The 144,179-nt window shown below is 38.4% G+C and overlaps 3 protein-coding genes across 4 annotated transcripts in view; 1 reads left to right on the plus strand and 2 right to left on the minus strand.

Annotated features, from left to right (window-relative positions):
- Positions 1 to 14,245: 14,245 nt before the first annotated feature.
- Positions 14,246 to 91,257, minus strand: LOC145999001 (putative ATP-dependent RNA helicase DDX5). Its single transcript, XM_083135855.1, has 12 exons — positions 90,934 to 91,257; positions 82,984 to 83,226; positions 79,398 to 79,523; positions 76,930 to 77,041; positions 73,502 to 73,690; positions 32,271 to 32,450; positions 29,439 to 29,611; positions 27,065 to 27,175; positions 22,424 to 22,485; positions 21,185 to 21,244; positions 16,071 to 16,315; positions 14,246 to 14,466 (listed from the first exon to the last, which is right to left on the minus strand). The coding sequence occupies exons 1-12, from the start codon at positions 90,945 to 90,947 to the stop codon at positions 14,434 to 14,436; spliced, it is 1,548 nt and encodes a 515-aa protein (XP_082991981.1). The 5' UTR covers positions 90,948 to 91,257; the 3' UTR covers positions 14,246 to 14,433.
- Positions 91,258 to 95,005: 3,748 nt separating this feature from the next.
- On the plus strand, positions 95,006 to 126,441 carry LOC145998605 (uncharacterized). 2 transcript variants are annotated; one of them, XM_083135057.1, is made up of 5 exons: positions 95,006 to 95,120; positions 106,328 to 106,433; positions 109,528 to 109,590; positions 125,146 to 125,244; positions 126,305 to 126,441. In XM_083135057.1, the coding sequence occupies exons 2-5, from the start codon at positions 106,335 to 106,337 to the stop codon at positions 126,398 to 126,400; spliced, it is 357 nt and encodes a 118-aa protein (XP_082991183.1). In that variant the 5' UTR covers positions 95,006 to 95,120; positions 106,328 to 106,334; the 3' UTR covers positions 126,401 to 126,441. The 2 variants fall into 2 exon arrangements, with proteins under 2 accessions (XP_082991183.1, XP_082991182.1); XM_083135056.1 differs by lacking the exon at positions 95,006 to 95,120 and adding an exon at positions 105,266 to 105,294.
- A 2,238-nt stretch (positions 126,442 to 128,679) lies between these two features.
- LOC145998399 (uncharacterized) overlaps positions 128,680 to 144,179 on the minus strand; it is a 21,006-nt gene continuing 5,506 nt past the window's right edge. Inside the window, exons 2-5 of the mRNA XM_083134804.1 lie at positions 137,087 to 137,218; positions 132,723 to 132,876; positions 130,664 to 130,755; positions 128,680 to 129,126 (exon numbers count right to left, since the gene is read on the minus strand). Coding sequence (XP_082990930.1) covers positions 128,680 to 129,126; positions 130,664 to 130,755; positions 132,723 to 132,876; positions 137,087 to 137,218 — 825 coding nt within the window. The remainder of the gene's footprint in view (positions 129,127 to 130,663; positions 130,756 to 132,722; positions 132,877 to 137,086; positions 137,219 to 144,179) is intronic.

A 144,179-nucleotide genomic window follows, 5' to 3' on the forward strand; every position in this document is an offset into this window, starting at 1 on the left:
CGGGAGAGGGTACGTTCAGGGGGTGCTCGTTCGGCGGCGCAGATCGTATGCGCAGTTGTCCGTGGATACATGACGTCATCATCGAGAAGCTCGGCGCGGAAAAGGCTGGTTCCTTATGCAAATATTGAGATATTTGACAACGAATATCTTCTAAAATATAGTAACAGGGGAAAAGTTCCAACTTTTACTGTTAAGATTCATCCTTTCTAATCAATTTATCACAAAGTTGATTCAAATGTGTAAAATGGTTTTCAAGAAATCGTGTTACGAAGGAACCCCTGTTTTGTTCTCTCCAGGCTTCCAATATAAGGGAGTTTTAACTTAAGCGCGTTGGATTTCTTTTTGCTCTATGTTTTAAAATAAGATTATTTTGTTCTTGTCAACTGAATTCATGCCTAAATGCTATGGAAAGTTGTGAAAACTATTATCAGAAAACTAACGGAAGAAATCTAAAATATCACAGCCTTTCCAGTCGGTAATTGCGTAAGTAAACGAAAAGACAAGATTGTTATAAAAAATGCGGGATTGCCCATTTTTGTGAAAAAGGCATTGTGCGAGATCTAAAAGCAGAACATTTTAATATTGTATGTAAATGTAAGGGTGTAATAAACGTGACTACTTCCCGCAGTAGCGTACGCAGGATTTCATCAAGGGGGGTGTTATCTCGAAAACTTTCTACAAATTCACATTACCATTGTTTTATTATACTTTAATTAATTAATAATAATAATAAAATAATTAATAATTCTTATAATTAATTAATTAGTTTAATTACTACTAATGCAGCTGCTATTTATGAAAGAAATAGAACAAAATTACAATTCTTTTGTTTCAAAATAATTGTCTAGTCAACGGTTATTTGTATGTGATAAGTGAGACATTTTAAGTGTGAAGACAATCCATAAAAACAAGCAAATATATTAAATTTATTGAAATAATCGAAATATGAAACTCATTCAAGGAGCCGCGCTGGTCTAGTCTGACAACTTCGTGGGATATCCGGGTTCGATTCCCGGAATTGGTTGGAATTTATCCAGCCTTGTCTCCGCACCCAGCCTATGTGTATCTGAGAGCAACCTTGGGGGATGAAGGCTGCCGGAACATGGTGCTGATCACATCACCTGCAAAATAGTTCGAGATCAAGAATCTTTGGGGCCCACCACACCACTATGTGTGACTTCATGGCACGGTGCTATATACACGGGGGAATTTACATTACCTTTACCTATGGAACTCACCCAGGGTGATGATGAAGCGCGAGAATACATGTTGCTAAATTCCACTGAGTCTACGTTTTCGTTGTAAAGTAAGTTTATAGACATTCCAACACATTTATCCCTTCTAGGTGATTCACAAAAGACTTCTTCGACATTATTTAATGATGTGGATGTAGACTCAGCATCACTTGAGAGTTCACAAGGGGATGTGAAATCAGTACCGGGAAGAACGTTTGCAATAAGGACGAAGCAAGAAATTTTCACAATTCTCGCAAGAGTCACTGCGCGACTTTTTGCAAAAGAAAATTGCAAAATTGAAGTTTGCGGCCGCTTAGATTGTGTTTGGAATGTTGTGTTTTTCTTCATGCTGCATGGGAATAATAATCCAAATTATTATTATTATTATTATTATTATTATTATTACTGTCGCAGATCTTTGACTGTGATAAATTAGCCATTTTTAATTTTTTCTACAGCATTTTCCATAATATTTCAAGAGTTCAAGGGGGGGTTAAACCCGGTAACCCCCCCTTGCGTACGCCACTGACTTCCCGTAAAATATCACTGCACTCTCCACGTTTCTCTTCTGTCTTTTCTTTGGCGCCGTCAATAGCTTCAACACGTTGTTTTTTATATATATATTTGTCACATATTTGTTTTAATTAGTATTCTGCTCGTTCCGCCACCGGAACGCAGCAGCTAGGGCTCAAAGGGCAGTGCAGTTACACCGGAAGAAGGCTCGGAAATGGCAGGCTTCAGAAGTTAACTCATCCAAATTAAATTAAATAGGTATGTGCTCTCTCTAAATTTAAACATAGTTCACAAATAATTTGATTAAAAGTTTTAAAAGTATCTGTTTTAATTAATAAGGTATTAATTGGTGCAATCTTCTCCAGCATAGCTATAGACAGTGACCACACTACAAGGAGGGGGGGGGGGCAGGAGAATTTCTCTCTCTCTCTCTTATCTGCCCCCAGTATAACGACAAAAATAAATAAATGAATGAATGCTCTTTTAGCCAAAATATGCATTTTTGTGTCATATGTAACGGAAAAATAAACATGATTGCCCCGGGAAAATATGATTTACCCCTCCATCTTTTCTATTGCGCAGTCACTAGCTACAACATATTTTGATTTCTATTGTTCCCACATATTTATTTTAATTTTAGTATTGTGAATCATATTCCACTGTGTTACCTCACGTAGCCACCCCCCCCCCACACACACACACGCGCGTATGTACGATTTCAGTTGTAAGTTTTAGACTAAGCTTGTCAAATGTCCACTTATATCTTTGTATTCTTGAACCATTTAAAACGAATCATTTCGCCCCTTCTTCTGGACGATGTTTTCCCACTGGAAGCCCCTTTGCAGTTCGAGATCCGGGGCTATAGCCTTCCCAAGCCACAGTCTCCTCCAAATACTGTCCTGGCCTCATGAAAGAAAAATATATGTATTGATACGAAATATTAATTTGACTTGGCAGTTTCTTTTTTCGAACAGGAATAAGTTTTAAATTTTAATAGCTTATAAATTTACACTAGCAATTTTGAGTAAAGGTTTTACGTAACCCTAAAAGTACATTTAGAGACTGCAAGGTCAACTCTCGATATTTCAGATATATTAATAATTTTCATCACAACGTCTAGTAATAATTATTTGTTACTTCAATAACCTCCTCGCAAATGTTTCTCGCATATTAAAACGTAGATGCCATATGATTGTCATTTTCTGTTTATTTCCTTGTAATGCTGACCTCCGTGGCGAAGTGGTTAGCACAACACTTTACAATGCCAAGGGCCCCCAGGTTCGAATCCCCGCCTGGGCATGGGTCTACTTTCCTTTCTTCAATTTCATCATATCATCACGCATCCTCATCTTTGCGATTAGCCATATGTGACAGATAAGCGAAGTAAAATAAACTAAGTCAATTAATCAATTATTTTTTAAAACTCTTTCATTCTTCTTTAGCATGTCACGTTTTTGTTAAAATTATATTACGATTTGTAAAATGAAAATTCTAAAGGAGAACACGCAACTTTCTCTGTAGCGCATCGGTCAGAAAGTTTCAGGAATATGGATTTTCAAAATACATTTTTTCACATGTAATTTGTCCCCTTTTAAAAGTAGCGCGTTTTCAATTATGTTACTAATCATTAAAAGGATGCCTCAATACCATCTTGGAGGATGACAATTAATAATTTTCCGGGGCCTCAGAGTAGTGCTAGCTCGGTTCGAGGGTCGAAGAGATCAAGGCCTCTCTCTCTTTCTCCCTCTCTCTCTCTCTCTCTCTCTAAACTGAATATTTCATCAGTACCGGATATTAAAACAGAAATAAACTGCATAGATCAACTGAAAATCAAAGTTTTGAGTGATGATTTAGTTTTGCCAGAACTAAATTTCGTATATGCAGTCTGAGAATTTCATGATATAAAAAAAATCTTTTGTTTAAGCCTACTGGGTTCGAAACAATTCAAACACTTAACTACCATAAAGAGACAGCCGAACATTTTATGAATGTCGAGAAGAGAAAGCAAGAAGATGTTGCATATGTAGACATTTTAGGCGGAAATTGCAGGCTCTACCAGGACCCAAATCAGGGCTCTACCAACTGAGCCACCTAGTCATCCTTGACTTCAACAGATTTTTCGTTAAAATGTCTACATAGTACATGTCCTGTGTATATCAAATCGTAAGGTGTTTCCTGTATAGTGAACAAGCACAGAAAATATAGGAGAGAGAAGAAAACTGAGGAGCATTATCACTGGTTGAGGATAATTTTTTTCTGTGGTCAACAAGAGCTACTACTTCAAGGTGACAATGACAGTGGCCTAATAAGGGAGATTTCACACCGTGTCGCCTGAAGATTAGGTTTGTGCGGCCTTTTGTGTCGCTACGGTGTGAAACGTTGCTGTTGATTGGCCCATTCCAATCGACATGTATCGCGTGTCCCTTCGGTCTGAAACCTTCCTAAGTCTTGAAAATCCAAGTCACAAGGATGGAAAATTACGGCCTTGTTAAGGTTAGGTGTGAAGGGAGGCAGACGACAGCACCCTAAAGGATCATATTCAAACCTGCAGGAAGAACGCATCGTACTTCAATCTCCAATACGATGATAAAAACTTCTGGTGAGTTCATTTTAAAAAATGTGTCCGAGATAAATAGAGGCGTGCCCAGGATTTTCGGAAGGGAGAGGGGTTACGCATACTATTTTTGGTAGTCAGTCCTGATTTTGCCATTTTTTCCCTGTCTTTGACGTTCCTCTTTTTTTTTTTTTTTTTTTTTTTAAAAAAAAAAGGAATACTGGGTCAAATGGGGTTATTACCTCACCAACCCTCCCTTGGGCACGTCACTGGAGATAAATGAGCAAGCATTTGATCATACTGGGAGACGAAATATTAGATGTGTTGGGAACGGAAGGGTTTTCATTATGCATTAATTGTTTCGTGATCCACCTGTATTCGAGAAGACTTCCTTTGTTTCGTGCCGATATATAACAAGACAGCGGAAGCTGTGACAGGCATTTTTGAATACTTGTGAGTGCTAAGGCCTGAATCTGAACAATTTGGTGGGTTTCGGCTTTTATAAGAGCTGAAAAAATGGGAAGACAAGACACGTTAGTGGTGTTCAGGCTCGAATCAGAGAGAAATATTCGAGAGATGTCTGTCCAGTTCGCAACCCACAATTTGAATCTCGCGTTGTTGAGTGGATTGTCCATCCCGTTCATGTGTAACAGCATCATAAAAACACTCAAAGATACCAGATGTTTTTATACCTGATGAGAAGAAATGGACAAACACACATACTGAGATGGTTCCGGCAGACATTATTAATGCATGGAAAGAGAGGAGTCGAGTGGCAAAAAATGTTCCGATTTCACGTTCTGATTAAAATAATAGCCTTACAGTGGCAACAATTTAAGGGATAGTTGCTCCCCATTTTTTATTTTTCTGCTTCAAAATTATGGCCTCTTAATGTTAAGCCTTGGCTACCAAGAGAAAGTAAACTTTCCTTGCAACGCCCTCCGCACCCCCCCTTCCCCGTTTTGGAACCCAATTGCCACCACTGGTCTTAAACATACAATTGTAAGGTTCTTACTATAGCCTTAAAAACATGGTGTTGAGCCCCCCCGAAAGGAATTCCTGGATACGTGCCTGCCAACACCTTTTGGCCTCTCTGCAGAACTGATTAAGGGAGCCCTTTATAAATCATGCTTCATAGTGATTCGCTCTATAGTTTCCAGTATGCAAGATTTTTAGGCACAAAGGAATCTAACGAGAATCCAACACCACCATTGTGTTGTGTTATGCAAGAAAAATCAAATTAATTAAATAATAATGGTTACATATTATCTAAACTTTGGTGAATTGTGAAAAAAATTGTAATACATTTTTGTAGGCCTACTTACTAAAACATGGGTCCCTTACTCCACCACGGGTTCTATTTGTACTTACATGTTAAGTATGAATGTTTTCATTGCAAAAGTTCCTCTTGTAAACAGAATGAGCTCCCAAATGATGAAAGGAACATCATACTATCTCTTGATCCCAAATGTCATAGGATATATACAAAAAAGGATCTTAAGAAGTTGTCATTCTTAGAAGATTTTCAAACAAGGTATATTACTAAACTATTCTCTCTGCGCATTCCTCACCATGACACACATCCTGTGAGGACTTGCTATCACCATGGTAGAAGTATTATGTTTAGGATGAATAACAAAACAATACAAGTAAGTTACTGACGGTACTTAAACTAGAAGGGTCAACATATAAGGCATAAACCCTAGACACTTATTACACGCTAAGGCTGTTATCCCGACTACAAACACTTATTTGGGAAAATAAGTAAATTTTAAGGAGGAGGAGATTGTCACCTCCAGAAATTCGGACACTCCTTTTCTTTTCTTATTTTAAATTTCAAACAGAGTCCTCTCTGGCAGTGATCACCCTGTTCGCTCCCTACGTAGATTTTTTTTAGGGTCTACAACTTATATTTGAGCATGCCATATTTAATTCATAAGAACTTTGGAACTGAATCGTGATCATAATGGGACCCCTGTTAGATCCCTGCCTGTGTACATGTGGTAATAAGAACTTTGAGTGATGGCATTATTTACCAGCATCATACTGGGAAGGTCAAATGTTAGTTTATGTCTAACCGCCCCAGACTTGCAAGTCAGACGAAACCGGATACCCTTTTGGTTCCGCCGATTTCTTGCTAGAGTGATAACTCGCCAGCATAGGCACATAGGGCACAACAGGAACCTTGTTACCAAGCATAGGATATGGCGTCACCAACGCACATATGGCATAAATCCCCCCTTTCTTCCTTTTTTGTTGTTCTGCCCTCCATTCTGCCACTATCCTCCCTCCTTTTGACCCGTGGGCGACACTGCACAGAATAGGGAACCTCCCACTTGCTGATAATCTGACTTTAAAACGTCATGCTCAAAGCTTTTGAGCTCAATCTGTTACCCTCATCGACACCCTCACCAGAGATGATCGCTTCGGTGGTAACAGCCTATTCTAGCGAAGGTAAGCATAATCTTTATAAATGTGTAGTTAGAACTTAGTATGATACATAGATTACTCCTCCACCCTCTGCCCATACACTACAACACTTACATACACCATTAATTACACTAACATACACACCCAGAATTAGTTAGGATTATAATCAGTAGATTCATTGGTATAATGACACACCTCCGTTATTAGGGGAGCTATGTTTGGATCAAGTGAACTAATGTCAGAAGGGCCATATTTGCCTTATATTCTTGTTTACACTATAGAATCTGAAGGATTCATATCCGTTAGCATAATGTTTTAAATGTACTGAAGACAAAACCCCCAGGGGTCAATGTAATCATCTTGTAATCATCATTACGCCTTGAAAACTTGTATGTCTTGATCCTTGTATTACATCTAATTTTATTCTTTATTTGTTTCGTTGCTTATTACAACTATAAAATCCAACACTTTGCTTTATCTGTTATTCCCATGATTACCAATATCATACGAGTCCGCAGTGACTGTTATTAAGGTAATAGACTAAAGACTTACTCTAAGATTAGCACTAAAAATATCCGGAGCAGCCAAGCGTATGAAGGAGGCACTCCTGCCACCACAGTAGAAAGAGAAGTCTGAGATAATCACATTTAATGTAAGTATTCCCCCACGCATACACAGATACTCCCATCATTTTGTCTTTCCATTAAGGAACACCTTCCCCCCTCAACGTTGTTATGATGAAGTCACTAGATTTATAACTTTATGTACAAAAATAGGCAAGGTTAGTTCGTAGGCATACCAGAGAAAGGTATGTCTCCTACTCTTCCCGTGAACTCCGTATATGGATAAGCAAGGTAGAGTAGAGTGACCGGCCGATTATCCCCACCACACAGGTGTGTCTGTGTGCCTCTGTCTCACCCCAGGACGTGACAGTGTTGTGTTACACCGAAAAATTGGTAATTATTGTAAGTGTCCCTGCTTCATTTCATGTAAACAACATTCTTGTCTTGATTAACCTGGAGAGGGAAGAAAACGACGTATAAATACATACAAATGCAGATATATTTGTATATATATATTAGTGCTCATTTGGCCTGGCTCTGTATAGGCCCCGTTGAACATTATTCTCTGTTATTTGCAATAAAAACAAGTCACTGCAGTGTCGGTATCAGCCAGCCATCAAACATAAGGGTAGAGAACAAGAAAATCTACAATCCTCCTTCCCACAGATACATTCATGAGCCTAGCATGATGATAATACTGGTTTTGAAAATGTCCATGTTCTTATCCCACAAGTTTGCGAGTAAGAATTGACAATGAATGGTTTCTTTTTTTAATTATTTTTTTTCATATAGTAATAATAATAATAATATGTTATTGTCATTAAGCTTGTACAGCAATAGACAACAACAAGAACAAAATACATATGAAATATATTATAAAATAATATAAAATTATAACCCATTTTATGTTTTAAGTTGCACTAAAATACAATATTTTTAATTTCAAGAAATTCTTGAGTTAAGTACAATGGTGTAGCAACTAACCAGGCTTACAGTTTATGTTTAAATACATTTGTAGGCATATTTGTCACATCAAGAGGTTGCTTATTAAATAGTCTTAATCCTAGAGCTTCATAACTATTCAGGGATTTTGAGTCTATGATAGGGTATATTTATACGCCTGCTGTTTCTTGTAGTATAGGAATGTACATCTTGTCTACTTTGTAGCTGTGGCAATTTTTTCTTTGCATACAACAGCACAGTGTAAATATATAGATTTATCACAGTCATAAATTTTAACTTAATGAACAGTGGCTTACAATGAACTAATTTCTGTGAGTTGGTAATTATTCTCGCATCTTTTTTCTGCAGTATTAAAATTTCTTGTACGTAACTGCAGTTCCCCCTAAGTAAAATTCCATATGAAATAATGCTTTGAAAGAAAGCGAAGTAAGCTGATCTTACGTAATCTTCAGGTACATACTGTTTAGATTCCTTAACAAATATATAACCCTGGAGAGCTTGGCAGTTATGTATCCCATGATAATTTATTATCAATGACAATACCTAGAAATTTCACATTGTCTGAGCTATTATCTATCGGGATGTCTCTAAGACTGAAAAACATATGCTGGGTTTTACTTTCATTCAGCAAAAAACCATTAGCTCTGAACCATAAAGAAGATTGATCAGGGTATTATCAGTTATGGCTTTAAGTTAAAGTCAGAGCTGGCATCAAAGAAGGTAGTATCATCTGCATATAGTATTGTGCGAGCAGTGACACAAAATGGTAAATCATTTATCATGAGAGCAAACAATAAAGGTCCAAGAACCGAACCTTGAGGTACACCGCATTTTGACCTCAGCCACATTTGACCTTAAAATTCCTATGCAGACAATTTGTTTACGGTTCTCAAGGTATGAATGAAATAGTTTAAGATCTGTACCACCAATGCCATAGTATGTCATCTTTTTAAAAGTGTAGTGTGTTCTACACAATCAAAAGCCCTGCTCAGGTCACAGAAAGAGGCCTGAGCAAAGTCCTTAGTTTCAAAAGCCTTAAGTACATTTTTGACTAGAGAGTCCATGGCATCAATTGTTAACTTACCCTTCCTGAAACTAAACCGTGATTTGCAAATTAAGTTATTATGGTCCATAATTGAGAATGCATAATTGATTCTAAAACTTTTGAAAACACTGGAGTCGGTGAGATGGGACGGTAGCTGGCTAAACAATTTTTCTCACCTTTTTTATAAATTGGTACAACCCTTGATAATTTCAATACATTTGGAAAAGTTCCTTAATGGAATTCATGTGAAAAGAATGTTATTTGCAGAAGATTCTATATTTTTGTACCAAAGAAAATATAACCTTTTTCCGAAAGAAACTTATTTCTTGTAAAAGGCTGTACTTGTACAACTATACTGTGTGTGTGTGGGAGATTCTCAAAATAAACCATTTCAATTCAGATAGGTCTAGAAAAAAAAGGCTTAGGATAATTTCAACACTTCAAATAATCATCATTGCCATTGTTTTAAAGAAATTCTAAAACATCATATACATACTTCATGATGGATGTGGTTTAGATTTACTGACATGAAATTTTGTATTTCCGTGTTGCACAATTTAATGGATATTTCCGATTAATATAGAAGACACTCTGCCTTCATTCACCAAGGGTACGTTGTCTGGAGCAGAGATGATACAGCGTCACTGCTTTGTTTGTTCCCGGGCAGTGGTAGTTACATTTTCTCCCATTTGGCAGCGCTGGTGTGCATGTCCTGGCTTGCACCGTCTGCTGTCCTTTCAGCTGGGTCATGCTGCTCGGTATGGTGCAGTTCCTGTTCCTCACGTGGCTGGAGGAGGGGTCAAGTATGTGCATTGCATCTTTTTTTTTCTGGTCTGGGTAGTACGGGAGGTCTGGAGGATGGGGTGCCAAGTCGGATGTGCCTGTCCATTGTCCACGTTCAGTGCTGGTTTCTGTTGGATGATGGCATGGGTTTTTTGACAGTGTTTTTTATGACACATGAGTAAATCATATACATATTTCTCAGACATTAATTTCATATTTTCGGGTGTTTCACTTTGCAAGCATTATGGAGTACTCCAGATGTATCTGGTTTTCGTTGAAACGAGCTGCGGACAAGCCATCAAAAAGTAATCAGGTGTGCAGTCTGACAGAATTAGATGATGAGACTTACAAGTATTACAGGAAAGGTAAAGTCATTAGGTCCATATTAAGGTTAAATGGAAATGCAAAAATATAAATTTAGTATCTGAGAAATGCTCAGATCTGCAATTATGTCTTAACATTTCGCAGACGGCTGGTTTCAATCAAAATCACCTTATTAACGTGTCATTTCTCAAACTACAGATAACACAGGCCTGCGATGAAAAAAATACAAGGGAAATGATAGGTGAACCTTATGTATTTTGTGGTGCTGAGTTAAAAAAAAATAAAGAAAAATGTCTATCACGTCACGTTTTCTTGAAAAAATTAATTGTACGTGAATTTGTATGAACATTTACCATAAATATGTTGTTTCGGCATGGAATATCTTCCCACGGTTGGACCATTTGCGGTGATTTGAAAGTTATCTCCATGCTTCTTGGTCAACAAGGCGGATATACAAAGTTCCCATGTTTCATTTGTGAGTGGGACAGTCGTGCAAAGACTCAACATTGGGTCAAGAAAGAAAGGGCTACAAGACAAAATCTTGAACCAGGCACCAAGAATGTGATTCGGAACAGCTTAGTTGACCCAAAAAAAGTATTGTTACCCCCGTTGCATATCAAATTAGGTGTAATGAAGCAATTTGTCAAGGCTATTCCAAAAGATGGCGATTGTTTCAAATACCTGTGCAAAAAGTTTCCAGGTTTATCCGCAGCCAAGTTGACAGAGGGAATCTTTGTTGGTCCAGATATCCGTAAGCTCATGAAGGATAAAGACTTTGAGACTAGCATCACAACACAGGAGAAAGAAGCTTGGGTTGCCTTCAAAGATGTGGTCAGTAAATTTCTGGGGAATTACAAAGATCCTGACTATAAAGCAATTGTTATGAATATGTTGGACAAATTTCAAGCGTTGGGTTGCTCCATGAGGGTCAAACTACATTTCCTTCACTCACATGCGGACTATTTCCCCGAAAATTTAGGAGCAGTCAACGAAGAACAGGGTGAAAGGTTCCACCAAGATATTAAAGATATGGAGCGCAAATATCAATGATGATGGGACAAGAACATGCTCGCCGACTATTGTTGGATGTTAACACGAGAGAGGTCTGAGATTGCACATAAAAGAAGAACGTCAAAAAGAAGTTTCAAAGTCAAAAGGCTACGTACGTAAATATAAACTTCGTTTGTGTTTGGTTTTGTTGTTTGTTCAGTTTACAATTTGTGTCAAACGTTCATGTACACATACATTGCTCCTCGTGGTCAATCGTCTATTTTATGTACGTTACCTTCATAAAAACAAATGAACATAATACGTTGATTTTTTTTCTAGAAACTTCACCATAATGGGATGTTAAAAGTGTAAATACAAGGGAACTTTGTGTTTTTCTCTCGACCCGAGGTGGCTCGTGCGATCTGGCAACAGTGGTTTTCTTCCATTTAAACCTATAAAAAATAAAATCAATTGCTAATAAATCAATTTGCATCACCAAGCATCGATTTTACATAGAATTAAATGGATCAAAACCACTGTTGCCAGATAGTGCATGCAAAATTGTTCGCGAAAATTCCTTTTCACATATGATTTTAGCAAAAATATCGATATCGATTGTACAAAAAATCCTGACGTGATGGAAAAAAATGGAGGTCATTTTCGAAATCAGCACACCCAATAACACAAAACTCAGCGGACACGTATCTTGTATTTTGCAACAACTTCAATTTCGCAGGCCTGTGAAATCATCCAGTTCTGACCTTTTTTTTTTGTTTGCATACATATGAAGGTATGACATACTCGAATTACAAAAAATATGTTCATTGTTACTATTATTAACAAGTGCAATTTCAAAATGTCATTGTTTTCTCTCACAGTATTATGGGATAATCAGATAAAATGGGTTATAACTCTTGAACCATCACTTACTGCTGATTTATTTCACTTTTGCAGGTAATAATGAGTACAAAAGACCATGTTCACAATGTGTGATAATGGCCAATTTTGAAAATTATCTGAGAATTTAGACTTTTCTTCATTCACTTTGGTCTATTGTGGTGGTCACAGAGGCATGCAGAATACCAATTTTTTGGTAAAATTTAGGTTTTCTTCTACTTCTTCTTCCCTCAACTTTCATCAGTGGGAGGTACAATGTTCAAATTTCACCTAAAAAGCCCTGTCATTCAAGAAAAATAGCAAAACCAATTTCATCCCTCTCAGACATTTAGTTCTCAAGCTAGGCTTTTTTTGGTGCATTGTGGCAAGTTTGAAAAGTGTGCCCTTGAAAAGTTCACAGAGAAGCTCTTGTCTGCTAAAGGTTAAGAAATACTCTAATAACTAGGGTAATTTTTAGTATTTTATCTGTTGATATATTCAGCATGAATTCTAGTACAATAGTTGTGTTCTTAGCCCAATTTCACTTGTGTCCAATAATTACCTTAGGTCTCCTATTTCAATAATTAAAAAAAATGAATTTACTACCAGGTGTATAAGCTTAAATCGGCTCTTTTGTAGTCAGAAAAACACATGGTTTGTTCATAGAAAGCAACAAGAAATTTATTCAAAGTACTTGCCCTCGCGAGCTACACATTTTGCCCACCTCTCGGGCAATTTGTGGATACTACACCAAAAAAAGTCCTTCTCTTTCGAGGCAAAACACTCATCAAGCCATTTTCGGACGTCTGCATACAAATCGAAGTGCTGCTCAGCGAGGGCGTGGCCCATCGACGAAAACAGATGGTAGTCGGAAGGGGCCAGGTCTGGTGAATAGGTGGGATGGGGTAGCACCTCCCAGTTGCGTGTCTCCAAGTAGTTTTGGACCAGTCTTGACGTGTGCGATGGGGCGTTGTCATGGAGGAAAATCAGCTTGTCATGTCTTTGTTGATAATCCGACCTTTTGTCACACAGAGCACGGTGCAATTTGATCAGTTGTTGGTGAGCAGTGGGCAGTGACAGTTTCACCAGGTTTCAACAGTTCAAAGTAGACGATACCCTGTTGATCCCACCAAACACACAGCATCGTAGCCGAAGCGATTTGGTCTCAAGGAAGATGTTGATGGTTGGCTGGGATCAACCCACGATTTCTTGCGTTTAGGATTCTCGAAATATATCACTTTTCATCACCAGTCACAATCCGATGCAGGAAAGAATTTCTTTTTTGTCTGGCAAGCAAGATTTCGCATGTGTTTTGGTGTCTCTCCAGCTGCCGATCGGTCAATTCATGCGGCATCCATTTTTCGATCTTTTGAACCTTTCCCATGGCACGTAGACGCATGGAAATGGCTGCTTGAGTAACACCCAATTGCTCGACAAGCATCTTTTGCATTTGGGTATCGTACTCATCCAAAAGAGCCTTCAATTGATGGTCCTCAACCTTCCTGGGCCGATTTTAACGCTTCTTGTCGCTCAGGTCAAAATTGCAGTCTTTGAACCAACGAAACCAATCCCTGCATGTTGTTTCCGATACAGGACTGTGACCATAGGCCTCCACAAGCATTCAATGCGATTCGGCAGCCGATTTCTTCAAATGGAAGCAAAAAAGCAGAGCTTCCCGCATATGCTCTTTTTCTGGCACAAAACTAGACATGCTTACCACAGGAACACTGTCTGTTGTTGTCTGCATGTGCTGACGATGTGCACTGATTCGTGTCCAACTCATACAAACACCAGGTATGGCGTGCCCATGGTAGCTTCATACGCTCACTAACGCCATCTATGAGCAAACAGCAGATTTAAGCTTATACACCTGGTAAATACCAAGAAAAAGAAGTACTTCCATCCTCATAAGTAAACAATCGACTTCTAAAACTTTGGAAAGGAGTGTATAATAAAACACCATCTCTTCTTCTTTGTTTATTTTCTTCTTTTAATGTTTTTACAATAAAATCTTTCTTGCAATATTGTTGTCCTATGCATAACATGACCCACTTGCACCAAAAGATCTTATATGCAACTTGAATAGGTCTAAGTTAAACTGCAGTGTCAGGGTGTCATCTGTACGATACAAAGGAGTGACAACACAAATGGCAGGCACTATTCAGAACTTCCTTTGTTTTCCCTTTCAACCTATAATAAACCAAGAACAAATGTTACTAATATAACAGGCACATTTGGTAAATAAGTTATCACACTGCAGTAGAAGAAATGAAGAATTAAAAAAATAAGAAATAAGTATAAACCAACAAGCAGTGCTTTTTCAACGGTGAGATTGAAACTAATAACATTTTGACACAAGAAATGGGTGTTCATGTGAAACTATACTGGAACCACAGGTAAAAGAGCCTGTGGAGACCCACAACTCCTGTGCATCATATTCTTGCATGGAGGGAAGGGGTAGAGTGGAGCATGCTTCCTTATGGCCCAAGTTGAACCGATGAAGGGGAAGATGCACGGATACTTTGGCTGAAGGTTCGTTTCCTTGTGGTCGCTCTATACACGGATGCACGAAGACACCACAATATTTTGAGTGGTTGTCGCTCGTGTATGGATGCTATATTTGTACTGTAGCAATTTATTGAAAAAAGGAAGATATTTAATTATCCATTTATGTATTCTTTTTGGATTTTGAAAAGGCATAGAGCCAAGTAAAAAGACAAAGTATGGGAAGTCTTTCAAGAATATCAAGTCCTTAAGAATTTAGTACATGCAATAAAGAGTCTTATGAAGCTACATTAGTGAAAATCAAAATAGTTAATGGAGGAAGCCTTGGAAATAAATGAAGGATTAAGACAAGGCTATGGTCTTTCTCCATTATTATTTATTCTGTACCTTGATAAAATAATTCAGGAATGGAAATCTTCCCGGAAATACAATACTACCAACCAGTAATATTTGCAGACAACCAGATATTGATAACAGCAAGTGAAGATGATCTGCAAAAGACTGTTTTCAATCAATCCTTACAAATTATAACATGAAAATTTAAAGAGAATGAAACAAAGTCAATGGCAAAAAATTGTAAAGAAATTCCCCGAGTTGAAATTGTGATAAACGATGTAAAATAACTGAACAGGTAACAATCATTGCATATTTTGGAAGCCATATTTCACAGTGCGAACACCAGAAAGATATTGAGAAAAATTTAACAAAATATAAAGTGGAATTTTGAAAAGAAATTTTGGAAAACAAATTAGAAAATAAATTCAAATTCCATACTATAACTTAATTTGAAAAGACTCTTCTATATGGTAGTGAATATTTTCCATCATCATGATAAAACTAAAATAAATTGTTCACAAATGAGATTTTGGTGGTATTTAAGTGGAGTAACTTTAAGAGACAGAATTAGAAGTGAAGAAATCCGAAATAAAAGGAAGGTCGAAGCAATGGTAGAAGAAATTTAAAAAAAAAAAATATCAGTTCAAGTGGAATGAACATGTTCTGAGGATGCCAGATCGGTGGCCATGTGTTAGTGCTGCTTTTAAGTAACAGTTCTTGTAGACCCTCAAAATTGATCGTGATCTCTAAGAGCTCAAGTTATAATTGATTTCTAAAGAGATGCCTGTTAGCATGCATCAACTTGTTCTTGGCTAAACAGTGTCTTGTGATTTGCCATGGATAAAGGCTGGTACAGAATTAAAACCTATATCTTTATTCTATGGTAATTGTTTGCAAGTTCATATCCATAGTCAACAGAAAGCACCTCTAATGCAAACACATGCAAATCTTACCTTTATTCCATCAGATGACTCTGGGCAGTATATTGAAGCTAGCGTTAGCAAGTCTGGGTTAACCTCCTGATTAGCCTCTCTCAGCACAGAGAGCAAATCATTTATGTGCGGTGCATCATTGTGGGTGAAGAAGGTATAGGCTGTGCCCCCTTGTGTGGATCTTCCTGTTCTCCCAATACGATGAACGTAATCCTCTGAATTGGATGGGTAGTCCAAGTTGATCACAAACTTTACATCTTCAATGTCTACAGAAAATAAATCACAACAATGCATTAATCGTTATGAAAATAAACATCATATCAATTCAACTGGCAAATGTGGACTATCGTACAGTGTGTAACAAGAATGTCAAAGTAAAGATTATTCCCTGAGGTGGTATTTTGTACAGCTCTCACAGCTAAAATAGAAAACTGAAAATGTGAAAGAAATTCTGCGATTAAAAATTCAAGAATCTTAAAATATTGGTCTTGCTGAATGCAGAAAAAAATTATGGAATAAAGTGTCAAACTGCAATTCTAGAATTTCTTAAAAATTCTCATGATAATTCCTTATGATAGATACGAGGGACGTTTATTAAAGATTTCCCCTGAACCAGTTCCCATGGACGGAGATAAACGAAAATTGGTACAGACATTAGTCCTTCTCTACATAGGAACCACCAATGGCCACACACTTATCCCATCGCTTTATGTACCTGTGGAGACCTTGTTTGTAGAAGTCTGCAGGTTGCTCCAGAAGCCATGGCTTGACCTCAGAAATCAATGTTTCATCGTCGTGGAAATGCGTTCCCATCAGAAATGACTTCATGGTTGGGAAGGGTGGAAGTCTGATGGTGCGAGGTCTGGAGAGTACGGGGGATAAGGAAGGATTTCATATCTGCAGGACCGTGCTTCTGTCTGGGCAACATGCGAGTTGTGAACTGGAGCGTTGTCTTGCAGGATGCGGATGCCTTTGGTCAGCATGCCACGCCTCTTGGTTTTGATGGCCTTCCGCAATTTCTGCAGCAGTGAAGTGTAGCACCTCCTGGTAATTGTGGTACCCTTCGCCAGGAAATCCATCATAACTACTCCATGCTGGTTCCAAAAAACCATGAGCATCACTTTGCCCACTAAGGGTTGGACACGGGCCTTCTTTGGTGGTGGTGAGTCAGGATGCTTCCATTACTTTGAGTGGACCTTGGTTTCTGGGTCATAGTGATGGACCTACGTTTAACCCTGGGTGATTAGTCTGTCAAAAAATTCCTCCTGGTTTTCCTGGCACATGGTCAAATTAGCCTGGGAGCACGTGCCTCATTCCTGCATTTGGAAAGGTGTGAGTAGCCGAGGAACCCATCGGGCAGACACCTTCCGCATGTGCAAATGATCATGGATGATTTTTTCGACAGACCCCACACTGATCTTGACATCTTCAACTAGTTGGCGAATGGTTATGCAGCGATCCTCAAAGATGGCGGCATTCACTTGCCCAATGGTGTCTTTGTCAATGGCTGACTGGGGTCGCCCGAGAATGGGGACAGTTTCTACTGAAATCCGACCACACTTGAACTGATGATGCCAGTGCCTCACTACGTCATACGATGGGGCAACCTCTCCATACGTCACTTTCATCTCATCAAAAGTTCCCTTTGGTGTGCGGCCACCCAAGTAAAGAAACTTGATGACTCCTTGGTATTCCACTGGACCCATCACTACACCTTGTCTCAATTTAGTACTTGTAAGACAAAAACTAAGAGTAGTTCAGAATTTCAAATTACCTCATGACCTATGCACATACGTATCATTACACATAAAATTTCAGTATTCTACATTAACTAGAACTGGGTCAGGTGAAATCTTTAATGAACGTCCCTCGTATGTTGCAATGGAAAATCTTTAAAGTGCACAAAAAATTTGCCCACAGTATATACAACCACCTCAGTTTAATACCAAAAAGAATAATGAATACAAATTTTCTAGATCATAACTCATGTAAGTCAAGATTAACACCTTAACTGTGAGAGAATCTAGCACTGTTCATGTAACTGTGAATTACTGTCACAATTTATGAACATATCTTTCAGTAATTATTTCTGGTCATCAAGGAATACATGCATGTGTCAATCACATTTCCAAATCAACAGTAGTGAGAGTAAGACTACAACGAAATAATTTGGGTGGTAGTATTTGTAATTTTGTACTGTGGCTTATGCAACATAATTTTGTTACAATTTTTTTTAAACCCTTTGGAAACAAACCAAAACCATCCACGGGGAAAAGGAAAACCTCAACGGGGACACGGGACTCAAACTGGACCCAGCCTGGCTAGCGATAGTCGACTGGGAGTGCGGACATCGTACTGATTGGCCCACCACCTACACCGTACTCCTCCCACATCAAATACATATAACCATACCCTAACTATTATCTGTACTTCAATCCCTAAAGATGAGAGTGAGGTTAGCTCTTGAAAGCTCGGAAGCCTATCCGGAAATCAACTGGTTGATATCCTGAGAAGATCTCTTCACAACAAAAATATACGATAAGATTATATGAAGGGATACAAAATATGACAAATGCAATCAATTTAGGTTGAATTCTACCTTTTAGAAGTAGTAACAAAGTACCACACTAATGTACAAGATAAGTGCATATTGCAGCATTATCTAATAATTTATTGCCTCAAAAATAAGTATGATGTATGCCATATACATGTTGATATATAAATATTACTAGGTTTTCAACACTGTGCCAAGTGCACGGTACCATGCATCTTGTGCAACAGGCACATAACGTCCAGCCACTTGGCTTCCACACAGATGCTAAAGCTACAATTACAAGTTTCTGACATGGCATTAGCCTCTGTTCAGAAAAAAAGATTGTGATACTAGAATATATTGCTTGAAATGTGGAATTACAAAATTGCAGACAATCTATAACAAAATGAAAAAAAAATGACATGGCTGAGAATATTTTAAAGAAACCTGCAAACATTACATTTCATTGCAAAATGAGCCTTGCCCACTGGTTTATTGAAAAGGAATGATTTAGAAACGTTAATATATATACATGGACGTACCCAAAAGAAACCGAACTAATTTTTTTGTGAACTTATTTATTCACAATTTAAGTACAAACCTTCAATCCCCTTCAAAGTACTCTCCACTTGCATTAAGACACTTATCCAATCTTTGATTCCATTTTTCAAAACATTTTTTATTTAAAGTCATCTTTTGTGGTGCGTGACAGTGCTTCCATCGTTTTTTTCTTCACCTTAGCAACATCAGTAAAATGCTTTCCTTTCATGTCTCCTTTCATTCCAGGAAACAAAAAAAAAAGGCACATGGGGCAAGGTCGGGTGAGTATGGGGGGTGAGGAACAGGGGTCATACCATTTTTGGTTAAGAATTGACGTACAGACAGGGCTGTGTGAGCCAGGGCATTGTCATGATGGAAAAACCAGTCACCCGACTGCCACAAATCAGGCCGCTTCCGCCGCACACTGTTGCGCAATCGTTTCAAAAGTTCCAAGTAGAAAGCCTGGTTAACTGTCTGACCCTGCGGAACAAACTCTGAATGGACGACTCCTCTCGCATCGAAAAAACAAAGCAGCATTGTTTTAATGTTTGATTTCACCTGACGAGCTTTCTTGGGGCATGGCGAACTTGAAGTCTTCCACTGACTTGATTGTTGCTTCGATTCGGGATCGTAAGCATAAAGCATAGCACCACGTTTCGTCACCTGTGATAATTTTTGGAAAAAAGTTTGGATCATTTTGGGACTCTTCTTTCAAAGCATGGCATGCTGCCACGCGACCTTGTTTTTGTTCAGCAGTCAGGGCACGAATTTGGCAGCCACCCTTTTCATTCCCAAATCGTCTGTCAAAATTCGCTGCACTGAACTCCAAGTCACTCCCGACAGCTCCACAATTTGTTCAATGGTCCGTCGTCGATCTTCGTTGATGATTTCACGAATTTTTTCAACATTGTCATGTGTTTGGGCCGTGGAAGGACGACCAGAACGAGGTTTGTCATCAATTGACATTTCACCATTTTTGAAACGGGAAAACCACTCACACACTTGAGTTTTCCCCATAGCATCGTCCTTGTACGCTGTTTTTAACATTTCAAGAGTTTCTGTTCCACTCTTTCCGAGCAAAAAGCAGAATTTCACCACCGCACGCTGTTCCCGAAAATCAGCCATTGCAAAAACGACAATCACACAAAACAGCTGTCACTCTAAACTCTGCCGAAACGTGTCCTGACCTGCTTCAGCGACGGCACTCGGCTCGCGGACTCAGGAAGGTTCGCTCTATGTGCTCCTAGAGGCAAATCGCGGTACTACAAAAGCTCTGCCCACCACAAAATTAGTTCGGTTTCTTTTGGGTACGCCCACGTAAATAGAAATAAGACGTTTCCAACAGGTATTGGGTTAATCAACAAAATTAAGTTTCTCTTGCAACAAAAAGACAATTCCGCTGAAAATTCTCACCAGGAAACCTACCGTATTCTTCTTATTGATCTCCATCTTGAATGCTAAAAACAGCAGATAATCAGGGAGACAAAGAAGCTGACTTGCCCCTACACTGTATCTAATTCAATGTACCATCATCTGCATTTCTGCAGCTATGAGTATCTTTAACATTAAAGTAAATTTAACAGTCTATAGATTACGTGCATTTAAATGTTGCACAGCAAGATGATTTGTGTCAACAAAATTCTAAGAAAATAATTTCCTGAACCTAAATTGTGCTGCATGTTATATAAAAAATAATAACCTGTGGCTAGACAGCCCTTGAAGGGCCTAGGCCGATCTCCCGATGCCAGTCTCCTTCTCACAATCCAACCTAGAGGTGCGGACTCTTCAACCAGCAATGGGGTGACGTGTGGTCAGCACGTCAATCCCCCAGCCGTTATGGGAGATATTTGTGACCAGGTTACGCTACTCACTCGTAGCTCCCCAATTTCCTCACGATGGTGGGTTGCCACCGGTCCTATACACAGGCCGAGAACCCAGGCAGACTTGAACCCATGCTGCATGTTGTATACGAGATATAATAATTTAAGCCTGTTTTTTCCATTAAAACCATGCAAGAAATGAGCTATCTATCCCTAAATATGGTATTAAAATCTTCACATACCTAAGCCACGTGCAGCCACATCTGTTGCGACCAAAATACAAGCTGATCCACAACGGAATTCTAGAAAGAAGAATAGGACATTTATAACCAAAACATGTATTAAAGACAGTCAGTACAAGAAATATGGGGAATTTAAATAATCTCTAATTTTTATCAGCCATGGCAGTTTTCCCATGAATTACTAGAACACACGAAAAAATTCTACAGCAAGTCGAAAACAGAAAGTCACAACTTGAAACAATATAACCAGGGCTAAGCCAATACCGATGATGGTGTGTTGATATCTGCCAATACCACTGGTATAAGTATCAGAAAATATTGATGAGAACTTAATCACTGATGCCAGTCTGCATTTTTCGACAATCCAGGAATCTTACAGATTCTGTAAATTATGCAAAATGAATCATCTTAATAATTTTGCAATGCATTGTAGGGATTGCGATTAAATAATTATGTGAAATTATGAATATTTTAAAGCAAAAACTCTGGTATATTGATATGGTATAGTTCCAATTTAAGAAGTTCAAAAATTGTAAGTATTCATAATTACTTCAAATTTTGATTAACTACTTTTGAAGTACCAGCATTGGTATTGATATCAAGTCAATGTGGTATCGTTCAGCTCTAATTACAATTTGTCTAATATATACAGGGTCTCTGAGAATGAGTTGTGGGGTACCATGAGGTCTCTGTGAAGTAAGTATAATGTGTAATGGACTGAAAGTGGTTTTATTTTGTTCAGTCACTAAAAAAAATTGTGTTCGTACATTTCTATTTTCTGTCATTGTTGTAGTCATAATAATCAAGTCACTGTTGTTAAATTTATCATTAAATTCGCTATTAAGATGCTATTTAGAACTTTATATCTTTTTCCTTAAAAAAAAAAATACAAATTAACAGAACTGTGCATTCAGTTACAAGTTATTCACAGAAATATGAAATTTTAAAATTATCGGCAATTTTACCAGCACACTGATATGCTTTTACTGGCAGATAGCGATTTATTCCCTAGCTACGGTTTAGCCTTACTTCTACTGTAGGAAAGTGAGATTTCAAATCCGAAAATTGTACCTACAAGTAAAGCAACCCTATTTCATATTTCCAGAGCCTTTCAGACTTTCCTTCATAGATTCATGGCATTATGCAAACTACAGGGATAATCTAACATTTAGTGTTTCCTAAACATAAAAATAAATGTAAAAAGCACAGTATTTGGATTTAGGTTAAATTGAAACTTACGATTTAGTATTTGGTTTCTCTCCTTTTGACGCTTCTTGCTATGTATACTTAATGCAGGCCACCTGAAAATAATAATGCACTCGTAAAATTTCCCAAACGTGAAAAATTTTTCTAAAAGTTTCTAATTACAACCTGTAATTCATTCAATAGTTCCAAACATGAACAGTTCACTGTGTTCCAAAAAAACGTACCTGATGTCGTTTCATTTGATTTATTTTACTTTGCTTCTCTGCCACTTTTGGCTAATTGATAAGATGAGGATGATGATGGAACACTTGCAAAGAACCCAGGCAGGATTTGAACCTGGGATCTTTGCAATATACTATGTCCTCCACAAAGTTTCTCATTCTAATATCTTGAACTTTACGAAGGTTGTAGTTTGTACTGTGGACAATTGAAACCTTTTCTCTTACGGAGCCTCGACATTTGAAGGTTGCATGTTGCCTCTTCCTCTCATGTCCTGCAGGCAACTTTACTTTGAAATATGACACCAGCAAAAGAGAATGAACATTCCTCCAGTCTAACAAAGAGATGGAAGTAAGAAAACTGCTGTTGGTCAAAGTCTGGTGCAACGAGAGAGATTGGAGGGAAAAGAAATATGATAAAAGTCAGCGAATTCCATCCCTTTCAGTCTTATACAAACATCTGGAGACTTTAAATCTATTCATCCTCTTTCTTGCAGACTGTACTTTTGCAACATTAGATACAGAATAAAACATTAGTTTGGAAAATGTAAAATGCATGACATTTTTACCCTAGTTATGTGGGACATTTGGCTCGAACAAAACACGACAAAAATGTTAGATTGAAAATTTACTACAAAGACATTGCTCATCCTACAAGAATTCTCAAAATTTAATGCAAATGTTGTTGTACTTTGTATTTTTCTTACTTTTCATTGCTTTTCTGCACTTTCGGTTAATCGTGATCAAGGTTCTTTTGATTTAAATCAGGTTGATTTAAAACAAGATTTAAATCATGTGATTTTTTTTTTGTTAAAAATCAGCAATTTAAATTATACAATAATGTACATAAGTGATTTGTAGATATCAAAATTACTTTTGGTGAAAGTACATTAATCTTATAATGTTCAATGGTATTTATTAGGCTCTTAGATACTTTAACAAGGAAAAACATGGGGGAAAATATATGTACTGATAGGGTGAAGCTCATACGAAAGGAAAATGTAATATGTAAACCGTAAACACACTACATTGCTGTTGCTTTAAAACTCAACAATTTTCATAGGGAAAAATAGCAAATATTTTGTGCACAATAATATTCAAAATACTAATCATGTTAAATTGTTAATCCTGTCATTATCCTTAAGCTCTAAACATGGCAGTTGATAATATTTTGCTTGATATCGCTTGACATTGCTACTTGCAGTTTCAGTACGAATAAACAACAACTACATACTATCATTTTTTTTCTCCCCTCCCAGCCATTATTGAACATTTGCTGGTTGACTACTTCATCGTGGAAATGAGAGATGATCTTACACTTGGAGGTTCAGAGAGGTGCAATGAAGGTGAAATTACAAATCACAATTGAGAAATTCTCCCATATACAAGATAAACAACACATACCTTAAATTGAAGGGTGGGAAGAAGACAACCATTTGACACAGCATTACATTGAGAAAACTCCTCTGTGTCACAGTTCTTTGGAGATCAGGCGTAGATCCACGGTGCGGGCGATACAGGCGACCATTCCTCCGAACTGCTAAATTTTTGGATAGTATTCCTAATATTTTTCAAGGTTCAAATGTTCTTGTCACAAAGTTTAACAAGATCGAAAAAAAATAAACTTTGATTAAAGTCTATTTTGTGTTCATAATAGGCTAATTGGAATTAACCTACTGTTTAAATTTGGACGCGAACCACTGCACAAAAGGGTATCGAATCCAAGACCCCTTGAGAGAAAAGTTTTTGTTGTTGTTGTTTTCTTTGTTTATTCACTTTACTCCTTATCTTACCTGACCGCAATGGGAGGAATTTTGATTGGTTGGTTGATTTGGTGTTTTAAGTCCACTTTATGCACAGTAAGGCTAATCGGGACTGGATCTACAGTTTAAAGTGGAATCCGAACCACCATGTGCCTCCACCGGGTATCGAACCTGGGAACCCTTGGGAGGAATTTGGATAAGGACTTACAATGATACCCATCCATTCCAGCCCTGGACCCCTATTTTTGTAAAATAAAACTCTAAGATGTAGAACATGGAAGTCAGCTTAGTTCCTGTTTACACTACTACAGCATTGTTAACATAATACAGTTCAAGTGTAGGTCTAGGTTAGAAATGATTACACTGGGGAACAAAAAAAAGATTTTATGTTGCGGCATAAAGTTTAATAACAGTTTCAGCACACCAAACAGCTGTTATTACCAATTGTATGATTGGTTCAGTTGAATTGACTCCAGTTATAAAAATAAACACACCATGGAAAATATAGGAGGTAAAATTACTCTACGCTTTTCTCGGTAATATCAAAATTTGATAATGGGCTGAAATTCCCATAATAAACTTATTTATTTATTTGTAATTTGTTGCTAGGCAATATATCGGACACTCAACAAACCTTAAGGAAGAATACCAAAACATAAAAATGGTTTTAGAAAAAAATTGAATATGCTGAACATAAGTGGCTCGTGTGTGTGGATTTGAAGGTGGTGATTTTTTTACTAGGACAGCAAAGTGGGTACACAAAGTATCCCTGTTTCCTATGTTTGTGGGATAGTCGTGCTAGAGAAAAGCATTGGACGATAAAAGTTTGGCCCCCCAAGGGAAAATATTAGTAGGAAAAGCTAATATCATTCATGAACCGCTGATAGATAGGGACAAAATCATCCTTCCGCCACTGCATATTAAACTTGGGTTGATAAAACAGTTTGTCAAGGCCTTAGATACAAGTGGTGATTGTTTCAAATATATATGCCACACTTTTCCAGGACTAAGTATTGATAATATGAAGGCAGGAATCTTTGACGGACCACCACAAATTCGTACACTCATAAATGATGCCAATTTTACAACTTACATGTCTTACATCGAATCTGAGGCCTGACTGAGCTTTGTGTCCATCGTCAAAAACTTTTTGGGGAATCACAGAGCAGAAAAGTACCCCGATATAGTTGGAAATATGTTGAAAAATTTTGAGAAATTGGGATCTAATATGAGTGTGAAGATACATTTTGTACATAGCCACATTGACAGATTCCCTGAGCACGTTGGTGATTTTAGTGAAGAACGGGGAGAAAGGTTCCATCAGGATATAAGGATAATGGAAGAAAGGTACCAGGGACGGTGGGATCGCCACGTGATGGCTGACTACTGTTGGAACTTATAGACGGATTGTCCTCAAAAGCAATACAGCAGGAAATCGTATACAAAACGTTTCACATAGTTTGTTACTTCATTGTGTACATATTTTCCTAATTATTTTGATCATAGGCCTATATAAATTTATTTTTATAATAATGACTACCATGCTAAAGGTCCCGGGTTCGATCCCCGGCCGGTTCAAATCCGGGAACTTTTCTAACGATGGAAGCGGCCCCGGCGCCCACCCAGCGTCGAATAACATGGGTACCTGGGGAAACCTGGGGGGTAAAGGCGGTCAGGGGCGTGATGCTGATCACATCACCCCCACTCACGACCGGATCAAGAAAGTGTGGGGCGTTACCCCCACACCCCCTATACGCCTTCATGGCGTGGTGCTAAGCACAGGGGAACACTTTACTTTACTTTACTTTACTTTAATAATGATTGTAATCACAAAAAGAAATATTAAATTGTTGTTGGAAGTTCATTTATATGTATGTCTTATGTTTCCGCCATTTTGGTTTAGTTGCATTTATTTCATAAATTAGAGCCAATTCAGGAAATATATTATTATATCATTATTCAGCAGCATGAAATTGCCCTAAATTAGCTCTCAAACACTGTGCCGCAATTTCACTGTTCCCCAGTGTTATCAGTGAGGTGAGGAACTTGACTAAAATTTGCTCCTCCCAAATGTAAAATCTGGATCTGCCACTGTTGGAAAACACCTTTCACATTAAAAAAGCATAAACAGATCTATATATACTGCGCCGAGAAACATACAAGCAATGTTGTGCATGTTTTTTAACAAAATCACAAATTGACTAACTAACTCTCTAGCCTTCTTAAACCCGAAGGTTTATGACTGCAGCAACACAAGCCTTCCATCTGTCTTATCCTGGGCAAGATCAACCCAATCTTTTCCATCCTTACCGATTTCCTTTATGTCAATCTCAACGTTATCCCTCCATCTTCGTCTTGGCCTTCTTACTGGTCTCTTACCATCAGGTTTCCCAACAAGAATCCTGCCCATCTAAGTCTTCTTGATTTAATTATTCTAATATCTGGACAAAAAAATCACAAAATGATTTAAATTTTTAAAAATCATCAAAAATTAATTTTAAAATTAAAAAAACATGATTTCTATCCACTCTGATCACAATTATGAGAATGAGTGATGATTAGATAAAACTGATGAAGGGAGATCCATGCTTAGGCTGAGAGTTGAAGCCTGAAGCCAGGAACTTTGGTGGCAAGGTTGAAAGTTGATCACTTAATTTGCTTGGCCAGCAAAATGCAAAAATTAAATCACTTACCCATCTTGGCAAATGCCCTTTGCGATGACATCAGCCCTATCCCTTGCCGTGACAAATATGATAGTTTTATTTTCTTTTTCTGAATGTATTTCTTTAAGTAGGTTTCTTAACCTGAAACAGTGAAAATGTAATTTTATTTGCCATACCATGTGTTATGAGTAAACTTTGTGAAATTTCTTGCAATTATAAAACTATAACTAAACTCACATCCCAATCTCCCAAAAGAAAAAAAAAACACACGTACACACTCTCTCTCTGTCAAATTTTCATTATTACCAAATAGACAAGCCTTCAATTTGCAATGTCCAGTTCAAAACTTGAAATATTTTAGTACACACACTAATAAGCAATGATCAAGACACACTGCATTCTTGAACCAACAATAATATACTGCCAAGTGGTGTATGCTATCTTGGACGAACTAAAATCATAAATGTACTGGGCAGAACATTTCAGACACTGATAATAGTACTCTCGTACTATTTAAAATCAAGAGAGACCGATACAAAATGATGCACATCAATTTCAAAATCTGTACAATATACAGGGTGGCCACAAAGTGGGCGTACCCCTGGTTTTTCGTCGGAAAGTATGTTTAATTGTTGTGTATTTGCAATCGTTCGACCATGATGAAACACATGAAACTTGATTTAAAGTGCAAGCCATACCATCCTTGTCACGTTAATGAACTTTCTGATGCTGATAGGCCGTGACGCTGGAATATCTCCGCAAAACATCTGCCAGGACATGGCGCAGAATTCAGCTGTGTGACGATCATGATGGTCTCCATACCGATGCCCTGGACAAGTGAACTCTATCAGGTAAGTGATCACATCGCTATAACACCAACAATTACTGTAGTATCAGAAACAAAGGGGGTTATGCCCACTTTGTGACCACCCTGTATCATATTCACATTCTCAGTACATGTTTGTCACCAAATGCTTTACCTTGAAACAAAATTAAGTATATGCAGCGGAATATCGATTTTTAGGGGACAAAGATGAAAAAAAAATTGCAGGAAAATTTAATAAGATTATGCTCTATTGGAACCTTGAGGACTGATTTTTAGTGCTGGAAAATGTAACGTCAAGGAACATAAAATTAGTGTTCCACTGTATTAAAAAAAATAATTGAAAATCGATTTACATTTGGAAGTCAGCTGTTTCATCATGGATACACCAATACCACTTTGAACTGATACTAACAATGATGCCAATATGCTTCTCAATTATCACCAAATGGTAATAATTAAAAGTTGTTCAAGTATGCAAGTATTCAATTCCACTGCAATTATATGTATAAAACTGCCAGAGTTTTGCTTTACAAGTGTCAAGTATTACATCAGAATATTAAATTCGCAATGGTTTAATCAGAAATCCAAGAATACATTGACATCTCCATGTATATAATAAAAGCCAAAGGTTGCAGGTTTTCTGGGATTGATTGATTGCATTGTTGTTTTAAGTCGTTTTAAGTCCACTTTATGCAAAGTAAGGGTAATCGGGACTGGATCTACAGTTTAAAGTGGGAACCAAACCACTATATGCCTCCACTGGGTATCAAACTAGGACTCTTTGATTCCAAGGCGATGACTCGAATGTCAATGAACCATTCATGCTCTTCAAGGACCATTTGGAATTTTATATCTGATCGATAGAGTATCAGTTATGAGTTGTATTGGCATTAGCCAAAATTTCATATTTGTCCATTTCTAATTCTTATAAACATGATGGAATATTACAATACTCTTTTTGATGCAGCAATGTGAAATACTGTGGAACTACGTTTTTCAGGAAATTGGGGGGTAGGAAGGGAGGAGGGGACTTACATGGGAAAATGTAACATCTGAGAAATATTATAACATTTTCTTCATGGGGACATGAAGAATGAATGTATATTGCAGAAAAATGTAAAATATGGGAACATAAAACAGGCATTCGTTCAACTAGATGCATTCGATAATTTGCAACTTTGTTCACATTTTTTTGGTCAAGCAGTTTGTATTTAATTTTATTATCTCTCTGTTATTTTAAGTTACCTTTTCACACAACAAGAACAACACACAATTAGATAAAAGCCATAACAAAAAAATCACGAAGAATGGTTTATTCTGTATTACCACTTCAATATGAAAATTTTGATAATTTAAATTAATTTCACAAGACATGTAGAGCACAGGATTACTTCTTATAAATTCAGATTGGTATAAGTATATTCCCCTTTGCTATTGACTTGTGTATTTGAAAGAAAAAAAAATCCAACAATGACCATTTTAAAATAACAAATCCACAAGTCAATATGTAAGGATAATCACATCTAGTTTTTCCTACCACATAGTGTTTAACAAGTTTGCCCTCTTTTCATCACTTACTTGTCTCCTTTCTCACGCTCTTTACACACCTCGACAATTTGTACAATACTGTGGTTTGCTGCCATCTGTACAGAGCCAATGTTGACCTGGATGTAGTCTTTCATAAAGTCATCTGCTAAGGTTTTAACCCTTTCGGACCACGTTGCAGACAACATCAATGTCTGATGATCAGGCTGTGGGGGGAAAAAAATAATTCAATAACAACGGCAAATAATCTTCCCTGAGGAATGCTTTGATAAGTTCCAAGTATGTCGTTGGCACCCTTGTTTCTGGAGGAAACAAATTTTGGATATTGATCCAGCATGAATGAATGGGAACTGGGACAACATGAAATGCACCTTGTCTTCAAATACTTAACGAGCCAAAGTTAAATGTATACCATATTCATGAAAGCATGACCTTTTCGGTTAAAAGTTTGAAAATTATTATTTATTGAAATTCTAAAATACGCTACAAAAAAATCTGTTACTGCCTAATATTTAAGATTTGTAACCATTGTTTTAACTTTATCTTTAATCAAACTAAAAATAAATGTCTGATGAAGGGAGTATGTGTTCTTCTGAAATGTCGCAACAAAGAACTGTGTTTTTATGCTTGTAACAACTGTAGAGGGTGAATAGAATTCAAGAGAGACTAATTGTGGCAAGCGATGATGATCATCTCTCACCCAATCTCACCCCCACACTTTTTTCTACATCTAACAATATATTGAATCAACAATTAACAGTGTAAATGGATACTCCACCCATTCGGATGTCTAAATTTAACAGTAAACCTTCACTGAACATGACAGGCAGCACCTACTATCGGATTAAAAATTATAGATACTAGAGTAGCCAGTAGACCTACACAAAAACGAGTTCCATCAAACTTAAGCTTATTCAAATCTGCCTTAATCTATGCTAACCAGGGTAGGTAAAAATCATGATTTTTATTTAAAAAATATTTTCTGATTATTTTTTAATTTAAATCAGACTTTTTTTATTTAAATCAATTTTTTAAAAACACTTTTTCTAGTAAATGCCTCTGTAAAATATTTGAACTGTTTGATTAAAGCAAATACAAAATTATATGTAAATATACATTTTTCTCTTTGTGATACTGTACACATGAATCTACTATGGAAATGTTCGTTGAATGTGTTATGCTAATGAAACTACAATAATTTCAGTAACTTTCCCTCCAGTGAAAATAGAACATTCTGGATGTACACTCTAACTGTAACTTAAAAATATTTTTTATAGTTCTCATAGCTGAATTTTGGCAATTTTTTTAATGATAGTTTGCAAAATATCACCTGCCATGTTTATTTACAGTTTAATGATATTGACACTATTTATGGTTTAACATGATTAGTATTTTGTATAGTTTTCTACACAAAATGTTTGATATTTTTGCCTATGAAAATTATCGAATTTTAAATTAAGATAAATTTAAGTGTGCTTATAGTATACATATCACATTTCCTTTCATATGCCCTAAACCCATCAGTAAATATATTTTGTTTTCTTTCTTAGAGCCTAATAAACACCATTAAATTTTTACATGTATTTTCACTAAAAGTGATTCTGATATCTACAAAGTCATTATGAACATTATTTCATAAATAATTTATTTAAAGTGATTTAAATCGCGAATTAAACCAATCCAACTTGATGCTAACCAATTCTTTTTCAAGTATACCTTATATTTTGTATTATCGTGAGAACAAAAAAGTGCATTCTTTTAAAAATTGTCCAAAAAATCGCTCTTTTTGAAATTCCATAAATAATAAAACGGGTATTCCGATCATGATGAAATTTTAGTATAGTGCAGGAAGAAAGGTTTTAAACACAATTCTGAATTTTCAGATTTTTCAAATTTATCAAAAAATCGTACTTATCAATTTTGCAAAATAACTTTTTCTTAGTATCGGGTAGCCCTAAAAATGCAATATTGGTCTTGTTTTGAATCTCTTTGCAGCTGTTTTTAAAATCCCTTATCATTGTCAATTCACATTGAGAAACTGATTTTATACAGAATTTTATTCAATTGAGTAAAGATGTACTTGGAACATGGCACCACAGCACACAGCAATGTCCACTGAACAGTATAAATTGCAAGCTGTCACTGCCAGTCAATGTCAATCAAAAAAATAAAATGGGTAGCATAGAATAACGCAGAAATGAATGAGCTAAATTTTGATATAACTCGTTTTTATGTAGTTCTAATGGTTAATTTTTAATTGGACTCCAAACTCGAGTATCTATAATTTTTAATCCGACAGTAAAACCAGTCATCTCCTGTCCCTACTCAGGACAGGTTAATCTGCCACTTATTTTCACTGCTCATCTTGCTTTTTTCCCTTGGAATTCCATAATTTACATCTTTCCTGTTGATACATTCTTATTAATACATTACTCCCTCAAAAAAGACAATTGTGCTGTTGTTTGTTATCTCGTTTAAGTTTCACCCTTTTGCAATTGTTGTCCTGCTTTATGGTTTTCTATTTACGGGATTATAAAAGAAATGTACAATCAGGGTTTCAATGTATAAGCCAGTCTAATGGTTCTGATGTGTATGATACTCTTTTCCCAGTCATGTTCGCAACACATGACAAAAGGAGGTTTGATTTTATGAGAAATTGCTAAAGATTAACAGCACATACATTCAGGCCATGAATTCAACAGATCACAGCCTCTGACATCTATTGAAAAAAAAAAAAGAGATACAGAAGTGAATTCTGAAACAACTAGGTATGATAAGCAAACTTTTGAGTTGAGCTGTCGATTTGATGGCTATGTGTGTGGTCCGTATTACATCTACTAATATAGCAAAATAAAATTAACTTACACTGATCTGTTCAAGTATTTTCCTTATCTGTGGTTTGAAACCCATATCCAGCATGCGGTCAGCTTCATCAAGAACAACATAAGTACATCGTTTCAAGTTAGTTGTGTTCTTCTCCAGGAAATCAGTCAAGCGGCCAGGAGTGGCAATTACAATCTCAACTCCACTCTGCAACTCCTTTGCCTGCAAGAAGCAAAGTATTCTTAGTATAAATATTCTAATGAATTTGCTTTCAAATTAACTATAACCTTAAGATGCATATGCTGTGAAAAATATGCTCACCACCAGTACTCAAAGTGGAGGAGGCTGCAGGGGGATGGTACTAGGAACAATTACACAAAGCTCACGGTTATGGGTTCTTTGTATAGTCAGTTAATGACAAGAGGATAAATAAATTCAATCAACCCACTTGGAGGAAGCTGTTAATTTATTATATGTGCACACATAGCTGCATAACAGTTCTGAAGATTTATCAGTTTTTGACATACACTTCTTGGAACAAAATTAATTTTTCTTGTCATACATGAGGTATCCACACTTGGGAGACACACTTGAGAATTCTAGGGAGTTCACTTATTTGCCAGCATGCTTGCAAACCTTGACATTTCCCAGAGCCAATGGTCCTCCCCACATAATAGCACGAGTGCGTATTACTCACTGAGATAAAGGAAAAAAATGTCTTTATTAAAAAGAAAAAAAAAAACTTTCCCCCCCCCTAAAAACACTAAAATTGTTTACTTATGATTAGCGAGTAGTCCAATGTTGATTAGAGCAACGTTTCGGGTAACTACTTTCCCCTTCTTCAGGCTTTTCTTGGCACTGGAATCATGCCGAGTCACTTATTATAAAAAAACAAGGATTTGTTAAAAAGGTGCATATGATTTTAAAAAAAATATTTGTGAATAATAATAATAAAATTCGAAATAAAAAACACTCATCTAAGCCTTAATGAAACTCCCATATCATGTATCCCTCCATTAAGCAGCCCCTGTGGTGCAATATAATTTATGTATATATAATTTAATTTATATTGCACCACCGGGGCTGCTTAATGGAGGGATACATAATATGGGAGCATAGGTGCCGACTCCATGGGGCTTAGGGGGGCTCGAGCCCCCCAATGTTAATGATGTGGGGGCAGAGCCTCCCAAATAATTTGCTTAAGAGGATCTAATGTATTATTTTTCTTCTCTTGTAAAGTTTACTCTGAATTGTCCCACATGAACTTAACTTTAAATACACATTTGAAATGTTCTAGACCATCAGCTTTGGGTGGCTGAGACCGCTAAACCATCAACTTTGAGGGTCTATGACCGGAGACAGCAAAACACATGACTTATTACTATATACTAAGTATATAATTATTATTTACTATTATACTTATATTTGCGCTAAGTTGCTCTCTGTAAATCTGTTTGACAGCAGAAGGACTGTCATAAGTATGTTGCACAGTTCTATAAAATGTATCAATAGCGATCTTGGTATAAAACATTAATTCTCTGGGAATAATTTTTATATCCATTGGTGCTGTTAATGGTACATCTTTTAACAGTGAAATTATTATTTGTTGCGTGGTGGAGTCAATTGGAGAATATATCGCTGAAAGACCGCTTTGAATAAATAAAGCTCTTGATTGTATCGCCACGCTCTTTAAGTTCATACCTCCCCTCTTTTCCGGGATATATAGCTCGCTCATAGCCACGCGGAACACTGAGTCAGGCCAGAGAAATTTGCCAACCTGTTGCTTCACCCTAGCTATTTGCTTAGCTGACAAGGTCAATCTGTTGGATAGGTACCAAAGCTTCGATAAAGCGTAGAAGTTTACGTATCTCACTCGCGATTTCAAACAAAGAAACCTGAGTTGATTTGCACGTAAACTATATATCACTTTTTCGGTTACTAACCAGATATTATGTTCAATGGTGTCTCTGATATTTGTATAAAAATGTATACCTAGTATTTTCACTTTCTGTGCTACACGTACACTAGTGTTATTACTAAACAAATTGTTGACTCCTTAAGGCCATACTAAAGGTGATTTAGTGGTAGTTTTTCGATAACAGATGGCAGCACCATTTGTCATGGTAACCGAGTGCCATGTTGCCAGATCTACGCACATAATCAAGATAAGTACATACAGGTTTGTCGATCAGGGTATTTACTGATGAAAGATGACGTCAGGTTGATTAGTGGAATTTAGGCAAAATTCACAGGTGTGCAGCAATGTTATTGATTTTTATGAAATCAGTTAATACTCTTATCAGAAAAAAAGGAGGAGTGTATCAGCAATGGAAAGTAGTAAAAGTTCAAAATAATCCAAAATATAAACAAAAAATAAAAACAATCGTGTGGTTAGTTCATACACCAAACAGAGCAAGTAAGAATAATGTAATTATGTTTGAAGCAACTGATGCGTTGACTACGAGATAATAGACGTGTTTCACTTACGTCACATGTTAGTGCAAAAATGTTTGAGTTCAACCAGTGCGAAGTACGGACCTATCTGATTGAACATGTTGATTACATGGATGTCGACCATATTACTATTAATATTCCTTTATTTAACACAAAAAAAATGGGATTTTTATGTCCATATTTTTGTGCATACGTTGTCGGAAATTGTGTAGTTCGATGTGTATACGTAGGTCACATATTTACTTTCTGGCCATAATAAAGGATATTCAGTTCCTTCTTTAGTAACATATCCCTACTTATTATGTTTCAGTTCTATAGCATTATGGTAAATGATACGTCAAATAAATACAATATCCAACAATGAAGTTTTACGACTTCATTAAATTTTAATAGCCTATTTCACAAATATATTGTGGATAATTTTGTACCTCTTTACTCAATACATACACTATCCCTTTGTAGAATATCTCTATCAAAAACAGCAAAATCTTTTTCATTGTTGCAATATAGTTAATGAACTATATAAAAAATGTGTACCTCAAAGTAGCATTTAAGGTGTATGGAAATTTAAGAAGGAAAATCTGTAGACAAGGTATTAAAGTGAACATTTACTATTTAAAGAATAATGATTCATACCTTTGCCCGATTCATTGTGGTGGCTTACAACAATGTACATACCAGTACAACAATGTACATACCAGTACAACAATGCTCACATGTTAACAGTTTCTTAGAGCTTGTCTTGTAAAAATGTCTCAAAGAATGGCAGCATTAACTGGCAGATTCAATTAACAAGGGAAAAGAAAGTAAGTATGCATACATAATAATTAAATGCTCTCTTCCTAACTTCTTAATTGACCGCTCAGAAAGAATTGTAAGTTCTGAATTTGTAAACGTAGCAACATTGCACTTGAGCGCCAGCTGAGGATAGCCAACTTCGAGTCGGTCATTCAACTAGACGAAAAATGCTGCTGTGAAAGATTTCCAATTTCGCACATTCCATGATCTTAGAAACTATACACCGCTAATATAACACACACACTCAAACAGAAGTAGTAAATTGGATTAAGTATCTTGAGGAATTTTTACGATTCTGCATGCTCGACTTGAAATTAGATAAGTTTGAAACACTGAATAAGGCTTTTCTCCACCTAAAGGAAATTTCCATCAAGTTTGAGCAGAAAGAGGCAAATTTATGAGGAGTTTATGCGACATTTTATTCACAATACCCTGCATGATATCAAACAATTCTCAAAAAATCATGATTTTCACAACTTGTGGAGAAAAATCTGGTATGAATGAAGAATATAGAGAATGTCTGTAATTATGTTAATATTTGGTATACTAACTAAATTTGGTCTTCTAATCACGAACCTGTTTTTTTTTGATTTTTGAACTAACAAAGAATTTTATTTCCTAAACAGTATACAAGATATGGTTACATAGAACGATTATTATTTTTTTTTTTTTATGTATACGGATAAAAGTAGTCAAGCTACTTTCGGAGGTATGTGCTTATGCCCTGGTACCTGAAAATTAACCCAGGGCGTCAGTTCCGTGAATTTTTTACGGATTCCCCCGCTTTTCTTTGATTCATCCTTGATTTCCATTATTTTTTAATTACAATAATTCACTGTGACATTGGCAAGAATGTCCCAGTGTGAAGAACCAAATTTGTTCGGTTTTCCTGAACAAATTTGGTTTCACATCATTCTACAAGGTAAGAAGATTAAGATAAAGGTTAGAAATAGTAGGAAGTAAATAAGTGTTAGTGTTTAACATTAATATTATTTATGATCACAGATACGAAATTACATAAGTGTGCAATTGGGTGGGTAATGTTTTCTTAGGATAAGTTTTATTGTGTGTCGTGTGCATTAGTGTTGATGGATGAGATGAGGAATGGACATTAACACGATTCTATGAATGTTAAGCAGGGTCTATGTTCTAGTATGTTATGTTTGAGATAGTGAGAGTATTATTGGCTTTGAGATGTACGTATTAATAGTAGGAAGAGATATGAAAGAACGAGTGGTACCTGATGCAAGGAGACTTGCGGGAGACCAGCAAGAGTTGGTCGGACTGGGATGAACATCGGTACGACGGTTGGTACCCGGGACATCATCAGGAAGGGAAGAAGTAGGGAGGGATTTCCTGGGAAGTATCGGGTACATTAGTACGTTCGGTAGTGGAAATATAGAGAATTGTCAAGAATCAGTGAGAGAAGTTTGCAGTGTGTTTAGTAACGAGAATAAAGAAGGGGGTGTAAGATTACAATTTAAGAAAGAAACGAAACTGGCCGCGGTGGCTCAGTCGGTAACGCGTCTGACTACCATGCTAAAGGTCCCGGGTTCGATCCCCGGCCGGTTCAAATCCGGGAACTTTTCTAACGTTGGAAGCGGCCCCGGCGTCCACCCAGCGTCGAATAACATGGGTACCTGGGGGAAACCCTGGGGGGTAAAGGCGGTCAGGGGCGTGATGCTGATCACATCACCCCCATTCATGACCGGATCAAGAAAGTGTGGGGCGTTACCCCCACACCCCCTATACGCCTTCATGGCGTGGTGCTAAGCACAGGGGAGAGCTTTACCTTTTTTTTTTTTTTTACGAAAAAGAAGAATCTTGGTTAAATTCGGTTGGTTCCTAGGTCGAGTCCTTGCAGTGTTATCCTTTGCCTTTCTCCGGGGAGACGTAACCTTTTTTCGTTTTGGCGTATCACTGTCTTCTGTATTAGTGTCTCCTTCTTGATGTTCCTGTGGGAGGTTCTGCTTCATTATCCTCTTGGTGATCTTAGTCCTAAGGAGGGATGTCCTGTTGTTGAGTTTGTCGAAGGTGGATTCTTTGTGATCTTCTGGGGGGTATATTACATTCCGGAGGTAGGGGTTGAATGGGGAGGTGAGTGATGCCGGATTTGAAGAGGGAATGTTCCTCTTTCGACACCAGGTTTGTTAAGTCGTTTAGTGACGTAAAGTGCTCGGGATTTCTTATTAACTGGTACGTGTTGAAGTTTGGTAGCTTTTGTCTTAAATCTTCGATTTGTTTGTTTGATGTCTGGCAAAAGAAGGCTTTATGTTCCGGTGTGTCCGTCTCGGTTTTACATTTCAGGCATTTATCAGTCTGTCGGAGGTTGTGCTTATATAGGTGTTGACCGTAGGGACCGTGTCCCGTTAGGAAATGTATGAGACCTCTCGTGGGATGGAAATGGTCCATCGAAAGTCGTTCTTTTATGTTTGGAAGGAAGCTGTGAAGTCTCCTTCCTTGCGTAGCTTGTGTCCATTCCTGTTGCCAGACGCTAAACAAGTGGTTGTAAATTTCTGGTACCGTGGCAGGGCGTATTCCAATTAGTTTATAGATTTCGTCCTCTTGTCCATTTCTAAAGTAATACTTTGATGCTCTAGTTTTAATAACAATTTCAATAGGCTGTAGGCCCGCAATCATGAGAAGAGCCAGGGTTGAGGTTGTTCTGAATGCACCCGTTAGGCGAAGTATCACTTTGCGTTGTGAAGATCTCAATCTGTTTTTAATGTACTGTTTACTGGTTTCCATGGCCCACAGGGGCGAGCCATAGGAAATAATAGAATTATATATGGTAATGAGATATGTTTTTATGTGTGATAGTGGAAGGTTGTAGTTTGCTGAACTCAATGTGGCTAGACTGTTTATAGTTGTTTCGGCCTGGGTTGTTGCCAGGGCTATGTGTCTGTTAAAAAACATCTTCTCTTGAAGAGTAATGCCAAGGTATTTAGCTTCTCTTACTCTTTTTAAATTTCTTTCTCTGAGTTTGATTTGAGGGTTTCTTTGTAACTTCCCCTTAAGGATAATATAATGAGTCTTTTCCGAAGCTATTTTGAGTTTAGCATGATCACACCAATTGGATAGCGTATTGATTGCAGTGGATGCTTTATCTTCGATTTCCCTTCTTGAGTTACCGGAAGTGAGCATGATAATGTCATCCGCATAAGCTATGATCTGGTCTATGTCTGGATGGTCTTGTAGTTTCATAAGCGCAGGCTCCAAGTTAGTATTCCAAAGCTCGGGTCCCAGAATGGAACCCTGAGGACAACCTTTTGACGTGATCTTACTCATTTGTAGATCCGGATATTTGATGCTAATTTTTCTGTTAGAGAAATAACTTTTCAGAAGTAGGAAGAGTGTACCTGGGCAGTTCATATTTTTAAGTGTTTGAAAAAGGCTGGGCCACCACAAGTTGTCAAATGCCCCGGCGATGTCCACCATGATTCCAACCATGTACTTGTTTGGAGTGTTTTGTGTTGTAGACGATAGCAGGCGTAATGCATCGTCAGTGCATTTACCTCTCGTGAACCCAAATTGTATCCCTGATATGGGTTTGAGCAGGCGAAATTCTTTGAGTCTTTTTAGGATAAGTTTCTCGAAGAGTTTTCCCAAAACGTTGAGAAGGCATATTGGTCTGTATGAATTGACCCTGGTTTCATCTTTATTTGGATGTTTCTTGATGATTATTAAGTTTGCTTCCTTCCAGGTTTCTGGGAATATCTTCTGAACAAGGCACTCATTAAATAGTTGAGTAATGTAAGGCGTAAGTACTGGGGTGATTTCTTGTATTATTTCCACAGGAATTCCGTCTGGTCCCGGGGACTTCTTCATTTTCATGCTGCTTATTTCGTTTTCTACTTCCTGGGTAGTGAAAGATAATATTGGTGATTCTGGATATGGCTGGTGATAGATTTTTCTTGTATCCTTATTTTCCTCGCTGTCGTTTTCAGGTTTGTCGTCTGGTATGAGATTCTTCATTAAGAAGTTGATGGTTTCTTCCAAGTCCTTTGTCATATTCGTGTTGTTCTCGTCATTAATTAAGGTGGAAATGGTTTGCGGTTTTTTTATTTTGCCGGTAGCGATTTTATACGGGGTGCCCCATTTATTTATTTCCAGACGTTTTTCGATGAAGATATTCCATTGTTGTGTCTTATAATTTAGTAGCTCGGTTTCGTATTGCTTTTTTTTGGCACGGTAAATCTGGAGGTTGGCATTTCTGTATTGTGCGATGATGGATTTTTGATATAGTTTCCTGGCTTTTTGCATTTGTTTCTTAAGGTTGGTTAATTTCTTTGGCCATGGCTTCCTCTTCATTTTCCTTTGGTTATTTCTGGGTGATGAATTTTCAATTGCTTGTCTGATGTTTGCAGAGAGTTCCTCTGCGAGCGTGTTGAGTGATTTTTGTTGGTCCAATTGTTCAGGGATAATGAGCTTTTCTAGGAATTTTTGATGATCGATTTTTCTCCAGTTCAATATGTTCTCCTGGTTTGTCTGTTCAAGCTGATGTTGCCTGTAGATTAAGTCGAATAGTATTAAGTTGTGGTCGCTTGTTGTGGCGAGATCTATAACTTTCCAGTTTTGGACATCGCCCAAGGCCCTTGCATTCGTGAGTGTTAGATCAATGTTGCTTGAGGCGCCCGCCCTTCCCCTGTAGGTGGGGGGATTATCTGGCTGATTTTCGACTTGTAGGTTGTGCTCAGAAATGAATTCCTCCATGGCTACCCCCTTGGTGTCGGTTTCTTGGCTGTACCACCACGGAGAGGAGGAGTTCGTGTCAGCTGTGATTATGATCTTGTAGTTTTTGTACGCATTGCAGATCAGGTCGATTTTTTCCAAATATGGGTCTATGTCATGGCTGAATTGAAAATAACTATTTATTAGGATCCAAGAACCATGCTCGGAAGATATTTGAGCGCAATTTATGTGTGTGTCACAAAATTGTGCTATTTTGGTGATTGTTAGATTTCTGTTTAGGTTAATTATTGCTGCCATGGTTTGATTGCGGTCCTGAATTGTGTGAACGTTGAGTGGTATGTAGGGAATTTTGTTTTTGGATGTGTATGGTTCTTGCATGAGAATTATGTCAATGTATTGCTCTTTGCAGTAATTGATTGTTTCAAGTGTTGCAAGCTTGCTTCTTCTGGTGTTGATCTGTGCAACGCGTATCTTGTCGTTATCTATGAGTGCCGTACTAATTGGTGGCATCGGGGCCATTCGTTTGTAGCTATGAACTCCATTCTCCCGTGTGCCCTTACAAAGTCCGCGTAAACATCGTCAAGTACCAGGGACTCTCCGCGACGTCCGAAAGCTGTCTCGGTTAGCCGGAGCAGCTCCTCTGTGTCGGTAGGAAGGTTGTAAGTTTTTAACGTTATCCTGTCCACTGCTTCTGGTATGGGGAAGGTAATAGTTTTGCCCTTGCTATGCTTCTTCCTGACTAGTAGTCTCAGTGCAGTAATGAGAATATCTCTCTCTTCTAGGCGTGAAAGTTTCAAGTTGTGTTCGAAGTTTCTATATATTAGGTACGGATCCGAGGGATGGGATGAGTGTTCTGGCGAGGGTGATGGAGGTTCCGAGTCAGTATCGAGATCGGTGTCATATAAGTCAAGTGTGTCTTCTGCAGTGAGTTCAATTTTCTTGAATGTGAGAGGGGTGTGAGATGATGTGTCAGATGTAGGTGTTCGTGTCAGAGCAGGTTTTATTACCTCAATTGGGGCAGAAGGTGTTGGAAAAGGGTCGTTGAGGATGGAATGGGTGTTTGTAGTGAATTTTATATTCTCCGATAGGTTGGACGGTTCAGTAGAGAGGTCGAGAAGGGTTGGGGGATTGAAGTATGTGCTATATGGGTACATGAAGGGGGGAGCTTCTGGGTTTAGCGTGGAAGAGTTTACTAAATCGATTGCTTTTTTTAGTCGGTATGCTGCCGCTCTTTTAGCGTTTCTTTTTCTTCTACTTGGTGGATTTCTTTTCCGTTTTGTTTTAGGGGTGTTCTCCATAGTCTGTCTTGTCCACTAGTCTTTGCCACATGAGGGTGTATGTTGGGCAGTCTTTGTTGTCTTTACTATTGCATGTTTGTTCCTGTTTTTACATGGAACGCATGTTTTCGGTTGTTTTTTTTTTATCACAGTGTTGGCGTTCATGATTCTCATTTCCACAATGGGTGCACAAGGGTTTGTTTTTGCAGTATTTTACTACGTGGCCCAGATCTCCACATTTCAGGCAACGTGCAACCACGATATAATCTTTGATGAAAAGAGATAGGAACGGTAAATATACGTTTTCTGTGCGAAGAAGGATTTTTCTAATTTTACTTGTGGTTTGTACAACTAGATGTACTGTGTTGCTGTTACGGGGTCCTGTTTTAAATCTCACATTGAAATCATTTGTGTATTCTTCATATGGAATTGATTCTTGGAGATTAAGGCTGTAAAATTCTGTGTAAAATTCCTCTGGGTCTTTATTGGCCGGAACGTCATATATGATCAGAAGTGGATCCTTTTTTCGAGGGTTTTCTACTTTGATGTTGTGTTTAGGAAGATCTTTATTATTAATTAATTTCTCGGCTCCTTCTCTGGAAGCTGTTTCCACTATCACCATTTGATTTGTGGTTCTTATGCTTTTGATTTTGATATTTTCCCTCACTGGATTTACTGTGGTGGTCAAGATTTCCTGTATCTTCTTAGCACTCATTTTCCTATCTTTGTCGGACATAAAGACAGTGTGCTTTACGGTAGATGTGGCTTTCTGTATTTGTTGTTGTTTGTCGGTTTTTTTTGTTGATACAACCTGGGAGTATAATACGTCTTCTCTAGGGGTTGCAGATTGGACATGGTGATTTCTATCTTGAAGGATTTTATTTACGGCGTTGAGTGATTTGTTCTCCGACACTGTTTCTTCATGTACTTGTTCTAATTTGCTCATCAGTTCTAAGAGGATGGATTTTCTTTCTTCTGATATGTTTTTATCTTTAGCGACGAGGGTAGTAATTTCTAATACCAGTTTTCTGTGCATCTCTAGCTTGATAGTCTGAGAAACGGGAACACTGTCTATTGAAGATACGCCAGTCGCATTGGAGTTTGATGTCTGAACGTTGGTGCCTGGTGTCTGGGAGGAAGGGGTGGCTGAGGGGCTGAAGGGGTTTGCAGGTGACGGGTTGAATGACTTTTTCCAGTGGTCCTGGGGCTGCTGTAGGGGCGAATCAGGCTTCCTTTTTGTCAGAGGTGAAGGTGGGGGGGAATGACGGACAGGGCCACCCTGTTCGAAACCAAAGTGAGTGTTTTGCTTGGGGGTAGAATTTTTGTTTTTGGGTGTGGCGCCACCGGTAGGAGCCATGAGGAACACCAACAGTAGTCCAAGTTGTGCGCACTGATGAAATCTGGATTAAAAAAGCCAATAGACGGAGAGCGGCCGTTAACTGCAATCGCACGGTCGCAAACACAGGTTGCCCGGTGCTACGAGAACTGACGCGTATTGTATAGTATTGGAATGGACTTCATACTCTCGAGTGACGTCACGCTATGTGAATGTCCTTTGTAACAGCTGAGTGAGTGAGAATGACGTCGCGCCCCGGCAATGCACAGACCCCTCTAGCCGAGAATTACGCCGTGTCGTGGCAGTTGTATTTGTCAAATAAAACTGGAACTACTGTATTGAATTCGGTTCTGGGGGTCTCAGAATGTCAATCAGGCTTCTCATAAAACTACTATGTTTATTAACCAAGCTAACTGAGTTCGGGTTGTCTGTGTCTGGTTGTTATTTATACCACTGACATCCGTTAGGCTTAACTGACGTGGCTCCGTAAGGATAGCATGGGGATGTTTGTTTCGCAACAGTTATTTTGCTTAAGGGTGAATTCACTTTTAGTTTATTTTCAGATCAAGATTGGTCCTTCTTACGTGAGCGTTTGGGGGTGAGCAAAGCAAACTACTCCTTGGGTGAGCTGCAGGGGGTGTCTTTTGCGTTCATCTGCGGGCAACAGTATTCTCCATAAGAAATATATGGAGAGTGCACACGATTACTATTTTGGCAGTGTTTGAGAAAGTACTTACCGGAACAGATTGTGGGGGTGTCCTGCGACCCAAGGCACACCTTACACTACCGCATGCTCCCTCACTTACACTAACACTCACTAATTACCACATATTTTGTCGATTTTTTACGGAGCACTTTTACGCATGAAGAAGTCGCACATTCCATGATCTTAGAAACTATACACCGCTAATATAACACACACACTCAAACAGAAGTAGTAAATTGGATTAAGTATCTTGAGGAATTTTTACGATTCTGCATGCTCGACTTGAAATTAGATAAGTTTGAAACACTGAATAAGGCTTTTCTCCACCTAAAGGAAATTTCCATCAAGTTTGAGCAGAAAGAGGCAAATTTATGAGGAGTTTATGCGACATTTTATTCACAATACCCTGCATGATATCAAACAATTCTCAAAAAATCATGATTTTCACAACTTGTGGAGAAAAATCTGGTATGAATGAAGAATATAGAGAATGTCTGTAATTATGTTAATATTTGGTATACTAACTAAATTTGGTCTTCTAATCACGAACCTGTTGTTAAAATGCCGCGGACGTGGGTAAAAATTCATGGGTAGCCCCACGAACTATACACGGGTAGCCCCACAAACCATTTGCGGGTAGCCCCACGAACCATTTCCAGCAAGGTTAGGTTAGGTTCGGTTAGGTTAGGCAAGCATAGCTAAAATTTTATTCATAAAACAACGCGAAAAAGATTTATTATTTTTTTTAAAAAAAAATCAACATTTTTTTCCACGATATCCAGACGTGTCCGCGGCATTTTAACAACAGATTCATGATTAGAAGGACAAATTTATTTAGTATACCAAATATTAACAAAATTAAAAGATATTCTCTATGTGCAGTACTGTAACGAAGAGGAAAGTTTAAAGTTCAAATGGCTAAGATTGGTTATGTTACGTCCATTCCTTCTGACTGATGTTAATACTCTCACCTCCATCTTGCGATGCATCTAAAACCAATAGCAAATCACCAATTCACGTAAGGAAATGCCTATTGCGACCAAGGCTCATGCGATAAATCTACTATAGTGGAACTACAAGCAAAGATACCTGCGCAGACCAGCGACTCCTGTGCACGGCACTCCCGCGAGGAGGGGAGGGGGAGAGTGAACCACACTTACTTATGGCCCAAGCTGAACGGAAGAAGAAGAAGCTGCACGGGGACTTTTCGTCCAAGGTTTTTTTCCTTGTGGTTGCTCTATAATAACTATTTATATACAGAGTGACATCTAAAAAATGCAAAGCAGAGAATGATCGTTAATTCGCCACTGCTTTGTATCCAAAATACTTGTCTTATTTCAACCAAGTATTTGAATTAACACTATTTCCACTAAATTCGCAATATTCTGACCCCCCCTCCCCCAACTTAGCTCTACCTATCTTGGCCTATTGCGACCAAGGCTCATGCGATAAATCTACTATAGTGGAACTACAAGCAAAGATACCTGCGCAGACCAGCGACTCCTGTGCACGGCACTCCCGCGAGGAGGGGAGGGGGAGAGTGAACCACACTTACTTATGGCCCAAGCTGAACGGAAGAAGAAGAAGCTGCACGGGGACTTTTCGTCCAAGGTTTTTTTCCTTGTGGTTGCTCTATAATAACTATTTATATACAGAGTGACATCTAAAAAATGCAAAGCAGAGAATGATCGTTAATTCGCCACTGCTTTGTATCCAAAATACTTGTCTTATTTCAACCAAGTATTTGAATTAACACTATTTCCACTAAATTCGCAATATTCTGACCCCCCCTCCCCCAACTTAGCTCTACCTATCTTGATTCTGCACATTCCACGTGACACATGATTGCCTCCTACCATCGAAATAGCTTAAGGAAATGCTGCACCTCTTACTGTTTCCTTTCACCTCGTGAAATACACAGACCAAAGTTAATTTCCAAGCACGGTGGATAAACTTTACGCCCAACGCTATACTCTTGAAAAAAAAAGTCATGCCTCCATAGAGAATCGAACCTACGATGACCTTCTTTATGGTTGGTTGGTTGGTTGGTTGGTTGATTTGGTGTTTTAAGTCCACTTTATGCACAGTAAGGCTAATCAGGACTGGACCTACAGTTTAAAGTTGGATCCGAACCACTATGTGCCTCCACCGGGTATCGAACCCGGGACCCAACCCTCTTTATGAACAATCACACTATCTCTACTATCACGATAAACTTAGCTACCAGTTTAAAGAAGCCAATACATACATGATGTCATGTCTATAATTTCCTCCAGGTGGAGGAGAACCTATTCAGTGTTTCAAACTGCACATGAATTTCCCTACTTTCAATTTCAGAACGAAGAACCGTAAAAAGAAATTCAGCACTCTCATATCTACTTACGAGTTTTGTTTAATTAATTATGTATTGTATTACTAGTTTAGGGTTTCTACCATCATGGAATGTGAAAGAATGAAAATTCATAAGAGCATTTTTTATTTAGAAAGAAGAACTGTTGCAAGTTGGCTCTGAAGTGCTATGTTGCCAAATTTACGAATTCAGGACTGAATTTTTTCAGGGTGGACAATAAGGAGTCGCGAAGAGTACATGAGGATGCACAAGTATTACTTGGTAAATTGTCCATGGCTATTTTTGTTAATTTCGAATGAATCCTATGAGTTTTTAAGGAATAGATGTTTATGTATACTGGTGTAGGTCGTCAGCAGCTTGTCTGATACTTTGTTTAAATTCTTGAAACTCTAATTGGCTAAAACATAAAATAAGCATGGTAATGGACAATTTGCTTGGTAATGCTTATGCAGCCCACTGTACATCATTTCTCACAACAAAGAGTGTGTCACTAATTCTTGGTTCCCTTGGAGATAGGTCTGGGTTGATCTGAACTCTGTTATTGTTAGAAGGCAACAATACTTGCATGTTGTTTCTATAGAACTTATCATCTTAAAATGAAAGCTGTTTTGTCATGAAACTAAAAAAAAATAGATCTCAAAATTCAATCAACGAAAAAAAAATGTAAGTAAGAGTTATTTAATAATAATAGAAATTGAACATATTTGCTTTTTGTGTGCTCAGTAAACTTATAAAGAATTCGAAATTTCATTTGCATCAGGAATTTTATTTTCTTATAATGAGGGGGTGCATGGTAAATGCCTCCACAGATATATGAAACGACTATAAAATTCAATCACTATTCAATAAATATTATTATTAATTGAAAATTAGCCTAGCAATTGATATTATTCATTTATTTATGCGATTGTCAATTATCGCTTGATGCCCAATTATTAATTGTGACGTATTACCACAGTGGACAGCCACTTGACTGAGCTAATTAGTGATGAACAAAATATCTGTGGATTTTCATTTTCTTTAATAGCAACACAAAACATTAGTACCTCCATGAAAATGAGAGATATGTGTGAAGGGCACTCCCATAAAGATTGAAATTAAGACAGCCCGTATTTGTCATGTTTGTTTGGCCTATAAAGGAAGAATATAAACTTATTATCCTAATTTTTCGAACACTGTATTGTGTGTGAAAGTACGTTTATGCTACTATTTCCTTTAAACCTCGTTATTTTTAACAATGATGCCAAATCTATAAACATTTCTTACACATAAAAACATGACAACTTTAGATGAAATGAATATCTAATCTAATTATTTAATTAGTTGCTGCCATCAACAAAAATTAACTCCAATTACAGAAGGTAGTTTCACAAATACATTTAGCCTATTCATTATCATAATACAGGATGGATCTCAGCATGGTAGTAAAATACGTAATCAAGACAACGGATTCGATCCTTGGCAAAGACACAGCGCAATGGTTTGATTCTTACCTCACAGTTCAACGATATTATTTGTGGATAAAGAAATAAACTTTTATCTATCTTTACACTTATTTTGTACATATCACCTGTCATTGCAAGTTCAGGCAATGAATTGAATTGTAGACAAAATTCCATTTCTATTTCACAGGCATTGTCATGCTTCACCAACCAAAAGATGCTAGATGATGCACGTAACCAAGCTAAGATGTCAAAGAAGCCAACATGGAGGAAGACATCCCAGCAACAGCACCTGCCAAGAGGAGTGCCTTGTTGGAAGCAGGTAAACTATGATGTCAATGAAAAGTCTATACTCTATCCAGGGAATCTCTGGAACAATACTATGCATAATGGCAGAGAAGGGGGGGGGGGGAGGGGAATGGAGTAGGCAGAGCTAAGCAGAACACGCTGGTAGCTGCAGTCGTTCTTCCCCTCCAAGCAATCCCCTTCCCTCTCACGCATTTATTGGTCGAGCCCTCTTGAGTTACTACTTGCGCAGAGACTTGCTTTTGTTCGCTCACGCACCAGAGATTCCCGAGACACTTTTGGGTGCGAATGTTCACTTGCATAACTACGGATGCAAAATGGACTCAACTGTAGAATGGTGCTTCTAGCTATGAAAATAAAGATCTAGATATGACACCAAGGTGGGAAGCACTAGCCTCCTCTAAATTCCTGATAAATCACACACAAACAACTATTTTTATCTAACGCAGTGTTCACCTCGGGCAAGTGCCTGAGTTGCCGCTCCCTATAGTGCCGCCTCTGGTCGTACTGTGTTAACTTCTATTTACATTTAGCTTCAGTTGTTAATAAATAACATTATAGCATTTGGTTCTATGTGTTTCACCTTGTACTTTTCAGGGGCATGGTCGACTCATAGACGACAGTCAGTGAACACGGTGACAACAGTCAGTGGGCAGCGTGACAGTCAGTTGGCTCTGTGACGACAGCCAAACTCCAAATGTTGCATGTTGCGAGAAAAAAAGTCATAAATGGTTGGTAAGTACAATTTACTCCATATTCTCTCTAAAATTGAAAATTTAGTTTACTGTTGATTTTGCAGCAAGCTTAGTGTTAACATGTTCAATAACTTTGTGAAATACAGCAGATTAGATATGGTGTAAGTATTTAAAAAAATGAAAAGACGTTGAGGACATCAACAGAAAATTTCTTTATTGCTTGCATTTGTTTCATTGACAAGTAATTCTCTTCATGATATTTTAAAACATTTATGTACGAAATGCAAAACTATAATACAATGACCCCACAAATTTCTCATTTTAATATTATAGAGAATATTTTGTTGAGGCATCGCTTGACTTAAGGAATGTGTCATGCAAATTCCTCTAATTTTGAAAACCTGCTACGATATCTACGATATACCAAATGGTAAAAAAAATTACATCTGTTTAGAATTCATTGTAGAGCATTCAATTGAATGGTTGTGTGGTTTTCTTTCGAAATATCTTCATTTATTGCAAACTGTGTTCCAAGCACAGCTTGGGTACGAGTGATGACTGTCACAGATATTTAAATGGCTCCTTGAATAATTGGGTTTTAAAATTTGGGGTTTTTAAACTAAAAGTTATTCATTGATCTCGAGTGCAGCCTGAACGTTATCGTGTGTGGAATCTGAGTTGGCGCATCTTTTCTTTTTAAATCACGGAGGAAAAAGATAAGTTGCACCCCTTTTCTGCCTCAAGAGTAAAAGATCAACGTTTTATTTACAGTTACACTTCTAAGTAATGGTTAATTTAGCTTCTTTTTTAAATTTCTTCCTATGATATCACAGCATGTCGTCTTTTCAACGAGCATGACAGAGTGGGGCATCTCTCCTTAGACAAAGGGACAAATGCCTCGTTTTAGAGAAAGGAGAGATGCCCCATTAATTTCATGTGAGAATAGATGTCCCACCTTATTTTGTTTATAATTTACTGTAAAAGAATAATTGTAATAATTTTTAAGAATGAATAAATGAAGATATTCCGTAAAAGTTTAGTAAAATCTAAGAAATTCCAGACGAAAGGTAAGGAATCATAGATTAAGGGGAAATCTGCAAGATTAAGAATACAAGTTGAGCCAATAAGTGATGACTAGGGAAAGGATTTTAAGGTGCTGATAAAATGCCTTTATTCAGTGTTCTCTTTTTCTGCACCTTCTGTATGTAATGCACGTGGACCACATAGATAACTGTGGTTCTGCCGAATAGGTTTCGTTGAAGTTTGTGTTTTCTCTCGCGGGTTTTGCTACATTTTCTTGGGAACTATTTGGGCTGAATGCCATCTTATAGCTCTCGTTCTGCTCTACAAAACGAGACTATAGGATTTTATGTAGCTGCTCAAGAAGAGTGAAAATCATTTATTTTTCCATCCAATTTTTCACAAAACACGAAAGAAAATGAAGGAAATAGGTGATGAAGCATGAAAGAGCAGGTAAAATGAGGATAAATGTGCTAATCTCATGAAAAGGTGCAACAAAGTGTGTTAATTTTACTTGATTTCATGTCCTAAAATACATACATCTCTCAAACCATCGGAATGAAAACAGCTATATTTTTGGAAAGGTGCAGCACCTTAAAATCCGTTCCCCAGTGATGACAACAACCTAGGAACCTTTGCTCTGGAATCCTCATCCGACAAAGAAAAGATGGAATCATAAGTAGGAAAGAAATTAAAAGGTTTAGAATGCTTGGAAGACTAGGCAAAGGCAACATCCAAAGGAGACCGTCACAAGTGCATGCACGAGACATGCACGTTGTATGGTGACAGTGAGAGAATGGGGGAAATAAAGAACTACGAATAAGCCTTGTGTGAAATTGAATATGTCTACTTAGAAATTGTTTTCAATTTTCTATTTAAAAACAAATTTGTCGATGAATTTTGAAGGTTTCTCTTAGGTTTAAATGTCATGTAATGGTTTTACAATATTTTACTTTTAATTCAACAAAAAGATTGCTTTTGATAATGTACTTGTTTTTTACAATAAAATGCCATTTTAAACGATTTTGGTTTTATTTCAAACCATATTTATTATGTGGGTCATCTCACCTTTAATTAATTCTCAGGAGAGGTTGCCAAACGGATAGTTTTAAGAAATACTCTAATTTCAAACTGCTAATATACATTATTTTTCAGTCTTTCACAAACATTAGTAAAATGAATTATGTCTCTTTCAGGTTCCACTAAACAAAAAAAAATAAAAAAATGACACACTCGTTGTCTAAATTTAGAAAACTCTCCCCCGATAAGAGGCCAGTTATTGGGCCAAGGTAAAACTGGAGTATATTTCTTACGGGTCGACTAGCAGTTAGGGGAAAGGGGTAGGGTGGGGAGGGTTAAAAGGGGGAAAGAACCAGCACTGCGGAGGGTGAATGGTCCGTGGGGGATGTAACCCAGGCCGGGAGGGACGTAGGCACCAGCAGGTTGCTGAAAAAGCAGTTGTTGGTGAAAACTCCATACTTCCACCCCTTGACGTGCCACGTTTTAATGGGTGTTCCGGAGATCTTGGTCTCGGTACCGGGGTGGTGTGATGGCCTAGTGGGCGTGGGTGAAAATTTCTCCTCTGTTGGCGTTTGTGAGAGGCGGGCGAGGCAATCCCTTCTCCCTTCGTAGTTGTAATTCAGTAGGGGAAGGGTTGTAGGGGATGTAGTGGTTACATGGAAACTCGAACGACTCGCTCCTCTACACTTCACACTACTCAGTCTTCTGTCGCCTGGAAGCAGTTCTATCTCCTTTCTTTTTTTTTTATCTCTTTTCAGTATACATCCAGTGACTCATGGTCCACAATCAGAAAGCCATTCAAAGGATGGCAACGGCCTCAGACCACTCTATTCTATTTAATTTACTGCCCCTTTTTAACTTCCTCAAGCAAATCAAGACAAAAAAGATGAATGATGGGATAAATAGGACAGACACAATGCAGTGGCGCCTGTGGGGCTCGAGCCCAACCCATAATGTGCCTGTTCATTATTTTATTTTAGAAATAAAGTCCTGACTCTTAAAAGAACATGTTTTATCACATACACTTAAAGAAATCTCACAACTTAATTACATATTTGTGTTATTCAAAATACTTCATAATGTGTTACGCCTCCATGGTGACGCTATTCTGTGTCCTAAATCATTTATGCATCCGTCGTTATATTGTTAAGAAAGTAAGGGAGGAAATGGCTTACAACTAGGATGAGAATTGATAGTCACTAAAAACTCTCAAAACAGTCAGGCAAAAAAGCACTGCATCCATTACACACAACCTCTCTAATGAATGAGGGGTTCGAGTTATAGCTCTTGCCTTTAAAGTGATGTGATGCAATTTGATCAGTTGTTGCAGATGCATTTTCCCTCAACTACAGTGCACTCTGATTGGCTGTTACAAGCAGATGCACCATGCGATAGCACAGTGTGATAAAATTGACGGACGTGGGTTGAATGAAGAAAAAGAGACTCAAAATCCAACCAGAATATGCAGAAATTAAACTGATTTTCATCATTTTCTCATTTTAGGCACTCAAGTAAACAGTTATTTTCGAAATAGAACTTAAATAAATACTAAAATAGGCAAAAATAGCCACTATAAAACTCATGTATTCCTCTCACTGAACTGAAACGATTTTTATATGTAAAAGTCTACATTGTCCTGGCAAATGACCAAAAACGGCATTTCATAGCAAAACATCAACCTAATTATGACATATATTCTTACATAAAAATAAAGCAAATCTACGAGCTCAACCCATGGTGCCACTGCACTCATGCCTTACGCAGAATTCGAACCTACGAACTCTGTCTTCAGAACGCATTACACTAACCACTCCACAGCCAAGAACATATCGTGTAGGAATCCATTTCAAAAGAGACACGTTGTTTCTTCCACGTGTAGTTTTCAAGCAATGAGACGATATTCAAAACTATTTACAATCTAGAAGTCAAAATCTTCTAAAAAGTACAGACAAACACCTAAACTCAATAAATATTCCCTTTATATCTAAAGATTCAAGTTTTACAATCAGTGTGACTAGCATCTTATTGTATGACCTTTATAGTCATTCAATCTTAAAATCTTTAAAGGATGACAAAAAAAACAACAAAAAAAACCTTAAAAATACTAAACACTACTATAAGAGATACACTCGACTAATCAGTAGGAAGCGATTTTCTTCCGGAGGCTCACTCTCTCCACACCCCTTACATAAACAAAGCCATCTAGTGGCAAACCCTTAAAACACCAATTCAACCAACCAATTCTTTAATAGAGCCACTGCATATGGTCATATTAGATTACACAGTTACGTAAAGTGAGCTACATATGTACTACGGCTATTTCTCAAGAAGGGTATCGTATCATATCATTATAGTTACTGACAGAGCTAACTGAGAATTCTACTCTATAGTTTTTATATGGTGCAAATGACATATTTTTGTTCTTTTACGTTGCCCTTTACTTTTCTAAGGTTATCGCGACGATGAAGATGAAGTACATACGGACACAAACTCAACTCACATGCCTTCTTCAGGATTCAAATCTAGTCTATGCAAATCATGTAGGCATCCAAAAGCAACTGACCACTGAATGTAGACATGAGTCACTGGACAGCGAACACTAATGTCAATTCCATTTTTTTTATTTACCTTCTTTATTTTAGCATAGTTCTTATTTAAAAAGTGTGTTTGTATGTCAAGTTGTGTTCACTAATGCATTGCTTATAATCGTAGTTTGCGTTATGTCACATGTATATCTCTGCATGCTGATCATTATGAACTGCTGAAATATCTTACTGGAACAAACATCACATATCCATGCCTTTAATAATGCACTGGATTCCTGATTTGATAGCTCACTCATTACATCTATAATTTTTTTCACAAAGACCAATTTTGTTAATGTAGATCTATTATTACACCGTCTTAGGGTTCAAAGTTTTGTTTGCTTGTTTTCTCTCTCTCTCTTTCTTTCTCTCTCGTGCCTGTTCCAGTCTCTAGCCCTGTCTTTCTTTATTTCTCTCTCGCTCTCTATCTCCCTCTTTGCCCCCCCCCCTCTCTCTCTCTCTGCTTTTCTTTCTTTCTCTCTCTCTCACACTTCTTCTTTTCTTTATCTCTCTTTCTAGCTCTATCATTCTTTATCTGTTTCTCTCCCTTTCTTCTTCTTCTTTCTTTCTTTCTTTCTTCCCCTCTCTAGCCCTATCTTTCGTTATCTCTCTCTATCTCTCCTCCCTTTCTTTTCCTCTCTATCTCTCTCACTCCAACTCCATGTCCCCCGAAAATGATATTTCATTGGTAAATTTGTCCACTAGGCGTTCTCTTTTCACTTATCATATCAGCATATCATTTCTTAAGCTGTCCGTACACGATCAAATGAAGCACGAACGACACATTGAATTCCAGTCTTAAAGCAAGTGACGCCAGAGCATATGCCTTATCTCTTATCGAATTCAAGATTACCGCCAAATACTTTCTAATTACGAAAGGTTAAATAAAGCCCTTCATGACAAACTCTGGACCAATCAGAGCACATGTTACTAAAATGGATTATCGAATAGCATCGAGATACAGAATACCATTTATTTATGTTCTCTGGCGAAGAGAAAGTTGTGCGAAAAGATGAAACAAGTGGTAGTGACTTGCAAGAAAGGAAAGTAAAAAGCGTGTAATATCCTTGCCTGTATATATGCTTCTATAGCAAGGAGTGATGTGATAATAAATTGCATTCAACAACCAGCCGTGAAATAATTCGTATCTTGAGTTGATACTAAATTTCAGTTTATATAACCAAAATGAAATCAGTGGAAATGATATTTCATGCAGTCACATTTTCATTATGATCACCCGCTGTTTTAGATTTCACTTAGACTATAATACCGAGATACATGCATCACCCCTCTTTCGAGTTTTTGACATAGGTGTGTTTCACCTACGTCGCAAACTGTTGCATTGTTGCTTCGACCAGCCATGATTGAGGCCAGTTCTTGAAAGTATACGGAATTCAAGAGGGCGGGCGGTAGATACTAACACAGACATTCGTAATTTAAAACAAACGTGCAGTTGGCGCAGATGTAACGAACGCTACGTGGTGGATATTTCCATGCAAACAGATTATCCGCATACATGGCAGTTGTGCGCATCCTGACATTACATGAAACACACCCATACATTTTTCTTTTGAAATAACATTATTGTCTTTGTCGCAGTTGATGGCTAATCTGATTATCTTTTTGCTTGGCGCACACAGTGCCACCTCTTGGCAAAATGTGAAATTGACATTTTTTTTCTTTGATGTTGTACGCATGAATTTTCAGACCTTTCAAGATTTCCAACAAGAACGCTGTTCAACGGTTTTCAATTGTCGATTTTGTTGGATCGTGAATGCTCTGTTTCAATAAAAATTGAATCTTGTGCGGACAGCTTTACATCCGGGTCCTTCTGCTCATATGCCTTCTCAGTTTGTATCTAGCTCTCATTCATTTACATTCGTACGATTCTAGTCTTTTCCTGTCACTTTCGTATGCTAAATTCTAGTTGTATTTCATTATTGGTTATTTTACGCCGCTTTGTACTTCTCTAGGTTAATCACGGCAATGAGGATGGATCATGAATTCACAAAACCACATGTCTTATCAAAGATTCGAGCCTAGGATCTCTGGCTTCGTAGCGCCAACAACTCCGCAACAGAGGCAGGCGTTACATTCAGTTTTAAACGACGAAAGAGGAGACCGGACTGCTTCTATGTTTCTTCCTTGCTTTCTTTTGCCATCTTCTCTGTCTTACTCTCTCTGTACCTCTGTGTTTTGGGAATTTACACATACATTTCTCTCTTTTTACTAAAGCCATGTTTAACCATGGCAATATCTCTTCCATAATCATCATCTACTACTCATACCTATGCATTTTTGGAGATTGTTTCCAATTGGAATCTTTTTCACATAATCTTGAATCATTATATGCAATATTTCTTCTAATTTGTACTGAAGCCATGTTTAATTGTAGCAATATCTCTTCCATAATGAATTTGTACTACACCTCTGCATCTTCTTGATTTTTTCTTCATACCATAATTTGCCAGCATTTTCATGAGTCTCTTTACATGTCATACCTAACAACCACATATATAGATTGTAAGATTACCGTTAATGCGTCAGTGTGACCAAATCTCAATTGTGAAAACAGTGATCAACGGCAGGGTTTATGATAAATCATGGACAGGTTATGATATCTCATGAAGTTATTGATAAGAACTCGTTATGAACTAAAATATAAAATATTACAATTTCCAAGGTATAGAAAAATTCCGTCCAGTACCGACCGGTCACTTCTTTATGAGATTGTACACTAAATGATTAACAGCTTAGTGATAAGACATTATTCAAGAAAAGGAGAGATGTAAAATGTTTACAAGTTGATTAATTGTATGTAGCTATGAAAAAAAAGAGATTGAAACTACAATATGTTAGACAAAACTTCCGAAATGAGGCTGGGCCTAAACTTAGTTACAGCATATATAAAGAAATGGAAAGATAGGTCACGGAGAGATTATTACCAATAGAATAAGTCATATAAAATAGGAATCTAGAACCTATTAAGGTTTAGGTGAAGAGAAATTGAAAGATAAGTCACATTGGAGAGATTATTACCAATAGAATAATCCATGTAAAACAGGAAACTAGAACCTATTAATGGTTAGGCGAAGAGAAATTGGAGTAAATTGAAAGATAGGACACGTTGGAGAGATTATTAGCAATAGAATAAGTCATATAAAATAGGAATCTAGAACCTATTAAGGTTTAGGTGAAGAGAAATTGAAGTAAATGGAAAGATACGACACGTTGGAGAGATTATTAGCAATAGAATAAGTCATATAAAACAGGAATCTAGAACCTATTAATGTTTAGATGAAGAGAAATTGAAGTAAATGGAAAGATACGACACGTTGGAGAGATTATTAGCAATAGAATAAGTCATATAAAATAGGAATCTAGAACCTATTAAGGTTTAGGTGAAGAGAAATTGATGTAAATGGAAAGATACGACACGTTGGAGAGATTATTAGCAATAGAATAAGTCATATAAAATAGGAATCTAGAACCTATTAAGGTTTAGGTGAAGAGAAATTGAAGTAAATGGAAAGATAGGACACGTTGGAGAGATTATTACCAATAGAATAAGTCATATAAAATAGGAAACTAAAACCTATTAAGGTTTAGGTGAAGAGAAATTGAAAGATAAGTCACGTTGGAGAAATTATTACCAATAGAATAAGTCATATAAAATAGGAATCTAGAACCTATTAAGGTTTAGGTGAAGAGAAATTGAAGTAAATGGAAAGATAGGACACGTTGGAGAGAATATTACCAATAGAATAAGTCATATAAAATAGGAATCTAGAACCTATTAAGCTTGAGCTGGACATCAAATATAGAGAACTAGGTCTGAAGAAGAAGCGTTTTCTACCTAAAGTAGAAGTTTGTCTTAAGTGAAAGTTTCTGATAGGAATGAAGATAGTTTTATGTAATGAAGTACTTGTAATTGAACAAGATATATGTACAAATAAATCAATCAATATGTATAATCAGTACTTAGTAAAAGAAGTGCCCCTTAGGAGAAATAGAAAAATATTACTGACTTTTATAAGCTAGAGTAAATAATAGGAAACTTCATTTTTATGAACTTGCCATTGCTACAAATTCAGAAAATTCCCTAGAGAGGGTATACATGAAAAGCTTATTAGGAGTCTATACAATGATAGGAAAAAGAGAATATTCTTGACATTATCCAGTTATCTGAGAACTAGATCAGAGGGGGAATGCTCAGTGCACAAGGACAAAACTTTGGAAGTAGGTGTTTGAGGAAACCGAATAGAAAAATCGGTGCAAAATGATTAGAACATTCACAAGAATTGTCGAGAAAGTTAAGTTTAGAATTTACTTTTATAAGTGTGGAAACAATGTTGTAAAGTTTCCAAGGATTCCAGACAGGAAATGATAGCAATAGAGATAAGGATTAACAGCTAGGCAGGTTCAGCTTAGTTAGATATATGTTACTTTACGTGAAGTTTCAAGATAAGAACAATGATAGTTTAAAGTATTTGTGATATCATTCAAGTAGTTTCTGACATGAGATACATTCTGTTGGCACCACAATCACTCATCTTTATCACTACATGAGTTTCACCTGGCAACGAGAGACAAGGGAGAACGGTGACAAGGCTGGGCCTAAACATGCTGTTACAGAAAGACTATCACTCATAGGGTTTCCATGTTATCGCTATTGCTAAGGTAGTACGTGGGTTTTTATGTCTGTGCTATATTTAAGGGTGATCTCCGGCTGTTAGAGCGGCTGGAGACACCATTAGTATATAAGGGTTATCTCTAGCTGCTGTATGGCGGCCGGAGACACCATTATTATATAGGGGTGATCTCTGGCTGCTGTATGGCGGCCGGAGACACCATTAGTATATAGGGGTGATCTCTGGCTGCTGTATGGCGGCCGGAGACACCATTATTATATAGGGGTGATCTCTGGCTGCTGTATGGCGGCCGGAGACACCATTAGTGTATAAGGGTGATCTCTGGCTGCTGTATGGTGGCCAGAGTCACCGTAGGTCACCCTCCAATTGCCCCCTCAGTTCTTAGTTTAATAACTCGTAGTATTTTCTTTTTTGTGTGCCTCTGTGTGTGAGTGTGAATGTGCATGCGTGCATGTGCGTGTGTGTGTGCCTCTCTCGTCCCTTTCGGCACTCACTACGGCGGGTTGATCCCTAGATCCTCTTCTGCTGCACCATCACTACGGCGTCAGGGAACTCTGGGGTGTTCATTCCTACGTGGAGGGGGGATTTGGAGGGAAGGAGGGCGGAAGGCATGGAGGTACCCCACGCCCCCCTCCGACCTGGGCTCCCCCATTGTCCAGGATCTCTTCTGCGGTGCTGGCTTTCTCCCTAGGGGCATTTGGGGGCTCTAAGGGGTACCAGGGGTCCTCAAGGGGACCCAGCGGAGCCCTGAAAGGGACAAAAAGGAACCTAAAGGGCCAAATTGGGCCCAAAGAACCCATGAGGTTCTCGAGGTTCGTAAGGGGTTCGAAGAGCCCAGGGTGGGAGGTATGGTCAGTCCACCTCTTAAGGAGTGCTACTCCAGTCCGTGATGGTATACACAAAAAAGAAAAAGAAAAAGAAAGAAAAAAAAACAAAGAAAAATTTAAACAGCGATCTGCGTCAAATCTGAAGCCAGCCAGGGTCAAGGAAGCAGCATGTGCAAGTAAGTCTTGTTGTTTTATCTAGAATTTTAACTAACGAGTAAAAATTCAATAGAAGTAAAATGGTTAGAACTTAGAAATAGATGCACTCTAATTGACATTAATATTCCTTGAGTTTTGAAACACACGATTCATTTATATTGTGTAGTAACATTGGCATTCACTTTAACAACCTATTTTGTGCAGCCACCAAAAAACAATTTTCTTAGTAGTATTGCAGTTATCAAGTTTCCTAACCTTTTGCCAGAATTAGACGCGTATCCTTAGTAGGCGAGCCAAATAGTAAACCTATGGAAACTTAGCTTGTACCCAGCATCAAAGGGAATATAGTATATATTTTTTTACTATAGAGATGTACGTACGATTGTAGATATCTCAGCCACTATGCCCTAGAATCCTATTTTGTGATTAGAAACTACTTCCTTACAGTTGATTGCTGATTTCAATACACGTTGGATGTAATTTAATACACTTCAATTGTTATTATTTCAGTGTCGAGAGAAAGTTCTCACAACAGAAGTCGTCCTCGAAAGCCGAAATCTGGACTTAAAACTCATAAGGTGCTGAAGATGTTCTTATCAAGACAACAAGAAGTGTGATGTACTTGTCAAGACAACGAGATGTCAAATAAATGCTTTTAAAATATCTAAGTGTTTATGCTTTACTTTCCACATTTATCACCTTGAGCTCTTGAATATACTGTAACATATGTGAAGCTCATCTCACTGTGAATTGGCTTGGAAAAGTGTGGCCACCTTCACGATTAGTTGTCCAGGATTTGAAGACAAACAGCAAAGACCAATAAGAAGAGAAGCTTATTCGCTTTCTGTTTGTCGAAAAGTATAATTCATTTGGCCATTAAATAAAATCAGATATCTCAAGCTATATAGGTATAATATAGTTGCATGTGTATGCGTTTTCTTAATCTGTGAATTGATTATAAATCGGCCATTCACTTTTATAGATTAGTATCCATATTAACGAAAGTATTTTAAAGATTTCTAAATGTCATAAGATTAAATCTAGTAATCTAAAAATTGAATAATTGTTTCAAATGTTTATGAAGGAAGTTCGAACTCTTTGCATGTTTCCAGTGCCGTATTTAATGGTTTTTGATCATTTTTTTAAATGTATCTGTTTTCTTACTAGCGATCGATATATTTCAAAGCAAAACTTATTCTTATAACAACAGTATCTACATGACTCGTGAGGTTAAATTTGGTATCATATTTAAAGAGAAACTAAATAGTTCTCAAACCACGACAGGTGAAAGAATAAAGCAGTGATGTACCGTATGGTGTATACAGTATTGATAACACTGTGTGTAGGATGTCGGAACAATCACGTTGTAGATTCCAGCAATAATCTACCACACTAGCGACGATTGGGTACCAAAATGGGGTGGGAGGAGGGGACAGGTGCAAGGACAGTTGAGTCTCCCTTAGTAGACATGGCTTATGGAGGCAAAAAGTGGGTGGGAAATGTCCTCCACACGCCACCTAATCGCCACCACTGATCTGCTATCTCGTATCTGTCCCATCTGCTTTGAAATATTTCCTCCATCATCACCTTTATATCTTGGTGGGACCTCTCTCCTTGTTTTCCATTGGAATCACTAAGACTATCTGGAAAACTGTCGAAGTGGATTTGGAGGAAATTTATCTTTATGCTCATATTAATTACAAAATATTTGAAGTTTGTGAGCAGGTTTTGTACCAGTTCTTCATAGTTTTCGTGTTTGCCGAAGAAGTTCTTGACAACTCAAGACATAACTGAATCATGTAGAAACTTCAATATCATTCTTAGAATTTAAGAGATTTGAATCATTAATGAGTTTACGAGTTTCTCAATACTCAGTCCATGAAAGGATCTATAGATGTAATGAAGCACTCGCCACCTTTATCCAAGACTTAAAAACTACTTCAATATGCAAGATATGCTTCCATTAGAAAGTAAGTGACGGTTTTCTTTGTTTCTACACAGAATATACACCACAAATGCAGCACAAGTCATCAGGACCATTTATGAGACCTGCTCGTGAAGAACTTATGTTTCATTCCCCTCAACAATAGAAATAAAACTAAAAAATAAAACAAATAAAGAAAAACGAACTTTTAATAAATATATTATGTACAATGGATGGACTAGATAAATATTTTTATGTTCTAAAATAAAAGCCATGCCCTATTTCATGTCAACATCTACAGCTCTTATTGAGATAAACTTAAAATCGAAGGATAACAAGTATCTCAAGAATTAGAGCCAACTTGTTGTTCATTTTAGATTCAGCACAACCAAAATACCATAAATTCGTTCAAAAATCTTTGGCAACTAAAAAAGTTTTTTTTTGTAGGCCAATGTAATCATTAAATATACATTAATCAGACACATAATGAATTTAACCAACGACTTGTTAAAGACTGTTTGGGAATCCCCTAAAAGAATGCAAATATTTAGGAATATTATTCATGTGAATGAGAAGGCTGGCAATACTGGACTGCGACCACTTTGCCCTCGTCGGTGGACGTTGAGAGCCTCCAGTATGCAACAGATCTTAAGGAACTATGAAAACCACCTTAATTTTCTTGAGAAATTTTCTGAAGAAGATTCTACTGACGCAGCATTAAAATGTGCTGGATACCTGGAGACAATGCTTCACTTCAAGACATTTTGCTTTCTCTCCCTCTACTGCCATGTGATGGGTCCAATAGAAGAGGTAAACTGTAAGATTTAGTTTCCACGCATTGGTGCTACAGAACAGGGACTGCAGTTGAAACCTAGTTTCAGTTCGGTCCGGAATGAAACATTGTGGTTCACTTTCAGTTCTCGAACTGAAACTGGATTGAAACCAGAGTATACAGGGTGATTTCGAACTCCCATTACAAACTTAGGGGGGTGAATCTAGAAGGAAAAACAAGCCGAAAGTGCCATGTGGCAAAATTACGAAAACGGCACCATGTGGCTGCCAGAGCCGTGAGAAAATCGGTTCACACCTCTTTCAAAGAGCAATAACGTCTGAACCACGAAAGATACGAAGATCGGCTCTGACGGAAGTGGAGGAAGACGTATCCAAACAATATCAGGTCGTTGAAATTGCGGCGCTTTTCGTAATGCGCAAGGGGAATCCCCAAAGGAAATGGGGAATCCCCACTGCATGTGAGCGGAAACTCGCGCAAAATGGAGAAAGACGACGAGGGAACATGCTGTCACAGGACGGTCGAAAAGTGACACATGGAGGGAGTCCCCAGAGGAGCGCATGAAGTGCGACAAATGGAACATGCTTGGACAGTGACTATCGCGCATCCCAGATGGTACGCAAAACGGAGTGATGGATGTACACGTGCATGCTACGTGGAACGCAACGTGCAATTACAATTGCGATATGAACCACTACGTGCCTTCTCCCACCGGGAATTCGTTGAACCCGGGACCTCGGGATTACAAGGTCAGCCGGAAGTCGGCTCTCTGAGGAGCAGCACCAAATATCCACGCGCCCCACGAATGCAGGGACACCTCCCTAAAAGGCACAGCCGCAAAAAAAAAAAAAAAAAAAAAAAAAAGGAAAGAAATTGGCACGTACGTATGAAGGGTTTCACATTGGAATGTACTACAGTATCACTTTGGCGGAAGGAAAACAGAGAGTAGCACAAACAGATAAAAATCAGTAACACAGATATTGACCCTTTGTCCTGAAAAATAGGCAACTTGTGCTAAATCTTGAATCATTGCTGCTTGATGTTTCTGTTCATTACCGATGGTATGAAGGAACGACGATGAACTCGGAATGCAGCACGTAAGCACTGCGAAGGACAGTATGAAAACATCCTTTGGCGTGTGCAGAACGGAAACTCACAACAGGGGCTCAATATGACGACCACCAACATCGATGCACACATTGTACCTTCGAAGAATGTTCTCATACAGACGATTGAAGACCATTGGATTCTCTCGAATGAAGTCCGCTGCTGCCACAATCCTAGCAACCAGGTCATGCTCAGACTCGATGGGGGTTTCATAAATGAGACTCTTCATGCGCCCCCATAGAAAAAAGTCCAGGGGCGTTAAGTCGGGAGATCGTGGGGGCCACGGCACGGGCCCGGCACGCCCTATCCATTGCCTGTCATGTCTGTGGGTCAGATGGTCCCGTACGTCCCGTGCAAAGTGGGGTGGCGCCCCATTATGCTGGAACCACATGTTTTGCCTAATGGCCAATGGCACATTTTCCAACATCTCGGGCAATGTCTCTTGGAGAAAAATTAGATAAGTACGACCTGTGAGATTGGTGGGAAGTACGTATGGGCCAATTAAACGACCGGCCAGTATTCCTGCCCAGACGTTGATGCCCATTCGCTGCTGGAACCCACGAGCTTTCGTTGCGAATGGGTTCTCTTCATCCCACACATGGCTGTTGCGGGAATTAAAAACACCCTCTCTAGTGAATTTCGCCTCATCCGTGAAGAGCACCAACTGTGGAAACTGAGGCGTATTCACGCAACGACGCACAAACCATGTGCAGAAGCGAGCACGTGATTCAAAATCTGTGGGACCCACGGCGTGCACCTTCTGGGGGTGATATGGGTGCAGTTGTTGATCATGAAGGACATTCCACACTACAGACTGAGATACACCAACATCCCGCGCTACGATTCGGGTACTCGTACCAGGGTCTTCGTGCACAGCATGAAGAATTGCCTCCTCCACCGCAGGCGTGCGCCTCGTCCTTGGGGCACCTGTGTCCACTCTACTCACAACAAATGTTCCAGATTCACGACGGTTCACTTTTTCGAATATGGTGTGTGATGGCGTCACACGTTCCGGGAAACGTTCCTGGTACATCGCACGGGCAGCCCTTCCATTGCATCTCGCTTCCCCGTAAATGAGCATCATGTCTGCATACTCCTCGAAACTGTATTGCACCATCGTGGGGAGTTTTCACGTCCACACACACCCACAACGTCGTAATGTTCCCAGAAGATACGTCGTGTGTACGTACTCAACCAATGTGTCACGTCCAGCGCTCTCTCCATACAGTCTTGCAATACCCAGAGGGCGAAAGGGTCAACTTCGACCAGGGATAGCGAGTGACTCCTAGTATGACGTCAGCGCACACCTTCATGCATCACAGAGGCTACGAACGGGAAGGAACGTCAGTAAGTACGGGTTGGTCGCTCCCGTTCCATGTCCTTCACGTGAGAACGTTAATGACTAACGTCGGACTCGCATGGGATACCTCTACACGCTCTGCAGTAATGTAGTACAGAACAATACGAACGTGTCCCTGCATTCGTGGGACACGCGGATATGTATTTGGTGCTGCTCCTCAGAGAGCCGACTTCCGGCTGACCTTGTACTCCCGAGGTCCCGGGTTCAACGAATTCCCGGTGGGAGAAGGCACGTAGTGGTTCATATCGCAATTGTAATTGCACGTTGCGTTCCACGTAGCATGCACGTGTACATCCATCACTCCGTTTTGCGTACCATCTGGGATGCGCGACAGTCACTGTCCAAGCATGTTCCATTTGTCGCACTTCATGCGCTCCTCTGGGGACTCCCTCCATGTGTCACTTTTCGACCGTCCTGTGACAGCATGTTCCCTCGTCGTCTTTCTCCATTTTGCGCGAGTTTCCGCTCACATGCAGTGGGGATTCTCCATTTCCTTTGGGGATTCCCCTTGAGCATTACGAAAAGCGCCGCAATTTCAACGCCCTGATATTGTTTGGATACGACTTCCTCCACTTCCGCCAGAGCCGATCTTCGTATCTTTCGTGGTTCAGACGTTATTGCTCTTTGAAAGAGGTGTGAACCGATTTTCTCACGGCTCTGGCAGCCACACGGTGCCGTTTTCGTAATTTTGCCACATGGCACTTTCGGCTTGTTTTTCCTTCTAGATTCACCCCCCTAAGTTTGTAATGGGAGTTCGAAATCACCCTGTATATGTCCGAACCAGAACTGGAATGATCTGATGTTTTACATCCAGTTCGGCCCGGAATGAAACCATTCGGTTAATTTTCAGTTCTCGAACTGAAGCTGGAATGGAACCGGAATATATATGTCCGAACCGTAACTGAAATTATCTGGGGTTATAGTTTCAGTTCGGTACGGAATGAAACCTTTCGGTTCACTTTCAGTTCTCGAACTGAAACTGGAATGAAACTGGAATATATCTATCCGAACCGTAACTGAATTTATCTGGGGTTATAGTTTCAGTTCGGCCCAGAATGAAACCTTTCGGTTCAATTTCAGTTCTCGAACTGAAACTGGAATGAAACAGGAATATATCTATCCGAACCGTAACTGGAATGATCTGACGCTGTACTTATAGTTCGGCCCGGAATGAAACCCTTCTGTTCGTTTTCAGTTCTTGAACTAAAATTGGAACGAAACTGGAGTATATCTGTCTGAACTGTAATTGGATGGTCTGAGCTTGCACTTCCAGTTTGACCCGGAATGAAAGTTTTCAGTTAAGTTTCAGGTCTCGAACTTAAACCGTTTCCAGACCCAAATGCTAAGGATCTGGGTGTTTTGCGATGTTTGAGATCGAGAAAAATGCTGAGTAACTTTTACATTTTCTTCATTTAAGAACTGTATCTCACATTGTACTGACAATTGTATTCTTTTTTATGTAATTATCTGTGAAATGAAAACGAAAAGTTTATATGAATCCGCCGCGTCACTTTTACCGCAGTTGATTCAGTTCAAAATGGCATGAAACAACAGGATGAAAATTAACTGGAAAAAGTTACGTATCTTCTACTAAGAAAATTAACTTAAATCTATACAAATTGTACATACAATCATAATAAATAAAGCAATCTAATTACATTATATCTCTTATATCTCATGATTCCAAAACAAGATTCTGGCTGTTATTAGATGATGGTATAAACTTATTTTGAGAATTTTTTTTCAACCTTGTAAAATTTGCACTTTTTGAGAAATTGTGTTGATTTGAGTCAAATCATTTGACATGGAATGACCCAACTATATATATTTATATATAAACATATATATACCTCACAACAGTTGATGTCACATCCCTTTACACAAATATTCCCCATGCCCATGGCCTCCGTGCCACGGAATCATTCCTTAACAGCCGACCCAAACCCCACAATCCCAGCACTCACTTCCTGATACAACTAGCCAACCTTGTACTTACCTGCAACAACTTCTGCTTCGGTGACCAACATTACCTGCAGATACGTGGCACAGCTATGGGTACCCGCATGGCCCCCTCTTATGCCAACCTGTTCATGGGCAGGCTGGAACAGGAATTCCTTGACTCCCAGCAACTGAAACCACTCCTCTGGCTAAGATTCATTGATGACATTTTTCTCCTCTGGACATATGGCGAACCCTCCCTCACAACATTCCTAAACCGACTAAATGAGTTCACCACCCTCAAATTCACCTGGTTCCACTCCAAAGACCAAGTGACCTTCCTCGATGTGGACATCCACATTGCGGGAGACCACTTGGAAACATCCATACATATCAAACCAACCAACCACCTCCAGTATCTCCACTACTCCAGCTCACACCCCTACCACACCAAAAAAGCCATCCCATTTTCCCTTGCCCTCAGAGGCCAGCGCCTCAACTCATCCCCCTCATCCCGCCAAAACTACAACCTACGCCTGCACCAAGCCCTAACCAACCGTGGCTACCCCTCCACCCTCATCAACAAACAAATCACTAGAGCTAACTCCCACAACCACACCAAACAACCCAAAACCAACCCTCCAACTCTGATCACCCAATACCACCCTCACATTACAAAAATCAGACATACCCTCCACTCCCTCCTCCCCATCCTGCACAGTGATCCCGAGACCAGAGACATCTTTCGGGAAAAACCTAGGGTCGTCTTCCGTCGCCCCCCCAACCTCCAAAACATCTTGGTCCGAAACACCCCCACCCCTTCCGCACCCCTTCCCCCAGCCCACAGGTGCAACAAACCCAGATGCAAGACCTGCCCCATACTCATCACCTCCCCCACCCTCCTGATCCCTACAGCGGCAGGTGAGTTCACCCTTCACCCTAAGGGCACCTGCCACTCATCCAATCTAATTTACACCCTCATCTGTCAAATCTGCGACAACTTCTACCTAGGTGAAACCTCCACCCCCTTGAATCTAAGGATAAATAATCACCGTTCCTCCACCCAAAACTCCGATTTCACAGTTGCCATCCACACCAACAGCCATATCACCACCTTCAATAACTGCTTCCGTGTTGCCATCATCCACCTTTTACCCCCCGCTCTGACACATCTTTCCGCAGGCGATGGGAAAGGGCCTATATAGCAGGCATGCACGCCACTATACCCCCCGGACTCAACCTAGCCAACCAGTAACTCTTTCCTCTCCTCCCCGAAACTACCCACCCACCTTACAGTAAACACTGGCTAAAGTATTTCGTGTTTCCTTTCAACTGTTTCTGGCAACACTGACCGTAGAGACGCTACGGTCAGTATTCTGTGCCTCTACTCACAGTGTCGTCGATCTTTTATCTACCTTCTTGAAAATGCGACTCAGATCGCGAAATATTGAATTATTTCTATTCATGTGGTAAGTGTTTACTGTCTCCTTCATTATTTGTATATATATATATATATATATATATATCAAAGGAACAAAAACACAGGAATAGGATCAGAAAAGGTGCCAGAAGGGCAGATAAACACTAATGATGAAGGAGACAGTAAACACTTACCACACGAAGAGAAATTATTCTATATTTCGCGATCTAAGTCGCATTTTCAAGTTGAAGAAGAAAGATCGGCGTTACAAAGAGTAGAGGCACAGAATACTGACCGTAGCGTCTCTACGATCAGTGTTGCCAGAAACAGTTGATAGATGACGAGAAGTACTTTCACCAGTGTTTACTGTAAGGTGGGTGGGTAATTTTGGGGAGGAGAGGAAAGGGTTACTGGTTGGCTAGGTTGATCCCCACAGCGGCAGGTGAGTTCACCCTTCACCCTAAGGGCACCTGCCACTCATCCAACCTATTTACACCCTCATCTGCCAAATCTGCGGCAACTTCTACATAGGCGAAACCTCCACCCCCTTGAACCTAAGGATTAATAATCACCGTTCCTCCACCCAAAACTCAGATTTCACTGTTGCCATCCACACCAACAGCCATAACACCACCTTCAATAACTGCTTCCGTGTTGCCATCATCCATCTTTTACAACCCGCTCTGACACATCTTTCTGCAGGCGCTGGGAAAGGGCCTACATAACAGGCACGCATGCCACTATACCCCCCCGGGACTCAACCTAGCCAACCAGTAACCCTTTCCACTCCTCCCCAAAATTACCCACCCACCTTACAGTAAACACTGGTGAAAGTACTTCTCGTCATCTATCAACTGTTTCTGGCAACACTGATCATAGAGATGCTACGGTCAGTATTCTGTGCCTCTACTCTTCGTAACGCCGATCTTTCTTCTTCAACTTGAAAATGCGACTTAGATCGCGAAATATATAATAATTTCTCTTCGTGTGGTAAGTGTTTACTGTCTCCTTCATCATTAGTGTATATATATATGTATGTATATACATATAAGGTATCAAAATGGCAGTTATTTCAATATATATCTATATATAATCTTTAAATAACGGCCTTAATAACGGGTACACAGAAATATTCAGTTATTTCGGATCTTATCTATTTCCAAACTTTCGGATCTGGCACCCCCCAAAATACCAAAATTGTTCACTACGAAGTTTTATTCCGAAACAGAACTTAAATTGAAAGTTCACAGAGGGTTATGGTGCACCAAAATGTAGCGAAACATTTCAGTTCAGGTTTGGGTGCGAACCAAAAGTGTTCACAATGAGGTTTCATTCCGGAACTGAACTGAAACTAAAAGTACACGGAGGGTTATGGTGCACCAGAATGTAGCGAAACGTTGCAGTTCAGGTTCGGGTGTGAACCAAAAGTGTTCACAATGAGGTTTCATTCCGCAACTGAACTGAAACTGAAAGTACACGGAGGGTTATGGTGCACCAGAATGTAGCGAAACATTGCAGTTCAGGTTCGGGTGCGAACCAAAAGTGTTCACAATGAGGTTTCATTCCGGAACTGAACTGAAACTAAAAGTACACGGAGGGTTATGGTGCACCAGAATGTACCGAAACATTGCAGTTCAGGTTTGGGTGCGAACCAAAAGTGTTCACAATGAGGTTTCATTCCGGAACTGAACTGAAACTAAAAGTACATGGAGGGTTATGGTGCACCAGAATGTAGCGAAACATTGCAGTTCAGGTTCGGGTGCGAACCAAAAGTGTTCACAATGAGGTTTCATTCCGGAACTTAACTGAAACTGAAAGTACACGGAGGGTTATGGTGCACCAGAATGTAGCGAAACATTGCAGTTCAGGTTTGGGTGCGAACCAAAAGTGTTCACAATGAGGTTTCATTCCGGAACTGAACTGAAACTGAAAGTACATGGAGGGTTATGGTGCACCAGAATGTAGCGAAACATTGCAGTTCAGGTTTGGGTGCGAACCAAAAGTGTTCACAATGAGGTATCATTCCGGAACTGAACTGAAACTGAAAGTACACGGAGGGTTATGGTGCACCAGAATGTAGCGAAACATTGCAGTTCAGCTTTGGCTGCGAACCAAAAGTGTTCACAATGAGGTTTCATTCCGGAACTGAACTGAAACTGAAAGTACACGGAGGGTTATGGTGCACCAGAATGTAGCGAAACATTGCAGTTCAGGTTCGGTTGCGAACCAAAAGTGTTCACAATGAGGTTTCATTCCGGAACTGAACTGAAACTAAAAGTACACGGAGGGTTATGGTGCACCAGAATGTAGCGAAACATTGCAGTTCAGGTTTGGGTGCGAACCAAAAGTGTTCACAATGAGGTTTCATTCCGGAACTGAACTGAAACTAAAAGTATACGGTGGGTTATGGTGCACCAGAATGTAGCGAAACATTGCAGTTCAGGTTCGGGTGCGAACCAAAAGTGTTCACAATGAGGTTTCATTCCGGAACTGAACTGAAACTAAAAGTACATGGAGGGTTATGGTGCACCAGAATGTAGCGAAACATTGCAGTTCAGGTTCGGGTGCGAACCAAAAGTGTTCACAATGAGGTTTCATTCCGGAACTTAACTGAAACTGAAAGTACACGGAGGGTTATGGTGCACCAGAATGTAGCGAAACATTGCAGTTCAGGTTTGGGTGCGAACCAAAAGTGTTCACAATGAGGTTTCATTCCGGAACTGAACTGAAACTGAAAGTACACGGAGGGTTATGGTGCACCAGAATGTAGCGAAACATTGCAGTTCAGGTCTGGGTGCGAACCAAAAGTGTTCACAATGAGGTTTCATTCCGGAACTGAACTGAAACTGAAAGTACACGGAGGGTTATGGTGCACCAGAATGTAGCGAAACATTGCAGTTCAGGTTTGGGTGCGAACCAAAAGTGTTCACAATGAGGTTTCATTCCGGAACTGAACTGAAACTGAAAGTACATGGAGGGTTATGGTGCACCAGAATGTAGCGAAACATTGCAGTTCAGGTTTGGGTGTGAACCAAAAGTGTTCACAATGAGGTTTCATTCCGGAACTGAACTGAAACTAAAAGTACACGGAGGGTTATGGTGCACCAGAATGTAGCGAAACATTGCAGTTCAGGTTCGGGTGCGAACCAAAAGTGTTCACAATGAGGTTTTATTCCGGAACTGAACTGAAAATGAAAGTACACGGAGGGTTATGGTGCACCAGAATGTAGCGAAACATTGCAGTTCAGGTTAGGGTGCGAACCAAAAGTTTTCACAATGAGGTTTCATTCCGGAACTGAACTGAAACTGAAAGTACACGGAGGGTTATGGTGCACCAGAATGTAGCGAAACATTGCAGTTCAGGTTTGGGTGAGAACCAAAAGTGTTCACAATGAGGTTTCATTCCGGAACTGAACTGAAACTGAAAGTACACGGAGGGTTATGGTGCACCAGAATGTAGCGAAACATAGCAGTTCAGGTTTGGGTGCGAACCAAAAGTGTTCACAATGAGGTTTCATTCCGGAACTGAACTGAAACTGAAAGTACACGGAGGGTTATGGTGCACCAGAATGTAGCGAAACATTGCAGTTCAGGTTTGGGTGCGAACCAAAAGTGTTCACAATGAGGTTTCATTCCGGAACTGAACTGAAACTGAAAGTACACGGAGGGTTATGGTGCACTAGAATGTAGCGAAACATTGCAGTTCAGGTTTGGGTGCGAACCAAAAGTGTTCACAATGAGGTTTCATTCCGGAACTGAACTGAAACTGAAAGTACACGGAGGGTTATGGTGCACCAGAATGTAGCGAAACATTGCAGTTCAGGTTTGGGTGCAAACCAAAAGTGTTCACAATGAGGTTTCATTCCGGAACTGAACTGAAACTGAAAGTACACGGAGGGTTATGGTGCACCAGAATGTAGCGAAACATTGCAGTTCAGGTTCGGGTGCGAACCAAAAGTGTTCACAATGAGGTTTCATTCCAGAACTGAACTGAAACTAAAAGTACACGGAGGGTTATGGTGCACCAAAATGTAGCGAAACATTGCAGTTCAGGTTTGGGTGCGAACCAAAAGTGTTCACAATGAGGTTTCATTCCGGAACTGAACTGAAACTAAAAGTACATGGAGGGTTATGGTGCACTAGAATGTAGCGAAACATTGCAGTTCAGGTTTGGGTGCGAACCAAAAGTGTTCACAATGAGGTTTCATTCCGGAACTGAACTGAAACTAAAAGTACACGGAGGGTTATGGTGCACCAGAATGTAGCGAAACATTGCAGTTCAGGTTTGGGTGCGAACCAAAAGTGTTCACAATGAGGTTTCATTCCGGAACTGAACTGAAACTAAAAGTACACGGAGGGTTATGGTGCACCAGAATGTAGCAAAACATTGCAGTTCAGGTTCGGGTGCGAACCAAAAGTGTTCACAATGAGGTTTCATTCCGGAACTGAACTGGAACTTAAAGTACACGGAGAGTTGTGGTGCACCAGAATGTAGCGAAACATTTCAGTTCCGGTTCGGGTGCGAACTATAAGTCGAACTGGAGCATGTTTCAGTTTGAGTTCAAATTCGGTTCGCAGTCCCTGCTACAGAAGTGGAATCAAAACTAAAATACTTGACTGACATCTTTCAAGAAAAGCGATTGTGTTTTGAGCAGTTCTGGCTGAAATGCACAGAGTGCAAACTGAGCCTCGTTGATGAGCCAGAATTGCCCCGGCAATGTCACGTCCCTAAGAGACTTAAAAATCCTGATGCTGCCAAACATCACAAGTTCTACACTCCAAAATAGTATTATAAATCAATATAGACTGTGTGTGACACAGCAAAATCATGTGTTAAACAAGGACATGAATCTACAGTACTACAAAAAAGTAACAGACGTACAGAAAGAATGCATCTCAGCTGTGAACAGTTGCACAACAAACTTTGAGCAAACGTGAGATTTGGATGCCGATAGGCTCTCCTTACACATGTCCATGCTTGGTGATATCGCCAAACAGAAGAAAGTGGTTCTAACTACCATGCGTGACATAAGGAAGTTTCTTTTGGAAGACAGCACCCTCCAGGAGCCAAATTCATGATGGTCCTCCGCACTGTACGAGTGAGGACAGCCACAGCCGAAAGGTCACTCAGTGCTATTAGCCGACTAAAGACGTATTTGAGATCTACAATGAGGCAGAAGCAGCTTAGCGGTACTCCACATACATCAAACTGTGCTTGATAATTTGGACCTGAGACCGCTCGTTAATGAATTCATAAAAAAGTAACCTACTGCATAGAGCAACTTTTGCTTTATTTTTAAATTCTGTTCATATGTTTTTTGTTGTGTATGTCACATTATATCTTAGTGTACATGCTTTTTTTTATTATTGCAAAATTAAATTTAAAAAGTAAAATATTGTATCAAGAACAAAAAAGTAAAACTATTTTCCTGCAATTTGTGTTAGCATTTATGTAAATAATTAAATAAAACTGTTAGATATTGTAAATATTCGTTATTTTATGGGTTATTTTCAACCCATCACATGTCTATTGCAGTCATTAAAACACACCCATGCCCTCTGCCGGGACTCGAACCCAAAACCTCTGGATCAAAGCGAGTTGAGTCGACCACCCAACACGCTCGGCTACCGAGACCAGCATATAACTGTTAGGTTGATCTCTTAATGTATATACATATTTTTCAATAAAAATGTTAATTGTTATCTAAAAAACAAATGAGCAGACACAAAAGACATAAAGAGACAAACATTTTCTGAACGTTTTTCATGTTACATTGCAATTGCATGAGGAATATAATAGCTGCTTAAAAACTGCTATACGAACACGTAATTTTTATTTTTAAAAAAGGGAGGGAGTAAGTCATTCATTCATTTATTTCAGTGATCAGAGCCCCCTCCCCCAATAATTTTGACAAGTTGACGCCCCTGTATGGGAGTTTCATTAAGGCTTAGACCACATTCAGAAATCTTTTTTTTTTATAACCAATCCTTGTTCTTTTGTAATAAGTGTCGCGGCATGATTCCAATGCCAAGAAAATCCTGAAGAAGGGGAAAGTAGTTACCCCGAAATGTTGCTCTAATCAACATTGGACTACTCGCTAATCGTAAGTAAGCAATTTTAGTGTTTTAAGGAAAAAAAGGTTTTTTCTTTTTAACAAAGACATTATTTCATTAATGGTCCTCCCTTTGGTCTAGGATTAGAATATGTTTCTGCTATCCACAAACAACCTAATGTAAGTATGGGGTTACAGCTGAAAGGCTTTGCCAACTTGTGCAAAAACTTCCCAGAGCAATGACTCATATGCGCTTCCCCATCTGTAAACAAAATTTCCTCCTTGGGGGGACGTACATACTACATTGCAGTTTACCCCTCCCCCCCAAAAACCAAAATGCCAGCATATAAACAAGAGAATCTCACCTGAGGTTCCCTGGGAGCACCACCATAAATGCATGCACTATGGATAAAAGCTGAAGCACCAAATTCAGATGCTACTTCCTGTACCTGCTGGCCCAGCTCTCTGGTGGGGGTCAGCACTAAGGTAATGGGGCCGTCACCTCTTGACAAAGGAGGTTGGTTACTGATGTGGACAAGTGCCGGAAGTATGTACTGAAAGGAAAAAGTTCATAAGGTATTACAAATGTGCATGTATAATTGTAAAAATCTAGTCAATTTAAATCAATGCAACTAATTTCTTGAACATATACAGAGGCTGTTCAGCGTATATTTGGCCAAACGCGATTCCTCCCCCCTGCACTCAGAATGAACTCACCCAACCTTGGTCGGGCATGTTTGTCAGTGTTGTGTGTGAGCTGTAAAAGAGTGGTTGTGTTTTCTCACTGGGCCAAAAATCCCGCCCAAACTGAGCCGCTTTTTGGGAGGAGTGCGTTGTATAACTTTCCAAGTGTTTGAGTTTTCTCGCTTGGCCGAAAATGCTGCCAAAACAGTTGCTTTTGGGAAGGTTATGTTGTAGCATTTTATGACGCAAGGTTCAGTGTGTCAATGATCAGGAAGTAGTGTAAGAGCAAGAATTGTGACGTTAGTTTGACTTTATTCAAGAATGTGATCGGCAAGTATAAGGATTGCATGGCCCCAGCGTTCGGTTCTCCAACAAATGGAACGAGAACACGGCCGTGCACAAAAGCCACCACCAGCATGCAGGCGAAACTTCGCAGAATGGGCATGCAAGAGAATCCACCGACCCAAAGACAGATGGAAAATCATCTAAATATGTCTTTGGAAACTGTTAACCGCACCTTGCACCTGCATACTGGTGGTGGCTTGTGTGCACGGACGTGTTCTCATCCCCTTTGTTGGAGAATCGAACGCTGGGGCTATGCAATCCTTATACTTGCCGATCACATTCTTGAATAAAGTCAAACTAACGTCACAATTCTTGCTCTTACACTACTTCCTGATCATTGACACACTGAACTTTGCGTCATAAAAGGCTACAACATAACCTTCCCAAAAGCAACTGTTTTGGCAGCATTTTTGGCCAAGCGAGAAAACTCAAACACTTGGAAAGTTATACAGCGCACTCCTCCCAAAAAGCGGCTTAGTTTGGGCGGGATTTTTGGCCCAGTGAGAAAACACAACCACTCTTTTACAGCTCACACACTACACTGACAAACATGCCCGACCAAGGTTGGGTGAGTTCATTCTGAGTGCAGGGGGGAGGAATCGCGTTTGGCCAAATATACGTTGAACAGCCTCTGTACTATGCTTTGTACTCCAAAATAAATTGAATCATTGAATTGCCTGATGATATTTGGGATTCATATGTTTTTAATAATGTGATCAAAATTTTTATCTGAAATAAAAATAAAACAGAATGCTTGTTTTTTCAGTTATGTTGCTATATTACAACAATGTAACATTGACAACATCCATTGCATAACGGATTCTCTTTCCTATTTAAAAAATTCTTAACCATTGTTATAACTGTATCTTTAGCCAAACTAAAAATAAATGTCTGATAAAGGGGGTGTGTGTTCTGAAACGTCACAACGAAAAACTATGTTTTTATGCTTGTAATAACCGTAGACTACACAAGAAATAATCTAGAATGCAAGCAATATGTACATACAAGAAAAACTATTAGAACTAAGTTGCTTGTGCATCAACTGCTGGTGCTGCCAGTAAAGAATATAAATAAATTGAAGAAAAACCACTGAAAAACAGACATGAAATTTCATGCCTATTACTAGGGACATAGGATCTTTGCAGCGTGCAAAAATGCTACATGTGAAAAATTGTAGTTTTTAGATTCTTCAAATACTGACACCCCCTACTGATGCAATATGCACATATTTTATGCCTGCTTTTTGTGAACTGAAGTCGATGTGCAGAATGTTACCACATTAGATCAGCAACTTGCATAATGAGACTATCCTGGCTACCTATGTCTATTCCAATTCATGACAAAATGCACAATATTTCCTTTCCTAGCTCAATTCTGGATTGTGCATAGCCCCAAGAAAGACAACTTTGCTTTGCAAGCACAGGTTGATGTTCAAAAGCAGGCATGATTTTACTTACATTATCATTTGAATTTAAAATTTTGGGTGCGTCAGCACTAAGGCTATTTTGCACCCGTCACATTATATGGGGTCCAGCCCCTTATCGTTACAAATAACAACTCTATTGTTGCAGAACTAAAATCATAAAATATTAAAATCTTACTGACTTTCGTTAAAAGCTGAGGCTGTAAAGGGGCACTCAGCACAAATAAGGACAAAACACAGGACAACACAAACAAAATTATACTGGCCATGGGGCCAGTCACCAGAGCCTCGTTAGTCTGCAGTCCAGGGTGTACTAATGTGGAAGTGAGGTTGACATTTGGGTGTACTATGTGGAAGGTCACCCCCTACATTATCATTTATTCGCATGTCAATGCCCAACAATTTTAGATACAATACTGTTAATCATGCACACAAAATATTGGTTTACGCCTTTCAAAGCACAATGGACCTCGTAAGATACAATGCACATTAAACTTGTCACATCTGTTCGTTAATTTGTTCCAAGGGAAGTTAAATGAAGTTGCCTAAAATATATCTTCTTGCCTTTAGACTCATTTATTCATAGCTCAGAATCCTGTCAATTTGTCAAAATCTTACTGGAATTCATAGATTTTTCACCTATAAGCAATGCGTCCTCTTCACAATAAATGACAATAAATTTTCTTCTCGTTCCATGAATATATTTTCTCTACAAACTCATGAAATAACAGGTGTGTCATTTTTCACAGTAAACAAGCAGTAAAGACTACCATTTTCCTAGTTTACACCAATTTGCAGAATTAAGCACTCCAATTTTAGACTTTGCGAAAAAATAATAATAATAACGCAGTCCTGTTGCACAGCAGGTTTTACAAACGTAAAACACAGATGACTGATTTATTATAGATCATTTTTTTTTTTTTTTTTTTTCATCTTGTTCAGAATATTGTTGACAATGTCCATGCACATGCAGCCCCAAGATTTGGGGAAAAACAGGACTTAACGAGATGAAAACATCCTTCACATACGCAGGACCTGTATCAGATTGAGACTTCATGTTCTTAGATCATTGAAAGAGGTTGTAAATGCTTGTGATTTTAAATCTGATGGACTGATGGAGAGAAAAAACTTCAGCTGGAAGTAGTTTAAATCAAAATGTATTTTCCAGCTTGTGAAGTAATGTTTCCCAAGCTAAATGATTTCTTGCCACTGGTGCGCTATCAATAAAAGGTTTTAAGTTGAACATGTCATATTATGCAAGCAACACACACACATGGAGAATTAAACATTTTACAGTGCACAAATAGAACACAATGCTATCAATGACAGTTGTATACTCACAGCCAAAGTCTTCCCCGATCCAGTTTTAGCAACACCCACCATGTCTCTTCCACTCAGAGCAACTGGCCATCCCTGTGCCTGAATGGGTGTGGGCTTATCAAACCCTTGTCTCCTACAAAAATATTACCACAAACATATAGAAAACAAAAACGACAATTAAGCAATAAGGAGAAATCTTTCCTCTCGTTATAATTTGTTAGGGGGATGAAACGTTTGGTGGTGCGAAGCAGGAGTACTGCATGGCAACCAAGGTAATGAAAGTAAGAATCATATGTATTAAAACACCATCAAAATTAAACTATGTTAATAAGTAGCCAACTCTTCTTTTGTTTACTAATAATATATAATAATAATAAACCATGCCATAACAGCCTGTGAGGGCCAGTGTCTACCTACTGACTACCGGCCTCATTCCCACCAGAGGTTGGAAATTATCAACTCAGGGCGACATGTGGTCGGCACGACAAACTTCCGGTAGTTGTTGTAGGTTTTCTATGGCCAGGTTACACTACTCATTTGTAGCTCCCCAATTTCCTCACGAAGGTGGGTGGCCACTAGTACCATACTCAGGCAGAAATCTCATGAAAATTTGTTACACTTCTCCCCAGGAGACTTGAACCTGCACACATCCCATAGCCGGAGCACAAAGCTTGCACCTTAGACTGCACGACCACAGTGTGGGACTGTTAATTAATATAACAAAAATATTTTAATTGAGTTAAAAATAAGTGAAGTTTGCATTTTACTTTTATGCATAAGTAATGTAAACATGCCTATGTGTGGATGCAAAATCCAAGCAATCTTCAATATATTGAAATTGTAAAAAATAATTTTAAAAAGCAAACTTTCATGTTTATGTAAATCCTATGACAAGGTGTAGAGAAATACAGACTACCTGAAAATTTTCACCTGGCATCTGATATTTCAAATTCAGTTCTAAAATTTTAAAAAAATAACAAATACAGAGTGTATTTTTTAATGGTTGTGCATTTTCTGCATCACATGATTCATAATCAGAATAATAAACATGTCATTATAAATTGTTGCACTGATGCTAGCCGAATTTTAAAATCTACGGCAATATGGTAAGAGTTGGCCATATATTAGAATGCATAGCATAGTTATTTGCAGGGCTCAAAAAATCCCGGTTGCCAGGTCGCCACGGCGACTAAATATTTCAGCCTATACTATAATACAAGGTAACCAAAAAAGTTCTTGCCACTTTTGATCATCAGAAACAAAAAGTATGCAAAGAATGTCACATACTGTTAGTCCTCAAAGTAATCCCCATCGACATCCAGCACCTTTTGTCAACATGCCTCCAGCTGTGCAGTGCCCTGGCGATAAATCTCGGGGTATCGGACGGAAAGAAGTCCGTGAGTGCTTGCCGCATGTCTGCCTCGTTTGCAAAGGATTTCCCACAAAGGTGGTTGTCCAGGAAATGGAAGAGGTGATAATCTGTTGGCTCAAGGTCTGGAAAATACTGTGGATGGCAGTGTCTCGCAGCCAAGTCACTGTATGGTAACTCTAGCCACCCGCACCACATGCGGCTTGGCATTGTTGTGAAGAAGCAGTACACGCTTGCGATTAACCAATGCTGGCTCCTTATGCTTCAGTGCCTGTTGCGCACGTTGCAACTGCTGCCCGTTGGTAGCAGCTCATAGTGCACCACATGGCGACTAGTCCACCATACAGAGCATGATATTGCATGGGTGTGAAGGTGGGCTTGTGGCGTGAGGCACAAAGTCCCGTGTTGACAACCAATGTCGGGTACACTTGGGAGTGTCATATAAGATGCACTTTTCGTAACTGGTGAGCACTCGACCAAATATGGGTGTGTTGCTGTGCCAAGAAAGCAACGAGAACACAGGCTGTCACTCGTTGTTGCTTCTTGCCTTCTGACAGTGTATGAGGTACCCTCTTGCTCAATTTGAACGTCTTTCCTATGTGATGCAGGTGCAGTCTGGCTGTTTTATCGGAAACCTGGAAGTGGTGGGCAAGCTCACAACACCTTAGGCTGCTGTCTCCCTGTATGGCTGTCTTCAGGGCCTCGTCATCCAGGACCTGTGGTCGGCCACTGCTGGGTTCATCACAAAGTGACAGATTTCCCAACCTGAACTTCTGGAACCAATTCCTATTGGTGCGTTCATTCACAGCATTATCCCCAAAGGCTTTACATATTCGGCGACTTGATTCTGTTCCAGAGAAGCCCACCTTAAAGTCATAAAGCAGACAACCCCAAACGAGCTGCTTCAACACTTCCATTTCTCTTCGCCCCTGCTCAAGCTATGGATGCTATAAGTGCGTAATGTGTCTGTACTGGGGAAGACCAATGTCCACACTCCCACCCCGATCACTTTTCCGGCACGTGGCACACTTCTTCCCATGTGATGTTAAAAATGGCAAGAACTTTTTGGTTACCTTGTATATTGCATACTGAACACAAAGTAAAATGCAAAGAAAAGAACCTTAATACATCCATGATGCAATCTGGAAAATTGGCTTCTAAGAAATTCTGGCATGGGAATGGAACATTATTTCCTTCAACTGTAATCTCTCTCATCATTCTATATTTCTCAACTTTCTTCTCAGGCCTGCAACAGAGAAAAAAAATAATCAGAACAATCTATTTACATAGCAAAGTATGGTACCAAAACTTGGATAATTCAAATTTGTTCTGAACATGAACTTTAAAATTGCACTGTAAACTGCTGTGTATTTACAAAAAAGTATCTTTCATTCTCAACTGCAAAATTATAATATGAAACAGGTATATATAATATAATATAATAAACTAACCTACCTATCTTTATGTACAATAAATTTAAACTCATTTCTTTTCTTTCAACTGAGCATTGATTGAATAACATTTACACCTTTGTAACCTTTTCTGCATACTGAACATTCATGTAGAGCATGACTTGTTTAATATTTAAAAAAATATCCACATAGACAAAGTTAATATCCAGCATAAGATTCATGTCTTTAATGCTTTTTGTACAAAAGTAGCATAAATTCAAAGTCTCGGTTGCATGACTTCAGGAACACCCTGTATAAATGGCTTTTGTATTTGAGTAAAGATGAACATTGTAAAAAAAAAATCAAATGTGTGTCAAAACAGGATGTGCTCAAGTGAGGAACCCCTAAAAAATTCTCGAAGAAATGTGATGACTGACAATTATTTTATATCTTTTGAACTTGCAGAGAAACTGACAAGAAACAAACTTGGATGTTTTTGAATCTTCGTTTTGAGTTCACTTTATGCACAGATAGGCTGTTCGGGACTGGACCTACATTTTAAAAGTAGAATCTGAGCCACTGTGCAATGTGTCTTCTCCAAGTATCAAACCTGGAACCACATGATAAATAAGCTTGGACTTGTAGATATTATGAACAAATCTCGAAGGAAAATGCTTCACAGCACAACCAACCTGTACCAGGTAGGAGAACACTACAAAAAGAACAAAGCAACTAATTGTTGTCCTATCTGTGGACAGTTCACACACAAATAAAATAAATGTGTAAATATAATAAAATACTGTTCTGATTGTGCACAGAACTTGCAAGAATCAAGGCAAGGTGATTATTTAGAAAATTTGTAATAGCATTGTTTCTATATCCAGAAAAGGGGCTATAAATTAGGAAAATATATTGAATTTTAGTTACTTTTATTATTTTTTTTTTTTGGAATCTTGGTAGTTCTTAGCAGTAGTATGGAAAACATACAAGGCATGAGACTAGATGTTACGGGAGTCAATTATGACCTCTCTAGGTTAGTTCATGAAATACGATGCATATTTTTAAAGTAAGTTCCGGCTGCTGTAGCGCTGCACTCGCCGTTTCGCACATGTGCGCATCTATGTGCTTGCCACAGATGGCAGTACGCGTCAGTTCGCCTGAGTAGGCAGTTGTTCAGATGTGGTTACAATACCTCAAACGATTAAAAGTCCCGCGGAGTGTGAACTACGCACTGTCATTCGTTTTCTAAGTGCAAGAGACATGAAAGAAGCCGAAATTCATCGGCAGATTGCAGAAGTGTATAAAGACAATGCTATGAGCAATAGCATGATAAGAAGATGGGTGAGGGCATTTAAAGATGGCCGTACAAACGAGCACGACAAGGGAAGAAGTGGGTGACCGTCCGTCATTAACGATGACCTGGTGCAGCAAGTTGATGAAAAGTGCAGGAAAACAGACGCTTTACTATTTCATCTTTATCTATCACTTGTTCAAGTGACTATCACTTATTCATGCACTTAAAGAACCACCTTGCCAGTCAGCACTTTAACGCAGATGATGTGAAAACGGCTGAGCAGCAGTGGTTATCACATCAGGAGGCCAATTTGTATGAAGATGGCATTCAGAAGCTGGTTGTACGATACGATAAGTGCCTTAATGTAGGTAGCAATTATGTTAAAATTAGTACAACATGTGTCCTTGTGTTTATGTAATATTGGAAGTGAAATTACTTTAAAAATATGCCTTGTATGATAGAGAACAAATTTTCCACCCATGGGCAAGAAAGGTTGTTGAAAATCCAAATCATTCTAGTGTTAAAGCTACTTCCATTCTCATTTCCAGTATTTTCATACCTTGTCCAAACTCTCATTAAAAAATCCATGGCACAACAGCCTGCGAGGAGCAGGGCCTACTGACTGCTGGCCTCACTTCCACCTGCCGAGGTGGGAGATCATCCAACCTGTGTGGTTTGAGTTGGTGTTTTAAGTCCACTTTATGCACAGTAAGGTTAATTGGGACTGAACCTGCAGTTTTAGAGTGGAATCTGATCCACTATGTGCCTTCACCGGGTATTGAACCAGACACACCTTGATTACAAGGCGACGATGCTACCACTGCACCATCGGGGAGCCATATCCAACCAGTTATGAGGTGACGTGTGGTCAGAACGACGAACCCCCCGTCATTGTTGTAAGTTTCGTGACCAGGTTACACTACTCATTCGTAGATCCCCAATCTCTTTACATAGCTGGGTGGCCACCGGTCCAATACACAGGCCAAAATCTTAGAAAAAAGTGGTTATGCTCCTCCCAGGAGACTCGAACCTGCATGCACCCCGTAGCCCTAAACATGATGCCACGGTGCAGGATTCCAAACAACTTTTAAAACTTGTGATGCAACCAATCAGAACTCAGCACTTTCTACTATTGATATAAATCAAGTTTACAGTCTACAAAGATATAATACAATAAGAAATTTACCTACATATTTATTCTCAGAGACGCCATTTGCTCATATGGAACATTGGATCCCTGACTAATGACATGTCCTTATATGTTAAAATAAAATGGCTGTAGCAAATAAATTTACAACAGTCTTCCAAATTTCAGCAAACTATATGAGCCAATTTTATTCTAAGTGAGTCAATTTGACTACACTGTAAGGAAATATACCTCATTGATTTTTGGAAGGGAATTATAGATGATAAATATGGATTGGCCCGAGCACAACAGTTCCAGAACATGGCTCAACTTTGGATTGCTGGATGTTTTTGTGGGTAGTTTTATCTCTTCAGATGTGTGCTATTGTCATTTTTTTTAAAAAACGTATGGAGTAGGTTAGGTGGCCATACCATTTCTGCACTTGTACAGAATATTTCCTATCATGGAAAAAGGCTTGACAAGCGTATAACTTCTGCAACCTATTTTTCAGGAGTAAATACCCTCTAAATTAAAAATAACCACCAATTAGACCCACATTAAGTCCTCAAAAATTCAAAGATAATTTAAATCCTTCTCTTCCAAATGGTTTCCTCATGCTCCTCCACACCTCGCAGAAATCACTCACCATGTGAGGGAGAAACGTTGCAGTGAAATTTATCTTATATATTGTACTTTTAAAAAAATGGAAGAAAAAGATTGGACAGGAATAGTGAAAAACAGCCACTGGAAAAATCTTACTAGCAAATTCCCACAAACAAGCTTCGAATGCTTATCATATTTAGGAAAGAGCCCCCCCCCCCTTTCCTCAAGAAACCTGATTTCATATTTTATGCTTGTTTTATTTGTTTTCAAAAAGTATCAAACAAAATCTTACCTGTTGGTTACAGCTGGATGAGGCACATAGAAATCCTTTACCACAGACTTCAGAGGTTTTTTCCTCCAACATTTGGCAGGTTTTTTGATAACTCGGTGGCTTTTTTGCATTTTCTCCTTCATACTTCCCCTTTGCTTGCTTCCTCTTTGTCTTTCTTGTTTGCCTTCTTTTTGTCTGTCAAAGAAACTAACTCTGCCATCACTGAAGTGCTTGCTCTGACCTCCATCTTTCCTTTCATGGTTCCTACAGGGATATATTCCATTTGTCACACTTGCATATGATATTTCTCATTAAAAGTATTGAGTGCAATATAAAACATTGTCAGCATGCTGTAAAAATTCTCAGTTTTCAAGCCAACTTCAGTCTATCACGACTTAGGAAAAATACACTTCATTGACATTAAACTGCATTTAAAAAAAAGTTAAAGCTTTAAATACAGATTAAAGAAAATATACATTTTTCACAGATTATGAAGAGCCTGATTTGATGATTATGAACATCCTCTGTTTTAGCTCAAGGAGATGCACCGCAGTGAAGGAATGTGCAAGATATGTTTCAGGTAATTGAAGGGCTTGGGTCTAAAACATGGTTAAGTGAATTTTGGTCATTTTTGAGTTACAAAGTAAAATGTGCCATCCATCAATTATCGAGTGAAATTGCATTGGACTCAGTGAAGCCTTCTGAAATTGGTAAACACAACATGAAAACAATTTATCTACAGTATAGCTTCTAATAGTCCTCCTCCGTAGTCGAGCGGGTTAAGGCGTTCACTCGTCTTGAGATCGTTCGCTGCGGGACGGCGTAGGTTCGAATCCGGCTCTGGTCGGAATTTATTCGGCCTGCGTATAGGGCCGGTAGCAACCCACCATCGTGAGGAAATTGAGGAGCTCCGAGTGAGTGAGCGTAATCCGGTCGAGAAGACCTACTATAACGGCTGGGGATACGTCGGGCTGACCCCCCGACTATTCCAATACTGGTTGAAGATCTCCACGCTTAGAGGTGACGAAGGAAAGCGTGGGAGGGAGATCGGCAGTCGGTATGTATGCCTAGGCCCTTCATGGGCTGTTGCGCAACGGATTATTATAGCTTCTAATAAATTTTTCCCTTATTGAACTCAGAAATACCAAAACGTCACTTACCATGCTTTACACCGAGCCCTGAAATTGATTTTTCACACACACACACATATTCTGCAAACTTCACCAACCCTGACTTGCCTAACCTACTTAGTTATTATTATTACAATTAATACCACTTCTAATGTTTACTTGGTTTCACATTCTTAGCATCCATTTCTCTACACGTGGTTGGTTAAAATTTCATGCCGAAGCTATGAGTGTGTAATTCACAATATAGAGAATCAGCTTAATCATGAATGTTCAGAAATACTTGAGACAGCTTTTCGACATATCCTGATCTATATTTTCTACTCTGTGTGTTTATGTATGGGTTTCTTTGTAAAGTTTGAATTTTTTGACATTTGCACACATTTTTTTTTGTCTTTATGTATATGTACAATGGTATACAAAGGAATTCACTCACATGGGTCACATTTCAGAACCATATATATATATATATATGTATATGTGTATGTATGTTTCTTGTAGTGTCCACATCTGGAAAAATATTTTATGTTGTGTAAGCAGCGAAATATATTGATTAAAAACTAGAGCTTAGTTGATACCACTATTTGCTGATACTGATACTTGTATAGTTCCAGTATAAAATAAAAAGGCTAGTTACGGAGTCATACTAACTCGTCACCTAACTAGGCACGTATTTAGAAATATATAATTTGGGGAGCCAGTCCGTGTCTCAGAAATATAATAATAAAAGTGTTTCTATTTAATATGTTAATATATTTATTGGTCGATTTGTAATAATATGTAAATTATTAATTACTACTTAATTTCTCTGATGCGTATGGAATACTGTTGTATGTAACCACAGACTAAGAAACAGAGGAAAGCCAACGTTAATACCTATTTTGTTCTTTAGTTCTTGACTAAAAAATATTGTTATTACATAAATAGTAAAAACACACTATAAAATCAGAGATAAAATAGCAAACATTCATCAACTAGCTAAAATTTGTGTAAAAATAACTGTCCTGGAAAGGAAATTAATGTCAAAGAAGTAAAAAATTGAATATTTATTGAATAACAAAAGGAATGATGATACATCCATTAGATGAAAAGTAAAGTTCCTGATAAATATTTTATATTCTACCAGGTGTGCCAGTTAATAATTCTTAATTTCGTCGCTGGATGGAGCTGGAAGCAAGGGTTGGTGCACAGTCTCAACTGTTACGTCAGTGTGTTGCCAGGACAGTACCTGTCAGAATGCCGTGCATGTGCAACCGAGTGCGAGTGATCGTGATATTGGGTTTGTGTGGGAAACATGTTCACCTTCAAACCAAATAAGTAGCATGTGCGGCACACTCTGATTTTCTTGTTCAATCAAAAGAAAAATGCGAGTGAAAGCTATTGTATCCTTGTGGAAACACATACGGTGACAATGTCCTAACGCAAGACGTGTGTGTGCATTGGTTTTGACGATTCAAAAGTGGTGATTTTGACTTGAAAGACAAAGATCGCCCGGGCCAGCTGAAAAAATTGCAAGACGCCAAATTGCAAGCACTGTTGGACGAAGATGACATGCAAACGCAACAACAACTGGCAGAGAAGTTAAATGTTGGTCGCCAAAACATATCTGATCATCTTCATGCCATGGGAAAGATCCAGAAGGCAGGAAAATGGGTCCTACATCATCTGAACGACTGACAAATGGAAAAGCGAAAAACGGTGTGTGAAGTGTTGCTTTCTCGGCATGAAAGAAAGTCTTTCTTGCATCGGATAGTGACTGGGGACGAAAAATGGATCTACTTAGAGAACCCAAAATGCAAAAAGTCATGGGTTGAAGCAGGACAACCTTCAACATCGACAGCAAAACCGAATCACTTCGGAAGGAAGACAATGCTGTGCATTTGGTGGGATCAGAAGGGTGTGGTGTACCATGAGCTTCTGAAACCAGGTGAAACAGTGACTGCCGTTCGCTACCGTCAACAACTTATCAATTTGAACCATGCATTGACCGAAAAGTGATCAGATTGGGCGACAAGAAACGGAAAAGTGATTTTGCAGCACGACAATGCCTCATCACACACCGCGAAAGGCATCAGAGACACCATTTCTGCACTTGGCTGGGAATTCTTGCCCCATCCGCCATACTCACCAGACTTAGCCCCTTTGGTCTACCACTTGTTTTCATCGATGTCTCACTCACTTTCCCAGCAACACTTCAACAATTACGAAGATGTCGAAAAATGGCTTGCTGACTGGATCACTCAAATTTGACGGACAGATGGCCACAATGTATAGCTAGTGATGGTGCATATTTTGAATAAAGCATTTGTTACCTTTCTCCCCAGATACACTTGTTTTCTTTCGGATCAATTAAGAATTATTAACCGGCACAAATGGTAAGTAGTGGTGTACATAAATCTTTAGAGGGTCCTCCCAATGGTGTAGTGGTACCGCCGTCACCTTGTAATCAATAGATCCCAGGTTCGATAGTCAGTGGAGGCACATAGTGGTTCGGGTCCCACTTTAAAACATAGGTCCAGTCCCGATTAGCTTATCTTTCTTAGGATTGCCATTCAAAACTGTATGTTCCCAATCTAATCTCGGCGGAAATAATTGATTGATTTGCTTTATTTTTCTTCGATTTTTGTGCCACTTTTGGCTAATTTGCGAAGATGGGGATGAGTGATGATGTGATGAAATTGATAAATGGACAGAACGAACATCCATCCTCAGGCCGGGATTCGAACCCGGGACTCCTGGTATCGTAGCACGATGTGCTAACCACTCCACCATGGGGGCCGGATTTCGGCGGAAGTAAATAACCCTCATTGGCCGATACCGGCAGTCACACGAAAGACAGAAGTGAAGAAGATATGTATAAATTTCTGATTCCCCTTCCCGCTTGAGCGTAGATAAAACAGCTAATTTCACAGGGAACTTCATCCCTCTTTTCCAAGAACTCCGCAACTACCTGACCCGGCATTAGTGTGACGGGGGGTTAAAAACATCCACCTATCTTACGATCACGATCTTCAAGCAAGAATTGGCAATGAATGGTTTATTTCCTACAGCGTTAACTAAGCACTTGCATGCCTTCATCCTCACATTTGGGTTCATTCAGCTTTCACTTGCCCGTGCCTTTGATCTGCCCAACTGCTTCCCAGGAAGGTGGGGGTTTATGATCCAGTGTTTCTAGGAAAATCTATGGAACTTCTTGTCCCGGTATTCCAATGTCATAAGGAAGGATGAACGAACTTTTAGAAAGGACAAATGTTGAGACGAGCTGTTGCCTTTGCCTGCTTTTCTAGCCACTGGAAATCTTTGGTATCAGATGTATCGGTAAAAGAAAATCAACCGATAATCACTGATGCCAATACCGGCACTATCGGCTCAGCCCTATTAAAAACAAAGATTGTTTTCGAGATGGTACAGCCAGTCACTGAACCAAGATACCAATTCTGTTTGGAGCCTTATTACTCAAGAGATATTTGTATTTCTTCTTTGGCTAATTGCGATGACATACTAGAAACTAATGAAAGGTCTACCACAAAGAAATATCCATGTCTAGGCTACGACTCAAAACTTGGCTACAAAAAAAAACCTCACTGCTTTAACATAATCTATATGATCTTGTACTATAGAAACCACAGAAAAGTAGCTATTGAATGAATTCAAATAATAGATACTGAAAAAATCAAGTATGACTTGGAAAAATAATATTCAGAGAAGCAGCTAAAACATAGGCCATGTGTGATGTGAATACCACACAGGAACTATTAATCAATATTAGAGGCATGGTAAATGAAAAAGTACTTATGTTTAGTTACTAGTGTGGTGTCATCAGCATATGTTACATCCCTTCCAGATACTCTTATGGCGTATTTCTTTGCTAGCAGTTATTTGTTTACTGTCCTCTTAGATACAGACCCTGCTGACATAAACTTCACCTTCATGGCGTGCGAAGAGTTTATTATAATGCTAAATGATTTTGTTGTTAGGTGGGCAGAACTGCGCTTTGCTGGTACTGAGTTTGACCTTTGTCGGTAGTGAATTCCAGGTTACCGTTGCTGAGTACGAGAAGGACTTATGGCCAACGATTCCGAATGTTTAATGATTTATAAAAAAAAATCATATAAGTACCAGAAAGTGAACCAGTGTTCTTGGGTTACCAGAAAGGTTAAGTCTGTGTTATGCACATACTTCTCTCATGATCAGATAATGTGATGAGAGCAATGTATGCGCTCGAAATGATGGATGCCGACTTAACCTGACTGGTAACCCAAGAACACTTGTTTCAATCACGTTGCCAGGAAAGTTACAATTCTTACCTACTAGCAAGTGCCTTAAAATACTGAAAACAATTGTGGAAGTGAGTTCAAAGTGGGGAGAAATTAATTAGCACAGTTAAAACCTTCACTAAGTATTATTGGTAATGGTTCAGATTGTTTATGATTCTGACTACCATGCTAAAGGTCCCGGGTTCGATCCCCTGCCGGTTCAAATCCGGGAACTTTTCTAACGGTGAAAGCGGCCCCGGCGCCCACCCAGCGTCGAATAACATGGGTACCTGGGGGAAACCCTGGGGGGTAAAGGCGGTCAGGGGCGTGATGCTGATCACATCACCCCCACTCACGACCGGATCAAGAAAGTGTGGGGCGTTACCCCCCCCCACCCCCTATACGCCTTCATGGCGTGGTGCTATGCACAGGGGAACACTTTACCTTTACCTTTTGCAAGACTAATTATAATTATAAAGATAATTATCTTAGAATTTTGGCAATCATTGTCACAAGAAATTTGAAACTTCCTTAAAGTAATGAGCAGTGTTTGAATTTCGAAGAAATTATATATTTATATTTAAAAAAAAACAACTTAAAAATTATCTTACGCAAGCATGCACGCTTCTCATGGACAATGTATTGTTTATTGACAAGCAACTGTAAGTATTGTAGACTAGTGGGAATTAATGTAGAAGTAAATCGGAACCTTAGTAGAATCCATTTATGGACTTTATTTGGCATGAGTTTACAATACCGGACCACTCCCCAATTTCTATGAAATTTCGCATACTCACTAATTGAGACCTCCTAATCACGAATCTGCTTCTAATAATTGACGGTCAAGCATGGAAATTGTAAAATAACATTTAGAAGTTGTAGAATAACCTTGTTAAATACCACAATGATTCTCCATACAAAGCAATTGACAACCATGTTTCTCTCGCATTTCTTGTCGCACAACAGTTTTCCTACCTTGTGTTCCGACGTCAGACGAGGAATGCCTACGAGGTTAGGTTAGGCCTGTTAGGTTAGGTTCCATTAGCATAAATACAATGAAAAATTATTATTTAGGAATGTGGACTCACTTGATTAGGTACGTTTGCCAACGGTGTATTCCACGCTGATTTTTCATGTTGGGAAAATGGCATCTTCCGTGGACCTGCTGTTCTTCCGGTAGGGTTGCGTTACGTTACGTTAGTTTATTTCATTTTTCTCTACATTTCCATACTTGACCGAAAATTATTACATGCAGATTCGTGATTAGGAGGTCTCAATTAGTGAGTAGGCGAAATTTCATAGCAATTGGAGAGTGGTCCGGTATTGTAAACTCGTTCCCTTTATTTTAATGGTAAGAGAACGAAACCTGGCCTGCCTAACATAACTACGAAAGCATATATTGAACAAAATCTTAAGTAATCGCTAAAACTCTGCATTGTGTGATAACAGATGTAAATTGAAATCAAACCATGTTAAACTTGCATTCGTAGCATGATGAAATCGCAATAAACAAAAGGAACTTGGGCCGTATTATTTAATGGAGAAATGATTATTTGAAATGTCACTTGCGGGAGCAGTCACTCTTGGTTTTCGGTCAACTCTGACATGATTTTTTGTCTAAAGTATTTAGGGGCATTTTTAATGCTAAGAACCCTAAACCTGAAGTTCCTAACAACGAAAGGATTAAGGTAATTTCCTGGTAACACTTTACTATATCGGAGACAGATTTCTTCAAATTTACAGGAGAAAGTACTTACGCAAATCATTTTCTGTAGCGTTGTTGATGTTCGGGAATATAGTTTTGATCCATTTAATGCGAATGCATGTGGTTTTCTACGAAAATCTATTTCTGACGTGCTACTGCTGCTGCTGCCATTTGCTTTCTGCACGAGAGCACAATACACTCTCGTATTGTCCGTATATGCTAAATTAAACAAAAGGAGTGCTAATGGAACCTAACATAACAGACCTAACCTAGTAGGCATACCTCGTCCCCGTGATGGTTCGTGGGGCTATCGTGAATCTTTGGGCTGACGTTAACGTTAATGGTTTTTGGGGCTACCCGTGGATGGTTTGTTGGAAATAAGGAACAAGAAATAGACATTATTTTCGTTAGAAATTCATTATTTCACCTAAAGAAATGTTCCGCAATGCAGAATAGTACGTTAGCAATGTAAAAAAATTGCAAAACAAATCATTGATAGGTGTCTCCGGTATAGTAAAGTAGTACCAATTTCCTTTATGCTAAGAGCCCTAAACCTGACCTGCCTATCCTAACAATTAAAGCATTTGGCGACGAATTACCTTTCGCAAATGAAGTAGATAGCAGCAGCAGTCCGTATCCAAGACGACATTAAACGAACACAGGACAATAGGGAAGGGAAAAATTTGTTATCCAGAACACAGGCAGTAAGTAATCACAAAGACACTGAAGTATGTGTTAACAGCCATAACTAGAAATCGAACCAGCTCCGTGGTCACAACTATCATAAATTCGGAATTAAACAATCAGAACTTGGGCCATTACGGGATTCATTAATGGAGAAATTCTAAAAACAAAATACATCTTTATTGCATCGTATACTTACATTTTTCCCTGCATAACTGATGCAGCAGATGCAAACCCTTCAGCTTCTGAAATCTGACTGGGACACGTCAAAATCTGATATTACAAATATTTACAACACTGATTGAAAATTCTGGATAAACCCATGCTTTGATTTGTACCTTAAAATAAACAACGTAGTATTTTAAAAAACACAAAATTTTTGCGGGATGTATATATTAACACTTTAGAAGCAGCACCATAGACATACTAGCAGAACACACTTATTCAATACTCAATAGACAACGTAATATTTAAATAGCTTGACACTACTTCTACATGTGCGATGTGGATAAGCATGGGTCTGCTTTACTGCACAACGCGAAAGCAACTTCGGGTTCTGACGTCAGACGTAAAACGCCTAAGTTGGGTTTGGTTCCTTTAGCATAAATATACAGCAAATGATTCATGGACGTCCGCAGGATTTTTTCCAGGGAGGGGCAAGTAAGGTATTTTTTTCCAGGGGGGCAAACAAGGCACATTTTCCCCAAAAATAGAGTGTTGTTTCCAAAAAAAAAAAAAAAAAAGCTTAATTTTGAATTTATGGTGTTCATGCAATAATTAACGCATATTATTGTGGCTAGAATGTAATTATTTGTGAGATACAAAATTTTTGGTTGACTTTCATTTCTCAGGGGGGCCACGGCCCCCCTGCCTCCCTTCCGGACGCCCATGAGCAAATGTATTATTTATGCTAATAGAACTAAACCTAAAACGCCTAACCTAACAACTTAGGCATTTAGCGTCAGAGGCGCAACCACGATTTCCAGGATAAACGTACAAATAATAATAATAATTTTAATATAATAATGTTAATAATAATCATGTTACTAATATATAATTATTATTATTGTTGTTGTTATTATTGATTTGCTTTATTTTACTTCGCTTCTTGTGACACTTTTGGCGCATTTGCGAAGATGGGAATGAGTGATGGCATGATGAAAATGAATCGATACTCGCAAACATCCATGCCCAAGCCGGGATTCGAACCCAGGACCAACATTATTATTACTATTAGTAAGTTTTAGTGGTAGTATCAAAGACGTTATTATTCTCGTAAATTACGCAAAAAAGGGAGTAGTAGACGTTTGTGCACAAACTATTTGATTTATTGATTGATTTAGTTTATTTTACTTCGCGTTTTGTGACTCTTGGCTAATTTGCGAAGATGGGGATGAGTGAGGAAATGATGAAATTGATGAATGGACATTCACAAACAACCAAGCCCGAGCGGGATTCGAACCCGGGACCCTTGGCGTCCCAACGCGATGTGATAACCATTTTTTTAAAAAGGAAAGCCCCTAAGCGGAAGCTTCCCCCATCACACTTCATTCACTCATTAATTTCATTCACATTTCTTTTTCAGGACAGACAATCACAAACACCCATGCCTTACCCGGGACTCGAACCCGGAACCCCTGCCGTTGTAGAGCGCTCTGCTAACCACTTCACCACGAAAGGTCGACAACCACTCGGGCACAGGGTCTGGCTAACAAACTATTTATATTATTTGTTAAACAAGTTCAATTTCACATTAATAACAGAAAACAAGCATATAAACTATTTTTGAAAGACAGAAAATGCTTGATAAATGCATTGCAAATATAATTCTTTTTTACATTAACATAACTTTCATGCACGATATATGTTTCACATATGTGCAACGTGGAGTGACGTGGGCACTAGATTGTGTACGTATTCAAAGTTTCTTCATTAAATATTATATACAGCATATATTATTTAAATACATTACACAACCAATTCATCCGTCTCACAATAAACCAACAACAAACATTACATAAATTGTCACTCAAATGTGCACGCTCCCTTTCCTCAAAACAATTGTTCATGCACTTAAAACAAAATCAATTAAGACAAGTCTTATTTCTCTGACTGGTAATTTACAATGCATTACAGTGTACAAACATAAATTGCGATCGAAGCGAGCAAGTAAATTCTTGGATCCAATTTCTTTGAAGGCTGAAATCAATATTAATTGAATAGGGCGCAAATTATTTCACGGAACGCCATGGCATTATATCATTTACAACTTTTGTGCCTTCCCGATGCTGTAGTGGTAACATCGTCGCCTTGTGATGAAGAGGTCCCGAGTTCGGTACCCAGTGGAGGCACATAGTGGTTCGGAACCCACTTTAAGCTATAGGTCCAGTCTCAATTAACCTTTCTGTGCATAAAGTAGACTTAAAGAAACACAAATCAATCAATCAATTTTGCAACGTTTTCATTTAGATCGTTCGGCGCCCAGGGCCGTCTCCTGCCTTCCCCTAGCAACGGCTCTGAACTTGATAAGACCAAGAAAAGTAGGGATTGCGAGCGAAGCGAACAAGAAAATTTTACGAAAAGTATTTTTATTTGCATAAAATTTGAAGTTCTGGGCGGTAATTGCCCCCTGCAGGTACACTTGTTCGTCAATGTTTGCCCCCCCTAGAACTCATTTCCGGCAAGGTTGGGGGAGCAATGCCCCATCTGTCCACCCTGTGATTGCGCCACTGTTTAGCGAAAGGTTGCTAAAGTGTTGTGCGATAAGGGAGACCCATCAGCCAACGTGCAGTGTTACACAACCAGTGAACTCGATTTCCCTTCCCCGGATAAAAAAATCTCTTTCTTCAACACAGAATATTGGCTTGCTGCCATATTACAAAGGCATTAATAGACTATGATTTTCCGTTCCATTTGATTCCAGATGAATTCAGAATGGTTTGATTTAGCTTATTTTATTTTGCTTTTCTGCCACTTTTGGTTAATCACGAAGATGAGAATGAAACTGATGAAAGGACAATCAAGAAGAAGACCCATGTCAGTCTGAGCTTCGAACCCGAGACCCCTGGCTCAGGCACGTATCCAGGAATTCCTTTGGGGGGGGGGGCTCAACAACATTTTTTAAAGGGGTATAGTAAGATCCTCACAATTGTATGTTTAAGACCAGTTGTGGCAATTGGGTTCCAAAACAGGGGGAGGGGGGTAGCGGAGGGCGGTGCAAGGAAAATAGACAAGGCTTAACATTAAGAGGCAAAAAAATGGGGAGCAACAATCCCTTAAATCGTCGCCACTGTCAGGCTGTCATTTTAATCAGAACGTGAAATCGGAACATTTTTTTACCACTCGACCCCTCTGTTTCCATGCATTAACATTGTGTGCGGAACCATCTCAGTATGTGTGTTTGTCAGACATAAAAACATCTATGGTGTCTTTGAGTGTTTTTACGAAGCTGTTACACATGCACAGGATGGACAATCCACTAGACAACACGAGATTCAAATTGTGGTCTGCGAACTGGACGCAGACAGCTCTCGAATATGTATCTCTGATTCGAGCCTGAACACCACTAGCGTGTCTTGTGCTCCCATGTTTGCAGCTCTTATAAAAGCTGAAACCCACCAAATTGTTCAGATTCAGGCCTTAGCACTCACAAGTGTTCAAAAATGCCTGTCACAGCTTCCGCTGTCTTGTCATCAGCGGCGGCTCGTGACTTTTCAAAGATGCGTGCTACAACTGATGCTGTTTTTCATGTACTTATAATGACCCCTCCCCCCCACCCGCCTCCATCCACCCCCACCCACACATACGTGCCGCTCTGTGGCCACGAACATTAAGTGGTCGACATTCGATCTCGCCATCGAAGTTCCGGGTTGGAGTCTCGGCCCGGGTATGGGTATTCTTTGTGAATGCCCCTTCATTCATTTCATTATTACAAAATATTACAAAGAATGCCCATTTGACACCACAAAGCCATGGTTCACTATCGTACAGTTTTCTATTAAATCGCCTTTTATGCGTAGCGTTCTTACCTCCCTTTGCATTTTGCGATAGATCCAAATCTGGCAACGGCCATCCTAGCGCTTTTATTTCCAACTTTTCTTCAAGTGTTCTTGAAGAGAAAGGTCGCTGCAACAAAGAATCCACCGAATTCATGGTACACTAACACACACACACACTTTCACTTTCACTTCTAACAACAACAAAAAGCTAATCCTTCACAACAATGACCACCCCTTCACACGCCTAGCGATTTTAACACAATGAACCGCGCGGAAAATTTTTGGGTCTGGAAGCCGGGGAAAAATGACGGTACTCTGGAAGTTTGTTTCTTGACTATTGAAGTGCTACATGAACACAAGGAAATATATTTCTAGCATTTAAAAACAGGTAATTTAGATAAAATATAAAATTAGAATTTCCTAAATATAAATTACATAGCAGAATCAACTTTCGGAAGCAAAAAAGGCACGGACTATAGTTTCAGAGTTGCAATCTTTACAACTTACCACCGAAATAGATAAAAGGCTAAGGGGTAGTGTTAATTCGCGTTCCAACTTTTTTGCAGGTGCTGCTAATGTATACGACATGTTACAAACATTACATAAGTCTACACTGATAACGTACAGAACGTTTGAAAATGACATTAAGAAACGTTGTTCTGACAGAGGCAATAGGTTGTCGTAGACTTTCTTCTTATCCTGAGATGGCACACTTACCGTGCTGAGTCGTCCTGTAGCACGCTAGCAGACGATTTTTCTCGAGCCGAGACCCTATATCCCGTACAAATCGAGGAGTGGGGGTGTACAGTCATGGAAAAAAGTTCTTCCCCATAAGGCTTTAATAGGAGCAAGTAATGCAGGAGGGTAGGCAACACATATTGCACCCTTCGATGATCGGGTGATTTTGCCTGTCTTAACACCGAGAAATGTGTTCCACGCGAAGGTCAACATGACAGGAAAGCAAAGAGGGTCACGTGACTATTGGTTACGTGGAGTGTTGTGCTTCTCCACGTCCCCAGTTCTTGATCCACATTGCAGAAAAAGTAGAGCTGCATGCAATATATGAAAATAGGTTGTTTTCAACTACACGTTTAATTATGATTTTCCCAATTGTAAATCTATCAGACGTGTCTCCCTATTTAGTCGGGACAGTCTTTTTCTTTGAATTCCTGTTTGTCATAGGCGTAACTTGACGGGAGCAGAAAGGGCATTTGTAAGCCCCCCCCCCCAAAATCAGGTTTCTTAAAGCTGCTAAAACAGAAATTAAATACTATTATTTGACGCGTCCAAAAAAAGTATTATATTGAAAGATTTTTCCCATATACGTAGATAGCAATTTAATACTTTGAAAGTGTCTCAGATTTGTTTATTGTCACATCTTAGTGTGGCACAGGTCTACTACAAAAGTGGAATTTCGTAACAGAAATATGAACCCACTCCTTTTATTTCGTAGCCGATTTCATCTTGAAACTGAAATTAAGAATATTAGTTAACAATGTCATTGGTAAACAATAAAAAAATGTGTTTGACCCAATTCTTTAATACCTTATCATAATCTTTATCGCAAATTCAAATTTTGTTGTAAGTCCACTTTATGCAAAAAAAAATAATAATAAAGTTCTTACCTGTGCTTGGCGCTACGCCATGAAGGCGTATAGGGGGTGTGGGGGTAACGCCCCACACTTTCTTGATTCGTTCGTGAGTGGGGGTGATGTGATCAGCATCACGCCGCCCCACACTTTCTTGATTCGTTCGTGAGTGGGGGTGATGTGATCAGCATCACGCCCCTGACCGGTTTTACCCCCAGGGTTTCCCCCCAGGTACCCATGTCATTCGACGCTGGGTGGGCGCTGGGGCCGCTTCCAACGTTAGAAAAGTTCCCGGGCTTGAACCGGCCGGGAATCGAACCCGGGGCTATAGCATGGTAGTCAGACGCGTTACCGACTGAGTCACCGGCACAGATAAACTAATCTGAAGTGCATACAGTTTAAAGTGGGATCCGAACCACTATGTGCGATCACCTGGTATCGTACCCCAGACCCCTTGATTACAAGACCTTACCACTACGCCATCAGTGAGGCGCACAATATCTTCGTATTTCGACCTTTTTAAACCTATATGTATCATATAAGAGGTTGTTTAACGTTGCTATGCCTCTATGGATTATATTTATCAAGTATTCGAGCACATAGCGTCAGGTTTCATAGAATGTAAGCTTCTCTTCCATGTTTATGGTTTCCTGTCTGCAGTAGAAAAACTGGCAGGTTCCCATAGCTTTTCTTTCAATAGTCTTCCAATGGTTGCATATCATATCACTCAAATTTGATTCATTCGTTTCGAACACAGTCCCCGATGGCGCAGTGGGATCGTGGGCGCCTTGTAATTAAGGGATCCCGGGTTCGATACTCGGTGGAGGAACATAGTGGTTCGGATCCCCCTTTAAATTGTAGGTCCATTCACGATTAGCCTAACAGGACATAAAGTGGACTTAAGACACCAAATCAAGCAACCAACACAATCCCGTTATTGTCCAGATTATCGAATCCAGAACCTTCGTCGCGAATAACATAAGCAGGAAGACAACGTGAAATAACCGAACAGAAACAGAACCTAAAACCTACATCGGATAGATTGGATTAAGTCGACGATACAGCACGGGTTCTGAAATGAAAAAGAATACAAAAGTTGAAGGACCTCTATACGCACCCACTTTTCCTCCACTCAATGGGGAAGATATCCTTCTAGCTGAGAAGCCTTTATGTAGGAGTGCCCTGAGGGAACTTCAAGGCCACGACGATAAAGAGTTCTACGTGCAATGACGGGACCAAAACATACTTCAGATAGCTGTGTTCCTCCTTATTTCGTACGCCATTGATAACTGGAACACGTGACCTCATCTTTGGTAGAGCAGAAGCCTGCTTGCTTGCCACCACCCTTTAGTTCAGTGACCTTCGCCCGTAGTCAGCAAGAGTGAATGACTCACCATATACTTGTTGTCTGTGAGGCTACACAAGAATAGATATTTCGTTAGTGGCTGTAAGTATTGTTTCATCTGCAGTTATATCAGTTAACATTTCAATAGTTTCCTTCCTAATGGTTACGTTAGTGATAAACATGTAAATTAGTTCTCGAGAGTGAACGTTTTATCTATTTGAACGGGGGATTTTTATACAGCCTGCATGTATTATTTTTTCCTGAAACAAGAAGAAATTCGAAGACGCAAAAAGAGTTGTATAAGAGTAGTTAACAAAAGGAAAAAAGAAGAAGAAAACGAAAATGTAAATGCTGAAATAAATTATGGTAGAGATCGAGTGAATAACATTTTGTCATGGGTCCTCCTCGATGGCGTAGTGATAACGTCGTCGCCTTGTAATCAGTGGATCCCGGGTTTGATACACGGTGGATGCTCATAGTGGTTAGTATCCCACTTTAAACTAAAGGTCGAGTCCAGATTAGCATATCTGTGCACCAAACCAAAACTAAGAAAGAAATTGTCACAGTGCAAGAAAATTTCATGTTCAACCAGATACGAAACAAAAGGGAATAATATATTGCAGGTTGGAGTTCACATCTGTAGCATCTAACCAGCACAATTATGAATCGCAACATATCGTATCAGATCCATTTTTATTATACATGTATGATAATATAAGAGAAGTAGAGGAAAGAGAAAACCAAGCGAAACACGGACGCCTTCTCCAGAATTTCAAATCTCGTTACATAAGGTTCTGGGTTGGAGTCTAGAACAGGCATGACTTTCTTGTTCTTGCCCTTTTATCTGCTTCATTTCATCATAATTCATCGTTATGGTTTACCTGCAGGGGAAGAATAATGACAATAATTGTCAATACAAAGCCAATGATAAAACAGAACAACTCGGTTACGGAGGTGCCAAGAAGAAACGAGACTTTACAGTTTCTCCGTCTCTCGGTTTGTCGAATTGAAAATTGCTCTCCCGTTCTCGGTCTCGATTAGTTAAATATAGAAATCGAAAATGTATGTGAATGAATATACATGTATTTTATATATTCCGGTTTTGTAGGAGATTTCGTGAGAAATGAAATAAGTACTCTTCCATCGTATTTATTTTTATAATTTTTATTCCCTGTTCGATGATCGCGACGATAAGGACGAGTGACCATTACATGAAATTGATGACGAAATAATCAAACACCCCCGACAAGGACGGTACTCAAACCCGGGAACTTTTGCGACGATATCGAATGTCAATCACTTAATGAGCTTGACCACCGAGCCTGCTTAATGTTGTTTCTGTCAGGTAATTCGTAATAATATCCCACATTCACTATCATTTGCTTCATAATTTATCTTATTGTTGTGATTAACCTGAATTCAAAGAATTAGTTGAAAGGCAAAAATGCAAGATTGACTGTCTCTGATGTTACTTCGTGCCGAATAATATGACGTGGTATTATGATATGAATTTATTAATCATATAATATGCCTATTCATTCCATTGATTGATCCCAATTGAGCACACAAAATATGCTATAATGTCCACTCCATGGAGGAGTGGTTAGCAGAGCGCGCTACGATGCCATGGGTCCCTGGTTAGAATCTCGACTTGGGCGTGGGTGTCCTTGGTAAGTGTCCCTTCATCAATTTCATCATAGCATCACTCATCTTCATCGTCGCTATTTGCCAAAAGTGAAAGAATAGCAAATCTAAATAACAAACATCCAATCAAATCGAACATCTCTACCGATTTAATTCTATACGGTACCGAATTCCCACTTTATTACTGCATCTTAAGTCATTTTACAGCATCTCAATTGTTTTCCGATTCGAAAACATTTGGAATGTTGTTTTGTGCAGTTGATTGTGCATTGTTTCGTTGTTTGGATTGTTTAATTAACGTCGCATTAATTAGTTTTAGACCAATCGTGACGGGGGAAGCAAGAGTACAAAGAAAGCGAAACAAGGAAGAGACCACGGCTTTCTTTGAAGATAGCATCCCGTGAATACAACTCAAGTGACTGCAGAATATTATGAATAAAATTTATTTCGCATTTTCCTTTTATTTCTGTTTCAGTTATTTTACTTCGCTTTTCTTCTACCACTCGCGTTACTTGTGTCGGTGAGGAAGAATTATAAACTCGTGAAATGGACGATGGTACAAAAAAATATATGCCTCTCCCACGGTTCGAAGCTGTCAGTACAAAATATTGTCTTATTTTTAAAATTTACGGGCAAATATGGTTTGTCACGTAGCAATTTTTGCTTATCTATTTCTCAAGGGGTTCCATTGCCTCTCTGATGTCGTAGTGGTAACGTCTTCGCTATGTAATGAAAGGCTTCCGAATTCAATACCAAATAGAGAGGCATTTGGTTCGGATCCCATTTTAATCTGTAGGTCCAGTGCGTGAACTGGACTTAAACAATTAACGTGTGGCATGTGGTCTGTGATGAGAACCATCATTTCAGCGAACCGTCTTGACGATGACTCTAATATCACTGGAAAGAATAGTATTTCCTTACGAGTTGCTCTTGTCAAGAAACCAGTTCCTGAAATTTTCTTCTGGAGGCATCGTAGCACCCAGCTGTTTGTTGTGGCTGGGGCACGAGTCATGTGACTCATGCTATCAAAGCTTAATCCTTCCCGAGAACTCAGAATCACCAGGCAAACTTAAGCGAATATTTTGTTATTTGGGTTGCATAAACAACAGGCTTTAAGACGTTACGAAATTCTACGTCCCGTGGCCCAGGTATTTTTTTCTAAGACTGTACAGTATTCATGCGCGGAGTGATGAAAAAGGGGCGAAAACGTGCTGTTGAGATTTTAGCACGGTACGCTATTCCTTATAGCCCAACAGCGTGAGGGAAATACGTGGCGCCGCTGGTAAATGTTGAGGCTCTTAACATGAGAAGTTTCATTTCACTTTGGGGCTTCATTAAACGTCTTGCATCTGTGTGATTTGCTTTTTTCTTCTTTTCATTTTAACAAATTTAGCAACGTGCTATAGCACGGTAGCACGTATTAAGCAGCCGCCGCTGCTTGTCATATATCGGCACGAAACAAAGGAAGTCTTCTCGAATACAGCTGGATCACGAAACAATTAATGCACAGTGAAAACCCTTCCGTTCCCAACACATCTAATGTTTCGTCTCCAAGTATGATCAAATGCTTATTCATTTATCTCCAGTGACGTGCCCAAGGGAGGGTTGGTGAGTTCATAACCCCATTTGATCCAGTATTCATTTTTTTTTTTTTTAAAAAAAAGAACGTCAAAGACAGGGAAAAAAATGACAAAATCAGAACTGACCACCAAAAATAGTATGCGTAACCCCTCTCCCTTCTGAAAATCCTGGGCACGCCTCTCTTTATCTCGGGGACACATTTTTTAAAATCAACTCACCACAAGTTTTTATCATTCCGTATTGGAGATTGAAGTAAGATGCGTTCTTCCTGCAGGTTTGGATATGATCCTTTAGGGTGATGTCGTCTGCCTGCCTTCACACCTAACCTTAACAAGGCCCTAATTTTCCATCCTTGTGACTTGGATTTTCAAGACTTAGGAAGGTTTGAGACCGAAGGGACAAGCGATACATGTCGATTGGAATGGGCCAATCAACAGCAACGTTTTACACCGTAGCGACACAAAAGGCCGCACAAACCTAATTTCGACTTGTGAAATCCTCAGGCGACACGGTGTGAAATCTCTCTTATTAGGCTACTGTCATTGTTACCTCGAAGTAGTAGCTCTTGTTGACCACAGAAGAAAAAAAAATCTCCTCAACCGGTGGGAATGCTCCTCAGTTTTCTTCTCTCTCCTATATTTTCTATGCTTCTTCACTATACAGGCAACACCTTAGGATTTGATATACACAGGACATGTACTATGTAGACATTTTAACGAAAAATCGGTTGACGTCAAGGGTGGCTAGATGGCTCAGTTGGTAGAGCCCTGATTCGGGTCCTGGTAGAGCCTGCAATTTCCGCCTAAAATGTCTACATATGCAACATCTTCTTGCTTTCTATTTTGAACCCAGTAGGCTTAAACAAAAGTATTTTTTTATACCATGAAATTCTCGGACTGCATATACGAAATTTAGTTCTGGCAAAACTAAATCATCACTCAAAACTTTGATTTTCAGTTGATCTATGCAGCTTATTTCTGTTTTAATAAACCACTCCAATATCCGGTACTGCTGAAATATTCACTTTAGAGAGAGAGAGAGAGACAGAGAGAGAGAGAAGGGGGGGGGGGGCGCCTTGATCTCTTCGGCCCTCGATCCTTTCTACTGTCGTCAATGTCTTCATTTTCGAATCACTATTTCTTATAAAGCAACCAGAGGACGCTGACTGATCACTAATCGACTGTATGAATTGTCACACTTACCTCTGAAATCTCATTAACCGATTCTTTGTAGAGATGAACCGAAAAATTGAATCCGCGTATTTATATCCTCGTTATATTCTAGAACGTTCCGCAGATAAAACGATTCGTTAATATTGCCAGTAGTCGACTCCTTCTCTCATTCAAGAACGTACCCTCTCCCGCCTTCCAGAGATTAGAAATTACAACGAATCGCCCTACGTGTGGCGCTACTTTTGTTGTGCAGCTTCCATAAACTGACAAGTCTCTACATAATGCTGAAGTTCCCTGCGACAACACCGAAAGCGCAAGAGAAGTTTACGTGCAATATTATCAACAACAGGGTTATAGAACATTCTCCGTCTTGCCTCGATAATTGTATATCCCTTAAATCATCGTCACATTATTCAAAAAGCCAAAAACCTAATTTTATCTACTGAAAAATAAAAAAAAATCCTGGGGGGTCTCGAGTCACCTCAACCCTACCTTGGATACGTGCTATTAACAATAACAGGGTTATAGAACATTCTCCGTCTTGTCTCGATAATTATTTCTCCCAAATTATCATCACATTATTCAAGAAGCCAAAATCCTAATTTTATCTAGTGTAAACAGAAACATTTCTTGAAGGGGGCTCGAGCCCTGATTCCCACCTTGGATACGTGCTATTGACAATAATAGGGTTATAGAACACTCTCCGTCTTGTCTCGATAATTATTTCTCTCAGATTTATAAATTTATTATCTTCACATTATTCAAGACGCCAAAAATCTAATTTTATCTAGTGTAAATTGAAAAAATTCCTGAGGGGGGGGGGCGAGTCACCTCATCCCCACCTTGAATAAGTGCTATTAACAATAATAGGGGTATAAAACATTCTCAGTCTTGCCTCGATAATTATTTCTCTCCTTAAATTATTTTCACATTATTCTAGAAGCAAAAAACCTAATTTTATCTAATGTAAACTGAAAAATTTCCTGGGGATAGGGTCGAGCCCCCTGTGCCGCATCTTGGATACGTACTATTATTAATAACAGGGTTACGGAACATTCTCCGTCTTGCCTCGATAATTATTTCTCTCCTTAAATTATTGTCACATTATTTTATTTCACATCACAAGAAACCAAAAACCTCATTTTATCTAGTGTAAACCTAAAACTTTCGGGGGGGCTCGAGCCCCCTAAGCCCCCCTCTGGATACGTGCCTGCCCTGGCTTAACAGGGAACTGTGTGTGCTGTTCTAAGATGAAATGACTCCTGTTAATATGTACATACATTAGTTGATTGATTTATTTATTTTATTTTACTTCGCGTTTTGTGACTCTTGACTAATTTGCGAAGATGGGGATGAGTGATGAAATGATGAAATTGATGAATGGACTTTCACAAACAACCATGCCCGAGCGGGATTCGAACCCGGGACCCCTGGCGTCGCAGTGCGATGTGCTAACCACTCAGCCACAGGGTCCGGCAATATGTACATACATGTACCTCTCCAAAGATAAAAACGTTCCTGTGGACTGCCCATTGTGCCAGGGTCTTCGTTCACTTGGAAAAGGAATGTAAGCTTAAAATTATATAATTTCATTTCAATCACAGTAGGACTGATATACAGGTATGGCCGGGACAGATTGTCGTAGGAACACGATAACTTGAAACTAATTCATTGTCTTTATCGGACAAAATGCCTTGTTCGCCTCCAGGAGAAATATCCCATGGACACCCTTGACCCTACCCAAAATCTTCAGTCAAAACCGTCGAGTTTCACTACCAATTATACATTTTTCGTTTTTATGAATGTACCCCAATTGTGGTCATATCGTCACCTTGTAATCAAGGAGTCCGGGTACGATCAACTGTAGAGGCCAGGCACGTATCCAGAGGGGGCTCAGGGGCACGAAATTTTTCGTTTTATACTGGTAAAAATGAGGTTTAGAGCCTGAAGCGCTTCAGATAGCCACACGTCAGTAAAAAAATAATTTCTTTTGAACGTTTTATAGGATGCTTCCGATTTACCAACTAATCTGTTTTTTTTTCTGACTTCATGGATTGTTTTGACATACTTGAACAAAACACTATTCGTCTAATTATAGAATTAAATTATGGCATATGCCGACCTCCGTAACGGAGTGGTTATTACAGCATGCTACGGCGCCAGGGGTCGCGTCTTCGAATCCCGTCCTGGGCATGGCGAGTGTCCATTATTTATGAGTGTCCCTTCATCAATTTCATCATGTCATCACTCATCCTCATCTTCGCGATTAGCCACAACTGGAAGAAAACCGACGTAACTATATCGTAAGCCCCAGGTTCCACACCCACCTAGAGGCAGCCCTAATTGTGATCCTAATTTGACAGGAGAAATATCAATTGTCATTTACTGATACTACACGTGAACTTTCTGATTTCGTGATAAGAACGAGCTTCGAGGTTGCTGTGCCAGTGGTCCACTATCTCTAAGGTCTAAGTCACTTGAATGGAATATTTCAAGGACTGGTGCGGTATCGTGCGAAGATAGGAGGCAGCGTTCTAAAGAACACTCAGAGCTGCAGTAAGAACATCCATTACAATATAAAAGGAAGTGATAAAAAATTGTGGTGAGCTGATAAAAAAAAGTGTGTGAATCTTGTTATTTTATCATATTGGCAGACTAAACTTCAGATGTGTTGGGAACAAAACAGTTTTCCCTGTCAATACATTCGATTTATTTCGTGGTCCGACAGTGTTTGGGAAATCATTTTTGGTTTCATGGGGATATTTGACATGATGGCTGTGAAGAGGTCGTTTTAAACGAAATTTGAGATTTGATCAAACAACAATTAAATAACTCTGAAAAGTTTAAATTTGCAAAATTGCACTTAACCAATTTTAAACTCTTTGGAGAATCTTCTAGAAAATTGGAGTACTACCACAGATATTGTAATACAGTAAATTCCCTCAGCAGAACATATGTATACGTAATATCTCATTCTCTAACCAAAAGAGATCCTACTAAAAATGTAAGGCATTTACGATTTATTTTAAAATGCCGATAAATAAGTCTAGAATGAAGATAATATCCAGGTAAAAGAGAACGTCTAGTAACCCTGTATATTCCCCTTCTTAATGAAATTCTTAGGGATGTCACTAAGGAGCAAGAATACAAATATACTTCTATTGTTCATATTTTGTTTTCTTGGAAATACAGGACACGCCTCTGCATATTAGCTACAATTTTTATGTCACTGTATGTGCTTTTCTTTTAAATGTTATTTGTAATTCTATTGTCACTGGCTTACCAAAGACTTTTGATTCATGTAAATGACGTAGCATCAAAATGATTGAAATATTTCTTTATTGCAATTTATACACATTGCAGCTATCGTAAATTACAAGTTTATATATCCAATATCACTGTACAATTTATGTGATAATATCTCATGAATGACGCCTCCCGATAACGTAGTGGTAATGTCGTAGCCTTGTAGTCAAGGAGTCTCGGGTTCGATACCCAGTGGAGGTACATTGCACAGTGGTTCGTATTCCACTTTAAACTGTAGGTCTAGTCCCGATTCTATAATAATAAACTGAGCTTAAGACTTCAATTCCAAATTTTTAAAAAATATGAAATTAATATCAGATTCATGGATATAACTCCTATGCATAAAGATAGCCTGGTAAAATGAATTAATACATATTTTTTAGATATGCTAGTAAAGAAGATGAAAAAAATGATTAAATGTTATTGGTAGTTTCATTCTATTTGAACACTTAAAATGAATAAGTGATGATTGGGACATAATATATTTTAAATATCATGCACTTCTCCAATCATCTAATACAAAAAGCAGTTTTGTAGCACCAATACATTTTGAGGTAAGAGATTTAGAATTATAATTGTGATCCACTATTGATAGGGTTGACAGATATAATTCCAACAAGATAAGATGTGGAGAGAAACGATTAGAAAATGGAAAATGGGCATACATGTTATACTCAAAGACTTGTAACCTGAAAATGCATTACCTTTTCTACTATAATTTATTAAATACATACAAGAAATAGATGACCATGGGGGGTCTAGCAGGGCTTGTCACTTTAAAAAAAATAAGAGATTGAGTTTTTGTTTTCAAGTCCACTTTATGCATAGAAAGGTTATTCGTGGCTTCATCAATTTCATGTAATCAGCAATTATTTTCGCCATAGCAATTAGTAAAAATGGTAGGAAAGCAACGCTAAATAATAAACAAAAACAAGTACACTATTGTTTTCTCTTACAGCACTGATATGATGAGGATTCTTATGTGGATTATTGCTCACCCTATGATCATTGTTAATGCTATTCTTACACTGTCCTACATCATGTTAATTCTCTTCTTTGACAAGGTATGTAAATTTCTACACATGTACACTTCCCATATTTCGATCAATTGCCGCAAATAAATTACGAGAAATAATGAATGCAGTTCAAATGAAAAGAGAGGAAAATCGAACGAGTTAATGAGTTAGAAGTTATGCTTGTCATGAATCATGATAGTCCCAATGGAAAGTGGTGTTAGTGTAAGCAGTGAAAGTATGTCCCCATAAATATTGAGACTAGACTTCCTAAGGCAGACAAGAAAAATGTTACAATTATGTGATCAATGCATGCATTTTTAGATGTGGTATCTATGAGAGTACAATATGTAACTGCTACCGCAAGAATATTCTCGCCGCTCCCCTTTGCCTTTATATTCAACCTTTTCCAGCAAAGTGAACATAAGTTTCCACCACACAAAGCAAAATCATGACTACACAGATGCGAAATAAAATCAATGATTTCAGTGCAGAGAAATTATCAATGAGCATGCAGAGATGTGCACCACAGAAAATCAATTTCAATACTTTGCAAATTTGTAAGGTAGAACACAAAAAGTTATTTGCCTTTAGGGAACAAATGAAACCACGTCCGCAACCATAAATCCACTTCTGTCAGCAACCAGCACAATGAGTTGATAATTTCCAGATAACTTTAAGGCTTCGTTATCTGATACACTTATCTAGATTGTTTTAGTACACTGTCATTTCCACAACCTTTGTTAATCATTTGCAATCATCTTCGATGATATTTAGAATACTCAGCCAATTTCTTCTCTGAAATGTGTCCTCTGAAAAAGTCCAGTTCAAAATGAACACTCTGCATCATCCTCATTTTGTAATCACTAGAATCAAGTAATTCCATTTCAACATCGGATTCTTTGTCCCTGGAGCTGTTCTATAAATTATATTAACATCAGAAGGAAATTAACAAGGAGTTTTTCATGAAAATGGAGCATATCGAAAAATACATTGAATTTAACAGTTCTTACGTATGTTTTTGTTGAAAAAAAATATATCTAATAAACATTCTAAGCAAGAGAATATCTCTTAACAGGAACCCTAGCTATCTCTTGCGGGAACACAATGAATAAATATAAAATGGTCGCTTCAAGTCAATATATCCTACGGTGTGTAATATTTTGTCAACCAATTGATACAATATACGTATATTAAATTTGTTGTAGCGTACCTTCACTGCTGTTCCTAACGTCAGTAAAAGCCACTACAAAAATTCAAAATGTGGCAAATAATTCGGCCTGTTGTTGACTTTCAACTGACGTCGGATAAAAAGACAACACCGCCTTCGAAGCACAAGCATTGATTTCCCGTAGTTGCCTACTAATGGGAGACTATACTGGAGATGTTAACCCGGTGTATCTTATTTAGGAACTTTACCGTGTATATCAAGAAAGTGTGGGGCCCTAGCCCCACACCCCCTATACGCCTTCGTGGCGTGGTGCATAGCACAGGGGAGCACTTTACTTTACTTTAATTTACTTTACTGAAGAGAGATGCAGAGTCGAATCTGTAAAAGTTATGCTTTTCCATCTCTCCACTTCTAACGTACGTTTCGACCATTCACTGACAATGCCGCATCCCATAGAGAATAATAGCTTCATTGTTTCAGGTGCATACCGTTGCGTATGTAATTCTGGCCTCGCCACATCCTGTAGGGATTTTCCGTACGGATTGATTGATTTAGTTTATTTTACTTCGCGTTTTGTGCCTCTTGGCTAATTTGCGAAGATGGGGATGAGTGATGAAATGTTGAAATTGATGAATGGACATTCACAAACAACCAAGCCTGAGCGGGATTTGAACCCGGGACCCTTGGCATCCGGCTGGATTAGATTAGTAAGAACAAAGGTTATGGAATGAGTATAAAACATCCTGCAAGGTCAAAGTCAGTCTCAGTTGGCATTAAGAATTCGTAAGGTATATGTGAGTGCCGTATCGTAATAGTTCGAGGAGCGTATAACTTAAGGTGCGAGACACCTCTGTAGGTTGCACCTCAAGCCAAGAACACTACATGGATTAACAACATCTCGGTCAGATCTAGGTAAGTGTGGAAAGAAATCAGCTCTGTTATCCTCTTCTCCTTGACAAATAAGGCAATTAAACATTATAAAATGAAATCTCTCGCATTGCATAATTAGTTACATCCCTTGTGACTAAGATTCCCTAGTTATAAATCGAGTCACACACCATGGTGGAGGTGCGGGGCAACGATCCCCGTACCTCTCACACCACCATGATGTGTGACTCGATTTATGACAAAGCCTCTATCCTGTACGGAAAATCCCTACAGGATGTGGCGAGGCCAGAATTACATACACAGCGGTATGCAGCTTGAAACAATGAAGCTATTCTCTATGGAATGCGGCATTCTCAGTGAATGGTCGAAGCGTAGGTTAGAAGTGGAGGGATAGAAAAGCATAACTTTTACAGATTCGGCTCTGCATCTCTCTTCAATATATATATATATATATATATATATATATATATATATATATATATATATATATATATATATATATATATATATTATATATATATGTTGTATATGTATGTGTATGTGTATATTATATATATATATATATATATATATATATATATATACTTACATACATATATTTATTTATATATATTTATGTATATAAAATATTCTCTAACAATGTTGTATATTATTGAATAATCTTTTATATATATAAAAATGGATGTATGTGTGTATATGTGTGTGTTTGTTGCGGCATAACTCTCGAACGCCTGGAGCAATTTCAACCAAACTTGGTACACGTATCACTTGCAATCTCGAAATAAATACTGTAAGGGTAAGGCACCCCTGGCAGCTCTAGGGGTGTAGGTGGGAAGGGGGTAGCATGTAAAAATAATCGACAACGACCGATATTAGTGTGGATTCCATAGTTTTCAGGGTCGCTAAGATAAATAGTGACACTCCCAATGCCGTTCAACTCCAAGTTCATTTTACACTATAGTTAGAATTCATTATATTCCTGTCTAATAGAAGATTGGGATAAATAAATACCCGGGAAACACCGGGCAATCAGCTAGTAATAATATAGTTGTGAATTAAAATAATGAAACTACTGCTTTTCCATAGATTGTGATGCAGCTGAAGAAAGATGAAAGGTACATTCTTGCATTGGATCAAGCACTTATGGAGGTACATACTTCATATTTAATTTTGTCTTTGTCCTATCAGTTATTATCATCTAATCGAATGATACTGGGCCATATGATTAAAAGGGCTCATGATTACTCAAACAGTAGCAGAATAGGTGATCAAGAAGTGACCACATACTCTATTTTCATATGTATGAAGTTCTCCTTCACATAGGTTTCAATGTAGAGATTTCTCATATTTATGACTTGGCGAGATACATACACAGGGCAAATGTAAACGCAGGATCAATTTATGACAAGGTGTAGCTTTTCCTTCATATCAAAATGGTCACCACTGTGAGCAGGTGCTTAGCCTTGATATTCATGCTGCAGAAATTTGAGAAATGAGGAGGTGCTCAGTTTTATTATTGCGACCAATATCATACAGGATTTATAAATTGATGCAGCAGGAAGATAGTAAACTAAACGAAATGGCTCAACAGCCCTTTGAGAGCAAAGGCTAGCAAAGGGTTTCTTGTGTGAGGTGTGGTCAGCATCTTGAGTCCCACTGCTGCTGCTTTATGGTTTTCGAGATCGGAGTCTACTGCCTATTGGTTTCAAATGCCCCCTCCCCCAACCAAATGGCTTCATGATGCTGGGTCAACACCAAAAAGTTGATGCTTCCACTTGGGAACAAACCTTGAACCGCTTACACTAAAGCAGGGACTCAGAAAGGATAAAACTTACAGATAGAAAGGTAGAGATTTTTAATAAATTCCAACAGTTTGTAGTACGTACAGGGTGAGCCAAAAGTCGCATTACCCCGTAGGTATGTGAGTCTGTGCCGTGCTGTGTTACGAGACTGGTTTGTCCCTCAACTGCAAGCCGAAGGACTTATCGATCGCGTCTGGTTTCAGCAAGATGGAGCACTAGCACATTATTCGATTGCTGTGCGAGAATATCTTAACGAAGTGTTTCGTAACAGATGGATTGGATGTGGTTCTCCACAATTACTAGCAGCTCTGAACTGGCCTCCCAGAAGTACCGATCTTTCATCATGTGGGGTTATATCAAACAGCAAATTGCCGGCACACGTTACCACACAACTAACAAACTGAAAGAAGCCGTTCGGAATGCATTTGCCTCGATCACAGGGAGTCGTAACGTAACGAAATGGAACGGTATTTTCAATTACGGTTTCCGTTACGTTACAACCAGAAACAGAATAACTTTTTTCGTGAACAGAAACGTTACCTCAGGTATATAAACATTACGTTACAGGTGTGCATAACGGTACCGAACCATAACTGATCTCTAAAGGAGTAGGTCTTTACGTGACACTTTAACGTTCCATCCATTGCCGGCAACCAGTAACGTTACAGGGTAAGAAAGAGGTTCGTCACGTATTGACTAGTAACTTTAGTGTGTGTGGAAAGTGATAGTAACGTTACTATTAACCAGTAACTTAATTGAGGTCACGACTGTAAAAACGTTACACTCCTTTTTTCAAAACAACAACGTTATTTATAGCTGGTATCATACAGACGTTCCGATGTGCAATACCGTGTCCGATGCCGTGTTCCGGAGAGAATAACATAGGTCTCTCGTATAATTGTGCTCGTTACTTTTGTAACGTTACAGTTCTTTTCCTCCACAAAAGTCTGTTTCCAAAAAGTGATACACATGTCCGTTACGAATAGCAAATACCGTTATCGAAGGCGTTTTCGAAGAAGCCTCATAATTATGATCGGCAGCTTACTAACATTACAGTACTTTGACCCCTTGAAACTCACTAAGTTATAATACGTATTTTCGTTTTGGATGTCAGTGAAAAAATTAAATTGTAAAACAAAACGTTTGAAAACATCCGTAAACAAGATTCGGCGTGACTAAAGTTCTGGTTATTGGAATTTACTTATTAACTATGTATTTATCACAAATATATTTCTTTTCTGCATACTTAATCGCTTTATGTGAATTTGTTCTAATTTGATTATTTATGCGAGATGAATTTTAACATGTACGTTCACTTTATACGATAGCAAAGCAAATGTTTGTTGAGGGAAAACGTTTATCTCTCTCTCTCTCTCTCTCTCTCTCTCTCTCTCTCTCTCTCTGTTTACATGTGTTACATCATTTTTTTTTAAAAAAATACAGTTGTTTGGCGATGAGAATGATTCGTGCTTGGATTAAGTTGCTGAAGGACGAAACATAAAGGACCAACCATGGTCGAGCCAAAAAATCATCCGTGCCACGCGTTCGTCCACCTAAGCGAGAGGCAAGCTTTCTCCTATCAGAAGACGAAAAATAATTGCTTGTTGCGCGACCTTGAGAAGGCGAACCGAACTGATAGCAGCAGCACCACGCAAAATCGGAAAATCTGAATCCTGAAACTTTGTACACGTGACCTTCGATCACGAAGCATCCGAGTAGACAACGCCTTGGGGCGATATGAAAGGCACTTTTGGCAAGTAGAAAATGCGTAGAAACGAAATGTTAGATGGAATTGTTGTACGAAACAAACGAAACCGCGTTTGTGCAACTGGTCTGTAGCTAGACAGGGCCATTGGACTCTCAAGAAGTCAAGAATTGTGTGGAAAGTGATTCTCAAAACTAAGCGAATAAAAGGACAGCATATTTTATCATTTACAAGGGCCCTCATCCGCTTACAATTTTGAAAATTACTTTCAGTAATTCTTGTCTTCTTGGACAGGAAGTGCATTAAACTTTTTGGTGTAGAAACAGACAGAACGCCCGCCTACCTACCACGTTTGAAAGAAGGGCATAGACAGACAAGAAAGTAATTTTCAAGAACGCAAGAAAGGCAGTCGACATGGACATTGACCAACGTGTGACTGAGAAATACAATCGGAACAAAGGACAAGATTATTCAAGAAACAGTAATTTTATAAAACTTCCTATCATCAACTCAAACTCAGTTCATTCTTTTATCCTCTTTTGTTTGTTATACTTTTGTATTATTCATGTTTAATATCGCTTTTCTGCCACTTGTAGATAATCGCGACGATGAAGATGAATGATGATCATATTAAATCTATGAAGGGATGCTTACAAAAAAAACAGCCATGCCCAGATGTCTACTCGAACTTGAAATGTTTGGTACCGAGTGTATGAGTGGATCACTAAACGACTTTGGCCTTCGAGGCTACGGTTTCAGTTGCAACATGGAGTATAATTACGTTTCTACTACTCTGAATTGACCAAAGCATGTGGTATGTATCCTTCATTTTACTTAAAAAGCCCCCTTGATACATGAGATACTACAAATAATTTCAGGCATACCCTCGAATTCTGATTGCCTGGCACTTTTTTTTAACTAAGTAATGAAGTGACGTTTATATTCATATTAGTCCTACGACTAGCTCGAACTAAAAACTCTTGTGAAATACTGTGTATATGTTATCCTTGTGAAGTGAGGAACTTCATATTTTGCTAAGAAAATATGTATGAAAAATTATATTTGTAGCTACTACTTGAAGAATTCAAATTATTATTATGATGGAATTTCAACTTACGTATACTCTGCATATAATGTTATCGGAGAGGAGTTTTTGTCTCGCAGTCAATTTATTTTTAGTTGAGGAACTCGAGAGGAAATTGGAAATATATAATGACCCACGTTGTGGTGTGTTGTTCGATTAATCGGAATTGGAGTGAGAGAAATCTGTGGTTAAGTTCATTCAACACGTCAATTTGTAACTGTGAATGCAAGTTTTCTTTGATTTAGCAGGAAATCAGTCTGCTATTGTTGTAAGTAATAAATGGAAATATATATATTTTCTGCTCGAGTAGGAATCCGCAGCCGTTATCCGATCAATCAGTTTCTGTGTGTGAAACTTCTGTCTAGGAAAGCTACATACAATTTGCTTTTAATAACAGCAGCTTCAAAATAACCTATCCATTCTTGTCATGCCAAGTAATGTTTGATTTTGATTTGTTATATTTAACTTTGGTTTTATGCCACTTTTGGCTAATCGCGAAGACGAGGATGGGTGATGACATGACAAAATTGATGAAAGGACATCACAAAGAAAATAATGCACAGGCTGGGATCCGAACTCGGGACCTGTGGCGTCGTATTGCACTGTGCTAACCACTTCGCCACGAAGCTCTGCAAAGTAATGTTTGACCATACATCGTTCATGAAATAAAAACATAACATATACAGTGGCTCACATTAGTAATCAAATACGTAGCATTTTGCTGCATTTCTTAACAATATTTGAAAATTAACAACATGTACATAAATATAAACGATGGTGAAATATTTATACGCATTTCTTAAAGTTATATGTAACTTTTTTTTTTAAATTTTGGGTGCGTCAGCACTTAGGCTATTTTGCACCCGCCACGTTATACGGGGTGCAGCCCCTTACCATAACAAATAACATAACTGTAATGTCGCATAAATGAAATATTAAAATATTCTGACTTAAGTTAAAAGCTGAGGCTGTAAAGAGGCACTCAGCACATATGACAGAAAGCAGGAGAACACACAGAATTATACTGGCTATAGGGCCAGTCGCCAGAGTCTCGTTAGTCTGCAAAGAGCAATCCAGGGTGTACTACGTGGAATGAAGTTGAGGATTGAATGTAATACGTTGAAGGTACCTTACACCCCTGTTACGTTTTCAAATCTGAAAATAGTTATTTATGTTTGGGTGTGAAAAAAGAGATCACTTTAATATTCAGACAAATCGTGAAAGCCTTCTGTTTCTGTTAAGCTACGTTTCCATTCTGACAAGTTCCAGACCCATGACGCGCAACATGTCCCGGCGCATGTTGCGCGTCATTTAGTGCACTGTTTCCAATTCAAATCTACTTCTGCAAAATACGCCCGCAACAACACCGGAGTGCAGGACTTGAGTGTAGCGTTGTTCCATTGTGCTTTAGAGTAGTCAGTGTTTCTTCTCTTGTATTGTAATAATTTGGTAGTGATTTAACTTGTGTAAAGATGAACAATACAACTATGGCGGGTTTTGTGGTTATGGCAGGCGCGTACCATGAACTTGTAAAAAAAAAGAGGCGAAAATGACCTAGATGGTGGATTAGAAGTTTTCTAGCGAAAAGAAATTCGGAAGGAGCGTATAACTCGTTGATGAGAGACTTACGTCTTCAAAGGGGATACGAAAACTTTGTAAGAATGACTGTAAGTGATTTTGCATTGTTATTAAATCTTGTTGGACCACAGATGGTAGTCGCGTCGTCTGTTTCTACTCTAGTGCGCATGCCCCAGGAACTTGCTGCAGGCTGTTTCCATTGTCCGCGGCGCAAGTTGTGCGTCTTAATCGTTTGGGGCAATTTTGTCCCCGGCACTTGCGCCGCGGCATGTTGCAGACAGTTTCCATTTCAACAAATGCTTGGCACATTCAGCGTCGCATGCCGCGCGTCATGTTGCACGGCAAATTTCTGGTAATAGAAACGAGGCTTTACATAGTTTTTTTACTGGTCAACTACAGTGCGGGGAAGGAAGAATTGATGCTACTTCCTGACTACATTTGTTACCAGTAGCTGCATTGCTCCCTGACTGAAGTACCAGAAAAATGGGTAACAAAAACAAAAATACAACATTTGACGAATGGCAGCTATTTACTTTTACCGTACCTAACCAAAGGGTACAGGGAAATTGAAAATGTTAAGTAGTACATGTAAGCGTACCGTGGATGATGCAATAAAACGTAATGAAAAGCAAAATGAGGGAGATTCCGTATCTCAGAAAATTCAACCAAGAGAACGAAATGAACGAGCTTCAGTATAAAAAATCAAGACCCTTTCCTCATCCCCACCCCCTTTCCAAACCAAGAGCTCCGAAAGCAGCTGTGCAACTTGGAGCAGGCATTGGGACTGCTGTACGGTTCAGTAGCGTTTCGTCCGAAAGCGAAATTTCTAGAAAAATGCTACAGTTCGTCTGCGACGGTTTAATGAGTTGCGTTTCGTTCGAGCCTGGCTGATGATGAGTCACACCTTGACTAACCACTCGCAGCGATGGAATTGGTGACTAGCATACCTCGGTTTACAACTTTTAGAACTAATTTGCATAGACAGCGCAGTGCAGACTCAAGACAAATTGTCGAGAGAGAGGTCCCGGGTTCGATACCCGGTGGACGCACAAGTGGTTCGGATCCCACTTTAAACTGTAGGTCCAATCCCTATTAGCCTTAATGTGCATAAAGTGGACTTAAAACAACAAATCAAATCAAAACAAATCGTCGAGAGGAAGTGAACTTGGATCTAGAAATTTTAGTCATGGCAGATGGTAACACTTTCTTACTATCTGACAACTACGAAGGTGAGATTTGCAATTTCCAGAGGGAAAGAAATATTAAAACAAAAAAAAAATATTTTCTTCGATGGAGCATTTAAGAGTGTTAGCAAGAGTTTGCTTCATTAAACACTATTAGGATGGTAGCCCTCGGACGAAACGCTACTTGGTCAGGTAACCGTAAGTTGCCTGTTCCTGGAATTCGGACGCGAAACGCTACGCCACGTGCTGTACACCTGGCGGTTCACAAAGCGAAGATGAGTATGAGCGACGAATGCTGAAACTGATGAAGGGACACTCGCAGAGAACACTCATGTGCAGGTCGGGATTCGAAACCGGGACCCCTGGCGTCGTAGTGCGCTGTGCTAACCACTCTGCCACGTAATATTTTTTATTTACTCATTTTTAGTTACTTCCTTTTAAACTAACTAACTAACTCTCTAGCTTTCTTAAACCCGAATGTTCATGGCTGCAGTAACACAGGCCTTCCATCTGTCCCTATATTGAGCAAGATCTATATACTCTTTTCCATCCCTACCGATTTCCTTTAGGTCCATCTCAACGTTGTCCCTCCATCTTCGTCTTGGTCTTCCTATAGGTCTCTTACCATCAGGTTTCCCAACAAGAATCCTATAAACTCCTCTTTCCTCTCCCATTCGTGCCATATGGCCTGCACACCTAAGTCTTCTTGATTTAATCAGTCTAATAACATCTGGACATGAATACAAATTATGTAGTTCTAAAATTTTGTAACCTTCTCCACTCACCTGTCTCCTCATCCCTTTTAGGTTCAAATATTTTCCTAAGAACCTTATTTTCAAATACTCTCAATTTATGTTCCTCTTTCAATTAAAGGGACCAAGTTTCACACCCATATAATACGAGCACTACATACAAAATTACTGTTTTGTATATTTTAACTTTTAGTTTCTTAGTTATTAAACTAGAAGACAAAAGTTTATGAAGAGAGAAGTAACATGCATTTCCTGAATTAAGCCTACTTTTTATTTCCTCTTTAATATAATTTTCATTGGTTAATATTACTCCTAAGTATTTGAATTTGGAAACTGGTTCAAACGAGTTGTTATCAATAATTACATTTTGATTATTACCTAACCCTTGGTTTCGGCCTGTAAGCATATATTTAGTTTTCTCTTTGTTAACTTCCAAACCTGTCTTTAGCAGTTTTGAAAAGTATTTTAGCATTATTCTTAATTGTATTTATATCATCCCCTAATAAGTCTACATCATCTGCATATGCTAACAACTGAGTCACACCATTTAATTTTAGTCCTTCGTCAGTTTCTGTTACCTTCCTAACAGCATATTCTAAGGCAAAATTAAAGAGCAATGGATATAATGCATCTCGTTGTTTTAACTCATCATGAATTGTAAATTTGTCAGACACATAAATACCCACACGAATTTTACTTTCTGTTTCACTGGTGCATACTTTTATCATAATAACAAGCTTCTTAGGTATTCCAAATTCGACTAATATATTATATAATTTATCTCTTTTGACCGAATCATATGCTTTTTTGAAATCAATGAATAGCTGATGGACATTTTGATTATATTCCCACTTTATTCAAGTGACTTCCTTTTACCTACGCTAAAAAAAGAAATTAAAAAAAAATGAATATTAGTCTTTTTTTCAACATGTCTATTGAGAATGTAAATGATCTGTCAATTTTTTACTTTGTCAGGAAACCTTTAAAGTTTGACATTATAGTTATTGGACCTTTGTCGCCATTGCACTGAAAGTTTACATCATTGCAAAGGTTGATATATCTATCTACCAGATAGAACACTGGAATTGAATGAGATTAGGTAGTTGTTCTGTAATGGAGATAACACAATTCCATTATAACTTTGTCATTCGGTAAAATAATCGATTACTTTGATTTCACTATTATTCAAAATGTATCTATCTGTTAAAAGCAAAAGTAAGAACCGAAGTCCACCATGCCAGCAACACTACTACTTCTAAGCAGCTCCCACAATTGACTGAGGTTAGAATGAAAGTTTGTCTTGTTTTAAGTTCACTTGTATGCACAGATAGGCTAATTGGGAGTGGACCTACAGTTTAAAGTGGGAAATGAAACACTGTGCCTCCACCAGGAATCGAACCCGGTTAGAATGCAAGTGGTTTCTCATACTCAGATGGCAATTGTAGTTGATTGAGGGAAATTGTAGGCTGCAATTGTTTAATCTCTTATCGTCTGATGTCTACATACAAGCAATTTGGTATATTGAGTGTGTTTTTCGTTCATCTACGCAATATGGCAGCAGCCACAAGAATGCAAACTCAAGACAGGCACACAAATTTGGAAGTAGTAAATACTGTATAGATGAATGAACAGGGCAAAATTTAAATTAACACACAAGTATTGCTTTCGAAAATCTTAGCATGCTGTGGAGCAAATTGTGGTTTTGCATTAAAGGGAAGACACGCGAATACCACTACTCACTCGTGCATGCAGTGATCGAAGTGGTAGTTTGTAGCTAGGGTGAAACGAGCCTTGGAAATCGGTTGGGAAGTTGTTTGTTATTGTTTCACATAATGTGTAGGTAGTCACACGTAGTCTGAGAAACAGAAAAGTCACACATACAAGAACCTTGCTTGCAGGCCAAGGATAATAATCCTGGGGAAGTGGCGCTACCAGCTCCTATTTTCCAAAATTTGGCACGTTAGGTATTACACCAGATGTGGCATTTGGGTATGATACATTTTTATTATATTCCTGTGGAGATTCGAACAGTGTTCTCGGCTTGCGAGCCAGCGTAAATCTGCGTTAGCGTCCAATGTTTCGAGCGCATACATTGCTCCCATCATAAGGTAGAGAGCATCCTGCTTAGAGCAATGTATGCACTCCATTAGCTTGAGAAAATCTAAAATAAGAGGAATTCCTATCCCTGTTCTCGTGTTGATATTTCCTGGCAAATAAGAGGCTGTCGCGGTCTATTGCCGCGCTATACATTGAAGAAACAATGCTTTCTAATGACCGCCATGTTGGGCAGATTTCAGTTGTATATTGGCATTTGTCTTATTCGTATATTTTCAAGTTAAGAACTTGGATTAAATTATTTATAGTTAATTGTTTTTATAATTCATGTATATATTACGTTTCTTTATATTTTATAATATTATTCACGTATTTTTTTTTTACTTTCTTTTTCGCGTATTTTTGCAACATTTATTCAGAATTTATAGGATCCCAAATAATATATGCAACGTTTTCATTGTTTTTGAAGCACAAGTTAAGTACATTTCTTCTTAATATCGATTTTTGTTCAACAATGTACAAGATTGAAGTAATTTGTCTTCCTTATATACTAAATATTTATTTAATCATTTTTTTATGTACAAGGGCAAGTATGATTTATTTGATAAAATCAGTTTAGTTATTTCTATATAGTTTAATATTGTAATATTATAGCAAAGTATTTCTCCCTCGTTTTCAATAAAATATCGTTTTCCTATTGGCTGTTTATGTTAGGAGTAGGGGAACCACGCTTCGTGTTCTTCGCGATGTAAAAACTTCCACGTTGGCATTTTTAATTGTTGCCAACCTTAACTTTAGCTTACTATCGCTAATTAACATTGATGTGTTATATAAATTATCAGTTTTTCTTGTGTTATTTTATGTGATGAGTTTGTATTGTAAGTTAGAACAATCTGTTATGCTGCACCTCGCGCTTGAGGTAGCAGTTGAGGTCTTGCTTTTAACTGTGAAGGCGGTGCGCGGACTCTCGTGTTAAATAAATTGCTTATGACTGCCTGCGAGCGTGCATGACCCAATAAGTTATAACTTTTAACTTGTGCGAATCAGTATGCACGCGCGCGATTCGTGATTAAAGATTTTGGACATTTTAATTATAAAGTATTTGGAATTTTATTTACTGTCACGTGTCGCAATTCGGTGGTTTCCTTCCTGGAGGAAGGGTGGATCGTCTTAATCCCGATCCCTGGGTGAGAACTGGTGCTCCCAACTGACCAGCCGGAGCAAGGAGCGATGTGTTGCCAATTCGGCATACCCTGGAGTTACGAGTGGTGGCACGTTGCAGCTTTATACTCCGAAGTCGATACCAAAGGTTCATGGACGTCTGCAGGATTTTTTTTCCAGGGAGGTGCAAGCAAGGTAGTTTTTTTTTCCGGGGCGGGGGGGCAAACAAGGTGCATGTTCCCCCATAACAGTGTTGTCTCCTCAAAAACCATTGCTTTAATTTGAAGTTATCATGTTCATGCAATAATTAACATATATTATTATAGCTAAAATGCAATTGCGCGATATATATATAATTTTTGGTTGACTTTCCTTTTCCAGGTGGGTCGTGCCCTTGCCTCTTTTTCGGACATTCATGCAAAGGTTCTATTTTTATTTCGCGTCTACCACTTTATGTTAATCGCGATGATAAAGGATGTGATAGGTGATGGAAGTGGTATAAAGACAAATGACCCATCCATATTTTCTAATCCGACATTAGACTTCGCAGTGTATTACGCTAACTAATTTGCCACGGGATCGGCTTCTTCGTGTTTGTCTGCTCATCAAATGATTGATTAGTTATTCAAACTATATAGGTAGCAAAGCTATATAAAATAACGAAACAGAAAAAAAAATCCACTTGACGTCTTGTAGTACTATCATCAACCTACAATTTCATGCTCTCAAATCCACACAGAAAAATTCTTGTGGCATTAGTTTTACGGAATGGCCTTCGGGAATAAAAATCGCCCATTTCCTGGTTCAGCTCGAAACAATTCAGGTGCCTTATCGAAGCTGCTCTTCAGCACGCAGGGTTTCTAACCTACTTCGCCGTAATTCAGTTGTTGTATCTTGTTTAATAAGATGTATTGTAGAGCCAACCGCAGATTAAATAGGAGGAAAAAGACTTTTTCCGACGGAAAATAAGTTGGCAATGCTGCGAACACCGAGGCATTCTTGATAAGACGCTTGAGGAGGGTCGAGAAAACTTTCCTGAAAAAGCGCAACCCCAGTATCGAAGGTCATGCTACACGTGGATTGGCAACTTTAGGCATGCTGTCTGTCTACACAATTCTACCAAAATACCTGTTTGAAAATGAATCTTCTGCTCGCATTTTATTTTTCAAATGTAGTTCTGACATTGTAGTCATTTTGCAATTATTTTTATTTGTTCTTATTTTGCTTTGCTTTTATGTCACTTTTATAATTAATCGAAACTATGAAGATGGATGATAAATAGATGAAATTGATGAAGAGACATCTAAAAAAGATATTTACAGACCAGGATTCGAACCCGGAACCTAAAGCGGATAGGTTGGGGGGGGGAGACCGTCAATAACTCCCGGTCACGAACTGGCTTATAATTTTTGTAATTTCTCAGGAGTATTTTTTGTTCTGTTCATGCATAATGCCTGCTTTCGGAAACTTAATTTATCAGTGACACACTTCGTTCGGTGGGGACAAGCCACGAATTGTTTGAGAGGAGGGACAAATCTCGTTCATATACTAGATACAATCATGGACTATACTTGAAATGGCCTCCCCGATGGCGCAGTGGTTGCGTCGTCGCCTAGTAATCAAGGGGTCCCGGGTTCGATACTCGGTGGAGGCACAAGGGGTTCGGATTCCACTTCAAACTGAAGGTCCAGTCCCGATTAGCCTTACTGTGCATAAAGTGGACTCAAGACACCAAATCAATCAATCATATACTTGAAATGTGACGTGCTAAACACTACCTTCGGAGATCAGATGGACATGGCAATTTTGATATACAAGTTGCACTTTTTCTACTTAGATTATTTATGTCCAAATTTTATCCTAATAGATAATCTCGCAACAACGCAAAATGTTTAAATTGACTCGAATTCACAATGGCTCATATACAGTGTGTTTATAAATGAACGGTGCGGCTTCAAAAATTAATAATAAATCTATTTATTACCTTACACGGGCAAAACTTACACCGTAATCAGCAGCAACTGTCCAAGTTTATATAACTTTATTTAAATTGGTATAAAGATAGAAATCGAGAGGGGGCAATTGCCCCTCTGTGCCCCCTTGCAGGTGCTCTTCGCCGTCTGGAAGAAATAGTGCACGAAAGACGTGAAAACTAAATCCATCTTGAGTATCCTTTTGTTTTGCTACTCTTAGATTCTGCAACCTTTCTTTCTATAGTCCAATGTTTGCCTTCCTTACCTCCTAGAATTGATTTCTGTACAAGTTTGAGGGCTAATCTCCCCTGCCCCCTGTGGTTGTGCCACTACACCTTCTTCCGCCGTTGTTCCTTTGAGAACTTTCATCGGCTTCAAAATACTACATTTTCTTCAAGAGCATAATATCGTTTAATAACCGGCGATATGATTCGTCTACCCTAAATTTATGGAATAAAGTATAATAATATAGGGGCATGGAAATCTGGAAGGGGGGCGAGGATGGCCACCTCTCCCCTTTAGAAAACGAATGCCAGCTAAAAGTATATATTTCACACGTATAATTTGATTTGTCATAGTAATTTACATTAATTATTATAATGGGGATGCAGGAATGCGATAATTTCGAATTCAAGTGGTGTTTCTTGAGGGGGCAACACTATTATCGGGTTAATATGCATATGCATATGGCATATTTCCCTGCGTCTAAAATATCGACAGATGTCCATGATTAGGGGGGTGCATTTGCCCCCCCCCCTTGCACCCCGTGCGCACGCCTATTGCTACTCATTTCTACACTAGTTGGAAGCTTTATTCAATTTCGAGCCAAAAATGTAATTTAATATCAAATCAGGGTTGTTAAACGTCCAAGAACCCATAAATTCTATTGGGTTCCGCAACAAGACCGGAAACTTTTTTATCGCACAGTTTAAATTCCGTCCAAGTTGCGTATTCTTTCATTTCAATATGAAACTTAGACCGTCTTTAAATTGATCCGGAAAGAAGGTCCCTGTGCCGTATTTCAATTGATCAGGAGAAAATGTCCCTGGAACGAATTGAAATACATAAAGAGGCTCTTTACAGTCCTGATCCATTTATGTTTGCTAATATTCCCTGCTGAACCGGAATTGAATTGATTTAAAATTCCTGACCCTTTAACAACCCTGGTTGAAATTCATTTTTTTACAAACAACCATATTTTTCACGGCTATTTCACATTAATCCCATACGATATACTGAGTTATTTTTCGCAATGTTCCAATGAAAGGTAAGAGATTTTGGCTATTCCTTTTTCTTCCTTGATGTTAAATAGATTATATTCGTCACGCGCCTATAACGTTACTAGCTAATATTTGTGAATTGTTCTTTCCTTGTAACGTTAACATCTACCACACTGAATTTATTTACGTTCTTTATGCAGATGGTATGTACCCAACTGCATTTTGTTCCGTTCCGCTACAGTGGTTTACATTTTGCTACATTCCTATGTAACGTTAATTAATCATATTGCCTTTCACTTCATTCCGTTACGGAGGATTGCATTCATTACGTTCCTATGTACCGTTATTTACTACCATGTTGCATTTCGTTACGTTCTTGTAACGCTAGTATATACCACAATGCATTTCGTTACTACTTTCCTTGTAACGGTAGTATATACCAAATTGCATATTACGTTATGTTCCAATGTGCTCATTTCGTTCCGTTCCTTTATAACGTTAATATCTACCATAATACATTTTGTTACGTTCTCTGTAACGTCAGTCTATAACATATTGCATTTCGTTACGTTACATGGGTACCAGCAGTTGAACCATACTCTTCCTCCTACAAAATGGAACGTACCGTGTAACGCAAATTGGGTACGTTACGACTCCCTGCTCGATCACTCGCACAATGCTGCATCGAATTTCACACCGTACCTGGAGGCGCATAATTCTCCGTTATGAAAATGATGGTGTCCACACCATCTGTAACCTCCTCAGCTAACATGTCTCGTCTCTTATCATTAAAGAACGGATTTTTATGAAAAAAAATAGGGAAATAGGAAAATATGAAATTGAAAATGCCAAAATATGAAGAAATATGAAAATTTATTTCGACGTATTTCTACATGTTTTAAATATAAATGGAATAAACGACTTTGGTCACAAAATTACTTCCTCAGTATATACTGCACATCATACGCAGAACTCCTATTTATTGCAGTAAATATCGGCAAGTTTCTCCAAGGGTAAAAATATACATACCTCTTTCGTACAGTAGGTGCACAAAACTGTTTTCCCATCTGTACGGTAACATTTAAATTCAGAGCACCAATCTCGAATTCCAGCTTTCGGCATATTCGTATCACTTATTTCAAGCATGCAATTCTCCACGTCCTGTTTACAACAGCCACAAGTCACGACAAACAATGACGCACAGCAACTGCTGGACAGAGAAACTCCATTCACTAACCCCTCCCTCCCAAACACCCCCAAGGGTTTGAGAACTAGTCATCCTCAGCAATCGCTGAAGATGAACATAGATTTATGGCCTAAGGTAAACATACATTCGCAGCATTTTGCTCCAGAAATGCTTGGGAAAATCCAAGGAACAAATATACCGTAAACATATTGTTGGCGTTTCCAAGAAGATTTTTGTAATATAATTAAGACAACTTCGGCATAAAACATTAAAATATAAACAAAATATGAAGCTTTTGTCAAAATATTATGAAATATGATTTTTTTCATGCGCAATAGAGTCTATGCCTGTCGGAACGTATAGATCTCAAGTTTTTTCGCTGTCCGGTAAAAATAGAGAATATGAAATTTCATAAAAATCCGTTCTCTACTTATTATACTCTATTTACTTCAGATCCGTAACCTTTCCAAGTCGCAAAATACATAACTGGGTAATGGGTCTTTTGACTCACCCTGTACAACAGATGATAGAAAATGAACTTGTGTCGTATACACAAATATTAATTATTCTGTGCATCTGTGTGCTATTGCAAGATTCATATCAACATGGATAACCTGGCTCCAAAGACATATAGAATAGCAAGATCAAAGTTTCTGATCTTATACATTCGATTTTCATGATATTTTGTTTAAATTCAATTTTGCACAGAAGGCTAACTAGGACTGGACCTACAGTTTGAAGTGGGATCCGAACCAATATGTACCTCCACCGGGTATCTAACCTGGGACCCCTTGATTACAAGGCGACGACGTTACCGCTACGTCATCGGGGAGGCTCGTGAGAACTTAATAGTCTTAATAGCTAAATAAAATTAAATAGCAATTCTTAACGTGTACATGAATAGAGTAGTTGTGACATTACTTCTGAATCTTCACTTCAATACTTTTAAGAGACGAATCTGTAAAAATTCAATTTAAATTATTGCTGATTGCTTTAACTTTTAGGCAGAAGAAGCATTTGTGGTTAAAGAGAATGAGAGTACCACAGTCAGAAGTAGAGATGGAAAACAGGATATTAAGGTTGCCGAAGAGATAATGGATCAGGTAGTTACTTCAATTTTCTTACCATTTATTCCAAAGATATCAGTTCTTGACATTACTTACAATTTATTGTCTAATAATCCTTAGGTTATATTATCTATGCTATAATGTGCTTACACACAAGGTGTCATTGGTGATTGAATCCAAAGAATGCATACTATCTCATATGAAAATTTATACTCTTGCCTGAGGCAAAATTTACATTTTTTCCAACTCGTACTCTTCTGTAAGCTGTTGTTGAACTGTACAGTGAAAGATTAATAACGTAAAATTTATTTTGAATATAATAATTATCATTGTTTCAGTATATTATACAATTAGGTTAAAGAGCTAGGCTACACTTGATGCCACCAAGAATGTCTCCGTTATCACTCGCATTTTTATATTAATGTTGTTTTTTCGTCTATAAGCATGAATCCACTGTTTGCTTACACAACTATCGGCTAGAAGTCTATTATATTTTGTGTCACTTTCTTTAGTTTACTGGTTTTCAGAGCCTGCTACAGCACAATTTGGCATGATTTCAGTCGACAAAGGAAATGGATGATATCATTTTCCCCTCGTATGATCATAAGGTCATAAGGTTGAAAATCGCAGATCATCTCCTACAGTGTTACAACAATAAGCAATTTGTCACCTCCAATGAATTATGTGGATTTTTCAGATTTCTGGTGATAGAAAGATATAATGATAAAGTTAGGGAAGAAGGGAGTACTTGTTCGTCTTTGTTGCAAGGTTATTAATATTTTCACGAGTTTTCATTTCGTAGAGATTAAGTACAAGTGCATCATACCATCACACTCTGGACAATGTATATTGAAACACTGCAAAGTAGTCCCTGGGGACTTTCATTTAAGCTGCAAATTGGAAATTTCATCTGCCATTCTATGCTATCCTGGCAGCAACAGACCTGGTGAGCAAAGATGAAGCTCACACTACTTGTACTATGGTCAAGATTAAGAATCTGTGGAGCTTCACTTGATACTCCATAATTGTTTTCAATTTTTATAGCTTGATGGAATGCACAGGACAGAACTTTGTATTGCTTTTAATATATTTACAGGATCTGAAGTTGTTTCGTCCATCTTCACAAGTAAGCGTACGTGATCTGATTGGAAGATATGAGGCAATGACTGACCAATGTTTTCCTGAGGAATAAATTAGTTGTTGATAAAGAGATTCACTAAATTTACAATCCCTTTTGGTGTCTTTTTGTAAGCATTGTTTAATAACTTATTATGTTTTTGTATAATTTTGAAACAAAAATTATTTTATTTTACGTTTATTGTGTATTATTATGCTAATGCAAATAATAAATATGAAAATCAATTTAAATAGATTAATCCACAGGATCATTATCACTGAAAAGTGGAGGAAGTTACATATCTGTATATATGTTATATGTAATTTACTATCACAAATGTTCATTATCCTTTATAAATGGTACTTGTAGTTCATGAAGATATCATCATAGATACTGGTCCTTGTAATTGTGGTTAATATTATCTACAGCTGAGTATTTTTGCTTATGCTTTGTTCTCTCCAAGTACAGTTGCAACCAGATGCTTGAAAGATGGTAAATAAATATGTGATATATAGCTAAACATGCTTCATTATTGTATCTATTTCACTTCGTGCATTAAATAGGCTGCAAAAGAAACATTTCAATTGCGCTTTAAATGATCTAGAGTGTACGATAAAAGAATGATCTTCAAAGTTTCATTCAGATTCATGCACAAGATCTACAACAACTACTGCTAATTACAGAAAAAGAACTTCTGGAAAAATAAATAGAAAATAGTGGGTCAAGCTGCAATCTTGACACTCCAGGCCAATATTCTGGACAACTTGGCCGCGAAGCCAGTATTGGGCTTTAAAAATCATCTAATTTGCTACATCCACTATTTAGACCCGACATGGATCTCACTTAAAGCACAAGGGTCAAACAACTTCCCCGCTCTTCACCTTTTGACGTCAGTCTAAATGCTTTCATCGTTAGGCTAAATGCCTTCGTTGTTAGGTTAGTTAGGCTTGTTAGGTTTAGTTCTCTTAGCATAAATAATATATGTTTGGTTTGTATGAGGCTTGTGAGATGAGTGAGACCCAGGCATACAACAATAGATTTTGCCAGCAGCTTATTTCCACATTAAATAAGGGGTGTTACATGACAATTCAACGTAAAGTAAATTTACTGATATGATATTGACATAGGTTTACATCACAATATTTATTCATGTACAGGTGTACAATTAATTTTACAAGCAATCAATACATAAATGTAAGTATACACACATATAGCTCCCACATATAATTTTACTTAAAGCGAATTAACTAGCTAGTATATGAAATGGGCTATGCACATGGACAATATATCAGGGCTGTGGATTTCTGGAAGAAGGAGAGGATCAGTGTGTCCAAAATCCCCTGGGAAAGTGAATGTTAGGTAGGATTTGTACATTTCATACATCTATCTTCATCTCAATTACAGTAAACTGAATTGATTCTTAGAGGAACTGATTGTTACAGGTTAGATTGGTGCATGTTTATCTCAAGGGGAAAGAACAGTTTTATGGGGAGAAGGTGCTTTTCATCTATGTAAAAAAAATCTTTCAGATGTCTGTGATTAGAGCGTACAATGTTCTGGTATCAATATCAACACTGGCGTACGCTACAGCCCTTCCCGAAATTTTGATAAAATAGAAATATTCAAATGAAAGCAACAAAGAATTGGGTAAACCAAAGTGGTAACTGAAATCTCCTTTAAAATGGCCGCCGATTACCATTTTTGTCTTTAAACAACTTTCAAATTAAGATTGAAAATGGTAAGTCGATATCAATGCCCCTGAATCGGTATCGGAAAGTATCGGTGGGATTATATTTACATACTTTTCCGGCATTTTTGTCTCTTACGGATCCCGCAAAAATGCTGCGCGGCAATTTCGCAAAGTCTAATGTGCTGGAAATTATCCAAGTTTCCATTAATTTTGCAGCATTATTGTGTGGGAAAACCATACTTTGTGATTACATAAGAGATATTTTAATATTCTCATGTAATTCTTGAATATTTTAAAACATAACTCTACTAAATTGATGCATATAATTGGAAATAGTTATTTACACACAAATATTAATCAATATTTTAATAAGTTTTAATTGTTACAACTTTCATCAGTGAAAAGTGGTAAGAGCATCGGCATTGTTGCGAGTATCGACTCACCTTAGTAATTATGACATATTTTATTCTGTATTCCGCCCCCGAGAATTCAGCTATGTAATATTCAAACTCTAACTCTCTAGCCTTCTTAAACCCGAAGGTTTATGGCTGCAGCAACACAAGCCTTACGTCTGTCCCTATCCTGGGCAAAATGAATCCAATCAGTGAACATCAGTGAGAATTTGCAGGTGTATTGTAACAACAGTGGTGAAAAATCAACCTCCCTAATTATAAACCATTTTCACTGCCGAGCCGACTGATCTCATTTGTGCCAGAATAAGACGTACAATGTCTTCCAAGAGATAAACTATGCTCAAAACAGAAACACCTAACAAAAATCCCAGAGATCCTCCGACATCGGCTAGAAACTGGGACCCATCGTAGGACCACACTTCCTCCATTTTCTGGACAATAGGTGTAGTGTACGCGATCCAAAGACCACTGTAACCGCTTCCCTTAAATGGCGCCCGATCCATCAGGTAGGTAGTGTAGAGATTAAAGAAGCAAGGTCGTGGGCAGGAGCATTCCTCGTAGTAGTGGTTATCGTAAAAATCAGAAATTGAAGATGTCTTTGCATAAGTGTTGCAGACTGGTACGTCATGTGGTTTCATCCAGGGTAATCGACAACCTAACTCCTCAGTTATGCGCTTCCATCTACACATTTCTTCACACTGGAAATGTACAGTACAAATATTATATTACTATACATATACAAGTAAAATTTGTCAAAAACCTTGCATAATTATCAGCGTAAAGTTCGCATGTGCCCAAACGTTAATCCGTGCAGCGGGTAAGACTGCGCGTTTGCATGGTCATGCTTTTCGTTTATTTTCTGCTGAAATATTGTTTACTGAGCTTCCGGAAATTTACTGTATGTTGGAAAAGGATAGTCCATTCTGTGTTACTTTTTCTGTATGTTACTATAGATTTATAACTTCAATAAAACATAATGAACAAAAACTGCGCAGTCTTGCCCCATCTTACTCTATGTACTTTCTGTGTTTTTCTTTTCTTTTTTGCTTTGTATTCTAAGGTTTTTAGTTCTTAATATTTCACACTTATCAATTTTTCTATAATGTAAATTAGAGATGGTTAAGTGGAAGAAAAGGCTTGTGCCTTAACTTCGCCATCAAGAAAGAGGGAAATTAATAAAAATATGTAAATATATGCGTGCATGGTGGTATTTGTAATGAGATGGGGAATTCCGTTCACTGGTTACTGGTTACATCATTACCATCTTCGGCCGAGATCAAGAAAGTGTGGGGTCCTAACTACACACCACCTATACGCCTTCATGGCATGGTGCAAAGCACAGGGGAGAACTTTACTTTCATTTGATATTATAGTGTGTGTTTGAGTTTGATGTTTTAAGTCCACTTTATTCACAGATAGGCTAATCGGGATAGGCTACAGTTTGAAGTGGGATCTGAACCACTGTGCAATGTGTCTCCACCAGGTATCGAACCCCTTGATTACAAATCGTGTGTATGAGTGTACTATTTAAGTAATATCCACATGCTTCGAAAGATGTTACTTAAATTCTCCTTCTCTCACTGGGATTTTTTAAAAATACCACACCGAACCTATTAAAGAACAAACATGTCTAATCACATAAATGCTCTGCCCGGAATTTGAACCCAGAATCTTTGACATTGAGTTTTTCTGACACTGGACTCTATGGATCCCTCCTTTCTTTCTCTCTCATGCGCGCCTGCCCGTGTTACCGAATTTTACATTATTCCACATTTTAAGTTGTTTTTTTCATCTTGATCCCCTGAAAAATGTGAACTCGAGATTCCTCTATATTGGTTTGCCAGTGACCTGTTTCCCTGCTTGATTCAGCACCGCACACGATTCATTTCAGTAAATGTTATATTGACATCGGGAAATATTTTATATTAGTTAATCTCAAATTTTAATCCAAAATGGAAATGACGAATTGAAATTATTTCGAGTTCTGTACTGATGGTTTAAGGAAGTTATTATCATGAATATATTTAGTGTAATATAACATACTCAAACTACTTATGTATATAAGCATTTGTCAATGCGTGTTACTGTTGTTGCGTGCAATTTGTTTCAATGCTTTCTTATGTATTGTCAAATGTAGACTGTGATGTAAGTTTCAATTGCAGCTATATTGCAAATTCTTACCTCTACGAAACTATAATTCGCTCCATCTCTACAGGGAAAGTTCTGACGACTCACTTTGTGGTACTGAGAGACCGTGAGCTTTACTTTGAAAACCTCTTCATATGGAAGGACTATCTTCTCATACATTGAGTTGTAGAATTTTACTTCTGCAAAACAAATTAAGTATAATAACTTACAATTTTCAAACATTTCGTTACTTCAAATTGTGGCAAACTTAAGCCTTTACTTAAAGGTATTTTTACATGAGTAGTATCTATTTACGAGGGTAGACTAGAATGAAAGCGTGATATTCAAGGTGTTAGCAAATATTTTCAAATGCTCTTAACTATAAGTTGCATGGTACACAAATCTGTAAGTAAATGAAACAGCAATTTAAATACTGTCACATTTCATATATTATAATGTAAATATTCAAGAATAAAATGTATGTCTATTATATTGGATTACCTGTCCATGGTTCTTTAGCATCGTGTAAATAGATATGCCAACCACTATCCTCAAAGCCATAGGGCACAGACTTCACCTTAAAGTCAGCTTTAAACAGCAACATATACCCAGATTTTATAGAGGTGTCAGAAGGTTTTATCAGTGGGACCATAGTGAAACATTTGCCATACGATAGTGAATCCTGGACTTCTATTCTTAAATCTGTATGAAAGAGAAAACAGAAAGTCATTTCTCTTCTTCCTTTTTTCAAAATCATTCCAGCATGTTCCAACAAATGCAGTACTAGCAACATTTAAAGAATTAAGGGTACCAGTTTCATAGATCGGAGACACATTAAAATCGCATATTTTGTGTTTCGCATGATTCGTACTTACCAATTGTGTATTGCGGAACATAGTTCAAGGTGCCATTATGCTTTTTACACGAAAACAAACGCAATTTTTCACATTTTGAGTGCTTGTCTTTTATTCCTTTCTTCGCTTCCGGAACACACAATATCGCGGGCACATCTTGACTCAAGTTGTGGATATGCAGTGTTTCAACATTCTTCACCGAAAAATATCTACTATCGTGTTCGTCACCGGTGGAAATTATACATTATGCTCGGGTAGCTGACGGATAGCCCCACGAACCATACACGGATACCCCAGAAACCATTCGCTGATAGCCCCACGAACCATTCACGGATAGCCCCACGAACCATTTCCGATAAGGTTAGGTTAGGTTTGGTTACGATAGGCAAGCATAGTAAATAAAAAGGGGGGTTGAAACACTGACAGGAGCTTACGTCATCAAACGTACGCAGCATCCGGTTGTCGTAGGGCAACCAAATGAAAGCAATGGTAATTGTGCGTCGGTGAGATATTTCTCTTGTAAAATACATGATTTCCCGGTCAAATATATTCCACGATGAAAGAAAATAACTCGACGAACATTGTAAACCTTGGAGAAACTCATTTCCGTAAGTAGTTTCTGGTGTAAAATTGAAGAAATGTGTCTCCGATGTATGAAACTGGTACCGAATTAAGTATTAATTGCTAGTTGAAATATAGTAACTCTCGTTTCAAGAAGGGAGAATACATATACACAGAAACACACACACATACACACACACCACACACACACACATTGTACACCCAATTGTCAACCTCACTTTCACGTAATACACCCTGGACAGTACTTTTAGACTAACGAGGCTTTGGTGTCTGGAACGACGGCCAGTATAATCTTCGTAGAACTGTGTGTGTGTTGTCCTGTGTTTGTCCTTGTTTGTGCTGAGTGCCCCTTTACAGCCTCAGCTTTCAACTGGTCAGAATATTTTAGTCCCGCCCCGACATTAGGAACTGGACTCCGTATTATATGACGGGTGCAAAATAGCTTAAGTGCTGATTCACCTAAAATTTTACATTCAGAATTAAAAAAAAATATTCAAAACAGACAGTGTACATAATAGGTAACGTCCATTTGTTTGTGCAGGTCATTCATCGTATTTTATTTTATTCTTTATACCTTAGTAATATTGATATAACAGAAGGGCCCCACTAGACGAGCTCTAAGGTGCTCATGCAATTTTAACTATAGAAATTGATTGCGATAATAAAGTAGTAGTATAAGAGTGGAAATACAACTTTATGATATAATTTGTCATAAATATGTAATGGCTTACTGTCCATTCGGCGATTCAGCCCACACAAAACAAGAGCTTCTTTTTGAGAGAATGTGACGTCATTCCACACATCATCTAAAGAGTACGTGTTCCATAGAAAGTTTCTCCAGTGAAGTGTGAACTTGAAGTCGGATTGCGATACATTGAACTTTTTCTGTAAATAAAAAGTGATTGATTATTGTTCACATATTTGGGATAAATATGAACAATGCTTGATTAATAATTGAAAGATTTGAGGTTAATAATGGTTGATTCTCAGGTACTAATGTTCCTGTCAGATAGGAAGAGGTGAAGCGAGGGAATACCAGGGAGTGAATGGTTTGGATTTCTCTACACCAAAATCTCCCTAAAATAACCCCTTGTAAAATTTCACAGGAGGAGGAATTTCTTTTCTTGTAACAACAAAGCATGCAATTAGATATCAAATATACTTTACTAACAATCAGAGGCGTGGCGTGCATGTAGCCGGTGTTACCGCAGGTAACAGCAAAATGCAAAGAATTAAAAAGTTGTTTCAATGAAATGACAACATTGTGAAATACGTTAATGAACACCGTTGCCGTCGAGTAGATATTGCTTAGGACATTTTTTCTGCAGCCGACAGAAGCGAAGAGGGAGGTCGTTCCGCTACCCTGAAGAGGCAAGAAGGGAGAAGAGGGCGCCAGTGCAAGGAAAGAGCGGGGAAGGACTTTATGGGGTTATTCATATGCCTGTTAAGGGGGCCTGTTGCCGTTCAGACCTACCGGATCAGCCAGTGTTGTCACATCGGATTGGCAGAAAAAGAGCTAAATCCCGCCTAAAATAGGAATACCATTTCTGTGAAGCAAGTAGAGGTAGACTGCAAAACCAAGGGGATTGAACTACAACTGAGACCAGTTACGTAATAGACGTAAATATAGTTCCTTGGTGCGATTCGTGATTTGGACAAACCTTGATCCAAAACACTAAGTTGGCAACAACAGTAGTACGTACAGCTGGGCTTCTCTTTCACAAATGAGCTGAGGTCTGCCGTCTGCTCAGTGCTCACCACACAAATCAAACTGACCCGACAAAAGTGTGGTTCTTCTTCTTCCCCTTCGCAGCTAATTGCAAAGAAACAGAGACAGATGAAGAATTGACAAGGGTCTACCACTATTCATTGGATTTTCGTGGTAACTGTCTCATGAGTGGTAATTCTTTCTAGGAGTGTTTGTGGCTAAATCACTGTGCTGATTGCAAAACAAGAACGAAATGAACAAATATCTAGCTCGAAGACATGTTTTCTTTACCGTAAAGGGGAAGGGGGGTGGATAACGTCTAGCAAGCACAATTGTCGTACTGATAGCCGGTAACACTTTTGAAAAAGTCACGCCACGCCACGCCACTGCTAACAATACTATCTATATTTCTTTGTGTGTTCCACCTTTCTCTCTCTCTCTCTCTCTCTCTCTCTCTCTCTCACACACACACACACACACTCAAACACACACACATGCACGCATGCACTCACGCACTACACACAAAACACACAGACACACACACACACACACACACACACACACATTAGACACCAATTACACACACATGATACACACCAAATACAAACACACACACATTACACACCAATTACACACACATGATACACACCAAATACAAACACACACACACACACACACACACACACACAGGGTGTCTTTAAAACGGCGCCGGCGCAGGAGGACTACAGAAACGTATAGAGGACAATAAGGGGGGAACCCCCGAATGTATCCTAACCTCCACCCGCATACATTCGAGGGTATGCGCATGTCCCAGTGCCTCTGTGAAAAAAACTGGGACGGCAGTTGCTCGTTTTACGGTTCCCCCGTTATTGTTACGCTCCATTACTTTATTTGAAATTTGCATTTTACATAAATCTGGAAATAAAAATTTGACAATTACAATAATATTTAATAACATAATATATAACAAATATAATTTAGTATAATTACATTGGTATTAGTACAGTACAATGTTAATACATCTATACATTTCATTTTTTACATGAACCTTCGCTGGAATATGTTTAAAATACGACACCAAAATAAACAAGGTATCTCCGCACCAGTTTTGTCGTTGCTTCGTCGGTTGACATGTCCTTCCTGGGACCCCCTTGTGGTTGCGCCAAGATCGAGAGCAAGTTCATTTTCCCACTACAGTGTTCTTTTTAGTTGGGAGAAGCTTGCCCTTGCACATTGAAATTGTGCCAAACTGTTGTGTTGGTACCGTATCTGTGTGTGATTAACACGAACACTTAACTCATTGTAAAAAGCTTGACGTGACGTGTTTGGTTCACCATGGAATCGTGTGTATGTGTTTCTGTAGAAATGAAAGGACATTTCCCATGAACAGTTTTAAGCACGGGATAATATATGTTATTGTTTTTTGTGTAATTTGCAATCTATTTGTGCTGCAGATTTCGATTTATTTCTATATTTTATTTACTTTCGAAATATTTGAGTGATGTCAGACTGTTGAAGTACACAGTCTCACCTTGTATATATTAATCTAGTTGCTGACGCCCCGGTATTAGTTTTTCTAGTTTTCTAGTAAAGTTTTGAGTTATTTAAAGAATGCTTTAATTGCAAAATGCATTCTATAATTTTGTGCTGTTACTGTGTCTTTTGTGCATTTTATTATTCTGTATTAATGTTTTTACACGCTTTTGCGTATATAATTTCCATTCTGATACTAGTCATCTGTGGCGACGAAAAGAGTATAAATACGAGCCAGTCGGTCCAGATTCTGAACCATTTTTCATTTGCAATTTGAAGTACATAAATGTCTAATGTGCTTTGCTTCGATTCTCCTTGGTGCTTGTTGGGGTGTGGTTCGTGTGGGGGACCTGTGTCGGGTGCAATACACCTTACGGCCCTCTTGCTATACATAACTCTTTGTACCCTGGCACTTATTGAGGAGTTTGTAGTTGCTTATTTGCCATTTTGTGATTATTTCAATGTTGAATTTTGACATGTGCATGGTCTCGAGATACCCTGGTGCTCGTTGGGGTGAGGTTCGTATGGAGGACTAGTGTGGGGTGCAATACACCCTACGGCCCGCCCTCTCGTTTTCGCCCCGGCGCTTGTAGAGGGTCTCTGTGCGGACGAATTTGTTTGAATTCTTGTTGTCGGGTTTCGAACCCTAAACCCTTGTTGAGAACGCTGTCTCGGCGTGTGATATTGTCTATATGTTTCTACATTATTTTGTCATTGTGCGTCTATTTTGACTGAGTTGATATTTTGTGGATATCATTTTGCCCTTGTATACTTAGGTACATTTTTTTATGAACTGCATAATCGTAAAAATAGATTCTGAATCTATATTTTAAACGCAAGTTCTGAGTTTTGTTTTGACTGCAAATCTTAATATTCTCCCGTACACTGAGAGGTGTCATTTGTATACCATCATAGAATCTCATGCTGTTCATGAACTGTATTAATATATTAATATTAATGCTACTAGTATTCCATTGTTGAACCTTATTCGCGAATGTGTCACGGTTCAGCGCTAAGAACTTTCAAAAAACCTGTTCTGCCACCTGCATTTGGCAACTCAACATATATTTGATCGCATCTGTCACGTTTCTTCCTGTCATGATACTGCGTGTGACAGTGTTGCAAGGAAGCAAGGAAAAATAAATGACAAACGCTAACCACATCATGTGTTGTAAAAGTATCGAGAAACGCGCTCAGTGCCCAAACGGGAAATATACCAACATGAAACGGTGGAAAAACAAATAACGTATCCAAAGAAAGTGGTGGAAACTGAGGCAGAAAGGAAACAAATTTACAAATTTGCATGTTTCTTAGTCGTAATCTATATGTACTGGTATTTCTTATCTGATGCTGCAGAACCAAACATTTCTTGTCTGGCACATATTTTTAAAACTCTACAACTACAGTCATAATTAATTACTGCTATTAGTTCCAAGCTGCTTTGATTTCTCCCTCTCATCAGTCCAATTATTGTTCATCATTGAAAAAATTATTTCAGTGTGGACATTTGAGAATGGAATGTTCAAAACTTACTAAGGTTTTGCACATCAATTTGTTGTTCTTAAATCACTGAAAATATTGACCTAGCTTTGTTATACAATTTTTGTTTTTTACCACATCCACAATCACACCCGCCGAACGATAAACGTGCAATATCTTGCAGTTAACTCGAAGATTTGTATGGCTGGCCGAACTTATATCATAACCGAATGACTTGAAATTTTGCAATCTTCACTGTTCATTAAATATACAGGATAAATAGAATGTAAATACAAGAGGCGGGAGAATATATATATATATATATATTTACAGGTATAAAATTAAATACTCGTATTTTATTTATAGTGTACTTACTTTCAGGACATCAAACTTGATGCCATCGGTGAGACATGCTGTGAGGGCTGGATATTCTAATGTGTCATTGAACAGGACGTGCGAATGAGTGGACACAGCAGGAAATCGAAGTTTCTCTATGCATTCGTACAGCTGAAACAATCAATGTTATTTAATTATTTGTTAGACCTGTATTTTCGTATTTCATATTTTACATCCCCTTTCTGCCACTTATTGCTAATCGTGATGATGAGAATAAAATGATGGTGCTGTCAAAATTCTAATTTCAATTACATTTTCACAGAACCTGTAAATATTATTAAAATGATTTTAATTTTAAAATCGTATTCACAATATGGTGAGAATTTTTCCATGGGCATTTTACTGTGTTCATGTTGGAAAAATTGTATTTCCGTTGGAAGTCAAATAAAAGAAAAAGCAATCTCGTCATCCTAACCGTTATGCAACCCAAAACACGGAACTGTTAATTGGTTTGCATAGTGGCTAGGTTACAACAAAACCTGTGTGGTATTCAACAAAGCACCAAGAGTCTCTAGAATAAGTAGGCAAACAGGAACTATAAATAAATTATGGCATTTAAAAATATTAAATTAGGTAGTGCACAATTGGAATTGTTAACAGTAGATGGTATCCGAGATGGAAGCAATTAATCATCATTTTAATTGACATTAATGGCTTTTTTATTTATTTTCGAGGGGTGACGCTATTGTTAATTAATCTAGCGCCACGTGGCGACACGTGTCGGGGGTGGAGGAGGAGATGAGTCATCGATGACTCATGCACACGTGTGAGTTTGAAATTAATGGTTTTCCATTAGTGCACAAAAGATACTATTATGTATTCCGTTTTTGACCTAAGCTAACCTTTTGTTGTATATTATATATGCGTTTCTGCCGGATATGAGTCACAGATGATTTATACAGACGTTGGAGTTTGGAATTAATGGTTTCTCCATTAAGGTACAAAAGACACTATTATGGAGTTCGTTTTCGGACTATTCTAACACTATTGTTGTATATTATATATGCGTTTCTGCCGGATATGAGTCATGGGTGCTTTATGCACACGTGGGAACTTGGAATTAATGGTTTTTCCATTAATGTACAAAAGATATTTTCGGCCATTTTGGCGTCGGTGGTGAGTCATATTTGGTATAATTAAGGATCCGGATTTACCCGTATTCAACCGGTGCTGACGCGTTCGATCGGAGGTAGAAGATATTATAACACATGTTCGCTTTAAAGGCGAAGAAATTGAACGATGTATCCTATATGCAAACGAAGAATGCGAGCAGAAGATATGTTATTAATATTAACCTGTTACGGAAGAACCTGTTATGTGGTTGCATTCATCGGCACCCCCAAACCGCGCGCGTTCATGGATACGCGTGGGGGAAAAAAGGGTCGCCATTGTTACGGCCCCCTTCGCTTGGTCTTCTTCCGAAGTTGAATGGAAGTCAAGTGTCGCCAAATTTTTACACACGAGTATTGATTTTCTTTTAGGTTCCAATTTTATTTGGTGGAAGTAATCTACGCGGTATTTCTGCCGTCTTTTGTAACATTGCAAAGACTATTTGACCAAAACCGTAACGAATTTGGCTGAACTAGGAACATTCAGTTCCAGTATCTACAAGTTAAAGTGGATGCCAGCCACTATTTGCCCTTATTTCGGGGTTGCGAACCACGGACCATTTGATTATTGCCTTATATACATCAGGATTCACGTAAAATTGACCAGATGTTTTTACTGTTAGGGACAATATTTCGCATTTTTGTGTATTTTTACTCAGAAAACGCTATTTGAACGATTCAAGCAAGAGTTCGCATGGCAATTTAGACACACAAACTGTGTTTCTTCAACTTTAGCTGAAATTTAGGTTGTTTTTTACTCTATTATCACAATTTCTTCTATTCAGGCAACATTTTTTATTAAATTTTGGACTCACAAAGATATTTTTCAACTTTTAACTTGTTATTTTAAAAGTTTATTTCCATTTTTTACTCTAATATCACAATTTCTTCTATTCAGGCAACATTTTTTATTAAATTTTGGACTCACAAAGACATTTTTCAACTTTTAACTTGCTATTTTAAAAGTTTATTTCCATTTTTACTCTAATATCACAATTTCATCTATTCTGGCAGGAGTGTTTATTCCAGTTTAGACTTGCAAAGATAATTTTTTCAACTTCTTTTATTAATTTTTCTATTTATTGCCTTTTGTATCTTATATTTATTAATTCTTAACTTTGAGTTTTGTTCTTTATTTAAAAAATTTCTCTAATCACTAAGGAAGAAGTACTTTTAAGTAAAACTGTACCCACAAACTTTATTATTACTATTATTATTAGTATTATTATTATTGTTGTTGTTTTTGTTTTGATGTAGTTGTTGAATCTTGTTGTTGTTGTTAGGGTTTATTGACTTCCACTATGCTATTTTTGGTTTGCTTCGTAGGAAAGTTTGCTTATTTTAGAGTTTCCTAGGTATTTTCTTACTGTTAGGGTAGGTAAAGTTTCCTAAATATATGAGTAGGGTTCCATATATTCTTGTTCTTGCATGTTTTTCATATGATGTGATCACCACAACTCTCCAAGGGCTTTTACTGCATGTTTCCATTTTTATTGAGGCTTAGTGATTCCTAGAGCCACTTTATGCATGAGAGAAAGCTTGAAAATTTTGATCTCAGATAGCCGTCAACCTTATGTCAGAGTATTTTCGAGTATATTTTAGTCTTATTATGGCCCACTAGAATATCACGGCTTGTTTTTTTTTTTAAGTATGTTGCGCAGTTATTGTATTTTTGCTTTTGCTTTCTAGATAAACTGTATGAAATGTTTAATATTTGTACTTTTTGCACTTATAAGAGGCCAAACTTTTACTGTAACTAAAATTATTATGTCTCTAGGCACTGAAACCCCTTTACCAAGAGTACTATAACTGCATGTTTATTAATATTGTTTCTTTCATCCCTCAAATATATCAATTTAACAATATAATGACTAATCACAGGACAAGTCGATGTTAGCAGATGACTACGTGGCTCTTAAGTCCACCTGCCAAACTTTTCTTACCATGCTATTTACCCTTATAGTCTTTTATTCGGGGTACGTTTCAAGTACTATTGAATTTTTGAGTGTTTGATTAACACCAGGGGTTATTTGTATCTGTTATGCTTTATTATTTGAGGCTTCTTTTTTTATTCTACAATCACTATATGTCCCTGAGAACTAAATTTCCACTGACTGAAGCTTAAAGCTTACGCTCTGCAGCATGTTGAATGGTTAAGCACTGGTCAATATGAATTTTACAGAGGCTAGTAGGAGGCATAGGAACACACGCCAGAGCATTATTAGCGTGCAAGAAGCACTTTCAGGGAGTACTACGAGGAAACGAAGTTGATTTTTTTGAGTGCTTTACCACTTACACAGCCAATATTTGCTATTTCAAGTAACTACATGTACCAGAACATTTTACAGCCCAACACTAACTAGACTTCAATTTATACTATATTAGGGGCTAAATGTAGCAAGAACACTGATTGTACATATTTTTGAGAATCCAACTATATCAGGATTTTTTCTATGTAAGTATATTTTTATTGATTACTAACTTTAACAGACCAATCAGGAAGACAACAAAATTCACTAAACTTAGTACTATAGTGTAGGTGATTGCATGAAAAGTAGAAATTATAACATCCACAAGATTTCGCTTTTTTTGCTTTTGTGACTAATCGTGACGCTGAGGATGAATGGATGGCCAAAAATCTTAAGGACTGGATGTATTTTACCACTACAGACGCCTATGTAGAAACACTAGAGTACTGTTAGCTTTCAAAATTGAGGATATACTGTACTGTTTCTTAAATATTTTGTACTTGGCACGTTACAGTTATATCCATTTCAGGACAAATATTGCTAAAACTCTCAAATTTACTGGTACAAGTTGATATTTCTGCTATCAGAGGAATTAACAACCCTATTTTACAAACAAATGGTATTGTTTACACTTTATTTACTTCAATCTGAGACTAATATTTTACAGTAATTGAATCATTCAGCCCTAGTCAATACTTTACTGCATCAGAAAGTTTGTTATTAATCTAATAAGTATGCTATTTTGGGATATTCTAATGCAAACGTTGTTTAATTCACTGGTTATAATGCAAACTTTTGCACAAATTCGATATATTCACTACCTTCAAACCAAACAATTGTACTTATTTAGCGCATTTCATTTATATTTCTTGTAATTAACTTATGTTTCTTATAATTAACAAACTAAACTAATTACTTTGGCATGTTAAAAACCTTATTTTTTACTATTTCCTATTCTATCAGGTTCTATATTGCTGTTTTTATCAATTATGTAAGACCACACTCTGGTAAATGCCTATATATTCTCTTTTATACACACGCACGCACGCTACACACACACACACACACACACACACATACATTTACACACTTATACGAACATACATCTGACGTTTTTCAATATTTTGCTATGAAGTTTGCATCCACGCTATTCAAACAAGGGCAGGCAATGTAGTATTTATGAGTATTAGTAATCCCAAAGTGGTGTTTTTGGTGTCCAAGTTCAGATGAGAGTCTGCTATGTGCCTTTTGCAGGGGATTGCATGTGAAGTGTATGCATATTGAGCATTATTGAGTGTGTAGGCTTCCAAGTTTTGCTGTTATTTTCCTATAATTCTGCGAGACTGTAGAGAGTTCTCCCTTTTCAACCAGTTTTCTTTCATTGATTGGATACTTTTTGGGAACTTAGCAGTTTTTTATGTTATGAAGCAGATTGTTGTAGAATATTTTGCATGGTCTTTTGTGATATTGAGTGCCTGCTGTAACGGAAGTAAGTATCTTTCCTTCTTGTGTTGATGTTCTCGTGTAGGTTTCCTATTTTCGGTCAAGTTGCAGTAGGGAACTTAACAGTTTTTTATGTTATGAAGCAGATTGTTGTAGAATATTTTGCATGGTCTTTTGTGATATTGAGTGGGTGCTGTAATGGTAGTAAGTATCTTTCCTTTTTGTGTTGATGTTCTTGTGTAGGTTTCCTATTTTCTGTCAAGTTGCAGTACTTAGAATAATCGCTATTGTCTTATTGATCTACGAAGCTCCTTTGAATAATCATTTGCATGTGACCCTATACTCCACGCTGTACTTTGTTCTGGGAGCTATCTTTTGAAGCCTTGGCATTCTGCTAGTACAGCATTATTATCGTAGAGGTAAATTAGTTCGTGAAAATATGTATTTTTCTGATTAACTATAATCGCTTAGTTGTTCTAGCAGGTATAAGTAGTTACTGCTGATGTTGTTAATTTTCTATTCGCAGGGGCTATGTATGATGTAGCGTATTTGTGTTGGCTGTCCCTTTTATTCCTATGTTGTTGAGTTTCTCCATAAGCATGTCCTGTTTTACTCTATTCTAGGCCTTGTTGCTGCTAGATATCTGAGGTATGTTGCTGGTTCATATCTGAGCTAGCTTGTTTGACTATCTATTATTTTTGCTATGGCTGTGGCTATTGATGTCCCTTTCTGAATTCCATGTTGGTTTCTGTTTATCCTTGTTGCTGCTTGTTATCTGAGTTAGGTTGTTTGACTTCAGGACTATCCTTTTTTAACTTTATTGTTGATTGCTGTTTTGTATATTTCCTTATTTGTTTTTATTTGTTTACTGAATCTATTTGTTTTGTGTCTTGTAATATTATTTACTATAGTAACAAAATTATTTTTAAAAATTGATATTTATCACCATACTTGTATATTTCTTGTTCAGTATTTGTCAAAGTTTAATTTATTTTGTCCGCTATCTTTAGCAAATAACACTATTTTGAAATTAAATATATAAATTCCTGAAAATTTACTGTAATTTTATATCAACTAACATATTTATTTTAACAAAAATAACAAAATTGTACAAAAGTTCAAATAGCAGAAGAATTGTACTCTTAAATTATTAACTTTGAAAGAATAGTATTTTTAAAACATTAACTTTGTAAAAATTGTACTTTTAAAACATTCACTTTGTAAAAATTGTACTTTTAAAACATTAACTTTGTAAAAATTGTACTTTTAAAACATTCACTTTGAAAAATTGTACTTTTAAAACATTCACTTTGAAAAAAATGTACTTTACTCCAGAAATAATCAAATATATAGGAAAGAAGGAGAAGTTCTGTTGCTCAGAATAATAAATGTGGGATGGAAGGAAAATAATTTTGTTACTATAGTAAATAATATTACAAGACACAAAACAGCAATCAACAATAAAGTTAAAAAAGGATAGTCCTGAAGTCAAACAACCTAACTCAGATAACAAGCAGCAACAAGGATAAACAGAAACCAACATGGAATTCAGAAAGGGACATCAATAGCCACAGCCATAGCAAAAATAATAGATAGTCAAACAAGCTAGCTCAGATATGAACCAGCAACATACCTCAGATATCTAGCAGCAACAAGGCCTAGAATAGAGTAAAACAGGACATGCTTATGGAGAAACTCAACAACATAGGAATAAAAGGGACAGCCAACACAAATACGCTACATCATACATAGCCCCTGCGAATAGAAAATTAACAACATCAGCAGTAACTACTTATACCTGCTAGAACAACTAAGCGATTATAGTTAATCAGAAAAATACATATTTTCACGAACTAATTTACCTCTACGATAATAATGCTGTACTAGCAGAATGCCAAGGCTTCAAAAGATAGCTCCCAGAACAAAGTACAGCGTGGAGTATAGGGTCACATGCAAATGATTATTCAAAGGAGCTTCGTAGATCAATAAGACAATAGCGATTATTCTAAGTACTGCAACTTGACAGAAAATAGGAAACCTACACAAGAACATCAACACAAAAAGGAAAGATACTTACTACCATTACAGCACCCACTCAATATCACAAAAGACCATGCAAAATATTCTACAACAATCTGCTTCATAACATAAAAAACTGTTAAGTTCCCTACTGCAACTTGACCGAAAATAGGAAACCTACACGAGAACATCAACACAAGAAGGAAAGATACTTACTTCCGTTACAGCAGGCACTCAATATCACAAAAGACC

This window comes from Lepisma saccharinum, chromosome 14 (genome assembly GCF_977018435.1).
Source record: "Lepisma saccharinum chromosome 14, izLepSacc3.1, whole genome shotgun sequence".
NCBI lineage: Eukaryota > Metazoa > Arthropoda > Insecta > Zygentoma > Lepismatidae > Lepisma > Lepisma saccharinum.

Coding starts and splice junctions, on each gene's coding strand:
- LOC145998605 (XM_083135056.1), top strand. Junction 106,434..109,527: donor TAATTCTCTTCTTTGACAAG/GTATGTAAATTT, acceptor GCTTTTCCATAG/ATTGTGATGCAGCTGAAGAA. Junction 109,591..125,145: donor TGGATCAAGCACTTATGGAG/GTACATACTTCA, acceptor TTTAACTTTTAG/GCAGAAGAAGCATTTGTGGT.
- LOC145999001 (XM_083135855.1), bottom strand. Junction 77,042..79,397: donor TGCATCATGGATGTATTAAG/GTTCTTTTCTTT, acceptor ATATTTTTGTAG/GAGACAAGGGTTTGATAAGC. Junction 29,612..32,270: donor AAATACTTGAACAGATCAGT/GTAAGTTAATTT, acceptor TTCCCCCCACAG/CCTGATCATCAGACATTGAT.